Below are 124,645 nucleotides of genomic sequence, written 5' to 3' on the forward strand. Positions count from 1 at the left end.
CCTCCTGAGATGTGTGCAAACCTGGTGGCCAACTACAAGAAACGTCTGGCCTCTGTGATTGCCAACAAGGGTTTTGCCACCAAGTACTAAGTCATGTTTTGCAGAGGGGTCAAATACTTATTTCCCTCATTAAAATTCAAATCAATTTATAACATTTTTGACATGCGTTTTTCTGGATTTTGTTGTTGCTATTCTGTCTCTCACTGTTCAAATAAACCTACCATTAAAATTATAGACTGATCATTTCTTTGTCAGTGGGCAAACGTACAACATCAGCAGGGGATCAAATACTTTTTTCCCTCACTGTATGTAAATAAAAAAAATGTACGATTCTTTTTCATCATTAAAACAAATATTTTTGGTTTCTTAACTATCTTCGCACTTGAATTACACAAGTGTAATTGTATTCAGTCCCCATTGCAAGATGGTAGCAACCTCATGGACAAGTTGTTTTTGTCCGAGCTCCTTATCAGCAGGCCTTCTTTCGACAATTGGATCTATTATTCAAATTGGGATAATGCATTAAATCTGCAATGTCCCGCAAAATAAAATAAAAAAACGGAGCATTGTCCCATGCCTTGGACTGGGCAAAGTCTGGTAATGAAATAATTATCATATCTGGGTTATTACTGCTGGACTGTTCTAATAATTACGCGAGCTGATTTCCGTAATTTGAGTATAATTTTTGTAGCCCATGTTCCATGCCTGCATTAAACTGATGACTGGTGTTCGTGAGGAGGCGAATTGGCCCACGGAGCAACCCCCACCACCATTTTCATAATTTTTCTTTATAAATTATGCCTGCTATTTTTTAAAACCCATGCCCAAAGCCAACAACAAAAATCTTCATTATCTGAATAAATTATTCACAAGTGTTGACCTTTAGTGCCATTCAAATTAAAGCTCGACAAAGGTCATTGTGAACCTTAACATTTGTGACAAACATTTGACCCTTATCATGCCAAATATTCCAATTTCCCAATACTCTAAATAACATCTTACACATCTCATTCAAACGCACCTAAGTGTGTGTAGTACACCTATTTTAATATAATGATTTCTACACAGAATGGCACAGGCATATTGTTGTGACATTTGCTTGTATGTTTACAAAATATATTTTTAAATCGTGTAAATGTTCTAACAATACTCATCACTGAGACATCACTCCTCACTAATAGTAGCCATGGCTGAAACTCAAACTGAGGTCACCAGGTTCAGAGTGTGGTGCACTAATCACTGCACCACTTTAAATGTGCAATAACAAATTATATAGCGCTGTTGATATACCGCATTCCCGCAATTAGGATATCATTGCACATTCAACCATTTTTAAAGGATGTTTGTAAATTCTGAGTATAAAAACACACCAAGAAAATAACATTCTTCCACTTAATTCTTACTCACAAAGTGACCGTGGCATTGCCCTTGTTGGCTAGTACAATAATAATAATAATGTTTTCATCCTTTCGGAGGTCTCTCAGGATCCGTTGTTCATTTGTAGTAGAGTTAAGAGTCGGGTTTATTGGCTTATGCAGTGTCCTACTAATCTCGTGTCTCTCCTCCTCAGCCTCATTTATGGACATTGAATGTACCACGGCTTCAACTTTCATTGATGTGTCTTCCACTGGGATCTTGTTTGGGTGCGATGGCAAAGTTGAACCCCCTGGATATGGCAGTCACAGCTGCCTCAGAGAGTGATCTATCAGAAAGGTTATTTCGAACTGTTACTAGAAGATGATGCAATGAGTAGAAAACTCCACTTAATGTTAATAGGGAAGACAGTTTAAAACTCAGCCTTGGCCTGGATAAAAACCGAAATCTGGAGGAGTATACATAATTAATCAACATGTATGGTGATTTGGTCAAATCCCGACCGCTCAAGTGTGTGAGTTCTGGACAGAGGTTTCTTTGTTTCATGACATGTTCATCACGGCACTAATGAAATATAAACAGTCAGTGATATGAAATTAAATATTCTGCATTCTCGAAATTATCCATACCACAATTTGGTGGCAGCTTCATATACATGCGCCAACATGCTTTGTGTGTGTGTTGACATCCGAGACTTGCGATGATCAAACTCAGTTCACATGACGCCCGTGAAATTTGCACCAGAATGAAATGAGCTCTGTCTTACACTTTATTGAACACTAAGTCCCACTGCACCCAGGGGGTAATGGACACCATAACCTCATCGGTGGGGCCCTACTTAGCCGCCCAGAAATCATTGATTGTCATCGTCATTCATTTATTTTCTACCACAAAGTGTTTCATATCTAGAATGTTCGAGCCCCGCGCAGGCAGTTTAAGATTTGCATTTCTTTACCCAAATGGAATTAAACCGTTTCGCAATTTAGAGTTGAATACTATTATCATCAATCTGTATTCTCCGTGGAGATATTGACAGACAAATGAGCAGTATTAGTTAATACAGTGTCTGGTGTATAAACAAAGTGCATGTTGGTGTCAGTTGTTGGCAATTTTATGTTCTTGATTGATTTAATAAAGCATTTTAGTACAATTTGGTCAATGTTAATATTTCAAAAGCAGGAAGTGTAGTCTGTTTTATTTAAACAAATGTGCTAAAGAAAAAATAGCGAAAGGGCAGTGTTGCAGTGTATAATGCACTGTGCTATCACCCCGGAGACCTGAGTTTTGATTCCCAACCATGGCGAACGTGAGTAGCGGGTGGTATGCACACTTGTCCTGAATGGCCCCCTCTACCATTCACCAATCTGTACTGACCTGAATGGTGAAATATGGTCAGTCAATTGACCCCCACGACATGATATGTAGCAGCGAGTTATTTAAGAATTCACGAGTAAATTGTAACCTTTCCTAAACTCGACTTTCTCCTATGGTCAGTTGGCCTCTGATTGTTCGTTATTTTATTCCAAGTGATGTTTGTGATAAATTATTATACAAAGGGATTAGGAAAGGTTCCTCTACCATTGACCACGTGCAATGAATCTGTTTCTGGAAATACCAATAGATTTACATTACCATCGTGCCTGGCCTTTGAACATTGTGACAACAAAATTCAACTCAATATAAATATATACAGTCATCCAAGACGTAATATAAACATATTTGTAAAAACAAACCACTGAGATTACACGAAGGCACCACATACATAATGAAGAACAGTGGTGATTTTCACGAAAGTTATTTACAGCAACAGAATATATTTTCCGAAAGTTATATTGCAAAAATAAAGGCATTATCATTAATCAAGAAAAACATTACTGTCTCAGATTTGCTGATTATATGGTAAGTATAACATCCATTCAGAAACAACTACCGGAAATAGTATAAAAACTTAATTAAGAAGGCTAAAAAGTTGGGTTCAGGATAAATAACAAACAATTAAACATATTCTTAGTTTTTTCGGTAAAGTCACGTTGAAGAGAAACAACAAAATAATAAAAAACTAAGAATATGAATTACTGCAGTCACGAAAGCTTTAAATCAAAACAATTAAACAGTTATAGATATAAGACGGACAGGCAAAACTGGAAAATATAGCTCACATAATGTGATATTTGTGTGTATATATGTAATGGGGAAGTTCTTAAAAGTGGATTCAGATGAAAGTTACGAAATAAAGGGGCAGATGACAGCAGAATGGAGTGTTTTTGAAAAGCTGAACATGATCAATAAATGGAGCATGCCAATGTGTCCAAAGAAGAACGCCAGAAGTGATGGTAACCGGTGGTCCAGAATAATGATGCGTGGTAGCCAAAGAACAGAACGAATTTGAGAGACGATCATCAGAGAGGTGGAGCAACGAAATACAGTCGAATGCAGGTGTTAGGTGGATTATGGCATCGATCAATGGTGAGAGATGGTGATAGGCTAGGGAAGCCTTCTTCCATCATTGGAATAACTTGGGCTGATCAGAATCAGAATCTTTATTTATACTGGAGAAATCAGATGAGCTCTAAAGCTCTTTTTCACAGATGTCCAGTAGGGGCGGGTCAGAAAGTTACAACAACAAACAATACAAAAACACGATGGGAGTGTAAAGTACAGGAGATGTAAGAAAATCACAAAAACGTTTAAATAAAGATAAACTATTTTTGTATTGACCAGGTAAAGCCCACTGAGCTATTAGCTTCTTTTTCAGAAGCGACCTGGCCAGAAATGATAGCTAAACGAAGGGGCTTATTACGTGGAGATTTATAGCAGCCAAATACTCTAAGCGCAGATTTCTAAATGCGGTGGGGAGAACCGGAGGGCCCAGAGAAAAATGCACACGATCACGGGGAGAACACGCACACTCAACATATACAGGCGTCCGGGGTCAAACCCCCTGACCTCCTGCATACCAGGTGAGGAAGATAACGTGTCGCCAGTGTGGAAACATGCCACTGTAGTGTGATGACGATGACGATGAAACTGTAAATATTCAAGGATTGCATTGTTCCGCATGGTATTTTGGCGTTAGCTACTGTGTCCTCACTTTTGAATGCTTGTATAGTCCCCAGATTACCCTCGAAAAGAAAACCGAGGTTTATTTTACGGACAATTTGGCATTAGAAACGTATAAAAGATTTACAATATATACATCCTAAATTGTGTATCTATGTAGTATAAAAATAACAGGATTCACATATGTATGTACACATGTTGCATGAGATACAAGCATTTGTAAATTTGGAATCTGAGTACTGAATTTTTATAATCTGAGAAATGTTATACTCCTGTCCATAAGCTGTAGCACAAATGCCTGTACTTTTCTCAACTATCTAATGAATCGCTATTCATTATTGCAATTAAATTTCATCCTGTAGACAACAATACTCAATTACTTTCGGCATTCACTTTTATCCTCGCTTTCAATATCTTATTTAATAATGCCTCATGGTTGTGCATTATATTTAATGAGATATGTACATTTACTGGCTAAGGCATCATGCATTAATGCCTACACCTAAATGTTGGATTTTAAAATAAAATTAATCTAACTCAATGCATTTACCAACTGCCAATAATAATGGAATTGTTACTATGGAGAACTTTTTTCAGCTTAATTGTATCTCCCTCAATACACGATGTATTGATTTTTGTTTTCTTTGATGGTTACCAGTCATTAGTATATACCATATTTCCACTAAATATTGATAATATAATTGGCCAAAGCTCATTTGTACTTAATGATAGATTGTTTATACTATATTCAATGCTTTTAATATAATACATCTGCTGTCTTTCATGTGCAGCATTACTAAAGTTCATCAGAACTGCGTGTTGTTTTTTGTGGGTAATACTAGTTTCAAAGTAAACTTCAGAAACACAAACCAACTACAAGTGACCTCACCCCTGATTAAATTAAATAACAAATCACCACCATACTCTTTGGTTCTTTCGGTAAAGTCACATAGATATATATATATTTTTATTTTATAGATTCCTGCAGTCACGAAAGCTTCAAATCAAGATTTAATCACCACCAATTGACATGTTTAATATTTTTCATGAAACAACTGTTTTAATAAAAGAACATTCCATTGTTTTAACAATGGCATAATTTATTTGTTTATTACCTCGGTATTATTGTATTTTATCTGGACCCAACTTGACAGGGATGCCAAACCGTGTGCTTGACATTTGCATTAAACCAGTTATAGGTTGTCATAGCGATGCACCTTAAGCAATATGCAAGATGATGTAATTCATCCTACTGACACCTAAGGATAAATTATGCAGCAACTGGAGTAAATATACAGAAAAATAACAAGACATGCATCATTAATACACAGCTTGTCGCATTACCCTTTTGGTAAATAAAAAAAGAATGTGCCCAGTGTGAATGAAAAATAATAAGTACGGGTAAAATCTTGCATTTAAGTCAACCCAAAGTGCTATAATTAGGAGGGCATCAAAACAAATCTCTCGAGAGGGTGCACACCTCACAATGCAAGCACATTCGCTCTTTATTAGTGCTTTTTGGTTGACTTCAATGAGACTTTTGGCTGTAATTAACATACATATTTAATCGTACCTTTTGAAGTTATTGCCTTGAGTTGAACAGCACAAAACTGGTGCATGCAAATCAAAGCGTCCACAAAGTGCTTGAAGAGCAAATGTCAGGGATGAACAGCAAAGCAGGTTTAGGTAAGCAGCACGAGCCACTTAACTTTGATGCATTTTACATGATTCCTCTCTCATTGCTTCAGTGTTTACCATTGCCTATGACCATGCAAATCATTGTCCCGGCTGTAGGTTTAATAGGCACGTGTATTGATCGTAAAATATATCGCCACAGCTCCAGACGCCTCGCTCAAACAATTACATTTATTTTTTTCAATGATCCTTTTTGCGCTCGGGTTTATGTATTATTATTATCTTGGATAAAAATGGTTGAAAGGTGCCATTATTTGGTAACAAACCCAATGACAACTAACTGCGTGCTATGCAAATATGCTGGGAGTGCTAACTATGCTTTTTGGGTAACAATGTAGGAAATATTGCACAAGTTCCAAAAGCTATAATATGGCTTATAATTGTAATTGCTGCTTAAATGACTGGACAAATGGTTGGCAAATGGATGCTGGAACATGCCACTCTGTGGTGGTCCCGAAAAGTATTCCATGCTATGTACCTGAGCAGTATCCTAAGGCTACAATTAAAACATGTTAATGCTATATTTGCATGCATTCATCTGCATGCGTCCATCCATACAGCAGTAAAACTCTCAAACTGGAGTTAACCAGGTGACTAAGGCGACTAATACTATATCAGAACCCTCAGCCATCTACATTTGCTGGATTTGAATCCATGATACCACACGCGATTAAAGTGGCTTCTCGTGCGTGACGAGCTGATGATTTCAGATCAGCCACCAAACGACTCCGCACATCAAAAGCCATGAACACACATGTTTGGATTATTCCAGCGGTGATATGAAAATGTTTGATTGACATATAATCACATCTAGATGGGGGAGCATATAAAACATGTGCCCGTCGTGTGTATAAAACAATTATGTTGTGCTGACAAGATTTCTCAAAACTTGAGGCCTGCTCTATAGCCACACACGGGCAGTGGTGGGCAGGGATGACGTCAGGAGGCTCCGCCCACCAACCGTCACGCGGCCAGGGCTGGGTCTAAACTGGCCAAGAACTGGCTGATGTGAACATTTGACCCTTATGGGCCGTCCATAAATGACGTCACGCACCTAGGGGGGGGGGGGGGTCAGACATTTCTGACGATGTGTGACGATGGGGGGAGGGGGTTTGATAAATGTGACGTCACATCAAAATGCGCAACTTTAAATAAATACAGACAACACGTTCTACTTAATTCAATATGCTTTTTAATAAATGTTTTCTCCTACAACATCAGAGTGCAGCGCCACATTAACTACACACTACAATGACAATAGTTTAAAGCGATTTGAAGCATGTTTTATTTTTTTGGGTGGGGGGGGGCAGAGCTTTGTGACGTCATATTTGAGGCGGGGGGGTCTGACTTTTTGTGACGCCGTGTGACGAAGGGGGGGGGGGTCAAAAATCGTCCAAAATCGCGTGACGTCATTTATGGACGGCCCCTTATGGCGGTACCCCGGAGTACCAAATGATACAAGATGGCCGAGGCAATTCAATATTGTATTTCTGGGACACTGTATTACCCTGGGGTGTTACTTAACTCCGCGACTGGGGTACCAATCAATCCGACATCAGTGCCACTCCGCGATGTCGAAACACAGCGAGGACGATTGCGCCGAAACCCTGAACGCTCGTACGCACCGTGGTGGTGGTGGTGCATCGTGAGCACAGCTCGTCGAGATGAGTCGATTGCCGCATCGCCGACCATCAACAGACTCAAAATGACTGCACCACGGACATTATGCGAGAGCCGGGGTAATATGGTACCCCGGCGTACCGCCACGAGGTTCATTTGGAGGAACAATTTGGTGATTTGGTGAAGTAATGGTGGCGGTTTGGTGGGGAAGGGGGGTGTCAAGGCCACGTGCTTGTAGGTGCCACGAGGCTCGACGAGCACCGGATTCGTGCGTGTCGGAAAATGAGGGAGCCTTGTTTATAAATCGCGCCGTTCTTTGGTGCTTCTGTGGAAATAATGGGCGATAGGGGGAAAAAAAATCAAAGGAGTTACACAATGCGGAGAAAATGCCATGATGTATATGTACTGTACGCATGTTGAACTTCTTTCGCATCGTGCGTAGCCAACCGTGCTAATCGAAGGTGTGTGGGGGGGAGGGAAAGACAACAAACTACGCACAAAAAGCAGTTCTAAAGAAATTAGTTTGCAATCTAGATTGAAACGTGCATAGCTCCAGTGGCTTCCTAATAACGCGCGATGCAGTGACCATCTTTGTTCGATGGCTAGCCAAAAGCCGCTGCCGAGGATGACCGGAGTTTTACGTGATGGTTTATGCACCTTGACGGAAATAATACGTGTGCCCTCCGCAAGTAATAATGATTCATTCGGTTCGATTGTTGCCCCTCGCGGTCGCAGTGAGCGGGCAGGCGACTGGGCCCATCGAGTGAGCGAGGAGGTGGCGACTCGACATCCCACAAATAAGAGATCTCGTCGCAAAGGACGCAAAGGAAGAGGCAAAGAAGAAGGCAGGAGTGGTACCCATCTCAGGCAGGCTGAGAGGTGGCTAAGATATGTCATAACAATAGAGGAAAAAGCAGATCTGGAAGAAAGGTGACGAACGTGCAAGCTCCAGGGTGGATACGCAGAGGTAGGCCTCTTAACGACTTGGTTCAAAGTGGTGAACCAGGATGTGGGAATTACCTAGGACAGGAATGAGTGGAGAAGGCGGACGGAAGACCCCAACACTAGAGTATGGGGAGGGAGGGGTATTAATATTATCTCCACATATATAAAACGCAGTTGTGAATGTGTGTCTGTTTAGCGTACTTCCCGACATGCAACAAACTTGAAATTTGCCATGTGGGTACTTTCCAGACTGTACACCATGCATAAATTATAAAAAATACACTTTTTTTAGGGGGGGAGAGCTCAATAATATTTTTTGCACGGCAAGTGAGCTGTGACGTCGAATCTGTCACGTGACCCTCGCATGTGGAAGCGTGACGCATTGTAGTGTAGTGGTTAGTGCGCTGTGTATGTGTGTGTCTGTATGTGTCTGTCTGTGTGTGTGTCTGTCTGTGTGTGTGGAAGCGTAACGCATTGTAGTGTAGTGGTTGGCGCGCCGCGCTACGAACCCGGCCACCCGAGTTCGATTCCCGCTCACGGGCCACCACCGGTAACGATCCTGGGCCTCCCCTAGGTCGACTCGGCCTCAAACGAGTAACTGCTGTGGTGTGTCAACATCGCCACTGGGGAGACAAAGGCGGCGGGCGTGGTGAATCCACGTCCCGGGCCAAGCCGGATAGTACAGCTCGTATACTATATTAGAAACCAGTTTTCTGGCTGGATTCCTGGCTGGCGCGTGCCCAAATGCAGGTGTGCGTTGGTGACATCACAACGCGTGTGTGCGTGATGATGTCACCCGCATCCAACCGCGCTGAGCAGGGGTTGTGCCTGCCTACGCCGCGTCCCCCAAACACCCTTCACCCGGCTGTGTATCCCACGCAAACACGATGGAGAGGAGGGAGGGGAGGGAGAGAGAGAGGAAGGAAGGAAAGGGGAATGAGATCAACTGAGAGGAGAGGGGCGTGGAGAGAGGTAAAGGGCGTCACGCAGAAGTCAGAGAGGCAGAGAGCAAAGCGGAAAGAGGAGAGCGAGGGAATGCGACAAGCAGTGTGGGGATAAGGAGAGTGAGAGGTGAGAGAGAGAGAGAGAAACAGGGAGAGAGATGGGGATACAGTGGATGGAGGAAAGGAAAATGTAGGAAGATGTAGAAGAGCGGAAGAAGGAAATTGATAATGATAAAGACTGCGATGAATCGAGATACTTTGGTTTATGCACCACAAAACAGGCAAGCGAAAGGTGTCGAGAGACAGGGTTCCTATATGACATTACAGGTTTGGCTGGCTGATTGCTCATTCGCATATACGACAGTACCTTGCTATACTGCTTGTAGTGGATGATTTCCGCAATGTATCCAATGACGGGACAAACATCAAAAAACGGTGGCCCTATCTGGAAAGGTTTGATTGCCGTGCAAATAGAAATGTCTTTATCTTTGAAATATGAATTTAAGTATGAAGTCCATACGTAGCAAAGCGCCAAGACTTTCTCCAAATTCACAAAACGAGTCGAAGCAGTCGGACGGGCAGGAGCACGCCTCTTGCGTGCGCCGATCGTTCTGCTTTTTATTTTCAGCACTCGCTGGTCATGACGTGTGACGCGCTGTGGGCGTGCATTCGCTTTCTGTGGGGCGACTTACTGTGGTCACCTGCGGCGATGGAGTTCATAGAGTAGACGCTGCACCGTAATATTAATGATCAGAATCGATCGTTTCCTTCCGCAACATTTGTGATTCAAAAAAAATAAAGCGAATGCTGAAGTATTGTGTAACGACATTTGTGACTGCCTACGTATGCTTGCATATATATTAGGAGGTGTAAAATGTTTCTTTAATATGTTTTATCTTTAAAATATATATGAATACCGTTTTTAGAGGATGATTATGTCTGGGTCGAGTTATATGGTATTTAACATGCATTCTGAAATATGCTTATGTCAGACGTAAAATACTTATGTCAGAACTATGCAATGCTGTACGTTATTCGTATATTACTACAGGTTAACTTGCAAAGGTAATTGTGTATAATAATGATTAAATATTTATTTATAAAGTTTTGAGTGCCCTGTATACTTGTACATGTAGAACAAATTCCTTCACAGACCAAAAATATCTTTGGGCTGTACGCCTTTTGGCGTCCTCTGATCTAACAACGTTTAAGACGAGGCTCAAAAGAAAGCTGTCTCTAGTGTGGACCAATCAGTTTCAAGGACATTGCATTTATTATCAGAGAATGTTTTTTGTTTGCATTCTGACCACAAGCATTGTGGTTAATTCAGACATGATTCCTTGTAAAAGGTTTCAGTTTGGTGTTTTAACATCTTAACACCTGTTTTGTTGCCAGAAAAAAGGGGAAACCCTATTATCATATTTTGATACTGGCAAAGAAGGTCCCATGATGTATTACTGTGGTTACATTTTATACAATTTGCAAACACCCACCGATGTCATAACTTGTGTTGACTGTAAGGGAATTTCACGGAGGGGAGGAATGGCGCAGTGGTTTGATCAGTACACTGTTCACTCCATCACCTGAGTTCGATTCCTGGCCACGATTCCAGCAGTGCGGTTTTTCTGAACCCGTCCTGTGCCCACCACCCGCTTCCTCCAAGCCTGCACTGACCAGCAAGGCGACCGCTGGTGAAACAATGAACTGCAGTGTCGTGTTGAAAACATCAGCTCTTAGTCGTAGTTGAGAACCCCGGGTTAAATCGCGCTTGTCTAACCTGCATTCATACCCGTATAGCGACGGCGCTGCCACAGTGGCTACGTCCAATTGACGATTTTTTTTCCCTTCTATGTGGACGGGGCACACGAATGCCAATGAAAAAAATGTCAATGTAACAGATTTCATTTAATTGCAGCCTTCCCCAACGATCGTTAAAACGTCAAGTATTTCTCAGACCCAACATTAAGTGGCATTTATCACCTTCAATTTACCAAACATTTGTCTAAACGATCTTTAAGTAGCATTTACAATTATGAGATATGTTAATGCGTTTATCCTGTAGTCAATTGCCAAAGGGCTGTAATTTATTACAGTATATCATAGGTAGACAATTGCAAGTAAATAATACTATATATCCGTATTTAACATAGTTATTTGTTTGAGGAAAATGTAATGATTTCATTTTATGTCTATAAAGATCTTTCTTTACACGAGAGTACCCAGCGTGGTGTGTAATCATCAGTACTGGGGAGACAAAGGCGGCCGGGCGTGTTGGCTTTTATACACCTTTTTTATCCATCCACCTCCTCGTGTGCCGTGTCGGCCTTCCACAAGTGCTCGCGAACAGCAATTGCCCCAACAGTGTTAGAGACGACACGGGGGGCAGGTGGAATCTTTGTTGACCCACCCCCCCCTCCTCTCCTCCTGTATTGTGTAGCATGAGCACCACTTGAGATATCAGAACCCCCCCCCCCCCAATCAGTGATTTGCGAGACGTTTGGCCGGGGTGGCCCCTCTATATAGCGCGTGTTTCCAGCCTTCACGAGCGGCTGCCTCTCATGCATATTCATGGGTTGCGATTTTCATAAATTAGAATGCTCACCCCGCGGAAGCAACATCTGCGTCTGTTTCCCATGAATGGAGAGGGGAGGAGAAGGAGGCGATGGCTCCCCCCTCTCCCCACACACGCCCTTCAGCGAACCTGAGGAATCCTTTTGCCGTTTTGAAACCCGGTGATTGGGCGGCCGTCCCTGTCCTTCGGGCGCGGCTGGAATTCGGAGGGGGCTTCGTTCTTTTCCAACAACAACAACAAAAAAGCTGACGCCACCCTTACAGCCTGGCAGGGAATCACAGGAAAAGGCACCACTGGTTTGTGCTGTAAACCAATTACACACAACTTAAAGCTACCCGAGCTGCTTCGATTGAAGTTGTTGTGATCTCTGCTTTGCATTTTTCTCGGTAAAAAGAGACGAATTTTGTCTCTTGGTTTGCATGGTAGGTGGGGGGGCTTCATAATCCTACTTTTCACGGGCTCGCCTTCGCAAACTTGAAGCAAAATGTTAAGAGATATGATCATAAATGTTGTGATTCGCAAATTTGTTATTTTAATTCATTTCGTCGAAGTAAATGAAGATCCAGATACGACACAAATCTAGGACATTAAACTTTTGATGTCTTTGTGTGTGTGTCTGTACTGTACAAATACTTGAAACAGTATTGTATATGGGGAGCGGTAGCGTAGTATAGTGATTCGCGCGCTGTGCCGAATTTGATTCCCGCTCAGCTAACACCAGCGAGGATTATCTCATTCGGTTCTGGGTCTCCCCTAGGTCGACTCAGCCTCAAATGAGTACCTTGTGCAGTGTGTAAAACATTAGTACTGGGGAAACAAAGTTGACCGGGTGTGGTTCTGGTCAACCAGCCCCTCGTGTGTCGTGTTTGCCTTCATAAGTACTCGCTAACAGCCCCAAGTGTCTGTTAACGCTGTAAGGGGGATATTGTTGTCTTTGAACTTGAAATACGCATTTGGCAATTTAGTTAACAGCTAATGGAAAATTGTACATAGGATGTGCAAAGCATGATAATTATAATAGTGCCAATGTGTGATAACTATATATTTACATTGATGAGTAATCCAGTGCGTGTCATTGCCTCAATTAAATCATACGCTTACGCGAACGTGTGAAAATACATAAGAACAATATTGGCAATAATGGCAAAGAATGATTTCCACGTCATATTCTTTAAGCGGGATGTTTATTTCGGTCAGTGACACACACAAAAAAAAGAGGAAAACAAACCGACTACAATATAAACCGATCAAGGAAAGTCCTGGCACCGCATTGCCACATCAACGGGCATGTTAATCTAAACTCCCAGTCCCGTCTCAATTTATTAACATTTTGTTCGTCCTAATACGGCGTGGGCAAATTGCCGTGGACACACAGAGAGAGAGAGAGAGAGGCAGGCAGGCAGGCAGCGAGAGGATCTGGCTCCCTCCCCACGTGCAGCGCGGGCCTCCGAGCTTGGCAGCTGGCGGCAGGCGGGGTGCCGCGCCGTGTCCGCACGGCTGCGGCCGCTGCCTCGGGGCCTCTTTTTCCGCCCTCCACTCCACCGCGTGGAGGCACCCAACGGACTCACGGGCGTTGTGCGCTCACGTCGTGGCCCACCCGCCAGATCGCTCGCTGTGATGAACAAGCAGTGGCCTTCCCTACGCTTTTTTTGTTTGCACGTATTCACGTTTTTTTGTGTTTGTTTGTTCCAGCGGCAATCTGGCAAGCCATTTAATTTGAGCCCTGCTGCGACAGCGTTCTGCATCAGTGTTAGGATTTTTGTTTGTTTGTTGGTTTTAAATAGTTTTCGTGGCAGGAGTTTTTTTTTGTGGTGGAGGGGAGGGTCAGGGCCAATTCTGGCATGAGATAGTCGATATTGAGGGCTGTTTCATGTTGTTGCTGTTTACAGCACTGTAAAGAAGATATTAAAAAGATTGTAAAAACAAAATGTAATTCAAGATCATAATTCTGACCTGTTAGGTTGGCCACTGAAGTTGAACAGTGTGATTGGTTAATTTAATTTTTAAATCCGTTAAATAATAACGTTCCATTTTTTGTATAGGCCTTGCTAACCACTGCACATCACACATCACTCATTCTAAATAGATATTGTCGTCATGCAACACCCTAGGAATTGCAATGCCACTATAAATATTATACTTGTGCATGCACTTACGCATCCACCTGTAGGACTTATCACTAAAAATCACTGACGACAAGTCTTGTGAAGCTCTCTATGAATTTGGAATCAGCATTTACAGGCTCAGTGGTTTTTTCACGTGCGGGTGTCACCCTTCAGTCTCTTTCCCAACCCCAGTGCTCCAAGAGATTTGCCAGCACTGGTTTCCTGGCAACAGAAGGGATAACGTCTGATGCCAAGGCTATGACAAGCTGCAATGTGCCAGCACTTTTTACCTGGGAGACCTGCGAAAGATTACGGCACAATCAGATTTGCAGGTCGACTGCACCGACATTATTACTTAAAGTAGAGGCTTAACCCCTTTTATAGAATAATAGCAACGAGTAGGGATTGTATGCCTTTGTCATTTCATTCAACAGAGGTAGCAGCAGATGGGCTGCGGCTAAAGTGACCTATTTTTAAGTAGATTTTATTTATTTATGAGTAACCAGTAGCGTTTTTTCTTGCTATTGGCTTCAGCATCACACTACATGGGAGGCAAATCACTTTTAAATGTAGAACTTTAGTCTGACTCTGTGCAATGAATAAAACCAATCAATCTCTGGGCTATCATTTTTGAGGACTCAAAGTTCAAAGTTTTTTTTATATATATGGCATATAGTTGGTTTGTTTTTCTTATAAGTAAATAAGCATACACTTGGCTATGTTTATGTGTGCCAAATGCCATATATAGCCTTTCTAGACTATCATAAAAATGTATATCAGTCGTTCAGTCACGATTGCATACATATATTAGATGCAGTGCATTCATGTGGTCATGTACTTAATAGCTGTAGTAATAGAAATGTAATATGTTGCCATGATAAGTATGGTAAGGTATTAGAAAGCGACTTTCCACGCAAGTGGTTGCTACCTAATTATTATCTTAACAGTGGTAAAACATTATTTGACAATTGATGAAAAAATCCCTATTTTTCAACAAACCTTTACAATTTACGCTTTTGTATGCATCCATAGAAATTACATGAAGTCAATGTGATTTACATTGTGTGGTTGAGTTAATTTTTAACCTCATAATGAATTATACGATGGATGTGCAACATTCTCGGAGCATAGTCATAGTGCCTGATGTACTTCCATTGACTTTACCTCCAGTGTTCAATTGCTCAGAATGGAATTCCTATTACATAACGTTTACAATTCTTATTTTTCACACGAAACATTGTATAATGATTAAGCTATGTATAGTCATCCGGTATCCAACCCATATTTTCGGGTATCGTATTGTGGATGTGCACATCATAATCATAAAATACTTTATACAAATAGGAACCACAAACAGTTTCTGATGTTGTTAGTATTAGTATTTTGCAAGAAAGCAACACAACTAGTGCTTAATGAAGTGTAAACGCAGCGAAAGATTTCCCACATTTAAGCATTTTGAGTCACAATAGGCAACAAGCCACCAACAACAATTTTTATTAACATTTATTTACGATAATTTATTTGCAAATAAATTTACATGTACACTTTTGCAGTCTATCAAAATAGACATCGGTTCCATTTAAAAAAGATCAAATAATGAATAAATCCCATCAAATAGGATGAAGAGCTAATTTCATGTCACTGGGATATACACAGAGCAAAAATATATATGTACAAAACAACCGCTAGTGTTCCTAAGCACAAGTTTCCTATTCTCGCACAGAGACCTGCTGTGTGGTAATGAAATGGGACACAGCAACGACTTGAATGTGGTGCACATGAATAAGGTATCACCTATGGTAAGAGGAAAGACTTGATGATTGGCCCAACAAAAAATAAATTGGCAGCAAAACTACATTATTATGTATTTGTTTGTTAAATATATTTAATCACTTTCTTAATACATATCCATCAACTTTCTTCATGCCGCATGTTGTATAAAACGTCTAAGGCATTCGTCTTTACAGTAGGCTGTTTCTTGGTAGAGATAAACTTTATTTTTAACGTGTTTTTTATCATTGTTATTATTCGAGCTTACAAACTGACTACTCTTTATCATCAACGTGGCAGCGATTACAAACTCACACGCAAAAATATGGACTCGTCGATATAAAAGTCTCGTTAGAAATTGCATACAAAAAGCAAGTGGAAGTCAAAAAATTAGTCATTGTGTGAGAAGACAATTAAATAATCGTAAAATTCGCGGATGGTTCACAATTCAAAAATTGCATAGCTTCCTAATTATTGCTCGCAATGACAGTCAGGGACCCAAAAAAATACGCGTTCAGTACATTTATCTTTTTGTTTAAATATCCAAAGCGTCTATTAGGGCACAATAGCGTCGGGCAGGTGGTTTTACATACGCACACCTCTTATTATATACACAAGCACAATCGCACTACAGTCAAAATATTGTTGCCGTTACATTGTGAGTCACGATATACGATTCTCTTACATTGAGGGCTACGAATGCGACGGGCCAATTCTAAAAAAATCACGCGGTCACCTCGGCGTGGCGCCACCAGTTAAATACTCTCGAAACATTTTCACAAATGCGATTTCACGTACAGCAGAAGAAAATATTCGTTTCCCAGTGATACCAGCAGAAGCAACGTAAAAATAAACACGCGTTGTAATGAAACACAAAATAGCAAAATACAAATAAGCGCGATCATTGTTAAGTTTATGACACAGGGTGCCAACATCGTTGAACTTTTGCGCCGCATGTGAACAACGCAATTGGGAGAGGGTGGGGGGGGGGGGTGCGAAGTTGTTGTTCATCATTGAACAATCAGTTATGAAATATGGTGTTGAGATGCGAGCTCATGAGCAGTCTTTCGTGCTGCGGGTGGATTTCGTAGGGGGCCGCCTCAACGGGGGGGTCACAGCGCAAGCTTGGTGGGGGGTAGCCGGCTCCGTGCGCGGCACCGCCGGCAGCCCCCGCGTAGTGAAACCGATAGGGCTTCTCGAAGTCGGCCGACGTCTCCTGTCGAAACGAGAAGTTCCCGTTGATGCTGAGCGGAGGGCTCAGGGGCGGGTCGTAGTTTTCGGGGCTCGCGCACTCCTGGCCGCCAGCAGCAGCCGCAGCAGCAGCAGCAGCCGCAGCAGCAGCAGCAGCAGCCGCCGCCGCAGCCTGTGCGGATGGAGGCTGCGGTGGCTGCTGCTGCGGCTGCTGCTGCTGCTGCTGCGGCGGCGGCGCGGCACCCGTCTCGAAGAAGCCGTCCAGGGCCGCTCCGTAGCTCTCGGGCCGGATCTGGAACGCGTGGTGGGCGCTGTCCATGGTGCTGTGGTAGGGCGGGCTCGGCAAGCCGGGCGAGTGGTGAAACGCCGCCGCGTACGGATGGTGATTGTGGTGATGGTGGTTGTTGTTGTTGTGGTGGTGGTGTTGGTGGTGGTGTTGGTGGTGGTGGTGACCGCTCATCGCGTAAGAAGATGGACCTCCTCCTCCGCCACCCGCGCCACCTCCACCGCCGCCGCCGCCGCCGGGCGCCTGCATGTGCATGAAGTCCGGGCTCTGCTCTGGCAGGAATGTCCGCGGGTTCAGCTGCAGGCAGCCCGCGATCAAATTGGCCGTGGGCTGCGAGAGGCCCCTGCACAGGGTCTGCACGAAGCTCAGCAGATCGGGGCTGGTGCCGGCGCGAAGGATCTCCGAGAGCGCCCAGATGTAGTTCTTGGCGAGGCGCAGCGTCTCGATCTTGGACAGCTTCTGCGTCTTGGAGTAGCAGGGCACCACCTTGCGCAGGTTGTCGAGCGCCGCGTTGAGCCCGTGCATGCGGTTCCGCTCGCGCGCGTTCGCTTTGACGCGGCGCATCTTGAAGCGCTCCTGCCGAGCCTTGGTCATCTTCTTCTTTTTGGGGCCCCGGCGCTTGGGTTTCTGTTGGTCGTCGTTTTCGTCCTCCTCCAAGTCGTCGGCGTCGTCGTCGTCCTGCTTATCGTCGTCGTCGGCCAGGTCGTCGTTGTCGTAGGAGGCGGAGAGCGAGAGGAGGTCGTGTTGAGATTCGCAGTCCTCGCGGCCGCTCCCCTTCATGTCCTCGTCTTCCGTGAGGCACTCCTCGGCCCAGTTCGAGAGGTTCTCCATCATTCGCGTGGTGTCGGCGCACGGCTCGGCTGTCTTCATACCTTCGATTCAAGTTGTTGCAAAGAAATGGCCGTTAGGAAAACAAAAAGCCATCACTCGCAAAAGTCGGCACATTACAGCCCCTGAGTTGTGTTTGCTGTCACAAATGACAACGCACACACACACACATGCTTCCTTGTTCATATAATAAAGTACATTACTTTTGTGAGAACGTTTTAATTTCGTCATTGGTACCACGTCTTGTGTGTGCATACATATACATCGTAATGCAATGAATATACATTTTTCCAAGAACATACTGTATACTGCACGTATACTGCTCGATTCGTTTGTACGATGCTCACTCTTCACGTCGTTTTTTATATCGACACGTGTTCACGCCGATGTAGGCGTGATGCATTATAACCAATAGCACTGTATCGCAGTTCAACATTTTTGCTAAAACAAAGATTTATTGCCATTATTATTGCAATGCCATTATGAGTATTGTAAGTGCACGCCACGGGTCGTTGCATCTCATCTCTCCAGACGCACATCATCAACAAACCCCCTACCCCCCCCCCCCCCCCACCAGCCGCGCCCCCCGAACGAAAAAAAAATCCCGAGAAGGGATTGTAGCCGAGCAAGTAGATAGCCTATAGATTAGTATATAAGAGACCGATTTGTGAGGCATGCAAAGGGATTATGTAAATGAAAGCTGATTGGCACATGTAATCAGATTATCAGGATTCTGCATCATCCCAAGCCAAGAGATTGGGGTTGGACTCGCTTCGGGCAACTCGAGAGTGGCGGACAGAAATAAAGCGATGAATGATTATGGAAAACGTTGCCTCTTATTTTGTACTCCTTTCTTTTTAATCGTCCGCACTGACACACAAAGCGTGTCCAGTGCGGCTATGTACGCGCCATATAACTAGAGGCTACATGGTATTTCTGTACTGCATACAATTACAATACTCGCGGGTATATTCAAATAAACAGAAGCACGCTGGCGCAGTAATCCTCGGGGATCAGGTGCGAAATCTGTGCAGTCATAAACGTTGGCGAGCCGGGCTGTTTGCGTGCAGCCTGCCCGGGCGAAATATATATCAACCCCGCACGCGAAATTTTGATTTAAAGCTTTCGTGACTGCAGGGATTAATATTCTTGGTTCTTTCGGTAAAGTCATGTAGAAGGGAAACAATCAAATAATAATAATAAAAAATATATTATTTTATTGTTTCCCTTCTACTTGACGAACCAAGAATATGAACCCCGCACGCGGTTAATGTACTATTTGTTTCCTCTATTGTGTACTTCAAATTGATTTAGATTTTTTATGTACTATTCGTTTCCTCTATTGTGTACTTCATAATTGATTTTGATTTTTTTACTTGAAATTTGAAAAGCCAATAACTTTTCCAAGAAAAAAACCGTGGGATGTATGGGCAGCGCATATGCGCCACTGATAACAAACAGGTAGCTTTAAAAGCTTTGTTGTGGTAAGAGCGGTGAAATAAAAAGAGAGACATTGCATCCCGAACGCAGGAAAGTACGCGCATACAAAGTTAAACTAGAGAAGCATTTATATTTAATATTGTTACATAAACTAACTCTAGATTTGGTATGGGTTACATATCCACGAAACTAAATAAAATTACTCAAAAAAACAAATAATAAGTTTATACGTATGATAAAAAAATACATTCAATATTCTCCAATAGATTTTCTCACTGCAATCGGTCGCCAGCGAATAATTCCTGTGTAGAACGACACCACCGTGTGTGGCTCACAGACTGTCACGTAACCGATGCGCTCCCTGATGTTCTATTATCATTATTACTATTACCATTCTTCAAGCAGCATTTAGTCCCTACCCGTACCTGTGTCAGTAGCCGGGCGTCATAGGCAGTGCAGGGCTCTGGGGCTCTGCGCGCGCTCTCGCTCTCTCTCTCTCTTCGGCTCCGTGCGCGCCTCGTCAGGAGAAGCTTCAGCGCTTTCCCGGAGAGCCTTCCCATGCCCCCGCTCAGCGCTCTGTCCGCGAATCCCGCCACCAGCCGCCAGATTATAGGAGAGGATGGTGAGCCATATGGCTCCTCCACGTCACCGAGAGCCCTGGCCACGTGGTGTGCCACGATTTGTATTGCAGCCGCGCCGAGTCCCGATCCGCGCTTATATCCCTTTGTGGCCCGAGCAGAAGCCATCTGTCGCTAGTTAGAGAAGCGCCGTAGAGCTGCTATTCTCCTCCTCTAGGAAAAATTAATTTTGCGTCTCGGGTTCCGACTTTTCCATGAGATATTAATAGCTGCGTAGAGGGGGTGAATGCTGCTGCACGGTAATGATATAAAACGAACAACCAGTACACAACGTTGTTCGCCGTGAAATAGACTAGACCGTAGAATTGCTTGAAGGTTTTATAATGTGTTGATAATTGTATAATGCGTGTGAATGGTGTATGAGTTTTTGTGTGTTGGCACACTGTTGTGATAAGTCACGCGGTAGGATGGTGTGGTTGTCGCTATCAGTGCTTAACGGGAGGTCAATCACTTTTCGGAGTGGGATGGTGACAGAAGCGTGGCATCGGCACGTGCTTAGTTTATTGAATACTGACATGTCCATCAATAGTAATGATAATAATTTAGAAACGTTTGACAATCCACTGTTTGTAACGTTTAATTGATATGTAAAGAACGAATTAAATATATCATAAGTACATACAGTTCAAGCGTCACACAATTGTAGTATTCTGTAGCAACGATAAAAAAATAGGATATAGCAAACGTACAATTTATTTTGTTTCATATTGAGGGTAAAATCAAACACGTTTTAATTGTAAACGAGTTGACTCAGCTCTGTGTCTAAACTTTTTAAACACTCCTTTTTTACCAATAAAATATATATAATCGAAACGCGTCTTGAGGGCATTGCAATAACTAAAGTTTATCCCTGTTTTAATTTGCTAAGAATTTACACGCAATGATGTAATACAGTATATTCAGTATTAATCTGGCAGTACGTGAGTTATAACAAGACAATACATATATTATCAGAGAACGTTTTTTTTTGCATGTTCACGACAAGTATGTGTGTTAATGCAGACATGATCTCTTGCAAAAGGTTTATGTTTGGTGTTTAAAAATCTTAACACACCTGTTTTATTGCCAGAAAGGGTAAAACCTATTATGATACGTGAGTTATAGTTTATACAATTGCGCTTAAGTTCACCCTAATAGTTATTTAATGCCCCCCCCCCCTTATCGACTCTTTGAAACGGATTCATGCAACTTATAAACTGTCACACACCGCTTCCTTTATCTATTGCTGACAATTCGCGGGCTATTAAATGCCTCTCCGTTGTCAGATACAATCAGGCGAACTGTCGTGGCACCGCGGCCAAAGCGATTGGCACGTATCCCTTGCGCCGCATGTGCAGCATACAAGCTCCGGGTGTTTCGCCGAGAGGGCCAGAAGTCTCTATCTTCCCTTAAGCCGAGGGCCCCATTTTGTACGCGTAAGCCTTTAAGCCTCGTGATTAATCGATTACTCGTCGGGGCACGCGTCCCGCACGCGCTCCGAGACAAAGGAAGCGGTGGCTCGTGAGCTGCGCGATCCGCGGCCACGCGCCGCCCTAATGAAGGTGGAAATCGAATTATTTGAATTTGTGGGTCCGCGAGCGCCGATTGTGCGCTGAGTGGCGCGCACGCGTGCTCACGGGGCGGGCTGACTCTCTTCGGGGGCTTGCGCCTCGAATCCCTCCTCGCGTGTTTAATCGCGTTATCCCTCGGACAGATCAAGGTCCGTTTGGCAAAAGCGCGGCGGAGACGAGCAGGAGCCCGGGACCACCACCACCACCACCACCCCCCCCCACCACGCCGAGTGACAGATGGACACGAAGCGAAATAATAAAAGAAACGCAGCGCGCAACAACAACCAAAAACACAATGCCACGCGCAGAGAATGGCTGGGGGGGGGGGCGGGGGGGGGGGTGGCTGGATGGGTTGGCGAGTGGGTGTGTGGGGTGGGTGGATGGCTGGCTGGCTTGGGTGGCTGGGCATTGATCACTCATTTAGGCTCCGTCATCTGAGGTCTCGAAATTTGGCGGGTAAAGCCGTTATTCGGCGCCTTTCTCAAAAGCACGCCACCAAACACCGCCCGTCCACACCCCCCCCAACCACCACCACCACCACCCCTCCCTCGCGCCGTCACAAGCGCAGATGAGCTCGGCGTGGCGCTGCTGCTGCTGCTGCTTGCTCCGACCGACGGGACGGCCGAGGCAAGGGTCTCCCGCGTGCGCTTTAATTGCGCAAAAGTTATTATTTTCTTGTTACTTGACGGCATCGTGCGTCGACTCACGGGGCAGTTGAGTGGCTCGCGCCTGGTTTTTGTTTTTGGCGTTCACTGAAAATGCATCACGGCGGTCATAATTAGACTTTAGGTTAGCGTCTCTGACAAAGCGTTAACAACGTTTACTTACCGTGGATTATCGCGTATGGATTTTTTTTTTGCAACGATGAACGTGAAGTGACAATTTTAATGTCATCACACGTTTATCGTGGGTTTTTTTTTTTGGAGTGTGTTTCTCTTAACTTTGGAGAACGGAGAACTCCCAATTCGGAGACTTTATTGAAGAAGGCACACGCCTCGCACGCGGGCGTTCCTAGCAAGACGGATTATGCGCCTGACAGTCGGATTGTTAGATTGCCACCGGGTCCCCAGACGTGGTCCCTTGCCCTTAGGGGCCCGGCTAATTGATTTATATGGCACCTGCGAGATCGTACGGAGATGGGGAGTCAATCGTGCCCAAATAGATCTTTGGCGAAACGGGTGCGCACTGGAGAGGTGTGTTTTTTTTTTTACAATTCTGGAGAATAATCGTACAAATACTGACACCCAACGCGTACTGCAAACCCCTCTGTGTCCATCCCCACACTGTAGCCATCCCTTGATAAAGAGACTTGTTTTCCCATTGGGTTCGAACCAGAAACACGTCAGATATCGGCTATAAATGAAAGGAACTGTATGCTTACCGTGCTAAAGCTGCTAGTGCAATGAATCTCACCTTGAATCATTAGTCCAGCATTGGCCAAGGACATTACATACAATGCTATGTATGAGTGCTTGAGAAAAACACGAGTGAAGGTTGTATAAAGTAGTGTGCGAGCGAATGTCGAGCACAACACGCACAACAACATTCAACGCCTTACATAAAGCATAATAATGCTCTTGACTCGGGAAAGGCTAAGTGTGTGCCTTAAGGCCCTTTCAGGATGATCTTGCATTGGGATGTTTTGCTAATTTCATGAAAGAGTGCTTGGCACATTTCAGGAAACACTCAAATCTTCGGACAGATTGATTTAATAATCGTTTACTTTTTCATCTGATGGACACCTCATCATAGCCCTACGATAACAGATATTCCCAGGCGGTCTTCCATCAAAGTATATATATTTAGTGTTGTCCTATAACAGCCTGAAGTTAATACGATTCTACTAATAAGTGCAAATTATTAAAATCATCGTGGCTCATGTTATTTCGGTTCAGTCCCACGACTTGTGGAGATTTGGGCTTCATTGCTGTTGCCACCACCTTCATTATCCCTGCCCTTGGCCAGCTTAAAGGTGCTTTCTGCAGTATTAGTAATCGAGTTATTTTGAGCAATTTCCCTTTATTCCGTGTCACCGATACTTTACCTCGCAGGATAGTGTTCATTAGTCCTGCATCTCTGCTGACGTGTTCATACCATTTCAGTGTTCTGGCTTGCATGATCTGTAGTAGGCTTTGTTGTTGTTGTTTTTTTTTTCTTCCAATTTCTCCTTGTATCATAACAGCACCTGGTCGTATGTGTACGGTGTAAAGAATGCGCAGGAACCTTCTGAAGCATCTCACATCCCTTGTCTGTATAACAAATTTCCGTGTTCGCTGTAAACGTCCAGATAGGCAAACCCGAAGTGACTGGTGTTCTCTAGAGTTTTGGATCACATTGCCTATTGGGATGTTTTATTGTATTTCAGAGCGTCTTCATGTTGGGGGGTGGTGTGGCTGTTGCCTTTGCTACCCTTGAATAAACATTCTTCTAGAGATGTTCTATCATTCATGATAGTCGATCCAATGTAATTAAATGTATGTGTATCCCTTAGGATTATCGCTAATCCCCCTAAAACCATAACTTTGCATATCTCAACACCTATCTCCATACTATACTAATGGCTTATTCATCCAGTCATAATGTGACATCGTGTCGATTCCTCTAATTTACCTCCTCTTGGATGAATGTCGTTGGCAAAGTGTCGGCTTACTATGGTCAATCAACCAGCCACTACAGGTCATTTAAAACCCGTGAAGTGCTTCAGCCTTATTCTTTGGGTCTTTCGGTAAAGTCACGTAGATAGGTTCACGTTCAAAGACAATAACAGACAACTACGACGTTTTGATCGCAACGCAAGCGGACCTGATGACGACCGCTTGTGTTGCGATCGAAACGTCGTAGTTATATTATTTGAACCTATATACGTGAACCTATCTACGTGACTTTACCGAAAGATCCCAAAGAATATGAATTGCTGCAGTCACGAAAGCTTAAAGTCAATGCTTCAGCCTTGCCAAACTCCAACTATTGTGTTGAATAATTCCTGCAGACGTTTACCAATGAGCATGGCACATTTATTTTTGTTAACGTCTGCATATTTATTCAACACTTGTGACGAGTTTCATTTTCAAGTTCATCTTTTCAAAGGCACTCGAACCCACTGTCATTCACCTCACGGGGTATGCGTTCACTAGATAGAGCTACTTTGTATATTGTAGCTCTATCTATTGTTGCTCTATTGAACTAAATCTAGTCTTTAAATGACAAAAGTGAAAGGAACTGGAGAAAACACAGACAAGAGAATCTCTCAAATCGGGTTTATTTGTTTTTATTCAAAGAAACATACTCTATTCTAGATTTGAAGCTTTCGTGACTGCAAGGATCCATACTCTTTAGTTCTATTTCGATTTAAAGCTTTCGTGACTGCGAAACGTCGTGAGAATATTATTGTGTTATTTTATTTTATCAATTTATTATTTTATTCTCATTCTACGTGACTTTATCGAAAGAACCAAAGAAGATGAATCTTTGGTTCTATTCGGTAAAGTCACGTAAAAGTATGAAACAACAAAAATAAAAAAATATAAAATTCACGATGTTCCGGCCACAACACAAGTGGCCTTCATCAGGTGAAGGGACCAGACTGTCTCGAGGACAGCGCTGGAGTGAACACAGCCAAGCTCAGACCGCGACCAAACTCTAGTTTAGCAGGATTATACTGTGCAGTACAGATTACTGAAACCCACGTAACGCCTGTCGAGGTACTCTGTATGTCTCTCTCATGCGGACTCAATCTGTGTAGCAACTTTGCTCTATGTGTACTATTGCACATTCACTTTGAATATGCGTAACTTGTATTTTATATGGATGAAAAGAACAGTGCACAGATGTGCTATGGGTACTGCTCCAATCGCTGCTTTATACATAGTTTACACTCTTTCAACTTAAATCAAGTTACGCATTTAATTACATCGTAGAGACAATACGATAGTAAACATATAATGTTCGATATGTAAACTCAGCTTATTGGACAGTATTTTGAGTATATTGATTATATTGATGAAGTTTCTATTTTAGTGTTATCGGTTCGCTATATAGTAGTCATTATATAGTGTAGTGTATACCCAGTTACTTAATGTAAATAGATACGCTATTTGGAAAGTATATTGAGTACATTGAATTTATTAATGTAGTTTATATTTAGTTTTTTTCACATCGGTAGAATTGGTAATTGCAGTTCTTTAGCGTCAATATGCTAAATTCCTCTGTTGATACATGTAGACTCAGCTTATTGGAGAGTATATTGAGTTTATTGATTATATTGATATAGTTTATATTTTAGTTTTTTTATCAGCTTACTATATGGTACTCATTATATAGTGCAGTATATACCCAGTTACTTAATGTTAATAGCTCAGCTTATTGGAGAGTATGTTGAGTACATTGATTATATTGATGTAGTTTATATTTGGGGTTTTCACATCGGTTTATTGTATGGTAGTAGGGTATTTGTAGTTCTTTAGAAATTCATGTTTTGTTTTCCACATCATACACGAGCTTGATACGCGGTGGTTTGGCTGCTGCAGTTCTTTATTATTAAAATTTCCCTCCCTTTATTACTGCTAATCCTACATAATACACTAGCATAATATGACTTTGGGACAACCCACCGCCTATACATTCCACAAGGAGTGACTAACCCCATATCTGCATTTGTCATCAATATGCTCAATTCCTCTGTTGATATGTAAACTCCTTTGTCAAGGCTCTCTCCTCCCTCCTACCCAGCTTAAAATACGCTGCCAAGCTTAGCAGTGTTCATTAAGATGCTGTCTTTCTGACAGCTCTGTTTCTTCACCTGAGGACGGCTGCTTGCATTGTGGCCGAAACGTCGTGATAATTGTATTATATTATGTTTTATTTGTATTCTTTTATTATTTCCCTTCTACGTGACTTTACCGAAAGAACCAAGAATAGTAAATATATACCTTTGTTGTAAAAATCCTGTCAATACACCTCTTGGAAAGAGCAAAAGGAGTTCGTAAACATAAGCAAATTGTGATTTATATAAAAAAATATATACAGTGTACATATAATCCACAAAGTATCGCAGGCCTCGAGATTCACCGAAATCTGCAATAAAAACTGACCAATCCCGTGCATAGAAACAAAATTGGGCCATCTTCGAACACTCTCATTCTGCCTCTGCCTTAGTTCGATTCTTTAAATCTTGGGCATATTTACTGAATCATAAACTTGCTTTAAATGCCAACGCAACCCGAAAACGAGTGCCCACACAACGTTGGGCACTCGCCCACACAACGTTGGGCACGGCGTTGCGTCATATGGTTGCAACCGTTGGACCAGGCAGGGGTCAAGCAACCAAAAGAACAAGAAGAGACATCTTTTTAGAATTCGGTAATAAATACATTAAAAAAAACCTCCAATATTTTGAAGAGGCACAATGCACGTGGTGAATCACGGTCACGAAGCAGTCCGTAAAGAGCCGCATACAGCTCCGATTCCGCAGGTTTGCCGACCCCTGCGTTGGATCAACGTTGGCCCCAGCAATGGCCTGACGTGTTATGCTTTTACTGGGCACTCTCTGGATATGCAAGCCGAGTCCGGGGACCGTTTGACACGATTGTTGTTTGTTTGTTTCGCTAATTAAAAAAATAATATACGTAGTTCTAGTTCACTGTGACGTCCCTGCCACGTTTTTTTTATCGTCGATGCAGTGAAGTCAATTGGAACGCAATGGCGTTGTACTTGGCCGTGAGTGTGATGTACTGTTTTAATCACCGTAACTCCAAACGCGCTCGAAGGTAGCACGCCAGTGATGAAGGCATTTCCTAAACCTTTATATCTGTGAATAATTAACACAACAAATGCACGTTTACATTAATAGCAACCGCTTTTGCGCATCTAATGAGTGATCGCGATCACCGTACGAGATCACGTGCTCTAAAACCGTCGGTTTGAGAACTCCTTTTGTAAAGGTCTTACTATCATTCGACTCGTGTGTGGCGCTTTAAGTGCCTATTTAAATCCGTTATTGCTTACAATTTAATTTACGAGGCACAAAGCACATCAATATTCGCCACGTGCTGTCAACGGTATGTCGATACACCTTATAACCAAGAGGCCCACCCAGCTGCACAACGCAGTAGGATTGCATATTACCATTACACTGAACACATTCGTGAATAACAGTGCATCAAAAGGTGTGTGGGTGGGGGGGGGGGACCTATAATAGGCGACGTTGCTGGCAATGACCCTTCATGTTGTATAAACAGCCATTGCCCGAATTGTCGCCTATGATATAATTTCCCTTTTCAGACAGTATAATGAACTATTTAGATTTTTGTGCTTGCACATCACTATCAACGCATTATCACCAAAATCGAATATTTAACATATAGGTGGGAGGGAGGGACGGCGACGAGGAGTAGGAGTAGAATCTCTCTTGAATCAAATAAAAAATAGCCGCAGGTGAAGTGCCGACCGCCAGCCCGGCACCATCGACATCGCTTCAACGTCACTGCAAAACTTGGACATCGCACCCGACTGCAGGTGGAATAACTCTTCGGGTCCCCTTGTGTGTGTGTATATAAACCGTGACGCGTGCCTGCTGTAGACTGACTGTGATGTGCAGTGAAGTTTATTGCGGCGACAAGCCGGCTTTTCGCCGCGAACATCTGATCGGAAACAAACAAAATAGCACAATGCGTGCGGGGTCACACGGCACTCGCGAATACGGTCCCTTACCACGAGCTGTGGCATCACGCCACTGGGCTCTCGGGCGTTTGTTGATTTATACAATGTGACGCATGCACGTACACGTATATTTATTGTACATATATATCTTGACTTCCTCCTCTTTCCTCCTGATGACGATCGCTTGTGTTGCGATCGAAACGTTGTAGTTTTTTTTGTTTGTTATTTTCTTTGAACCATCTACGTGACTTTACCGAAAGACACAAAGAATATGTACATATATGTGTATTTTCTGCTGCGCGGTCAGTTAATGGATAATAGTTGGGCAAACAGGTGTCGGGGCTTGCGGACTTTGTCGCGTTGTAAACGTGCCTGGCCCCGCACGTCGCAATCTGTGCTTGCAGGTGGCGGAGACGGCGAACCGCCGCGCTCTTCAGCACCACGGACAGCGCACGCTTCTTGCCGCTGTAAATGCGGCAAACAAATTAAAAAGGTGCAACAGTTTACGAGGTGTTATGTTCACCAAGTATAGGCCGCGCCACAGAGGGAGCGGAGGGGACCCCACACCCCCCACCCCCACGACCTCCAAGACCCCCACACCCCTTCTTCGCCCCCCAACTTGGAAGACCTGGGGGGGGGGGGCGGGGGGGACGATGGACTTGTTCACCAACTAAAAACCCACGTGGATAGGGAAGTAAACGCGTATGGCAGTATGTTCAGGAGATAAATGGCAACGTCGAGGTCTGCTAGCCACGAGCGGGCGTCATGAGAGAGAGAGAGTTGGTGCAGTTTTTAATTTGCTGTTGAAGTACTACAGTGGTGTACCCTATGGTCCCAAAGTTTGAGCTACATGGGAACACATTCGCATTGTAGTTTGTCTTAAATTTCCCATATTTGAAATGTGCGCATCGGTCTGTTGATGTTTCGATGTGGGCCCCCCCACGGTAGCAGTGAAGGAGGGGATACTTGCTTGGGTAGTGCCATCCGAGAGGATCTGGAGCCGTGCCTGTTGATGACAGCTGTCCTTGTGCAGCACAAGGTGACACAGCACTGGCCTGAAAGTGGGCATTAGTCCGTCAGTAGGGGGGAGGGGCTATGTTGCGATTGGAAATTCGAATTATTGCATTTTGAGAATGTTATTAAAATTTGGTATTTTTGGACCATGACGCCAAGACACATGGCCGACTGTTTTTCGAATAAGGTCGTCGGATCTTCAACGTCCACTGTGATGCAGACAATTCGTATTAATGGATAATATACTCACAGTAGTACTGAGCATGTTTATTGAGATGTCTGGTCTTTTGTAATGTATTGTTGCTTGTGTGATGAAGCTGGAGGGCCTTCCTTAAAGCTTTACTTGCGCTACTGCCCCATTTAAACACCACCTCGCCTCGGAGATAGAAGTCCCACATTGGCTCAATCTCTTCACGTCCACATTTCAGACACGTGTGCTACCACATGTGTGCTACCACATGTGTGCTACCACATGTGTGCTACCACATGTGTGCTACCACATGTGTGCTACCACATGTGTGCTACCACATGTGTGCTACCACATGTGTGCTACCACATGTGTGCTACCACATGTGTGCTACCACATGTGTGCTGGCTTTATGTCACCTACATACGGTGCTGTCATGGGCAATACGGTCAGCTTGACATCAGGACTGGAGGGGCATCATTTCTAATTTGGGTTTAGCTCAATGAAATCATTAGGTGCATTGTTATCCAAATTGAACAATATTTCTACACTTATGAGTTAGCTTGTCAACAAATGCGTTTTTGTTATTTGTGAATTATTTGAATGTGTTTTATTGGTAATTTCCTACCTTAATCGCTTTATTTGTCATTTTCGTTTATTCCCTTAATTTCTACGAAACAATCCATCAATATGCCCCGAAAAATCTTACAGTAAACCTCTTTTTAGCCACACCTCAATTAAAAATAAAAGAACCACAGACGTTGATTCGTGCTTTTAAACAAAGAACCCAACATAAGCAAGCTATCACTCTCCTCTTAGTCATCCTTGAGGATAGAGCATATCAATCGCGGCTTCATGGACAAGAATTTCCTGGGTTTCATCTTTTACCGGAGCAGTCAATTCCTCACAGACCGACTCAGTGCGCACGACAACAATCCCTCGGCTCAGCACTCGATGCTACGAGGAAAGAATAAACCTGGCTATTAAAACCCTGGCTGCTGTTGGTTTGCCACCTGCTCAGGTGGCGAATTATCGCCTCATTTATTTTGGCCCGAAATTGGGAAATCGTATGCATAGCTCTGTGGTTCTAAACAGGTCTCAGATGATGGGAGTTGGCTAACAGAGCACAATATTAATTAATGACTGGAGGACTACATTTTTTACATTTGTCATCTCCCCCGACTATTTGCTTTAAATAGCACCTAATGATTTACCTGAACCACTATACAAATTGATTCCCCTTGCAGAAATTAATCTTATTATGAGTCTGTGTTATTGGGGGGCATTTTTAATTCCCTGGGCAATACTTTCTTTGAAACAAAAATAATACTTAATGTCCACTATGAAATATTCCTTTTCTGTGTAGAATATGTTTCTGAGCAATTAAAACGGCCACGAAAAAGTTAGCGGTAATACTGTATATGTTAATGTTTGTTAAAAAAAATCACGTCAATCGCATCTTTCCACCCCAGTGAACATTACACGTAATGACTGAAACTTTCCATTTCAGAATGATTAGTCCCGTGTTCTAATTACGCATGCAAAAATGCAAATGAGTGTGAATTAATTACTCCGCTAATTAGTTCCTTGGTATTTTCAAGTCATAAATCATGCTGGGATGGCGGGGAGACATGAGGCTCGCTTTATTTGCATTTTAGATGAAGATTTGCCTCTATGTATCATTAACCAGGACGAATTTAATCGCAATTGCGTTAATTCCCTTTATTTTGAGAAAGCGCACTCTAGCGCGGACACACGCTGTGTCCTGTAGGCGTCCGTTAATACAATTTACATTTTGGACGGTTCAAGGCAATCTCTGTAATACGCCAATCGTGACGAGCATCCGATATGGAAAGACTCGCGAAAGAATTCTGGCGCGTTCGCTAATTGCCGAATCTGTGCCAAGTCCGCGAAATGAACCTGCGCCAGGGAGCGTCCCTACGGGAACACCGCCTCTTCATTGGCATATTGAGGTAGAGGCAGCAATCCGGTGCCTCCAGCACATTCAAAATGCATTTTAATTCTGAATTGCCTAAAATGATAATGGTCTTTAGGAAGCCACGTTTTTCAAGGTTTTATTTTTTCTTATAAATGTACGTTTAAAAAAAATGTAACGGAGCAAAACAAAGAAAACACTAAAACCGTCCACCGGCGAGAAAGTGAAAGATGTTATATCACGCTACATGTGTAGGATGAAGACAAGGGCACAGGAGGGCAGCGTCCGAATGAGTGGCAGTTTTGTTTCTTGGTCGGTCGGTCTCTGGTAGAGACGCCATCTGTTCTCTTTCGGAGGGGGAAAGGGGAAAAAAAAGAGGCAAGCGAGAGAAACAAATCTGGCGTCAGTTATGCAGAAATACCACCAGCAAGAAAAATACCAACAAGAACACCGATGATGTATTCGCTAATTGTGTTTTCAGATAATGCACCGTTTTAAACGTCGTTAATTTTACTTCTGATATTTGAAAACAACTCCATACAAAGAGACGAAAAAATACACGTTTTAATGAAACGTACACTCTCTGAGATAAATGCTACACGCGTTACTGCATGAACCAGTTCTAAGATTTTAAAATATAAAACTGAAATACGTACAATTAGATTTGTTATCCAAAAATTGCATTTGTGTTCAATTGCTGACGTTATCTGCTACATCTTACCATATGCTTCACTGATATTCATTGGAGTGATTTGGTGTTTGTATAATTCGTGTGCATGAGACAATATCATTCACGAATTATGTGGCCACAATTGGTCGAGCTCCCACTGGTTGTACGACTGAAATATAGCTTCAGCATCACCAGAAGCGTGTTTGCCCACCTAGGGAAATGAGGCAAACGGTTAACGGTATGGCAGCTTATGCCCCCTGACAATACCATGAGTAGCAGCCTTCCAGTGTGTTTAGCAGCTGACCACAAACAGCTCTCGCCACTGCTCACGATCGCATCCCTTCGAGTGGACATCATCATCGTCATTGAGAGTTGAACTTTTTTCCTTCCTACGGGTTATTTTCTCATTTTAAGTAATAAACAAAAAATCTAAGAGTCTTCCTGAGTCGACACTGGTAACTTACCACAACTACTCATCATTAATCCTAGAGGGACCATGGGCATGGCTAATCGATGTGACCAGGAGTGAAAATCGCCAACATTCTGATTGAGTCTAGATACATCTCATTTAGGGGTAAAATATCCAGCAACCACCCATCAAAAGTAGCAAAAATAATCCGCCCTCTTTTATGACATTTCTCAACTGTATCAAAAAATATTAAATAAACTTTGCTTAGTGCCCATTACCAGGTGGTGTTTGCATGGGGCAAACAAACGCCACTTTTGCTGATGATAAACAGTACGGCTGGAAAGTGCAGACGGCAGCTTTAAGTGCACAGACTTCCCCTTGTGCCCTCCCACGTTTGCTGTTCCCTGCCAATTTCCACATCACAACGATTTCTGCAAGCTTTGATACTCGTGCTTAGTGACAGATATGTGTCCTACACTAAGAATCTATATAGGTCTTTTTTTTTGTTAAAATAAAATCAAAACCAAGAGTGAAAGCATTACCACTCTCACAAATGTTAAAGAAAATATGAATATGGAAATGCACGTGATATATGTTTGCTTTCTACTCTTGCTGCTTGGCAAGTCCTAACCTGCGTAACCAAAATGTTGTACGTTCTAAAGATGAATCTAAGGTTTCCTCCCATTGGTGTTATTCAGAACAATGTTTTAACAGAATGGTACAGGCGGTTTAGGGTAGTGGTTTTGTCATCCAGTCTAAACATTGTACATTTTCTATTCCTCTCCTCCGAAAGTGGTGAATGACACAAAATACGAGCCAGGCATAGACACTTTTGTTGGCCAATACTTCCACGGTGCTCCAGCAATATTCTTCGATTCTCAATGTGTTTTGTCGAAAAAGTTTTGCAAGTATTGCCTCTAAAAAAATACACACAAACCACATAAACATCTTCTCACAGTTTAATTGATTTTAATGAAGCCGAAAACACTCAATTGTCTGTAGCAGGTGTGAATCAGAGCATGTTAGGTGTTTTTAGTGATTTTATGCCAGCCAAATATGGGGCTGCCACTTTTATTTATTTGGTCAGGTCAAACAGTGGAAGTCTCCTTATCAGAAAGCAATGGTATGACACTCACATGTGTGTGGTGGAAATTCCACATTCCCATGGCACCAGTCAGTCTTTCCATTGGATAACCAGTGTTGCCTTCTGATTTAGTGGTACTCCCTTTATAGGCCCGAAGCGGACGAGGGTCTGAGTTGAGGCCCTGATGAGATTTGAACTCACAACCACCCAGACATTTAATTTGTTAAGGGAAAAAAATATTTCAGGTAAAGTCCCTTCATAGCAGAGAGATGATCTCTCTGTTCCAGGCAATGGCCTTTATTGATCTATCATGCTATGAAGAATGGCCATTACCTGTCTGAAACATTCCATTTTATATATAACTATTAATTGAGAGTAGTGCTATTGACACATGTGTTGGGTTTTTATTAATTGTGCTTGTGCACCATTGCCAATGCAGTATCCCAATATGTATTTCTCAAATACAGGGCTTCCAGTGATCACTGCTTTTGGCGTTGATTTAATTATCAATGTCTCTATGCACTCTAACAAAGAACGAAATCCATTGTTCAACTATTTGATAAATATTACACTTTACAATTCCTACCACATAACGTGCAAGGTTGGACATTTTTGACAAAGCAATGTTTTGACCATGGAATAGAGGCGTTTGTAAGAATTATGTATGAGTGAAAACGTCCCTTTCTCATGACATGACTTGCTCTATCGGTCCCTTGCCACCTTCACTGCATACAGTCACAAAGACGGCATAGCCCCACAAATAAACGCGGCAGAAAGTCAATACCGGTTGGGGACCATCCCTTGAAATGGTGCCAGGAGACTAACGGAGAAAGGACAAAGCTATGTTCAGTCCCAATGCACTATTGGCTCCCACTTTAGAAAGTATTCTGTAATTACGGCAAATGTAAACTTCCTGATCAGAACCCTTTAAGGCCTCATGACCATTCCCGTGTAATGATCTGTACAATTTAAAAATCTATACTGGATGCCGATGTCGCCAAATACGCCTGTGGTGTTCTATTTGTAAACTCAACTATAGATCATTGTGGTCTCCGATTATGAGATCACACTTACCTTTTATTCGATGACGCGCTGTTTACAGTGACCATCACATTGCAGGGAATGGGTATCAATGAGTCATTTGGTCTGAAAATATTACCGTCTCTGAGCATGGATGGCATATGAGTCTACATGAAAATTATTGCTATGTAACATTACATTTGCATTATTTATTCTAAACCAAAATCTTCTTCTATTGTTTAGTGGTTCCCTTCCTTTTTATAGAGACGATGGGGGCCATGGGAGGTCTTCCAATACCACACAAATAGAAACAATATTATTCATGTACAGGTTCGGTATACCTCATAAATCCCTAAATACCTCTGCCATCCTTAAATAAGCTCGATTTTTGTTTTAGTATCGTGCATTATACACAATCAGGTTCACGTGAAATAGTTCACATTTTCATGATTTACTTAGCTTTTTTAATATAAAAATGCCTACTTTTAGGATGCCCAGTTTAATCAACATGATGCATTTTAAAAACACCCCACTGGGCGTTTGCACTATTTGTGAGTTTTCAGGATGCCTCTGAACATGTTTAATACTTTTAATTTCAAAATGGTGTAGATTGCATGAGAACAGAGAGTTTTTGTAAACGTGCAATTAATTTTTGTCCTTTTAATGTGAAATAAAAATGTGTAACTTAATTATAGGACAACGATAAACATTGGTGCTAAGCGACACTGTCATCCATAGAAGAGGTTTTATGGGTTAGATTTCGTGAATATGAATGCGTAGTTAAACCCGTCACCACCCGACACAACAAATTAGTAAGGTTTGCTACGTAAACAAAACATGCCAATTCGTTACTAGTACAGCACACTGGTGTGTTTGAGAGTAAACCCACAACATTCACAATTTGATTACGACGTTTCGCCAGTAATTACAACTAGCATCATCAGGCCTGATGATGCTCGTTGTAATTATACACAACAACCAACCCCCTGCAGTTTAACAAAAGGCGGCTTAACTCAGCCCTTCCCCCCCCACCACGTCACTTTCTGGCTCCTCCCCCTCCCTGAAGCCGTATATATAATCCCGGCTGTCTCAGAGCTGTCCACTTGACGCAGATATTCTGCTGTGACTGTTCCACCTGAAGACGGAAGCTTGTGTTGCCTCCGAAACGTCGTGATTTAATTTAGTTCTTTAAAGTACAATTATCTAATTCAAAACATAACACAATTCAAAGATGTTTCATTTTAAAACTTCAAAACAGAGCTTCGGGTGCTTGCGTGAATGCTTCCTTCGTATGCAATTTTTTTCGTGACTTTCCTGGCCGAAGGCCGTAAATGATTGTGAGGGCCGCCACAGGCGCCCCCGAACAACCCCGAGTTACTAATGTTCAAGCAAAGCAGCCACGACACAGCACTCCCCAATAGCTTTCACATTTTTGGTGTGAAACGCCAACGCAGTAACACACCGATTTAGGCCCTCCCGCTTTCCCTATTGTCGCTGTAACGTACCCTACTTATTGATACCAAATCCCGTTTTTCGTACACATTATCATGTACCTCGCCATCACGCCCTCGACATTCACGAACTTTACCGTTAAGGCCCAACATTGTTACGTTGCACGGCGACGTTCATGAGCCAGAGGGCGCCCAAGCGTTAGGGTCGCTGACTGGCTCGAGTATTTTTATCCCCCCCCCACACCCCAACATACCGCATTTACGGATACACATTTTTTTTTATACCCGTGTAAACTATTTCTTATATGATAAACAACTAATAATCATACATATAGTATAATAGACAAGGTAATATAACTTAACTAGCCTTTTGCCCCTCCAAGGACGGGTGTGTATTGCAGTAAATCTGAAATATTTAATAGAAACATTTGTTCAGCTCGTGATTATTAACGAGGGGTGGGTTGCCCCATGTGGAGTGACGTCACCTTTCATGGTTATTGTGGAGGGGTGCGGCATGTGGAGTGACGTCACCCCTCATGGCTATTGGGGAGGGGTGCGGCATGTGGAGTGACGTCACCCGCTCATGATTATCAATGAGGGGAGGGATGCGGCATGTGGAGTGACGTCACCCTTCATGGTTATTGTGGAGGGGTGCGGCATGTGGAGTGACGTCACCCGCTCATGATTAGTGGAGGGGAGCGGTGCGGCATGTGGAGTGACGTCACCCGTTCATGATTATTAATGAGGGGAGGGGTGCGGCATGTGGAGTGACGTCACCCGCTCATGATTATTAATGAGGGGAGGGGTGCGGCATGTTCTTGTGCGTTAGTGTAAATTTGCACGCGTGCATGAATATTAATGAGGGGGGGGTCTTTGCAGTGACGTCACGCACGGATGTAGCACTGTGCTGCGTATATTTATTTTTTACCGTCACTTTCTGTAAAGAAACGTCATATTTGAAGCGACTTTGCGTAATAAATTATTTAATTCACCTCGACCTTCCTCTGCGTAAGTGTAATAATCCACCCACTCATGAATATTAATGAAGGGGGTGGGGTGGGCCTCATGTGGAGTGACGTCACGCGGGGGGTGGGCCTCATGTGGAGTGACGTCACGCGGGGGGGGTGGGCCTCATGTGGAGTGACGTCACGCGCGGGACACACATTCTTGGCTCATTATATTAGTAATATGTCAATAGTGTTCACTGCTCGCACCAACGGTTGCACAGTGTAGGTGCACAATGGGTTTAGGTACTGGACCACGTTACGATCCGCCATCCCGTGTCTTTGCTTCGATTGAAGTACTTTCGATTTACGTTCTGGTTTTCAGGAACGCATCCTGAGTGTAAACCGGGTTATGCCTGTATAAGACGTGAAAAAAAACGTTGGAATGTGAACATGACTGTTCAAATTATGAACTGTAAATAACATTACTTTTCGCTATAGCCTTTCTCAACATCATCTGTATCTTACAAATCACATATATGTTGGAATTTAAAGAATTTAAAGTTCTGCCAATATTCCAGTTTATATAACTACATTTGATATATTTATTTGGAAAACAAAGCGTTTAAAAAAACACATGACAATTGTTTATTTTTGTTTCACCAAATGTGAGTTCATTGAACTGCATTGCCTCTTTTTTCATGTCACAGAATTATGAAACGGTACCCGGTGAGTGAAACACATTTTCAGTCCACGCATGAACATCAATCGGTCAACCTCGTGTCATGCATGTGGTCTGTAAAAATGCCACGCCTGAAACCGTGTTCTATTCAAACATTTCACATCCCGAATGCCCTGAAGTCTCGGTTAGCTCTACACTAATTGCCCCTAACTCCGATTCGCCTTGCAACCAGAAGTAAAAAAACCTCAACCTACTACTGCATCGACTGCAGGAGTGCCAAAACCCGAGTGGGTTCCCTTTGTTTGATTAAACATCAAGTCATCTGCTGCCACTGCCTGCGTTGTCCTAATTATGACGATCATCATTCACCTTGTCACAGGCCATGGTGATTAATTAATTCGCTGGCGTCCGGGTGAATTTATCAGTGGCGCTGACTCGAGCAAGGTAGGGCTCTTTGCGAAGCTGCCGCTTATCTCGGTGGTGGTTGTTCGTGCCGTAGCTTGTTTGCGCCACACGCACGCGTGTTTGCAAAGATCAGGAGTGCTGACGATGCTTTTAGCCAGAGCGTTGCTTAATTACTTCGATAGAGTAAATTGCATTAACCCCGGCTACGAGCGGGCTTTTGATGGTGGAAGCAAATGATTGATATTATACGCATGTTTTTAAAAAAAAAAATCAGTTGGTGGAGCTATGCTTTGCAAATATTTATGGAGCAGCTCGCAGAATAATTAAAACGAATTGTAAACATTAATGTAAAATATAAATTGTGGAGCCTTGCAATTGCTTGCTCGCACCACTGCTGGTGGAAATGCATCCACTATTCTACACTGGCCAAAGGTTTCAGAAGAGGTTGGGAGTACCCACATTTTACCCTACCACACACGACCTTCCGATCAACGTTGGTGTACCCATTCATATACTGCTGGGTTGATAGAGATAGAGGGATTCATGAAACCTGCAAATTGTTTCAACGTCTGAGGCGAAAGATGGATCCTTTCTCTGCATTGTGATTCCAGGTTAAATGTACACATTAAATCAGTCAATTGACTTTATTTAGAATCAGGTGGGTGCCCATTAAGCCAAGGGTCTCTTTTGCAAGGAATACCTGTCTTGAATGCAAATAGTGCAACATTTCAGTGCAGAAATTTTACAAATGTCACGTGATATAACGACGAAAGGCTAATCTTCAACATCATACATGGGAGCTGTTTAACCATACTTCACCATGCTGATCAGTGTGAGGTGGTGAAGAGGATGATTGCGGGGACTGATCAAGATATCATTCACCACTGATTTTAACAAGACCCCGTAATCAATCTGGTACACGGCACAGATAACCAATTAACATTGAGCAGTAAAGGTATTTTGAATGATGAATAATACACGCATATTAGGTGTTGCGTGCCAACACTCACGAGCAACCTTCATTAGCGCTGAGCACCACATTATGTGAGTGGCGATGTACGCACCGGATATGCAACCACAGCGCTCAGAGTAAACCAGAAAACTGCTAAATGAGTGACCCTCACTCGACAAATAGGATGGCCAGGTAGATTGCTACTTCAGGGCCCTCGACACAAACAATGATATGCTGATAAAAATGAGAAGCCTGCAGAAATGGTGCACACCGTTGAAATGAATTTCACAGGTTACCATTCACAACTGCACCTGAGGTGGGCCCTCTACAACGACATTACGTTAATTGGCATCAGTCAGCTTCGTGAATAGAAGCCTGTTCGTGGTAGCTATGCCATAATTACAGTAATAGGCATGATGTATCACACTTCTCTATGGTGTATAGTAAAAATAAAGGTGAAGTTTGTATTTCATACGGCATATAAATGCTGTATTTGTGAATACAGAAGGGATGACCAAGTATGTCTATACCTTCTACATGGATATATACTGCATGCTGTATATAGTGCACCGATTATTAAATTTCAAAAAATTTACTCTATCTGTCCATTCTCTGCAAGTGCCTCATTGTACACATCGTCCTTTCTTGGCCCTGTGGGGATTAGGCATCACTTTGTGCAGTGAAGCTATACAACAACCAAATTGCATTACCAGGTATTTGTGAAGATAAATTGTCGACAACATAAATATCACCGCACTGCAATCTAAAAATGCCATTTACTTGACACAATGTGTTGTCGGGTGAACTGTTACGCACAGTATTTAATATATATTTTATAACCCCATACCTTGTTAACCTAATGCATATTACGGTAAAATATGTAAGATATTTTTTATTTATTATAAATGTACAGACTTATGACAGTACACGATATAATGTGCTGTATGTTGAACTTCTTTTGCACCGTACGTAGCCAGCCGTGCTAATCGGAGGTGCTAAGAGGCTAATGGGTCTGTAATTCTTGAAGTGAGTTTTATTAACATTTTTGAAGTGGAGAATGATTGAGGAATATTTCCCTGGTTGCCTGCTTTGTTTATTCATATATTCTTATACTTTTTGTAATCGTTGTACAGAGTTCCGTGCATTCCATTTTTTCTGACACATTTTTTTCTTTTTAATATCCTTCCTCTTCATAAACATGTATTTTTTCTCTGGCAATTAGTTCACTACTTGTTTTAAAACCTTTCTCCGCATTTCCAATGCACTGCCCATTACTATGCTCGTAACTGTGCCCCTTGTCTGACGCATATAAATTGTTCGTGACGATCATTGGGAATAGATTAAGGAAATTTAGAGACCGTGCAACCACATGAGTAGGTTCGGGTTAGGGTTCTGGAAAATACTCACGAATATGAATAATTGTGGCTCTCCGTAGCAGGCTATGAAAAGTCTTGAGACTCGGTGGAAATGATACTGTCATCCAAATGCTCAAAGGCCTAAAAATAAATATATACATTTCCATGCATTATAATATAAATAATAACATTTATTAAAAAAATAGAATTGCTACATGTTAGTAGTGGAGTCAAACAGGGAGACACGCTTTCGTCAAAGTTATTCACACTAATATTAGAAGAGGTTTCCAAAAATATGTGCAGTATTTGGGAAATAACGGCACAACTGTTAAAGGGAGATAATATGTAGCATCCAAGATGTGCTGACGACATGGTCATTATAACGACTGATGGGAAGGAGGCTGCAACGTTGGGCTTGAGACAAATCGGAGCGACGCAACAATATCACTGAACAATCGTCGATATCTGTTGGAGCCACACAACTCGAAAACGCAGCAGAGTAAGTGTACCTCTTGCAGTTATTGAAGGCGGGTCGCGTCAAAAATTATTCAATAAGGAGTTCAACGAGACCATGTTCAAGTGCTTTTGGAAAATTTAACTCAAGGAACGTAAAGATGGACGTTGACAAAGAACATGGAACAGAAGTTGATTAAAGCTCAAGGAAGCGTGCAGAGTTGCATTTTTGGAACCACACTGAGAGACAGAAAGGGGTAAAGACGACTTCGCGAAACAAGGCAATTCAACCGCGGAGATGGAGTTATGAAATCAGCTCAAGTGCAGGTGCTAAATGGATTGTTACGTCGCAGCCCCGCGAGAGATAGAGACAGCCTTCATCCTGCTGTGCACTGATCAAGACCGATGGCGATAAAGCTTATTCTGACATATTGAATGTTGAGAAAGGTGAGATGCCATGGGAAACACACATTGCTAGAAAGTATCTACATGTGCAAGGAATGTAAGTGGAGAAGCATTTGTTGAACATTCAAGCCAAGCCTATTCCATATGGTGTGATTAAGCGCCATATGGTATGGATTATGTGTATATATTCGCCATGTATATCCGTGTGCTTATACGCTACATTTGTGTGTGTGTATACTTCGTACGTGTAAACTATATATATATTACAAGTGAGACAGATACGTTACAGATATAAAATGTCCAATAAAGATGACTGCACACAGTTGCGTTAGTACATGGGGAATAGCACGAAGAGCAGTGGCAGTGTACATCCAGACCCGGGCATTGATTCTTCCTGACAGTAGGAAGTGGCTTTGAGGATTTTCCTTATTTAATCTTGAATAAGAGAGGATCAAGGGACCAAGGAAAGGGTGACCTGTTCAATCATGATGATACAAATTAAATTTAAGTATTTATTACACTTTCTAAATGTATACACACATCTATAACTGTCGATGAAATGAATTGCAATAGGCAGTATTCCTCTTTACCGTGATTGAGTTCATAATGAAAGCTCCAAAGTAATTGGTAATCAGTAATTCATCGCTTGATAAGAACACTCTCTGAGCTCCATATTGTAACGCATCTGCGTTACTCTTCATGTTAAATTCAGTAGCGTCAAGCGGCCAATATTTTGTACGTGTCTCATGACAGATGGCTTCAAATGACTCACACCAATATGATATTTGGACCTTTATTGAGTTAACCTTCACCCATACCTGGCACATGAAAATTCACGCAATTGTTTTATTAGTTAAAAGCAAATGACAACGGATGCATGACCATCTGCTCCATTCCTGTCACATCTATGCCAGAGCGTGGTGAAGATGACGGTGCTGTAAGTGTTTGTTTATCACAGGGAATTAGCTATTCACACCCATAACCACTCATCTGCCATTCGTATCTCCTAAAGCCATTCCTATATCCCTCTACCTGAAAAGGTTAAATGATTATTTTTGAAACATTTATTTATTCGTGTTTTGTACACCAACAACATACATACCGCCCTGTGTTACAGGTCGTACATGTCCTCTTTAAGAAGATTTGTTGTTTTAAAGACATTCAGAAATCGGCAATGCATATTATATACTAAAGGCAGATTTACCCGGTGTATTTAATTTTTATTTTGTAAAATATTAACGTGACATATTCAGCAGAATGGTTTGAGTTAAAATCCTGGTTGGGGGGTTGACTCTACCCATCATTGTCAAGGGTTGCTAAAATGGGTACTTTTTTGTCGTCTGAAATCAATGGCAGTTGTACAATGGATAAACTGCTCCCTGCCACAGGAATGTGGAAATTTCACTACTGGCTCAAAGTTTCCAAAGATGCTGATTACTGACAAATTCTCATTTGAGTGTAGAGACACCTTGTTGTCTTTTTTCAACGTCAAAATTTACCAAACTTGGGAATTGATCGTGGCACACAACAGGCCACTTTTGCAAATGATGTTCATGGGACTTTAACCTACAGATCATTTGGGGTGTGAGCAATGGATTGTGTCATCACAGGGGCAAATGCAATGTAAGATCCGTTGAACCCATGCAAAATGGTTCAGTGGCAATCATCTTGGCCATTAGACTATCCAGCCGCTTCGTATAAATATGAAATGCTTGAATATAAAAACAAATAAATGAGTGCATGAATATATAAATATGTCAACAAATGCATTAAAAGTGGTTATGCATTATTTGTATTGAATTTCCTTTTTAGATATCACTCAAAAACCCATTGAACAATACATCTGAAATGGACCTGTATATATATAAAAAAAACATTTAAGATAGACGCTGAAGGGATCACGTGCACATTGAGCCCAGTGTCCTAGAGAATGTGATTGTTGGTAGGTCCTCATGGATACTTTATGTTGGAGTTTCTGGTAATTCTACAAGAAATAAGTAGTGCTTTTTGGGGCTCTTCTCCTCCCAATCGCTTGATATTTTCACTTGGTACTTTCACAGCTGGCAATGCACCACCTCGTGCGAGAGAATGGCCACAGAAGTTGTCATCGTAGGACTACACATGGAGTCAGTTCAACAGGCATCTTCGTGCACAACCAGAGACACACTTTAAACATTCCCTAAAAAAATGTTTGTTACATTGGTGACCAGGCTTAGGCCGTGAGCTCACTACACTTGAGAACTCAATGTAATCACGTGTCTTGGTGGTGCCGGCTCAGTGAAATGACGACGTTTTTGCTCTCCGGCACTTACACGGCCATCTCCATTGGCAGTAATCTTGACAACACACAATCAATTACAGGTGCAGAGCAGTTTAGCGGAAGGTTTTTTTCTGAATTAAGGTCATATTTTGCAGGCAATTTAAGAATTGTTCAGACTATTTCACCAAGCTGCACGGTAACTGTTTTGCAGTTTTACCTTTGCACACATAGCTACTGAAAAATAATCTCGCTGGACTATCTCTTCACGCCTGATGCTCACTGGCGTGATACAGATTCAGGTTTCCAGAACTTTGAATTGTGGTTTGCTTATAGGCTGTAAATAAAACTACCGTGTGTGCAATGCCAGATGGCTTTCATTGTAATGAGGATGTGTTTTTATTTAAATGGAGGCAACCAGTAATAGCGCCATGAAGTACTGTCAGCATAATTTATTAAGAGGTAGAAAATTAACACCGATTCAACGAAAGCGATAAACTGTAGTGTTCATGTCTGTTTTGATGTTAAGCTATGCTATTTGTGGGGTTAGCCTACTTGAATTGTGAGTTTCCCTTGACGAGCACCCAAGATTGTCTTCACAGAGAAAGCATGGCGACCAAGAGTCTGCTTGCCAGCCTGATGTTTCGTCAGAGCAATTGTACTGTGCTTGCTTCATGCACTGCAAGGCAGACACACGGACACACAATATTATTGGCCTTCACAGAAAATTTCAAAACAAATGTAGCAGATTGTCAAAACAAAATAAAACCAAACGATCTAACTTTATATGCACAAGCATTAATCATGTACACGAACGCACAAATAACCCCAAATTTACAGGTAAACTCTCATAACTTCTAATTACTTTATTTACACATTCACCGTGCTGAAATGTAATTGCTATAATCGTCTCCTAACAAAAATCCACACGTGTCAACGGCTATACATCTCAGGGGAACATTCTTGTTTCGTGGGGGATTGGTACCAAAGCATTCTGAAATATTTGTTCGTTCGACCATGTGCATTTGGCCACACTTCCTAGTATACTGGTGCACCTTCCGTGTCCATAACACTGCGTATAACAGTGTGGGTTAGCTCCTGCCATCATACAGCTAACAGCTGCCCAGGAAGTCGCCGGATCACAATAATGAAAGCTGGCAGTAATGCAGATGGTGATTTAGTGTTATGGCTTTGCAACGCAGAAACTGTGGATTGTGTTTGTTAATCCAGTGTCATGGTAGCACAATGCGCAGTGTCCAGCCTTTGAGTTGGGAGCTGTGTGCACATTAACCATGAAATATGAGTTAGGAGTCTGACAGTTTTACACTTGTAGTCAGTAGAATTGCACTGGAGATGGAAAGGTTCAAGCTGGCTAGGGGAAATGAAACGTGTTATGCATAGCGGTATTTGTTTATCTCAAGATGCAATAGTGGTCTCTGCTGGACATTTCATTTAATGCAGGGGAAATGTAAAATGCTGTCCCGTGAATTCAAAATGGACTTCGGCACAAGCGAAATCAGGGGAATCTATTGAATGTCATTCTTCACAATTAAACAGTATTTTGCTTGTAAGAAGCCGACGTAGATAAGTTAATGGTCTGAAAACAACAACATGGAAATGTGCATAAAGATTCATTGCAGCGGGCTTTTTTTAAGCAGAAGCATTTCAAACAGGCCAAAATGGAAATTTAAAAGTTATTAAAAAAATCGTAGTTTCCTTCTCTTGTCGGAGTCATTTATAACGTTAACTATTTAAAATGTTTTACAAGCATTATAATCAGAGGCATTTTATTACTTTATGCTGCTCTATGTAAATAATAATATTTTACTGTGTTCTGTATTACAGTCTGCTGAGGGGTTTGAGCGGTGACACAGTGGTTAGCGCACCACACGACGAACCCAAACATCTCAGTTCAATTCCCAGCCATGGCTAACACCAGCGGCAAGGAATATCTGAACTGGTCCTGGGCCCCTTCCCTTCATCAACTGGCACTGACCAGTTGATGATCTGGGAATGCCTTCATCCAGCATTAGATTGACAGGGTTATCAATTGGTTTCAATATCATGAATATTATTAAAAATAGATGAAACTGGCCACATTTTCAATGCCTCCCCCTCGCAGTTTCCATTTGCGACCATCCACGAGTGTTTTAGTATGTGTCTCTGGGTGCCACTGACCAATGGTAACTCTCATTGTTTAAAATGAGAGTAAAAATAATGTGGGAGGCTGCGATGGTGTAGTGGTAAGTACACTGAATGTACAATCCTAAAAGTCGCCAGTTTGCTTTGATCCCTCAGCACGGCAGTTACAAAAATTAAGTCAGTGTCTTAAATCCCCCAGCCTCTGTCAACACAGAAGTATAAATAAGTGGACCACAGTTAGTCGATCGGCAGATCACGTGTGGCAGGGTAAAGCGTAGGTATCCCCACTTCTTCCAAGACATCTGACCAGGGAGGAAGAGTAGGCCAAATGCCCCCTAGAGGGGGCTCTCTAGAGGGACTCTAGTGGTGTGAATAAGAAATTACAGGGTTGCACCTCTGCGTTTAAATCTTTAGAAACGTACATGGCTTGGCTGGTGTGTCTGCTAAGGACCATTAAGCACGGATTGGGAATATTCCACGAGTTACCTAGAGGTGGTTAGAGCTTTGGTTCAAAGCTGACCTTAAAGTATGTGGAGTGGACGATGGCTGCCTTCACGTGGCCCACTAGTTAAGTGAGAAATCACGACTTATGCCGTGAACCCAGTGACCAAACATCGATCAACGATCTCCCAGTCTCCAGAGCAACAACTCAACTGCTTTATTAAAACATTGTGACTCGATATTCAAAACAGTGGGAAACACTATCTTTGGACATATTTTCAGTAACACAAAATAATATATAATTAGCGTTATTGTGGAGAATGTATGTGAAGCCATCGATAGACAATAAGTCTCCTTAATATTTGTCTCTGCACATACAAAATAAAAGATTTTATTATTAGCAGTTAAATCTGAGAAAAAACAAAATTAATGTCAAATACCATTATTTACCATTATGCCTGGTTGTATTTTATTATGAAACCGCGTGAAGGTATGTGTTCCTGTGGGACAGAACGTGCCTGGAAGGACGACCACTGTGCAGGAGTGAGCTGGAATATCGTGGCATCGCGAGACCATGAGGGATGACAATGGTGTGTGGAAGTCTTCATCTAACAGTGGATAGACAATGGCTTCTGCTGACAATGATGATGGTGAATCAACTTAGACTATTGCAGTAGCTGAAAATGTGGATGCTATCTTAATATATTGGCTACTTTCCAGTTAAAATTTTTATACAAATATAGTACTTATTTCTTGCAACGTAATTATGTTATGTTTATGACTAGAGTTCACAAATACTTTAATCCTCAATCCTATAAATATTATTGCAGGTGTAAGAAGCACAAAAATAAAATCAGTTGGACTGATATGTTTACAGCACTATATTTGTTTAGATGTTTGCATACGATTCGCACACATGGACAGTTAAAACAGCACCTGTTATCAAACAGGCATGAGATTACAGTATTTATCGTTTATGACAATTGGCAAGGCTGTGTTTGGCACAATCGGCTTTAATTTAGTGATTTGAACCAATTGGGTTGGCACCGCGTCCTGATGGCAGATGGGCTGATTCACTATATGGCAATAAATCTGAGCAAAAATTAAAACATTTTTATTAACCTAGGCCAATAAAATCCTCCAAAAAGGAAATATTATTTTACCTTAAGTTGGTCATGGTCATAGTTTGTTTACAATTTCTATGAACTGATGCTAATGACAGTTAATTTCATGTTTTTTGTACCAGTGCACAATTGAAAATAATCCTTTACCATTTAATTTTCGATTTGAAGCTTTCGTGACTGCAAGGATTCATTTTCTTTGGTTCTTTCGGTAAAGTCACGTAGAATGAGAATAAAATAATAAATTGATCAAATAAAATAACACAATAATAATCAATTTATTATTTTATTCTCATTCTACGTGACTTTACCGAAAGAACCAAAGAAGATGAATCCTTTACCAGTGGTGCTTTTTTTTCATATGGTCCAGCATGTGGCGCTAGTGGTTGTTAAAACACTCAGAGCACATTGACTCATGAACATATTTGCCCTGCCACGTGCAAGAATAGATTAGTGCCCGCTTGGATTTTAACATGGGGAAATAATTATTACCTGACCTGTTGCATAGTACACGTAAAGTAATCTTAACGTGTAGGGGCATTTAGATGCTGACAGTGTAAATTAGATATTGGCCAGCATTAAATATATATATACGCAGTGACTTGTAGCAAACGATTGCTGTGTCAATTTATAGGACGTTATCGAGCATTTACGCTACATATATTCAGTGAAACTCAATGTATTCGTGTCGCTATAGGGGACACAATTGCCATATCCTATTATTGGCACTTATGCACGAAATTAACTCCAGATATCTATGCACGCAGATAATAGACACGATCTGCCGGCACTTCTTAGGGGACTATTCTTAACTGTGAAAAGACAGGGTCACCAGATAAATGTAACATTTACAGGAGACCACTTCCAATTGACCTCTATTAATCGTGTATAAACATGTAAAATAGAAATAACCCACCTATGGACAGTAGGCATTCCCACGGATCGATTAGGGGTAGAGATAAAAATAATACGAGGTAAGGAGTTTCACTCGATATGAGTTGCACAGCTACCTGCAGGTGTCATATCACCGTTCGCAGCATTGTTTTCCCAACAATGCCACCATCGTTCGTGTTCAGTTTTCTCAAACGCGTCTATAGTGCCCTATATTACGCTGCTCATACAAGTGGGCCCTCAGCAAGACGTTGGAAATTCCACATTTCTAAACTGGGGAAGGGGTCTCTCCATAGGACAAATCTACAACATACATGCCAGATGCCGTGTTTAACCATTACAATAATGCGGTATGTAACTTAAGTATAAAATGTTACCATACTACTCTTTTCTATAATTTTACACATTAAAATGTATCATTTTTACGTGTATTTTTTTCAATAGGGGGGTAGACGTTGTATAACATACTCAAATTAGGGGAATGTTCCCTAACAATTAAAGGGTATTAAAATTACTTTACTGAACGTAACGTCAAACAGTGGTTGTCCATTGGAAATACTACCTCTGACAATGAGAAGGGAATGTGCAATTCCAAAACAATTTCTCAGAGCCACCAATGGAGATGAACACTGCCAACACACACATTTGAGAGTGAATACACTGTGAGTGAATGGAGCAATCCCATACTAAGAACCATATGAAATCAACTACTATGGAAGAGGTGAATCTTCATTGTTGGCTCTGTCTTCCGTAATAGTCACACCCCCTTCCTTTAGCAGCTGGGGAAGGGGTTTCTCCATAGGACAACCACTGCTGATGGCTTCCCACAGCGATAGTTGTTTACCCCAGGGGGATATTGCACCGACGCGACACCAAATTAGGATTTGAATTCTCAACTTTAGAGGGTTGTGAGTTGAGTGCATTGTCGGCATTGTCACCGAGCCAGATTTCGTTTTCTATAGTTTGCCATGGATTTGATCTTTTTGGAGTCTAGACGAGTTCTCAAACCAACTATGCGTCTGATGTTTGAAACATGCGCACGTTATGAATTGTGTGTTAATATTGTTATGAATAGCTTGGCCAAATTTATTACAAGGTAAGATTAATAATAAATTGCTAAAATAAAATTTTATTTTTATTTTATCAATTTATTATTTTATTCTCATTCTACGTGACTTTACCGAAAGAACCAAAGAAGATGAATCCTTGCAGTCACGAAAGCTTTAAATCGAAATTTAAGATTAATGAATTAATTAGGCTCAAGACCAGGCCCTGTGAGCCTAATATCTGATGATCAAGGAAGCAGTTCTGGTGGATCACATTACCCAATCTCTTTCCACACACTCAGCAGGATCGTATGCATCAAGGCTATGATTTCCATACTAGCCGCAAGCAAGCAATGCTGTTGACATTTGTTATTTAGTTGATGAGGCCCATGATAAATCCACACTAGCTATTAATATTTACATATTCATATACAGTATTAGCTGTACTACCCGGCTTTGCCCGGGACTTGGATCCACCACGCCCGGGCAAAGCCTTTGTCTCCCCAGTGGCAATGTTCACACACCACACCAGTTACTTGTTTGAGGTTGAGTCGACCTAGGGGAGGCCCAGGACCGGTTCAAATAATCGTCACCGGTGGTGGCCGTGAGCGGGAATCGAACTCGTGTCGCCAGGTTCATAGCGCAGCGCGCTAACCACTACACTACAATGCGTTACGCTTCTATATTCTCGGGTCACGTGACAGATTTGACGTGCACTTGCCGTGCAAAAAAATCTATGCATTATTGAGCTCCCCCCTCCTAAAAAAAGTGTTTTTTTTATAATTTTTGCATGGTGTAAGTCTGGAAAGTACCCACATGGCAAATTTCAAGTCTGTTGCATGTCGGGAAGTAGGCTAAACATTTTCACTAGACGCACATTCACAACTTTGCCTTTTATATATATGGAGATAATCCAGCATTAACTGACGTTTTCCCAACATTACTAAGTGATGAGATTAAGAAAGGCAACACCGCTACAATTTCATGGATCTTAAACATACGAATAAAAAATACAAAACATATCTTATTTTTGTTATTGGTTTTCATACTGGGTTCTTTAACCGGCTGCCCAAGGACTAAATGTGGCCCGTCAAGGCTTTCGGTGTGGCCTGCCGGGCTAGAGTCTGCCGAGTGATATGGCTCACTGCCGTCATCGTGCCACGCGACATCATAACATATGATGTCACCTGGCCCACCAACAAATGGCAACAACATGTTTTTGTGGCCCAACGGATAAAAAAAAAATATTTGAAGAACCTACGTCTCGTGTATGTGAATGGTTAAATGTAGTTTTATTTTAAATACATTTTTTTTATCAATCATAGATGTGACGTTTTTATACCAAATTGACATTTACAAGTCAGTGACTTCTCGTGCTTATAAGCAGAAATTAACTGTCATTCTAGTCTATTTCTTACACTGTATATAATAAACCAAACGTTTCATTCTGACCAGAAGGAACAAGGGGTCTATGGCAGTGTTCTGCACTAATTTGCAGAGGGGGCCACTTTCTCCAATAAGACGTCAGCATGATGGGGTGTTTTCACATTTGTGTATTGTCGGGCGGCCGCACATCAGGGGCCGAACTAAAGACCAGCAGGGGCCGCCAGTGGCACACTGGCCTTGCGATTAAGATCACTGTTCAATGGTATTAGTTATCACCCATGTACAACTTATGGCCTTTGACATATCGCTAAAAAAGTGGCCAAAATTGTGGCCTACAGGAAGGGGTCAGGCTACAGGGAGAGTGGGTGGGGCTGGAATAGAGAGGGCGTGGCTGCTAAAGGAAGGGGGTGTGACTATTACGGAAGACAGAGCCAACAATGAAGATTCACCTCTTCCATAGAACAGACATCGTCCCTGTAGTTAATTTCATATGGTTCTTAGTATGGGATTGCTCCATTCACTCACAGTGTATTCACTCTCAAATGTGTGTGTTGGCAGTGTTCATCTCCATTGGTGGCTCTGAGAAATTGTTTTGGAATTGCACATTCCCTTCCCATTGTCAGAGGGAGGATTTCCAAAGGACAACCACTGTTTAACGTTACGTGCAGTAAAGTAATTTTAATATCCTTTAATTGTTAGGGAACATTCCCCTAATTTGAGTATGTCATAGAACGTTTACCCCCCTATTGAAAAAAAATACACGTAAAAATGATACATTTTAATGTGTAAAATTATAGAAAAGAGTAGTATGGTAACATTTTATACTTATGTTACATACCGCATTATTATGATGGTTAAACACGGCATCTGGCATGTATGTTGTAGATTTGTCTTCACAACTCTGAGATATTCCCATAGTCAGCTAAGTTCAACACTCACTGTAAACATGACAGATTAAGCATTAGCTAGTTAATAATAACCAACTTCAGAAAGTCAGCGTCACATGCTCATGCATAGCACTGAATTTGCATAGACCTTGCCTTTTTCTGGGGCAGTGCACCATTAAAACGGGTTTGTTTAGAATGTGGTGTAGATTACGTTACTGTGATGGAAATCAGTTTCTCGATAGGACAACCACTTAAGTCCCAACAAGATGTGCTCACCAGGGATACTTCCGTAATTTTACTGAAACAATGAGGCGATGGCTAGAGTTGACCCTCACCCGGATTTCAACTCTCTCTCTTTGGTTCTTTCGGTAAAGTCACGTAAATAAAAAATAATAATAGATCACGACGTTTTGATCGCAGCACAAGCGGCCATCTTCAGGTGAGAGAGAGAGAAAGAAATCTACTGAAACAAGGTCTTATATAGGCCTGAGATGGGTAAGAGGGCGGGGGCTAGAGATGGTCTCTCTGAGGCTGTGGAAGTGGCTATTTGTATTGTGAGAGATTAGCATGTCAATGCACGCGCTTAGTATGTCGCAGCATCGGTGACTTGCCTAGTATGTCTTAATACCTACTTATAGATCTGCGTGAACTACATCAGCAAGTCAGTTTCTGCGTCAACTCTTTAATGCACGACCCTTTCACTTGAGTTCTAAGAACTCCTAGATACTGATATCAAGTGAGTAAGTAAACATTGATGATTGCCAAATTTATTTACAAGCTCAATTGGTCGACAACTGCTATGGCTGGAGCACTGGTTGATGTTTTTGTTTTACAGTAGGTGAGGGAATCTGTGCATTCCCTACAATGGGACAGAATCAACTGCACTTTGCCCTGCCTCTACTGTGCAATTTAATCACCCACACTGCCACATACGTCACTCTGCTATTGTATCTCGTCCAGTATTTTACTGGCAATGACGCACATTTCCTAATATTGGTCTATAGGCATAGTCTGAGCCCAGGTCAAATGCTCACTTCTCTCCAAACACAATTGCCATGAGTTTTTTTTAGCAGTTCTCATCAGAAATACTTTTGTAAAATTCCACCTCTACATGGCATATTTACTTTTAACAGTCTAAATGTGAAGATGCAAGTATGACTGTAAGCATAAGTATGGACAGAGCACAGTTCAGCAATTGGAAGTCGTGGTTTAATGTCTCAAGTATAAGAAAAAATTGGTTCACTTCTAGAGAAAATATGCCCAATTTTCCCAAATGATTGTTGATTGACAGATAATTATCAATCAACAATCATTTAAGCATGAATACGCACATTGACCATGCATATTATGTCGTTGAGGGTGATGTGTATTGTATAGAATGGTTGCTAATGGATTTAATACTAGGGCAGTTTATGTGGAAGTGTATTTGAATACAGATAATACCTTGCACCCAGAATACCCTTGCTGTATCTCAAGATATTTCCAGTAGGATCCTGCTTTGAGATGTTTAACCAATTTCACTAATGGGGGTTTGCTTCATGTAAGATGAAACTAGAGTCACCGATGATATCCCACTCACACAGGTGGAACACATTCCTGCGGAGGGAGCTGGTAGGAACGTTGGGTTGCTCGGTCAATGGCCAGGGTCAACGGCGGCACCACGTGGTGTATTCCGCAAATATGCCCGAATGTGAGGGCGGGCACAAGCCGGCGTGAGCAGGTAAAACGTTGAGTTTTATAAGGGCACCACGGGGTGACCAGCCCCTCCCCACCCAGCCCTACCCCTCCCACCCCCCACCCAGCCCCTCCCCACCCAGCCCCTCCCCATCCTCCCCACCCACCCCCTCCCCACCCAGCCCCACCCTCCCCACCCAGCCCCTCCCCACCTTCCCCTCCCCACCCAGCCCCACCCCTCCCATTTTTGGATGCACGACGGACGGACACAATAATCCCCTGTGGGCTGGTGTAACCAGGAGGTTCCTACCAGTATAATACTCAAATCTCCACAGAGAGAGTTTCCTGGAAACTTTACAACCCAAGCCAAGAAAACTTGGCATTTCCAGGCAGTCCCCCATCCAAGTACATCAAAGAAGCTTCGTCTTATTATTTGTGCCAAAGCCTTCTTTAACTACAATTAGTACAACAGTATTATACATAGCACACATTTGGCAAACGTTGAATACTGTACTGGATTGTTGTCATATTTGGGGTGGAGCACCTTGCTGTACTTGACATAATTCAGTGTTAAACAGTCAGGTTGATCAATGCACTCACTGATTCACACCACAGTGATTCCATTGGTGGTCAATCACTTTCTGATCACTCTTTTAACTTTCACCCTACTACCATGGTTACTGTACCTACCAAACTGCACTCCTGGATTCCTCCACCACTATTGAGAACTCGGTTTACCACACTGTGTTCTGCAGGTCAAAGAACATCTCTTGCTACTTATTATTTTACTTCGCTTGACTTTGGATATATTCATCCCATCGTCTGTTTTCCCGGGTCCTTAGAAACTTTGCGTCAATTCAAGAAAGGTGTTAAATACGATCTATCTTATCTTCAATTATGTTGTGTGTTTTGACTTAAAACTTTCGTGACTGCAGAAATTCATATTCTTTGGTTCTTTCGGTAAAGTCACGTAGATAGAAGAAAAATAATAAGAAAAAATAAAGTGAATAAAAATAATAAAAAACAAAAACACTAATGTAGACTGTAGCCTGGTTCTTAATCGGATTGAGTGTACTGGCAGTCTATAATGTAGACTGTAGCCTGGTTCTTAATCGGATTGAGTGTACTGGCAGTCTATAATGTAGACTGTAGCCTGGTTATTAAGTTTGGTGAGTGTACTGGCAGTCTATAATGTGGACTGTAGCAATGGTTAGAAATACACTCACCAGCTTAATAACCATTGCTACAGTCTACATTATAGACTGGCAGTACACTCACTCAGGTTAATAACCAGGCTACAGTCTACATTATAGACTGCCAGTACGCTCACCAGCTTAATAACCATTGCTACAGTCTACATTATAGACTGTCAATACACTCACTTAGGTTAATAACTAGGCTACAGTCTACATTATAGACTGTCAGAACACTCACTCAGGTTAATAACCAGGCTACAGTCTACATTATAGACTGTCAGTACACTCACTCAGGTTAATAACCAGGCTACAGTCTACATTATAGACTGTCAGTACACTCACCCAGCTTAATAACCATTGCTACAGTCTACATTATAGACTGCCAGTACACTCACCCAGCTTAATAACCAGGCTACAGTCTACATTATAGACTGTCAGTACACTCACTCAGGTTAATAACCAGGCTACAGCCTACATTATAGACTGCCAGTACACTCACCATACTTAATAACCAGGCTACAATCTACATTATAGACTGTCAGTACACTCACCCAGCTTAATAACCAGGCTACAGTCTACATTATAGACTGCCAGTACACTGACTCAGCTTAATAACCTGGCTACAGTCTACATTATAGACTGCCAGTACACTCACCAAACTTAATAACCAGGCTACAATCTACATTATAGACTGCCAGTACACTCACCTAGTTTAATAACCATTACTACAGTCTACATTATAGACTACCAGTACACTTACTCAGCTTAATAACCAGGCTACAGTCCACATTATAGACTGTCAGTACACTCACCCAGCTTAATAACCAGGCTACAGTCTACATTATAGACTGCCAGTACACTCACTCAGGTTAATAACCAGGCTACAGTAAACATTAGTGTTTTGGTTTATTATTATTTTATTTTTTATTATTTTTATTCACTTTATTATTTTTTTCTATCTACGTGACTATACCGAAAGAACCAAATAATATATAATTAACATTCACAAGCTAAATGTCCCACGACGTAAAGTCACGCGGAGTGATAGAGATACGTTAGCAAAGCAAAACGCAACAAATACTTAAATCCAAAACAGGTGGACAATCAAAACATAGCCTTTTAAGAAAATACTTAAGAAGGAAATGCGAATGAGTATCCTTGTAAAGTGTCTAACAATCATGAATCATCATGTAGAGCTGTAGATGAGAATTCAGTGCTACAAGTTTCCGATACTGTACGTAAGCAAGTCAGCCAAAGATAAACATGATAAAGACAGTTCATTGATACAATAGGAATCCAGACTAATTGAGAACGCACGATTGCATGTGAGATTACAAAAAAAAGTAACAATTCCTCTGGGGTTGACAAAATGAGTACTACAAGAGTCAAAAGTGATTAATGTCCTCACTTAATTATTAACTTCGCACAAGTGCTAAGCAATAAACTTGATTTAGTTGGTTTTCACACCTGATGATGACTGTTTGTGTTGCGGTCGAAACGTCGTGAGAATTTTATTGTTTTATATATATATATTATTATTTTGTTTCCCTTAAACGTGACTTTACCGAAAGAACCAATAATATAATACACTGTTATCTTTATACGCTTGGATATGAATACATAACCATAGAATACAGAGTTAGATATGCATAAATAAGGTTTTATTATGGGGCCACCATTCCAGTTTAAGGTAGAGAGAGATATGCCAGGTCGTGAGGGTAGAGAATGTGAAATGTCACAACCAACAAGCTAAAATATGCAGTCACGCAGGAACACAGCGAGCTATAAAGGCACGCCAGTGTAAGCAAACCATTGCACCCAACCAGTTCAAGGAAGTTCCCTTAAATGTCACATCGTTATCTTGGACTGCCCCAAAACCGTGTTTGTGAATACTAAGGTGAGAATTATTAAATGTCGTATTTGTGAACACGTGATTGCATTTGCAACTGCTGTTCAGCGCCTGAAAGAGAGATGCGCTCCGTGGGCTATTTATCGATTTGTAATCGTGTTCTAGGCATCAAGGCCAGATGCGTCTTGTCTCCTGTTGTTCTCACTTATGGAGAATGTGTATGATTACTAAGACATATCTGTTGGATCCATTCGCTCGGTCGTGTATAATAATTGCATTCGTAGGTCGTTGCAGACTGTATACATTCGATAACGGGAGAAAAAAGCGATATTTTTTTGTTGCTCAAATTAGCATTAAAGAGAACACGTATCTGTTGGTGGATGCGAGTGATTAGTAGAAATTATATACTTCTACGATGAGTACTAAGATGAAAGAGAAGATAAAGAAATAGGCAAAGTAATGCATGCGATTAGTATGTCTTGGTTTAGAGACCCGATGCCCAATAATGGAATTTTATTGTGCCCCTCAACCAGTGCTTGTACCATGCTAAAAAAATGGAAAAAATATTTTGAATATAAAGTTGCAGAGGGCCAAAGGCTCATAGAATTCGGAATCAGAGCCAATGTGCTTTAACTTTGAGCCAATAACATATTGGCACTCAATGGTGGTGCCATTGGTGGCAGGTAAAATGTTATCATGCGCCAAGAACCCAGAGCGCAGAAGGCTATCTAAAGGTCTTGGAGAGCTTAGCTGAGGAGCACAATTTAGGTAATTTTCCAGTATGGTACTATATGTTCCATTAATACAAACCACTCAGCTTAAATGATGACCAGACACAGCCCAGGAGTCCGAGTGCAGATGCCAAAGGATATAACTTAATCCTGTTACCAGTAAACATTGTGTAAATGTTTATCCATTTCACAACACCTGAGTCTAAATTTACTGTGGACTTGAAATCGCGTGAGACAAGTTAACTGACACATTATAAAGGAGTACTTAAAGAGACGATACATAAAATATATCAAATGGTTTAAGTCAACTCTTTTTTGTTATAGTTTTCTTCAAGGAAGACGTGACCACTGAAGTATTCCTCCTGAAACATGTTGAAATATTATTCACTGTAGAGTGAACAGAATTTAAAACATGATACAATGACTATTCCACAATGGATTCATGGCTCTCAGGAATGAAATACATACATACTGTGGTTGGTGTACTGTGCAATATAATCAAGCTTTTAAAAATAATATCAAACTTGTAACGAGCACAGTAATTACTCACTCCTGAAGAGAGACTCACCCAGAGACGTAAAGAACCACAGACAAGCGGGAAGGACGTCGGGTGGTGAGCCGGCATCAACAATTGCCCAAGCTCCGTGGTCCTCTGTATATTAAGATGCTTTCGGTGAGGTAATGTGTGTTTATACATGTGGTATAGCACCCACGTGTGCAAGGGGGCAACACTATATCCCATACCGATGGAACAGATGGAAATTAGTCCACACTTCCTTCCAGCAAGCCTGGGTTATGGCACGTTGACGTCCACGGAAAGGGAATTTCACGGCGTTTGTGTGATCCAAAAACCGTGGCCTCCGCAATTCTGGATAGAGGCGTGCATCACCCCTACCTGACTCAATTTTGTCACTCACGAAACTATTAAAAAATAACACAATTTCATCATGCGTATCATGGATGTGTGTTATTTCTAAATGTGCATATGAATCATTGATGGATTTCAATAGTAAGATGAACATTTTACAGAATACTCGTTGTTTTCATTTAAAATAAATGAAAGCAAACTAAATTAAATCACGACGTTTCGGAGGCAACAAAGGCTTCCAAAGAGTATGCATCCTTGCAGTCACGAAAGCTTAAAATCTAGAATTTTACAGAATGTTTAAAATACAAAAAGGTGATATTTCCTATGTCTGTGACATCATGTATTGTGTTCCATATGTCGAATGCGTCAGTCAGTGACGATTTTAAAGGGTGCATCTGCATTGTCCGCACTTTTTCCGGTGATTTTAAGAAATGTTTAGAATATGAAGAATATATTAAACCCAGAAATAGCAACAAAAAAGTCAAGGTTCAAGCCCCCCCCCCTCCAGCCCACTGCGCCAGCATAACCCAACAATTGTTGCACAAAATAATATTACAGCTAGTGGGGTGCCATGCAAGTAAGATTTGTTGCTGTATTTTAATATGCATTGTATGTTATTGTACCTTAATTAATGAGCGTGTGTAAATAAGTTAAGAGATGTTTGGGCTCAAGATCCCCCTCTTCTCATCTGCCTATGATGGCCTCTTCAATGATTCATGAATAGTTTATTTTGGGTTAGATCGTGTCGGTATAATGTTAATGTAAAACAATAACACTCCACCACTCGACAGAGCCAATCACAAATGAAGTTGTCAAGTGGGCAACTATGCCAATTGATTTGGTTTATCAGCAAAACCTGTAAGTGTTGTTGTCTTTCGTGGAATGTGTAACTCGCAGCAATGCCATTTACTGGAAGCAATGTGCAGCAAGAGTATTTATGCACACGTATTATCTGACAAATATGTGACCTGAGCCCTCAGACAAAGTAGGGTGTGTGCCGTGTTGAGAGATAATGTTAAAAATCAGAGTAGTGAATACTAAATACACTTGATCAAATTACCTACAGTTGACCACTTTAAACACACCATGATCAAAGTAAGCCTGAATCAAGAAAAAAAAACGTTTCGCCTCACTCGGTATTATTTCTTCACCAACAGCCATGGTCAGACCACTACTGGATAAAGGTCTGCCCAAGCAAGTGCCACTTTTAAAAATCCCAACGCCTGCACTAAAATGGATTTCATCACTCCATCTACTCGGTGAACATCCTCTCGGACGTGGTGTTTCATTGGCTGCCCGTTCTTTATTATTCTTGGCCAGCAGCCACCATCCCTTCGAGTGACGTTTTCTGTCCAAGCAACTTACGCAATATTCATAGTTTGAACTATGTCCTTAACCTGCACATGTTCTCTAATTCATGTTCCTCTTTCTGCGTTTCACTGCTACTCCAAGCATAACATATCTTCATGCTTCTATTGCAGTGAATCGCCAGGTTTCTGAAGTATACTATAGCAGGTAGCACACACTGATTTATAAACTTTAGTCTTCAGTCACATTGGTATATTGCTTTTCATGATCAAATTCAGCTTTCCTAAAGTATTTCAACCCCTGTTCTTGTCTAGCTCTTGAATATTTTTGATTTCGGTCTGCCGTTTAATAGCCGCCCCAGGTAGACGTACTCTGCTGTGTTTGTCAGTGGCATCCCTCTGACAGATATCTCCAATTATTGGTTGTTTTGCTCTTATTTATCCTGAGCCCAACTTTTTTGCCCAAAAGTATTTTACTGAACAAACGCTTCAGGCACACGCAGAGGGCATGTATGGGAATTGACACCAGTATAGACATTGCGAGGTACAATGATTCTTACCAACGTTTGAAATTTGAAACCTATCTATGACAAGTGTTCCTGAGGCCAACTTTAAAGCCTTAATTATTAAATTCTACTCACATTTCATGCAGTTCTTTCCCATTGGATGTAATAATGACTACGACTATAACGTCAACAAATGCGAAAAATTGGTTCATGTTTTCTCCAGTCATATTATGCCTTTGTTTCTCCTGTTACAATTTTCGTACATTTTTTCAAATAATATTCCTTTAAATAATTATTTAATCAAAATAAAAATGCTTCATTATAACACGATAGTTGGGGTAAAGCTCTGCATTCATAGTGTCAACATAATACCATGCAGTCAAGCAATTACGAAACTCATTACACAAAACGTGGCATGTTGCTGGGTGTACCAAATATTTTTCTGGTGTTCTTTCATCCCAGTAAATGAAACCTCTAACCCAGGTTGTGATGTAATTCACAAGTGACTTCACTGCCCATATACATGCTACTTATATTTTTGCACATTGCGTAATTGCATGACGTATGCACAGCCTGATTCAGGCTTCTCTGACATGCAAGCGATCCGTGAAGAAAAACACACACAACACCCTGCACTTTCAATTAGTATCACCGATCCGTAGCATTTTGGATGAGTGAAGAGCTGCCACCCCGAAACGCTCTACTATTGTGTTACCTTTTTGTCACAAACCCCAAATGCATGTTTATAAAGTGCACCCAAAAATCTATACACACTTGAATGGGTTGGATGTACAACTAGAATACAGTTATACAGGGCTGATATTTAAAGGACAGCACACTTCTCCCTGCACGAATGTCGCACAGAAAACATCATCATCATTAACCAGGTGAATGGTCAGTGAGACAATACGTCTCTTTTGCAAGGAAGACCTGATAAGAATACATGGAGGGATTGCATGGTCATGAAAACAAGATGAATGGTTTACTTGGTAACTGCTCCTGACACTTTGCTGTAATATTGATTTGGATTACTCCTATTGATGAATGGTCTTCAACAGGTGAATGTGTAATTTCCACCCCTGGCTCCAACTACCAAATTGATATAATCATACCCAACTGTTTTTTTGAGTATGTATATACCTTATTTTAATGCAGATTATCTTATTAAAGCATGCACATTCTGATTTCAAATGTATATACTGTATTACACGTGTGTATAAATGTAGTGATCATTTATTTCTGAAAATCCTTAAATAGAAAAAAACAACCTTAGATTAAACGCTTATTTTCTTACAAGTGTCCTGAGCGACTGACATATCGTACATTATTTACTACATATTACCGGTGTTGAACACTTAAAGTTGCAATAATGCACGATTGAACTTAGTGCATAGCATGGTAAATATCTGTGTACTTTGAACCCAGTAAAGGGGCGAGGATGTGTACACAGAGGGCGTGGATCAGCAGTCATCCACCACCTAATAATGCTATTCAATTTGGTTTCAAACACAGGCCGCTTTCAATATTGTGCAGCCATGGCAAGGTTAACATTGCTCGGGTGAGATAATGTAGACAAACTGTGTCACTATACAAATGTGGTGTCCTTTAAGGTGTAAAAGAAAAACGATGTATGTGAAAAATGTATTATTTCCCATTCAGTGAAGCTATGGTGCAGTGGTTTTCACACTGCACAATTAACCTGTTGACGTGCATTCGATTCCTGGCCACGGCAACATCAACAAGAATAGAAGTATATTCTTGGTTCTTTCGGTAAAGTCACGTAGAAGGGAAATACTAAAATAAAAATAAAACAATAAAATTCTCACGACGTTTCGATTGCAACACAAGCAATCATCATCAGGTGTGAAAACCACAGTAAGAACTTTGAATCCCTGCAATAATATGAATCCCTGCAGTCACGAAAGCTTTAAAACGAAAAGGAATAGAAGTGTGAAGCTGACCAATCTGCACTTACCAGCACGGTAAAGTATCGTCAAACAACCTCCATGACAATTTGAGTGTGGGAATACATTAATTTAATCTTCTTCTTCTTGTTAGTTCTGTATCACATTATTTCCCAACATTTTTAAATTGATTCCTGGAGTACTTCCTATAAACTACTGTATATGGGATATTAATTGACATTTTTTTGGGTAAAAATCAGGATTTCATGAATTACTTTTAATTCCTGGATCATCAAATGCTATTTATTTTCAAATCCGAATTAGTTCTTCCCTAAATACTACCGTGAATGCTTTGTACCCATGTGACTACAATCAAGTGTTATTTGTATTCTTGGTTCTTTCGGTAAAGTCACGTTGAAGGGAAACAATAAAATAATAAAATATTGTTTCCCTTCAACGTGACTTTACCGAAAGAATCAAGAATATGAATCACTGCAGTCACGAAAGCTTTAAATCAAAATTTAAGTGTTATTTGTGTTTAATCCCTGCATACATTACGAACCCTAACCTTACCTTGAACATAACCAGGAATTGATCATAGATTAGATTATTCGTTAAAAGTTGCTCGGAAGCTCTCCTATTGGTCAATATGAGTCCCATTCCACCTGACTAGAGCCCACCTATCGTCTCAAAACATGTACCCAAATAATTTCCGAAATTACCAAGATTCAATGATGATTTCAGGAATACATTTTTTTAATGTGAGGAAATTGTAATATATATTTGGCTATTTTTTCAGACGTCTACACCACTGTCATCCAATCGCTTTATTTTCCATCATCATCATCATAAACTTTAGTTAAAATATACTGCACATGCAGAACTCTCCGCAAACAAATGAAAAAAAAACCCCAATTCAATCCAGCCCATTGGCCTTGGCGGAGCAATATCATGGACCAAGCAGCATTCATTGTGAAGCACCCAACCTGCACGCATCCCATCGCGTTGCGGATTTGGTGAAGGCGGTTTGGGGGTGGTGGGGGACAAGCCAGTGCACGATTGTTGTGCGCGCGCGCGTTGGTGGTGGTGGGGGTGGTTGGGTGGGTGGGTGAGTTCTTGATATTTTTGGGGTACAGCTTGAGAAAGCGTCGCTCGGGCCGGGGCCCTTCCCTCCTCCCACGTCCGCTTGGGGCGCCCTATAAAAGGCAGAAGGGAGAGCGGTTCCCGCACTTCGGGAGCGGTTTTTTTTGGTGGCCTCGCGGCTGAATGGTGAGTGCCGTTTTGACGGGTTGCGATGCGTACGTGTGGGCCGTAAACGCCACCGAAGTGTGCCTCTCCCGACAACCCTTTAGTTAGTTAGCTAGCCTAGCCCCGCGAGGAGTTGAGGCGACTCATTATAAGCGACTTTTTAAAAAAAAATTCTTCTTCTTGAGGAAACGTGAACAGCAAAGCAACGTGCGAGCGAACTTCCCGCTTGGCCGCCCTGCGGTTTTGTTGGTTCGACTCGGGTTTGCGCGGTCGCTGTTCTCTCTCTCTCTCACCCCCTTGGGAAACCGGTTCACAATCGTGGCTGTGTTTTAAATGACTTCCGACTGTGTTTCAAACGTTGTGTGTGTGTGCGCGTGTAGTAGTCGGGCGTGATCGTACCAAACTCTTGTTGTTGTTGTCGTAGTTAAAGTTTGTGTCGCTCCGTCGTTAACCCGTCGGTGTTCCGTGGCCCAAGGTTGTCTTGTCGGCCCCAAACTCCCGTGACCTGCTGCTGCTGGGGGGTAGGGAGGAGGTTTGCTTGGCTCGCCTTGCACAGTTACACCACCCCCCCGTGCCATGCCATGCTTCAAGTCCTTGCCCTAACTACCATTGTCTAGCCAACATTGGCATTCAACACTCGCAGCAGCGGCAGCGTAGCAACTCGAGATGGATCGCCCGGGATTTAGTTCCATTTAGTTCCCATTTATTAGGTATAGCCCCGTGAGCCGTTCGGCTCTTGAATCGGGCGCGACAGGCAACAAACAAACAAGCGACAAACATAAAGGGCATCACGCGTGCCATTATTATTATACCCCCCGTGATGCTAGGATGAACTCAACGCGGATTCGTGAGGTCCGGTTATTTTCGTGAACGAAAAAAACAACTCCAAAATCTTCCGACTTGAACGCGGTGGTTAAACTTAACCAAGCGCCTTTCGACAATATCCGCCGCTGTGAACGTTGTTTACAACGCGTAGCAAGAGAAGGGAGTTCTTTCTTGCGTGTGGTTTTTACGATTAATTAACTGTTATACTAAGAGTAGCGAAGTCGCACACGAATACACTTGAGTGTCCTAGCCACCACCACCACCCCAAACCCACTCAACTGCGTATCGTGCTACGGAGTAGTGCTGTGGTAAATAATGACAATAATGCTGTTGTGTAAGTCGATCCAACCTGCTGTTGTTCCCGTTCATGGGAATTGGTTTCGAGCCTTAACTTTAAAACGGCGCCGGTCAGTGGGCGGGTTCACGAAGGTCGGGTGCGGACGGGGGTTTAGAGGGCTTTAAGGTTCGGTTCACCTCGCGCCACTGATGTTAGCCGTGGCTAGAGCAGCCGGGGCTCGGGGGTGCTGTGGTGTGTGTGGGGGGGGCTGCATAGGCGAGTTTCGGGGTTAGCCGCAGCGCCACAGCTTCGTCGAACAACTTACAGTCGTCCTATGGAGACCTCCAACCCCGCCGGAGGAACGTGGAATTTCCACGACTGGTTGCGAGGCTGTAAACGGCAGATGCTCCTTTTTGAGCACGAGATCTCTCGCTTGTGACAACCGCGGCAAGAGAGTAACTTGCACCACGGCACGTAACGGGTAGTAGGGCGTAGTATCGAGATTTTGCGAGGTTGTCGCCGTTCACAGTTCACGCCGCCGCCGCCCTCTGCGTCACGGTGACAACTGCGCCGTGTCACGCCTGGCACCACGCCTGGCACCACGCTTTGTGCGGGACGTGGTGATGGTGATGTGGTGATGGTGGTGTGGTGGTGGTGGTGTGGTGGTGTGGTGGTGGTGGTGTGGTGGTGGTGGTGATGGCCAGTGCGAGGCCTGCTAGGTCTTGCTTCGGGTGAAGTCTCTTGCCATCTAAGCTACGTTTCTACAGTGCACGTAATTCGGGGTGTCCCAAAAATGAATTGACCCCCCCCAAAAAAAGAACGTTGAATCTGGTGTGTTGTTGTTGTTGTTGTTCGTGATACTGACATACATTTAATATGAATGTCTTGATGTTGCTCTAGAGCTACATCGGCCAAACGAAAACAGGATATGAATACATGTAAAATATTTATACACTGAAGTTTTTGTGTGGTGTTGATTAATTCCGCGTTCAAACTCTGAACATTTTCCAACAGCTGTAGGGATGGATGACAGCATCAACAATATGATGTTTAATTTCTTCAAGGTTCCTTTGTTTGCGGGTGTAGACTTTGCTTTTTGAAAAATCTAATGGTGACAAGTCGGGTGGGGTTTCTCCTGAAGCCGTACCAAATCGGTATTGACCGAAAGCTTAAACTTATACATGGAATGCATATATTCATATAAAACGTATGTCAGTATCTCCAATAACAATACATTTATTCAACCTTTATTTTTGGTGTATTGATTTTCGTACACCCTGTATATATACAGTGCTGCAATAGCAATGTACATGCCTTTTGCCAATCTACTGCTGGATTAGCACCCTCCACCCCACGTGTTGTGTCCGTTGCGGTGGGTTGTTCGACTATACCTCACCGCACTAGTCGTTTCAGGTTGGTGAAAGGGAGGGTATGTGGTTGGATGGAGTAAAACTGGTGCAGATATCATGCTACTGACATTAGCTGCGGCCTGAAATTATACACCTACCCCAATCACTTCACCCAGCCCCCCATCATGGTTGTAATGTATTCGTGGTATACTGCGTTTAAAGTTACCTTTTTATTTGTCAGAGTGATGTGTTTTACCTATTCATGTATTATGCCCGTCGAGGTAACCAGGGTAATACTGCAAAGTGAAACTTTAAATCTGTGGCGGTATGGGAAGCGTTTTTGCGAGTTATCCAATTTTCGGAGAACCTTGTTTCGCGACTAAACTCTCAACAATAGACAGAAAAAACACGAATAGTAGTAGTTTAACCATATTCTTTTTGGAAAACTGAAATGGAACAATGCTGTGATTTTATATATATACATGTTTATGTGGATTTGAAGCTCTTTGGCTCCTTCGGTAAGGTCACGTAGGTAGAAAAAATAAAAATAGATCGGTGATCTAAGAACCAAAGAATATATATATACATGTTTGTTTAAATCTGTTGTTTTTACTTAAAATCCAGAAATTGGATTATAATTCTCCCTCTACCAGATTGTATAATTAAACAACATTACAGAAGACAACCCATGGGTTTTTTTTCAACAGAGTCAGCAGGCCACCGTACTGCAAGAATGTAATGGCACTGCAATTCCTCAAGCTACTTGCAGGGGGGAAAAGTCTCCTACTAAAACTTGTGGATATCAGGATGTTTCCCCTGGTGACACCCACATTGGGTTGGATCTTCTAAATTGCACACTTTATTAAATTCGACTGGCTTTTCCCAATATAAGAATGTCTATGATGTTGCATCTATGGTAATTAACATTTTGTTTATATTGATTTTGGTGCTACTGTTTCAACGCGGCGTGCCTTTGTTTAACGCATACGTTTATAGTACCTAATGAGGTAAGGAGGAATATACATCGATGCATGTCCGTAGACTAGACAATTTAAACGATCGCATTGTGCACAATTTTGCGAAATTACATCGATTGTTAAGCTTGGCAAAACGTAACGTTGAGAAAATAAGCAGCAGTTGCACAGGTAAACATAACTTGGTTCTGTTTATAAGCAGGAAAACACTGGGGGCTGACCGTACAATACACAACACCATTGCATCATTCTCATCCAACTTACCAAAGCAGAGGAAACAGGTTCGAGAACGTACAGGAAACCTGTCACAGTTGGGAACATTCAGGAGCTGCTGCAAGGCATAAATGTTTGTGCAGGGCTATAGCAACACTTGGGAAGTATGGGGTGAGGTGTTTTTGTTAAAGCCGTGCTGCATGTCATCAAAGAGCCTGTGCCCAAATGTCGTGGAATGTACATCTTCCCGTAGAATTGCATAAGCTAAGCTAAGCAGGGCTGGGCCTATGTACTGCTTGGATGGGTGGCCACTGCAGGTTGTTGTTGGTCTGGAAAAACATTGTGGGCTGTGGAGAGCGGTGTAGAGAATACTTTGTTGCACCGCATCTTTTGGCTCCTGCATATGTATTCCCTGTCTTGGGGGTAGATATGATAAGGGGCTATTGAGGGAGGCACCTTTACTTCTTATAGAATACCACTTGTATATGGGCATATTAATATCACGAACAGTGCGCCAAACATACATTGCTAAATATGATAATAGGTTTTTTTCCCCCTTTCTGGCAACAAAACAGGTGTTAAGGATGTTAAAACACCAAACTGAAACCTTTTACAAGGAATCATGTCTGCATTAACCACTGCTCGTGATCAGAATGCAGACGAAAAACTCTAATATATGCATTGTCCTTGAAATTGATTGGTCCACACCAATCAGACAGCTTTCTTTTGAGCCTCGTCTCAAACGGTGTTATACCAGAGGATGCCAAAAAGGCGTACAGCACAAAAACAATGCCACTATCAGAGTAATGAGAGCATCTACATCATGATCTCCTTTGCCAATACCAAAATATGATAATAGGTTTTTCCCCTTCCCTTAGATGTTCACCCCGAGCTCTCATTACTCTGATAGTGCATTGTCTTTGGGCTGTACGCCTTTTGGCGTCCTCTGGTCTAACACTGTTTGAGACGAGGCTCAAAAGAAAGCAGTCTCCGGTGTGGACCAATCGGTTTCAAGGACAATGCATATATTATCAGTGTTTTTTGTTTGCATTCTGACCACAAGCACTTTGGTTAATGCAGACATGATTCTTTGTAAAAGGTTTCAGTTTGGTGTTTTAACATCTCGACACCTGTTTTGTTGCCAGAAAAAAAGGCGAAAACCCTATTATCATATTTTGGTACTGGCAAAGAAGGTCCCATGATATACATTGCTAAAGTATTGTCAAATAACTCACAACCTCCATGGTGGCAGTGGATGCATACGAGGGTTGTTACATGGGATCAAAGAACATTCAAAATTCAACATGACAGCTGCAGTATTCCTTTGCTGCAGGTTTGCAGTGTAATGTGTCGGTAAAATGAACACTACTGTTGGTGTGAGATCTTCCGAGTGTGAAAGCACTAGTTTTGCCAATACAATACTGTATCGGTGGAATGTTTGGGCTTAGCCAGAAGCACCTTTTAGGAAATCATGCCTGAGCTTGTTAAAAGACATGAGAGTTGAGTTACAGTACATGTGGAGTGTCCTTATTAACTAAATTATGATAGTGTGTTTTGTGACTGCTCAATTTTTTTTGTCGAATACACAAAAACAAAGACCCCTGTATTGATTGTACAGACTGTTTGCAAGTGCTTTAACAAGTGCCTAATGAAGACCGGCATGGCACACGAGGGGTTAGGTGGCCAACACCACGCCCTGTTGCCTTCGTCTCCCCAGTGGCGATGTTTACATATCTCACCAGGTACTCGTTTGAGGCCGAGTCGACCTAGGGGAGACCCAGGACCGATTCCTATATTCGTCACTGGCGTTGGCCGTGAGCGGGAATCGAACTTGGATAGATGGGTTCATTGCGCAGCAACGTTCAGCGTTGCATATTTAGTCTTCAATTTACATCAGGGTTTCCTAACTGCGTGCCATCCCGCAATCGCGATATAGTGCTAAGGAAGCGAGTCCGGTTATGGTTTTACCAAATGAGTAAGTTTAAAGTTTCTTTTGTTAAACCAGGTGGGAACTCAAGAGACTATGATGAGGCACCTTTGGAAGAGTGACTAGGTCACCAAAATGACAAAAGGAAAAAACAAACACAACAAATGTATAGATGAAGTCGCATGTTAAAAAGTACTCTAGATTTCTATTATAATTGAAAAAAAAAGTTCTGTACTGTATTCATATTGTGGGTCCTTGACCCCCAATTTTTTTTTTTATAAAAGGAACATACGTAAGTATAATTTTGTATAAGCTTTCACAATACGTTTTTACTAAACGGTACTGAATGGCCACATGCAATTGCAGTGTGGTTTTCAATGGCCCGCTTCTTTAGTGAGCTGCTTTTGCCATCATCGTACTCCATGAAAACATGACTTCCTTTTGGTGCAGGCCAGAAAACAGGCACGTCTTTCATCACGTATCTGTGTAGAATGACCAGATGGTGTTAATGTAGAGCTGGGGCAACAACGGGCACGTTATTGCTTGTTGCTTCTGTGGCATGGTAAAGCAGAGGCACTGTTTTTATTGCTGAAGTTGTGTAACTGCTTTCTATTTTTATAATTGTGGTCAGCGGTTTGTAACGAATGTGAATCGTTGTTGTAACCTTGGCCACACATGGATGCTAACCTCATGATTTGTATTGTAATCTTGCTCTGAACAAGGAGTTTCAACTATTAACGTTTTGTAGATCTGATTAAATGTGCAGTACATTATGTATCGTTTGCAATGGGTCAGCCTGTGGGCTGTCCCTGGCCAGTTTTTTTTTTACAGTAAAAATTTTTAAGTTGGAAAACTGTCCACCAATATAGATTTAGTCTTATCAGCAGATGAAGGCTCGTTAAACATAATGCTGCTGGTTCGCTTTTATGTGTGCCATGGGGCCCAGTCGGCACTAAACATTGGCAAAAAAGGCGTTAACATGTGCCACCACCATGTAGGATTATAGCTAATAATTTACACAAATTATCACGTGTAATATTGCCTTTAACCCTCAATGATGGTGTATAATGAGTTTATTTTCATACACTTTGCAGTTGAGTTACAGTTATGGAGTATTTTGAAAAATAAACCATAGCTTAGAAAGATTTGTCCATTTTAGGATGTTTTCATGTTCCGCTCTATGTAACAGGGAATGCATTCTGGCTCGCTTGTATAGTGTTTTAGTTACATGCCTTGTACTGTTTGAGTGTAGTACACTGAGCAAAAAGAGATGAGTTTTCTGAGGAATGTGAAATGCTAGAATATTGCCTGCCCAGCTTGTGGGTAAAAGAGGAAGCCGTCTGAGTGAGATATGGCGCTGTGGGTTTGGGCAGATGGGTGTGGGTGGGTTTGGCCTACAAAGGCCATGTTTTTGTGACCATTTTTCTTGTGCATGTGTATGGCATAGATAATCAATCCCAACCTGACACTGGAATCCCTCATGGGTGTGTTGGCATCTTAAGCGTTTAATAAAAATATACATAACTGTATTTTAATCAAGTTACTTAAAAGGTGTTTCGTTTTAATTTCAGTACTTTGAAACTGTGAATTGACTACTGAGTCTTTGCTAGCTGGTATAAAGTTGATTGGATTGTCCATTTCAATTGTTTTTAAATTAAACCCTCGCATCTGCATGGCAAATTAATAGTTACTGTAGCACAGCTGTGGATTTAATAAGTGCAGGAGTGACAGTTTTGTTAAGTATAACTATTTACTGCTCTCGTGTATATACGTTCCTTTTGATGATATTGCATTTGTAGCTTGCTTTTGCGTGTGGTTATTAATACAGCTTTGGCATTCAGAAACATTGGCAATGAGAGCACCACTTGGAATATAAACATTTCCAAGTAAAATTTTAGTGCCTCCCTGTAGAAACTTTAAAGCCGCACAATAGTGCCGGTCAGTTTTGCGTGCTTGCAGGCAGCATTCTTTGACATCAGGGCAAATATGTCTGATCGTATTTCCCTCTACATCTGTATTTCTTTGCACTTTAAACTGAATGCTTGCCTTTTAACATTATACAAATTGTATTTAAATATGGTGCTCATTTTGCACGTATGCCTGACTTGTGTCATTAGTGGAGGGTGGGTGTAAGCAGATATTAAATGCCGTTATGGAATATTTATTTTTGTAACATTTTTGGTGATTAAAATGTGTTTTTCTCTTTGCGTTTTATTTGGACATTCGTAAGCAGTGTTTTTTAAATATGCATTTAATTTCCTCTTTTCCATAATGCTATCCAAATTGTGCTGTTGGCCTCGTCAGGATGGATAATTCATTCGGAGCTCTCACGGTGCAGTGAAATCTCACCCCGTTTTGGAGAATTGTCTGGGACAAGATATCCTTGAATTGATTCTGAAATTGATGCAATGGACTTATTCAAATTAGGTGGCATAACTTTCTTACCCTTGTTGCGACAGGGATAAATCTTAATGACACGAGTCAATCCATTCCTTTTAATTTTTCAGATTGAATACAGCCAAACCAAGTATAATACCAAATGTACTGTTTTTGTGTGCAAGTCATTGTTTGACCAGACACAGATGATCACGTTACTTGACTTAACAGTTTTAATCATGTTTTGGCTGCCCAGATTCTAACCCAGGATTTTAGTATTGTCAAAATTTGCACTCTGACCTCTAAGTCATCTAATGAAAAAAAATGCTGTCTTGAGTACTGTACTTTTAAATATACACAGTAACTGGATTCGTGCATTTGCCACAGAGGCAGCGTGGCCTGCCCCATTGATTTATTAATTCCGTGTTCTCAAAGAGTAGATGTTGAGGCACTTCGGCATTACTCATCTCTCTCTCGGGTATGGATATGAATTTACACTCGCAACTATAAATCGATGTCTCCGTTGTAAATCCAGCTGCTGCCTTACTAGGACAGCGAGTGGCAATACCACGTGTGCTCTTAGAACGCTATCAGCGGACACGAGTTTCATGATGTGTTCCACTATTTTATGCGGTGTGCTGCAGTCACATTTGAGTGGAGTAGGTGATTGCACCTGCCGTGGCCAGTGTCGTCCATTGCTTGCCGGGCAGTGACCTTTCCGATGGCTGGATGGTGGGATGCACCTCTAATTCGGATTATAGCATTCTCTCAATTTTTCCGCTTTCAGTCGTTGATGCCGCCCAGCATGTGACGGAGTCTTTCCGCAGTGTCTTTCCACAATATACCAGAATGGCTGACATATACACTGCTCATAGGGTCAGATAAGAGCATCTGGTAATGCAACCATCACTACCCCCACCGGTTTGTATAAAAGTTAAATGCAACCTTTAGTCCTTGAAAGAGAACAGGTGAATTGTACTGAGCGATTGCTCTTGATGTTGCATGTACAAATGACGAGTGGCAACTTGGTGGTTGTATATGACCCTTCACCCGGCTCGGTCTGATTCCTGTCTGCCATTTCCTCAGGTTGGGCAGGTTGATATCACTGTTTGTTTTGACTGTCTTGTCACCGTCAAAAGGCTACCCTTGATTGTATTATTGTGCTTCTGTTTTAGTGCAGGAAAAACGATTGTCCCTGGCACTGCTGAGCGAAGGGACCGACGGAAGTGGCAATTGAGACCTCAACATGGAGGAAGTTGGGAGACCTACTCCTAAAGCCAGTCCAGCCAAAGACAGGAGAGCAGCATATGTTGCAAGCAAATCGCTACACAAAACCGAGGTCGGTGAAGAAGAGATTTTGGAAGAAGTCAAAGCTTGCCAAGTTGCAGAGAAGAATCTTAGCAATGGCTGGACCCAGAAACCTGGTGAGTAAAACATAAATAAAGCAGTTGTGTTTTTCTCAAATTGAATAATTAGCACGGATACATGATGTTCATATTTTAATTGTTTGAGTAATGCAGATGGTAAATAAAATTTAAATTCTGAATTTGCCATATTTAGAGATCTCAAGTGAAGCCTGGTTTAATACATTCCACAACTGTGCGTGTACTACACAAACTAATGACATTCAGAGGTACATAATGGATCTATAAACTTCGTGTTTGTATTGCTGGAGAATTAGAATTATTTATGGAATAAAAAGTTGTTTCAAAATTGCTGCTGCTGAAGACCCTAATTAGATATTCCAAGAATTTGCTGACTTTGTAATTAAAATGCAATTTATCTTGACTTATGCCAAGTTTGGTTCACGATTACTGCATTAGCTTGTGCCACTGTTTAAAAGGAACACTTAATTGTTGAGGGATCTGCCCTGTTGTTTTGTGGGATGTTTACTATTTATGGTGGTCATGTGGCTGTTGAAATGCTCTTGGCAAAAGTGGTATTGTTTATAACATAAAACAAGCACAGTTAATTTGTGTGGTATTAAGTGTTGAGATTAATTACTTTAATCTGTACTCCATAGTACTATACACATCCGTCACGCAAGTGTCATTTAAATTCCTTTGACATTGAATTGATAAACAGGCAAGTGGTAAGAGTTGAATCTAGATGCACACATTTTTTTATCGTATAAACATGCATGATTTTACAATCTACTGTATCTTGAGTGAAGTGATGGCGCTAATTCAGGTATTGTACTAATTGAAGTTCAGAGGATCTTGAATATATGCACACTGTAGTTACATGCCCGTTACTGTTTTTAGAAAAATCCCATAAAATTTACATTTCAGCATTCTTCGGCATTCTTGTTTTAGTGTTTATTATCGGCTAACTGCATTTCCAGTTTACAAACCTCACCCAGGTTGGTGCTTTTCCTTTGTTTGTTTCCAGGATGGTCACAGCCCTAACTCTCAGTTTGTGGTATTTCATCCAAATGGTTTCTCATTGCTTTGAGACCTCTTTGTTAACCACCATGACCCAAAATAGCTTGTCAGTTGCACAAATCATTATAATTGCTCTTAAAATTTAAAGTAACTGTTATTTTGGGGTTAGAGGAGTGCTGGTTATGCAGCTGAAGTACTCGTGATGGGTGGTTTGACCTAAGTTATTGTAGTTGTCCAAAGGAATACCGATTTCAATTATGAAGTATACACATTACAATGCTTTTTAATTGGTCGGGGGTGTCCCATTTTTTTTTCACTAACATATACACTTCAATAGCAGTCTTCAATGAACTGTATAACCTTTCACAGCTGAAATTGTGGCTGTTCAATGGCATAGAAAGGAAACTCAGAAAAGCCATAAACTAGTTTCCCCTTTATTGGTTTAATCAGTAGACCCAGGCACGATTTTATTTTGACCGTCCGTATAAACTCACTGAGCAAATGGACCACAATTGGATTTACATCAGGGATGGAAAGACTGAGTATTTTAACTATTTGGTTGACAACGTCTAAATATCAGAAAGAGACCACCAACATTTTTCTGCTAGTCGGGGTCTATTTCCGTATGATATTTTTCGGGTTCTGCAGAAATCTTGGTAAATCTAATGCAATAACACAAACGAGCGTAACATTCTTAGGACTTTAACCAAATCACCAGGAATGCACACTTGTTCATAGCTTGGACACTGAGCAGGGTTGAGCCTCGATAGTGCTTCAATGTTTGACTGCTATCATTTAAACCACGTGTTAAAGCATGCAGCGGTGCTGTGGTGGGTAACCAGAGGGGGTCAGTTGAACAACATTTCTTGTTTTTATTACTTTTCTATCTACGTGACTTTTACAGTAAGACCCAAAGAATATGAATTCCTGTAGTCACGAAAGCTTTAAGTCAAGGTTTATTTCTTGTTGTGTCTTTCCTGTACGTCGATGCACCCATTTGTCTATGCTGGCAGCCCTCGACCCACACCAGCCACCGTGGGGAGGTGTGAGCAAATAATCCCCGCGACTTGCAGGGTGATGTGAGGTCATCATCCAACAGTGGATTGACAACAAGGTTGTGCATGTCAATTCTTACATGGGTTGTGTTTGATTTGTTTTAGTAAGCATCTTGATAGTATTTAAAAAAGCTGAACTGACGTGGCCCCTTAGTGATTTTATTTTATTTCAAGTAAGATTAAGTACTTATATGTTGCTTAGCTGAGACGTTCACAATTCTGCAGTGTGAAAGAAATTTGAGCCCTGTCCCTTGGGGGGTAATAATAAAATTGAATCGCTGTCCTTGAGCGGAGTAAGTTAGAGCTCATGATTAGGTAATGTGTTATCACACCAACGCAGTAATACGATTCCTTGTGGTTCTTATTACGCAGAGAACCTCACCAGTCACTCTGTGGAAAATTGGCTCACAAACTGCGTGTGAGTACCCCTTATCACTTTTTTTTCACTTTCGTGTTGCGTGCTTTCATGCTAATTTGTGCGCTTACAATTTATGGTTGAAATGAGGTGATGTAAACGCTGTTTTGTCGAAGCATGACTTAAGGCTTTAACAGGTGGAATTTGTCGGAAATCATCAATCCGTAAGACCTGTACATGGAGTGGTCGAAATTTTGAGAACCGAGCATTAACTGGCCATTATGGTGTTACTTTTTTTGAAGGCCGACTGGAGATAAAAATGGAAACACTGCTCAGAAAGGTACAGATTTGAAACGCTTGTTAAGTGCATTAGAATACATTATGCAGATCTAGCTGCGTGACTTTTGGTAGACTGCTCTGCTCGGAATAGGAAGGTTTCGAGTTCAAATGGTTATCTGTACGCAAGTCGGCCCATCGTCTCTTGCGAGTCGATTGAATGAGTACCACATTATTGAACGTGTTCTAACGCTATGTAAGTCTTTATAAAGACTGGCTCCTGCCACAGCCGTATGGAATTTCTACCACCGGCCTCGGGGTCACAAATTCAAATGAGTGCCACTCCATTGCTTGTTTGAGCAGGGAGATGAGGGCCTATTCACATTACATTTTAAACAACAACATTGCACGTTCATACTGTATAACTAAACATCAAGTTTTAACTGCTTCACTGAATTGAACTAAAAAAGAGAACAGAAAAACTCAACTCCTTTCTGGTTCTTCAAGGGCATGTACTGTTGCCTCTATGTAATCCTCGCACCTTGCCGCACCACCTGCAAAATATATTTATTTTCTTTTTTTGCTGTACTGTATTCAGCAAGGTTGTGATTTTTGTGGTGCTTTATGGGTGTTCCAAACTAATAACTTAATCGATTTACTGGCGTGCAGGTGCCAACCAGCTCAAACCTGGCAGCAACATTGAAGACGATCTGTTGCTTGGAGCGGAAGGTATATACTCTTCACACAATTATATCTAATTGACAAGTCGTGGAATAAAATGAGAGGATTTGGGATTGCATAGTATTTGTAATTATGTTAATAATGTTGCTAATTGTTATGCAAAGCAAATGTTCATTTATTAAAAAAAAAATTGTAAATGGTTAAAGGGCCTGGGAAAGGTTTTTTAAAGATGCTTAGATTTAGCTTTAAAATACCTATCAAGTTAAAAACAGGTGCTCTTGCAACACTTTTCCTATTGTAATAAGGAATGTATTTTCACCTCCCGTATAATGATTCATATACTATGTTCAACCTTCAACTTACGACTTGTATTTGTTAACCTCGTAAATAAACAATAGCAATACATTTTAACTTAAAGCTTTGGTGACTGCTGGAATTCATATTTTTTGGGTCTTTCGGTAAAAAAAAAAACAATAGCAATGTTGTGTTTTTATTTGCAACAATAAGATACGTAAAGAACCTGGGAATACAATCTTCAAGCGACCTGACAAGTTATTGCAGCGACCCCCAGCTGTAATCTGGAGAGAGACAGGAAAGAGGGAGAAGAACAGGAGAAAACACAAAGATAAAAGGGCAATATTAACGTTTTAAAAGTTTTTTTCGTCAACTGAGCTGTTAGGCTGGTGTGTACTAAGATTCACTGAATCTGTACTACTACAGATTTAGGACTGCTGCTGTAATTCTCGAGATACAACTTTAATCACTTTCACACTAATGCTGTCTGTAATGCCGCAAACGTTAATATTTATAACGTATCCTGATAGTGATGAACGGATCGCGCAATTGACACCAGTTTCCGTATAATAACCGTGTCGGTGGTTATGGGATTTCCCCGACTCTTTACTGACGGCTTCTAAAAACCATGAGCCAGATTGGAAATTAGCCAGTCATTTAGACGTGTGCACCGTGCAACAACTTAATAAACATCTGTCTGGTGAGCATGTGTGAGTACAGAATTGTAGAATAGAGAGGTGTGAGAACTAGAGTTTTTGGCATGTGTATGCCCTCGATTAAAAAATATTTTAATGGGTTTCTCTTCGTTGCTAAATGGAACGCAGTTACACAATTACACTGGTAATTGTGACTATAGCATTGCATTCTTAGCACAGAGTTGCATTAGGTGTATTGTTCAACAGATGTATACAGCTGTCCCACAGATGTATACAGCTGTTGTCCAAGGTTAATGTATATTTATGAATGAACTGCTTTTGTAAAATGTGAGCACCACCGACTCAATCGTTTTCAGAATGTTGTAAAGTCTGCTTTTAGGTTTCAGTTTGTTCGTACAGCGTTTATTTAGACACTCGCATGCAAATCCAAAGAAATGTTCCCTTTTATTTAAAGTAGTGTCCGTATTTATGTGCAAGATGTGTTTGTGTATTTTTAAACATTGTTTATTAGTAAGACATGTGAAGCCGTATATAATTAGACATTTTGCTGCAGAAAATGCAGTGGGATGAGGACGAGTGTTTTGAGGTGGAATTTGGTAAATACCAGTTTAGGAAGCCAAAAACCTCAAACTGTCCCACTTTGTTTTACCAATGCAGGCAGCTTTGTACAAAGCATCCCTGTTGGCTGGGTTTTCCACATTAAATGCCTGGCGGAAGACCTCGATGTCCTTTATTTTAGAAGGAATTGAGGATTTGACACACATGCTTTAATTAACTGTGCTGGCTTGGAGCACTCGCTATCTCCATTTTTTTATCATTGTCTGGTGATGCTTTCTGCACTTTTTCTGTGTAATGATGTTGACTTTTTTCTTACAAATTCAGCCCAAAATCTCTGCGGAAGCAAGGCCATTAACAGAGTGCTTAACAGGTAGGGTTACCATTGTATTCTTGCTTTCATTGAAAGTAATGGAATTGATAACCCCTATGTGTAATGGAACACAGTCTGTAAATGTGTAATCGGGTATGGTGTTTGGGTGTTAAATATTATGTTAACAGTTGGAATGTTGCCTTTATCTTAATGGAAAGTAAAGAAAAAATGCTCTAAGAATCAATGATTTATTAAACAAGACAAACAACCCCAAAGCAAAAACTTTTGCTGTAATTTTCACCACTACAAAAACTGATGCTATACTTATACTTGGATAAAAAATAAAAAAATCACGTGCAAAGTCATGTACAATAATATCTTGTTTTTTAGCTTGCCTTATTGCATTGCACTTCAGTTCTGGTCTCCCAGGTTACATTCTTGACCAACCATAACATCATTAGTAATGTGTATCTGAACTTTGTTGATGAGTACCTACTATGTGCCAAAGTCATCAACTCTGAGACCAAGGCGATAGTGACTGGCATTAACTACATCAAGTCTGTGCTGATTTAGCCTTCATTAGCTGCTCGCTGACAGAATACACCTTAATAGGCTATACACATTTAGGTGTTCTTTTGTGTGTGCGCATGGCTGGTGGGGAGTGTTCAGGTGTGCTACAAACCCGGTGACCCGAGTTCGATTCCCGCTCACGGATTACCAGTGACGATTACCTGAAATCGGTCCTGGGCCTCCCCAATGTCGATTGCCTCAAATAGTAGCTGGTGCTATGTGTAAACATCGCCACTGGGGAGAGAGAAAGGCGGTCGGGCGTGTTACTGGCCATCCATCCCCTCGTGTACCGTGCCGTCCTTCATAGGTACTTGCTAACAGCACTTGCCCCAAACATCTGTTAAGGGGGGGTGGGGAATCTTTGTCTCTCTTTTGTGGTAACAGTGAAGAAAGAGTGCTTGATCTACCTAAAACCAACAAGAAGAAGGTGGGGTTTCAAAACATGGGCCAGAGCTTCAATTCCTCGAGCTCTGGAAACACCGTCTCAAGGTGAGGTACCTCTGCAGAGTTCTCCACGAGGCCTTCCGTGCTCTGTCTTGGGAGTCGGCAAGCAGCAGTGACGTGCATCAAGTTTAGATGCTTATTGCTGAAATGCAGTACTCGTTTTATAATGACATTGACCTATTATTTTAGATGTCCAATTCTAAAGCTATTTAGGCTAATATAGACTAAATGTCCTTTTACAGATGCCATATTTAGCCAATTTCATATTAAATGCAGTACTGTGTAGATTCTACTTTGCATACACATTCTCTGCAGCGTATGGTTTTTTTTTTAATATAAAACTGCTATGTTTGATAACAGTATTTCTCATAAAGGTTTTTGGGTTAGATCGCGTTATTTATAAATGTGTCGTAACCCTCCACCACCCAACACGGCCAATCAGCAAAAAGTGTCACGTTGACAAAAGACAATTAGTTCACTACTTTATCCCACCGGTATGTTGAAGAGTGAATCCACAACATTTACAGTTTGAGTACAACGTTTCGCTGGTAATTACATCCAGCTTCATTGGGCAGTTCGCCAGAATGGTAAAGCCCTCGCTTGCTCCCGGTCTTAAATAGCAGCAGGGTGACGTCATCATTTAACTCATTTCAGGTGCAGTAACTATATAATCGATTGGTAATCAGTCAATGGTTATGATTAGTACTGAGTTGTAGATTAGTAATTAGTTGTAATGTGTGTTATGTCTTTTGCCAATGTGACACTTTTTTGTTGATTGGCCGTGTCGGGTGGTGGAGGGTTACGACACATTTATAAATAACGCGATCTAATCCAAAAACCTTTATTATGAATAATATTGGTCGCGAAAGCCTACGTGTTAAACAGTATTTCTATAAAAAATGTATATCTCGCCGTGTACCGTAACACAATGCTTGTAGCTCGAAAGCATGTAGGGTTTTCCATAAAACCTCTTCGTGTTGTGAATCTGAGATAATATCTTCCTTCCTGGCCACCTGGAACCCAATTCTGCCAAGCTTGGGGAAAACAATGGGGGTATTAATGAAATGTCTTCTCAATGCATAAATCAAAAAACATAGTCTAATGAAGTGTCTCGAGTATATTAGCTTTTTTATAATCTTTCTAAACAATTGAGCAGTAGGAAATACCCACATTCTCAAATGCATAAAGTAGCCTAAAACCATTGATTCATTAACATTTCTTCAGTTTTTATTTTTACAATGGGAGCATGTGCACTGTAGCAAACTATATATTTTTTACAATTTAGTGGTTAATTTTCATACATCGGTGTGGCTTTGGAATTAAAGCACTTTGACACACAATTGCAAGGTTGTGAATTCAGGCCTTCATTCCTCTCTCACTGATAAAATTATTATTTATGACGAATCAATAGTGGTTATCCTTCGGGGGAACTTGCCCTGACCATAGGGATGTGAAATTCCTGCAACTGTTCAAGGCTTTAAATGGCTGATGAAAACTGCTCCACATTCTTTAGAGCAGGATGTCTATTTGACATTTAGAATTTTTTACAACTATAATTTATGCTGTAAAATAACCCATTGGGCCACAACATCAATTATTTGTGCCAAATCGTATCAGACTTTAAGTGTATCAACCATTAGTGGGAATCAAACCACTTGAGCTGGCCGAATTGACATTTCTAGCCACTTGGCCTCTCAGTCTAATTGTGTTTGTCCTTTTTGTTTGTATGGTCACTAGGGCTACCTGTTTTGAGGGTCATTGCAATGTTTTTTACCAAATTTGTTTTTATATTATCTTGTAGAAAAATCCGTTAAACAAATGTGGAGCCATGTTTGTACCCTCTGGAGTTTCTGTGACCTTTCTGTACAATAGCCCCCTTCATACCATTGTACATGTGTTCTTGATGTGATTTGAGGTTACTTAGAGTTACTTGCAGTTCTGCCCAGAACCGTCACACAGTGAATTACAGCACCGAGGTGAAGTCATTCACTATCCTTTCCTCTGAGGTTTTTGTTTACAGTTTGGCTGATATTGTAAAAAACAACGTGTTTTAGGTAGAACACTTTAGCGTGATTTGTGGGTTTTAAGATTTTTGTTTGGAGAGAAACAAAAGTATTGTCTAACTGTAGCTATTATTTACTGACTGCAATATCAACCATACATAAGTATCATCAGAGTATAATTTACCCTGAACATCAAGCCTCTTCGATTGCCATAATGACTTTCAGATAATTATATTCAAACTGATTAAAAAGGTCGGTTACATTCAGAAATAGTAAATAGATTAGGAATGGCAGCTTTAAATTCCTAAGTTTTCCAAAAATAGCGTGCAGAAATTTCAGGGCTTGTTTTTTTCAGTGTCTCCAAAGTCTGCGGACAACTAATTTATTCCAGCTCAAGAAGAAAGGACAAATGCATGGATTAACAAATGCGGAAAACGTTGAAAAAGGTCATAGGCACGACCTGGAATTACTGTAGAATTGTTATGTAGTGGCATTGGTGCCAGTTTCCTGAAAAGGTTAATGGTACACATTTTGGATGTGTAGAAATGTATGTGTGTAACTACTGATAAAGTTCCTTCGCACGAAGCAAGTTTGCACGTATTTTTTGGGTGAAATCTTCTATTGGTCTGGTGATGCTGCATGAGACGATCAAAGGGGTCTCTGTTGAATTGCGGGTGGTGTACATAGAGTAACATTTATGAAAAAGGCCACACTGTTCCTGTGTCATTGACCAAATTCAACCATTGTAAATTACCCTTCAACTAAATTGCAAAACTTCTGACCCCTCCCACTCCAACACAATCTTGGATGTTGTGATGGGAATCCTCTGCTGAACTGGGAGTACAGATGTGCTCTCTCCATGTTAATAATAAAGGAACACTGATGCGAGGAGAGACATCAGCAGTCCATTGTGTAAGAAGTGTCCTGTAAACAAGTGTAATAAGCAGGTGTCTCATTATCCAGCGCCCCCCCCCCACCCAAAGTGGTCTGTTAAAGACCAAGTGCGTGTGGTGTTTTTTTCAGTAAATGTTGTTTGATGCAAACGATGAAGCTTTACACGTAAGCAATCATGTTCCCCTTACTTTGCCAGTGTGTGCGAGCTCTTAGACCTGTGCGAGGAGAACCCGGAGGAGATCCTTTACAACCTGGGATTTGGTCACGACGAGCCGGATATTGCGAGCAAAATCCCTCCGCGTTTTTTCGCTGCACCATCACAGGCCACAGGCATCGACTTCAGAGTATTCCTGCAGTGCCAGCTCTTGCGTATGGATCGTGAGAATCCAACCCTGGCCAGTAAGTGTGCATGGAAATGGCTTGCAGCTTAAATATAATATGTTTAAATATATTTATATCAGACAATTACTTGAAAATTGTTTTTGAAGTAGGGATGATATGGATGTTTTTAAATATATGTATCCTAAGTTGCGAATAGTTTTTTTTTATGGCGGAATTTAAATTTTGTGATTACACCTTTGTGAACAAGGTTGACTTGAAATGTTTTTCCATCATCCCCATGCAATGTCAATCGAAACCAGGAAAAAAAAACTAATTTGATCCAAATACCATCGTGCCTGGCCAATGTAGAATAAGAGAAGGCATTTGACTTGGTGGAAATTGATGCAGTCATCCAAAATCAATGCCATTTGGCATGAAGTATTTAAAAATCATAAAACCTTTTACAATTTGTTACAATTACACGGACTAGGTTAAAAAAGTTTGTGACATTAATTTAATTATTTACGTAATACTGTGGAGCAGTGGCACAATGGATGGCACACTGCTCTATGAACCTGCCAGTCTTTTTTTTTTTCGACCACGGCTAGCACAGGTTGAGTGCCATTTAAACCACTCCCTTGGTGCTCCCTCGTCGCCAAGCATACTTACCAGTAGCATGTCGAAGTATGGTCAAACAACTCGCATGATAAATGCAATGAGGAGAGGCCTTCGTCCAGCAGTGGATTGATTGACAAAAGGGCTGTAAATGACTTTTTTCTATTATTTATTAATTATAAAAAAAATTGTCATGTTAAGCAACTTCATGTGCTTTTGTTGACGTTTGACCTGAAATGTTTCTTTCATTTAATGCAATCATTAATTTGCCAGGCCCACAGTGACGCCACCAATGCATCGCTGCTATCAGCTTGTGTATCGTATTGATTGCCAAGTACAGTTATTTTATTTAGAGTGAAGTAAAATGTGGAACCCAGTGGTTTTCTGAAGAGTTATGTTAGTGGGGACTTGTTTGTTTGTGTGACTGTTATGATTGGGATGATTCACCCCCCCCAACAATTTTACAAATTGCTACAAATCAGGGCTGTAGTTAGATTATTATTTTTTGACCATTGTCATCTGTGGTACCACATCAAGTGGCTCCAGTGGTGTCTTTAACCCATGACATGCAACATATATGAACAAGTTCCAATTCATTCTCGCTACCACCACAATACATCTTTTTGTAAGCGTAAGAATCTATTCATTACCGAATCGGCGCATCATGCCATCCCGGGTTGATATAGACAATACTATATGCATGCAATGAGTGGGTATGCTTCCAAAAATGCATATCTTAGCATCAGGAGTATGAATGATAATATATTAATTAGTGAAAATGCTGTCTATGATGTGTGCTAGCCACTAAACATACTTAAGCTGCCTGCCTAAGCTCAGAATTATGTCGAATAGGGGAAATGTGGACAGTCCAAACAACCGTATGTGTGGTTGAGGGCCACATGTAATGGATTTTATAGGCAAAACAAACAAACTGGTAACTGGGCATTAAAACCCTTTGCCTTTGTAGATTACAATATATTTTTTGCATGTCAATGATTTGTGATGTTTCTTTTATAAAAGACATTACAAATTTGTTACATTAATTAATGTTCGGCAACATCGGGATTATCTTTAAAGCGCCTGTGTAAATAATATGATTTAAAGCTTGTAAAATCTGGCATGCACCACACTTACGTGCTTGGTATTTCATGCATTGTTTTATTTAAGGTATTTTTTTTAGCTTGGCCAATTTTTTTTATTGAAACTATGATGGCCTCTATAAATGGTTAATTAAAAATTGCAAGTCATGAGGTTAAATCGTGGAATGCACATTGTATTCTGGCTGTGGGTGTGTGGTCGGATGGACTTTGGTCATATATATATTTTAAAAAATGACGTAACATGAGCCGTCCTGAGTTTTATGAAGAAACTTTCCATCGAAAGCAGAATTTTTCTTCAACAAATGTGCCATTTTATGGTATTTTCTATGTCGCTATGTCACTTGAGAGGAAAGTAGAATACTCTGTGTAAGGTAACTGACCTTTTATTGAAGAATATGGGTTTGAAGCACTGAATGTCCCAAACAATTGCCTCTTTTATTAAGCATTCGGCACGGTGGTTGGCACACTGCACTGAGCCCGGTAGCCTAAATTAAATTCTTATCCACCGCTGACAGAAGTGGCGAGGTAAAACTTTGAAGTCATCCCGGGAATCCCTTCTGACTCAACCTGACCAGTGTGAAGTGTAGTAAAAAAAAATTCACATGGCTAGGTAATCCACCAGTGGATATATGGTTTATATTTATTAAGGTGCTGTTAAAAATATACAATGGTAATGAAGAGTTTATACTTTTAACGTGTGCAAAACATTCAAGAGACGTTGAACATATTTTAAAGTAACAATATTTGTTCACGGTAATCCCAATTTTTTTTTTATCTTGTCAGATCGTTTCCGGCAGGTCGAAGTATTTGCAACGGTCGCTGACGCCTTTTCGAGCCTCTACTCGCGTGTGAGTGGCATGCCAGTCGACATGATCATGAGAGGGGCAGCGGGCACCCTCCCCTCGGCGCCTGAGACCGAGGAAGCCACGGGTGGTGTCACGGTGAAGGCTGCCACGAAGCTCCTGAACACCGTCCGCACTCGACGCAGCCTGAGCAGCCCGTCGGATATCGAGCAGAAGCGACGCACGCTCCTGTCTCAAGCCCGCACTCCGCCAGACTCGGCGAGTGCTGCCCGGCATAAGAAACCCGAGACCCCCGCGCCGCAAAGTTGCGCGGCTACAGCAATGGGGGGCGATGAGCAGTGTGAGAACAATCCAGCAGGGCGCATACGTCAACTGAGAGAAGACAACTTGCAAAGGTTATCAACGCGTCTCTCTGAAAGGCTCTGTTTGGATCCCCTGACTGAAGAGGTCGTCCCCCCCGCTTCAGAAGATGACACGCCTGTTTTTATGTCTGTCGACACGAGCCCCTTGCAGCCTGACGTGCGGCGTGCCTCTCCCTCGGAAACAGAATCTTCACGTCGGCATCATTCTTCTCCGTGTGAAGTCGTGACCGTTCAAAGCAACAATTCGGCTGGTAATTTGGAGCAGGATGAAGTGAGCACTGCTGTGGCGGACATTGTGCTTTTGAGCGATCGGAGCACGTCTGCAGGTGAAGTGGTGTGCGGCGACTCAATAGCTAGTCCCAAAAAACAGTTACGTGCGGTGCCTTGTCCGGAGCAGAAAGAATGGCCCAGGAAACCCCTAACCTCCACTCCAGACACCGAGGTCGAGCCTTCACATCGTCCACCACTTGCGGAGGCGATGCAGAAGGAGTCCTTTGACATTGAGGAGGTAAGAGAGCACTCGAGTTGTCCCGTCTTACTGTTTTGTAAAATCGGTGTTGGGAATTCGCTTTTGAAAAGTATTGTATTTCCCAGAAAAAGTTGCTTATTTGGGTGACATTTCCCGTTTTCATGGTTCTTGACTTTTTTACGAGTAACTTTACCGCTATGAAATGTTTACTCATAAGTTATTTATATGGGTAAGTCTCAGGCGATGGTGATAAAAAAACACCTGTCACTACCCCCCCTAGTTATCATCCCAGCACTGCTCAGAAATATGCATAAAGCGTGCATCAGAAATATGCATAAAGCGTGCAAAAGACCCTTGCATATGATGGTGACATTCTAGCAAGTACATGAGATTGTTATTAGTATTGATTTTCATTTGTATTTAATTCATATGCTAATTATGATGCATCTTTAATTTTAGTGTGTGGATATTAATGGTCTTTTTCATCTATCGGCCATAGTCAATCCACTGCTTTCGATTCCTTGGCTGCATTCTCCGTTATTATTAATCTTGACCATTGTTCACTATCCTTTCTCGGTTGTTCACAGTTGACTTAAATTATAACCATGTCTTGATTTAAAGCTTTCGTGACTGCAGGGATTCATATTCTTGGTTCTTTCGGTAAAGTCACGTAGAAGGGAAACAATAAAATAATAAATAAATATTTCCATTATTTTATTGTTTCCCTTCTACCAAGAATATATAACCATGTCGTTAATAGTCATAAATGTTTAGTTAATTGCAAAGTGTTTTTTTGTAAATATTCAATGCTAATTAGTTATTCGTGTTCAGGCAATAGTTAAGTCTTTAGCCAGTGCAGTAGTTATTCTAACTTTAAACTTCAGTTAAGTATTGTAATATTATGTACGTGTGTACGTATGTACTATATATGTGTTAAGCACCGCGTTCAGGTTTTTTGACAACAAAAATTTAAAGGACCTTTTTGTATTTTTACCCGAAGGGTTGTGCAAAAAAAATCGTTAGTAACTTTTCACGAGCAAAAAATGTACCTTTTTTCACGAGTGTTTAACCTTGATGTTTGAAGACGGGTACTGCGTGCACTGTATTTTAAAGTAACTTTCCCAACACTGCACAATGCAGTAAAGTTCCTGCTATAAAAAAAACAATGATATTGGTTCTGCTAAGGCAAGAGGAGGGTGGTATGTGTTTAATGTGAACAACTTTAACTTGCTTATAATTCCATAGTAATTGATGGTAATTCGAATCTACATCCGCATTTGCCCCCTCAAGTCATGGTTGACATCCTAAAATGTAATACCTGCTCTGGTGTCAACATCCTCACTGGGGAGACAAAGGCAACCTTGCATGGTGCTGTTACACCACTGCCTCTTGTGCTTTCCGGCCTTAATAGGTACTTGCTATACACTAGCACTGACAGTCCGTAAGACTAAATGGTGATCTGTGTATCTTGTAAATGGATTGTATAAAATAAAAAAAAGCCACTCGTGTCATTATCCATGTTTGGTGCTCAACCTTGTATTTTCAGCCTGTTTCTCTGAAAATTAAATTGAAGTATTGTTTGTTATTTGCTAAGGAGGAATACCTTTTGGGTTGAACTTTTTTCCAGATCCAGAGCAATGAAGATGAGGGTGCAGTGAACGTTGCCAGCAGCTTTCATCATACGTTGCCAAAATGCAAAAGAGGTAGCTTACATTTTCATTCCTTCTCCCTGTGTACTCCTGTTCTTGTCTGCATTAGACATCCTTTGCCAGTACCAAAATGTAATAATAATAATGATGTAGATACTCACCCCGAGCCCCTCATTACTTTGATAGTGCATTGTCTTTGAGCTGTGTGACGCCTTTTGGCGTCATCTGGTCGAGCACCAAATTGGGTCGAGGCTCAAAAGAAAGCCGTCCCTTGGTGTGGACCAATCAGTTTCAAGGACAATGCATATATTATATTCTTAGCTCTTTCGGTAAAGTCACGTTGAAGGGAAACAATAAAATATATATAAAACAATAAAATTCTCACGACGTTTCGACCTTAACACAAACGGTCGTCATCATCAGGTGATCATCATCAGGTGATGATGACGACCGTTTGTGTTAAGGTCGAAACGTCGTGAGAATTTTATTGTTTTATATATATATTTTATTGTTTCCCTTCAACGTGACTTTACCGAAAGAGCTAAGAATATGAATTACTGCAGTCACGAAAGCTTTAAATCAAAATTTAATGCATATATTATCATAGTATGTTTTTGTTTGCATTTTGACTGCAGGTATTGTGGTTAATGCAGACATGAATCCTCGTAAAAAAAGGTTTCAGTTTTGTTGCCAGAAAAAAGGGGAAAAACCCTATGATTACATTTTAGTACTGGCAAAGGAGGTCTCATGATAATAAACTTTATTAACTCGCCTCATTAATGCTACATCGTTTTAACCAAGTATACAGCTTGCTGTAAAGATGTGATTTATATACCCTATAAACCAGATTGCAACAGCAAGCCATTGTATGGCCCAAATATGATTTTTTCCTGTTGACTTGCTTTGCCTAAATTGGTTATACAGAGAATTCCATCACTTGCACCCATGGGGTGGGCAATATGTTACATCTCATTGGATCTATCTTGAATAACTACATTTGAAGTAAAGTGGTAAATTCCTTTAAGACCATTTTCACTGACACTTTGAAACTAATTGTTTTAAATGTGTCTTTGGTGTTAGCACAGAGCAGTATTTTCTTTTGAGGCATGCATCTTGTCGGATCTTAACTTGGCCTCTTCGTGAATGTCTTGCCACTTCTTCTGCCAACTGCAGTGTGCTTTTGGTTAATATGCCCATCTTTTGGCAAGTGCAGTCTACACTTATTAGTTCAGCCTACTTGTGCATAAAACTGTCTTATTTGTGTGAACATTAATGCTCTTGGACACGTAATTTTAAGATGCGAATATCTAGGTTTCCTTTGTTTTTAGGCCATATGGTGCTTGTTTCGGCCTCCGAATCATGATGCTCTTTACACCTAAAACGTTTCAGAACCAGAACAAGGTAGTAGCAAGGTTGGTGCAACTGAACTTGCTGACTAACAGCATAGTTCGCTTCCTTATCTAGTCAACACAATTTAATGTTGCCTCCCAAAACAAGCATGAGTTGTGCTAATTTCTGTTAACAGCCCTGAGCCATTGGTTGAATGTTTTTTTTTTATATATTAATAGAAAGCCTGTTAACATGGCTCAAAATTATAATTATTGGATCCAATTCAGAGGCACGTTAAGCTCCGTTTCGATCGAGTAGAGTGCTTTATCGGCAGCGTTACTGAACTATATTATATATGGTAAAGACCGCAGTTGAATTGTAGTGCTAATCCATGTTGTTCGCTCGATTTCCCGGAATGTTTAATAGTTCACAGGAATGTCATGTTTGCCCAAACATACCTCAAGGCTTTCAGTTATTCTTCGTTATGTTTTCCCCATGGTTTATACCAAGAATCACATTTTTTTTATATTGAAGAATGGCAAACTTGTTTGTTTTAGAACTGCAGTTGTAAAACTTAACCAGAATACCAAAAAGTGTAAAATATAGATAAACGTGACTAGGTATTCCTGTTTTTTTTAAATGCCTGTCTAAAGAAATATCTTTGTAATTGCCATCTGTCAGTTTTTGTTTTCATTGTTTGGTGTTTTAAACACGATTTGCAGAGATACTTAAGTGTAATTATCTCCTTGAGATATAATTTGCAATGCAATATGTACTGCAGTATCCATGAATGAGGGTTGAATGATATTTCATGAGATGAGCTTATTAAGTTAGTTTTATGCACATAGCAAATGTTGCACATGCAAGAATGTACCACTTTAGTATTATTCAAAGAAATCCTATAAAATTTCGAGTTTTAACTATGACATTTATTACAGGAGTTAAACTGCCAGCATGAGATCAAACTTCGTCAGACATAATCTTAGCCTTCTGTCTCGTTGAAGATGTCCTTGATTGTTTATGTACAGTTCCCGAATTGACCACACATTCTTCTACAGGAGCCTATTATAACACGCATTGTATCCATGCGTTTGACTTTTGAGTGCCACTTTGTGGGCTGTTAATGGTGCTGATTCTTTGGGTCGTCACTGGCCCCTGCCATGGAAATGTGGAATTTTCACAATTGACCCTGAGCTGCCAACAGAGACGAGTTACCACATCAGGACTGGTTTGAGCAGGCAGACTTCCTTACTTCACTTACGAGTTGAATACCATTGCAGCAAGGAACCTCTGCGTTGACCTGGTGATGTTAGGTCTTTCATAAAGAATACACCTGCATGCCGATTGAAGCTTCCCATGCTGCACGCCACAGTGGTTGGCACACAGAAGAAATTGTGGACCAGTCTTCTCTTGGCTTAGTAGAAACCATCAAGGCCCTAATTTTGCATTGGATCGACAAAAGTTGGGAATTATTGTTATTGTATGATTTGACTATTCCCTGCTTTTGACCCACGTACTGTATTTATTTAATAATTAAATATACCTCTTGTTTACACCAGTTTTAGAGCAATAAATGTGCAACCTATAAACATAATTCGTGTAAAGTTCAGTGGTTGTTTTCTTAAGTAACTAGCCATAAGTGTTTTTTTTTTAATCGCTGGTTCGGGGGCGCTTCCTAGTGCTTGGTTTGAGACTGGAGTTACCTTTGGCTTTTTTTTGCTTTAATGTGAGCACTCGATGGGGTGATGAAAATGTGCATTCTTGTTTAAAGTAAGAGTGGGTGTGTTGAGGGTGTAATCTGCACCAGCAGGTTTTTGCGTTATGACGCAAGCCTCCTGCATTCTTCCTTAGGTCTCTATGCTGGCGAAATGCTGTTAAGAGCCAACAGTGGTCAATCTGACAGCAGTGGATTTGAAGACGTCAACACGGAGTGTATTGCAATGAGCAGCATACAGGTATTTATAGATGCTAAAAGTATGGAAACTAAGCAATGTGATTCTGCTTTTTTATATCCTAGTCGTAGTGATTAATATTTACTCTTTTTCTTAAATGGATATAATAAAAAAATGCAGTTATATCAAGGAAACAGCCGATTACTATGTCTGGGGACCATTACAAATAGTTTAACTAATTGCACTTTTACTTATGAAGATGGGTTGTATGTCGGGTAGTGTGTAAAACACCCAGTGAGTGCCTCAAGTCCAGATATAATTACACATGGCCAAGGTGGGTTTAAATCCCACCTTGGCCATGGTTATTATTGTTTTCCATAATGCTCATACCGATACTGTGCCAATTTGCATTGTCAAGAATAGACCAATTTGTGCTGGGCTGTGGCTTTCAAGCATGAGAAAGTAGTCTGCAATTATGTAGAATATAAAACTAGCATTACCACCAACACAGCCTTAAAGCAGAATACAGTAGACATGTTACTCGTAAGGTTTCTGCTACAAAATAAAATGAGTACTTGTACGACAAGTTATATTACCATTGAGCAAGAATTGATGCATTTTAAGTTATTTTCTATTGGAGCCGGACAATTTATACATGAGGTTGCGCTGTGCGGCACAGCTAAGTTGTTATACAGTGCCAAGGCTGTACACGTAGCTTTACTCTTTGTTTCACTGTGTATATGGCCATGAAGGCCCGATGCTATCTCCCATCTTATCTGAATGCCACACCAGAATTGGGGTGGAATCTGGCCATTTTTGTGCAATATGCATCTTTTTATACATTTAAGATGCCAGTAATGCTGCCTGCCTGGTGTTGGGGCTGATGCTCGTCAACCGGTATCAAGCAGATTTTCCATTAAATAGTTATACAAATGTATCGGCCATATATTTCATTGCTGATTCTACCAAGCCTGCAATGCTTCACGTGGGCCCCCCTCCCTTTTTGCCTGAATGCCACTTTGGACTCTATGCAATTTAAGCCTCCTGCTCTGAAGTGATTTTTGGATCCCATGAGCAAGTAGATTTGATTTATAATAATTGAATTTGAGGTAAGAATTTTATAAGGCTGAAGAGCTCTAGCTTCTATATATAGCGCTTGTATTATTTTGCATGAAACTGTTCAGCAGCATTGATTATATTGGTAAAAAGACATAAAAATTGGTTTTCTGTATCGACACAAGCACTGCTTCCCCCCAATGTTCTCTTTGGAATTGATTAAAGCTACCATACTGCCTCGACTTGACTACTGTGACATCGTGTATAAATCAGCCCCAAGTACTGTACTGAAGAAGCTTGATTCCATCTATCACTCGGCCTTAAGGTTTACATTGAACTACCCATATAGGACTCACCACTGTGATCTCTACATTGGGTCAAACTTAACATCTCTTAATGTTTGACGACTTGTGCACCAGATCTTATTTATGCACGATGTACTTGCAAAAAAATCCGCAGACTACCTGCTGGATCTGCTCTTTTTCAAAGAACAGATTTGACCTCAGGTCTTCGCTCATTTACCAGCTTCACATTCCCTATTGCCGTACAAAAACTGGAGGGAAGGGCCTTTGCTATTGATGCCCCCAGGGTCTGGAATGCTATTGCCAATAAACTGCAACTTGAATCGCTACCAATGGGATCTTCTCTCAAAACTGCTCTAGAGGAGTTGTACACCCCTAACTGCCACTGTTATTCATTGGCGTAAAATAAAAATTTTCACTCCGGATAACGCTGCAAAGTATTATCTGCATTTTGATTTAGCGTGCTGATCTTAAAGGTGCATTGAAAATGTTTATACTCCGACTGATGCTTCTGTTGTTTTGGAGTAACTCATACAGTCATCTATGACTCTAGGATTTAGTGTTACATGTTGTTTATGTAGTTTATTATAAAAATTCTTTTAGTCCCTATGATCACTGTTACGTTGCAATTATGGCTTTATTTTTTGGTGATTTCGAAAACGTTTTTTGGTTTGGACATGTTTGTTTTGTTGTCGTACGGAGTTAGACTGATGGCCTTAATCTAAGTTTTCTTGTGGTTGTTGTTGTTTGACTTGCATCCTACTGGGATTTTTTTGCACACAGCGTTGGTGTACGGTGCTTTTTTCAGGAATATTTTGCTGTTTTTTTTAATGGATTTTCTGTTTGCACAGTCACAGTCACTTTAAGATGTTTTTCTTGTTCGTGTTTTTGTTTGTTCTGGTTGCACCCGATTCAAGAGCCTAATGGCTCACAGGGCTATACCAAAATAAATAAACTGAAACTGAAATTTACAGGTCTATATGTTAAATAAAAAAAAAGTTTTAGTTTGGTTATACATAGATATTTTAAATGACTTCAGCTCTTTATCTAGAAACTGGTTATTTAAATTCCACTTATCAGAAATGAGTGAAAAGGAAAGTTTTGTCCAAACCATCAAAGGTTTGTCCTTTGGCTTTTAAACAGTTGTTCATCGTTCAGAAGACACGGGTTTTTCTTTTTTCACCAGCTATGGTGAAAGACGGAAATACAGTAAGAGGAAGAAAAAAAATCCCTCTGTGAAAAGGTGCACCTTTATATATGCATGCGACTTAACTACATTGTAACAGACGGGTCAGGCCAGTACAAATTGTAAAAGAAAAAAATCTGAACTCTTTAACCAAGCTCTTAATCATAACAAGAGGGGGGAGGTCATTCAATAGTGCGTTAATGTTCATTTACTCTGAAAAAAATCAAGGTGTGGGAGCAGTCATGCAGTGGTTGTTGTACTTTACTGAACCAAGTTTAATTCTTGGTGATGGCTAATATCTGAACTAGTCCTGTCATTTGTTAAGTAATATATAGCTAAATCTAATATTTTTTTAAATTAAAAATGCACGTCCTTGGCTATGTGATGATACCATCTAATATATGTTATGTGAAAGATCTTGTCTCTTAGCACATGTGCTCGCACGTGAGCATGCAGTGCCTCTTTTAAGTACCCTCCTGCTTTGGCAGCACCCATCTGTGCAGTGCATACCACTTTAATCACAAATCAGCTCATGAAAGTCAAGTTGAATACGAACATCACGTTCTCAACTTCCATGGGGGTCATCTGTTTTTTATTGTTTTTTTAAATCCATAATGAAAGCCATACTCAGCCACTGTGTAAATTAACACAATTTATGTTAATCCAAAGTATGTGATTTATTGGTTGTTATTCATCTATTTTTTTTTCTATTTGTGTTGCTTAGACACATTCAACATATCTGGGGGAAATGGGCAGCAGTGCGGAGAGTTTTGACAGCCAGACTACGCTGACCCTGCCCTCCGAGACACAGCCCTCTGATGATGTGGACATTGCCATTCACTACAAAACATCTGTGTCTGCAATTTATAGTTCTCCAAGCAGTGACACTGAAAGTCACACACGAGGCGAAGGGTCTGATGATGACATTTCAGTTGCTGATAAGGACACAAAACCGGTTGAGATTGAAAAATGCAAGCATGACCACCATTCTTGTGACTCAACGAAAACCGATGCAGCTGGAAACCAATGTGCTGTGAGGAATGCAGAATTAAACACAAACACAAGTCCCGCACTGCCACAGTGTGAAGAATGTATTGCCGAGTATTCACCACATTTTTTACAGAAGTCTGCATCCATAATGGACTCCGGTGGGTCCAAACGGAGTGCAAGTGATGTTGTGCAGCATTGTCAAGTGTCGGATATGCAATATGTGGAGCCCGATCATGTGATTTACAATGAATCTTTAAAACTCGTGCCTCATGGTGTTGGACTTCAAATTCAGGGTAGTGTGAATATAACACATAACTCTCCAAAAGATGCTGTTGGAAATGAAATGGCCTCTGATAAAGGTAATTCAAGAGCAAGCCTTGAAAAAGAAAGTTTTTTTAATTTCCCAATGTCGGCTTCGGAAGAATGGTGTGCGGAACGAGATACAGCCATTGCAGTGGGCGAGTGCAATTTCACCCCTCAGCCTGGAGCAGAGGGCCATGATGGTGATGATTCTCAACGTCACAAGGACATGGCAACAAAACACCCATTGTTTGCCAAGTCTTATGAAAGTGGAGATGCACAAACTGAGAATTTCCCAATAAATGAGAATATTGAATCTGCACTCCAAAGGTTGTCCTTAAGAAAATCAATGAAACAACCAGTGAGGACCCCACAAGGATCAAACAGTCCTTTTGGTGTGGATGATCTGATGACCACCGTTTCCCTAGATCCTGTAGAATGTCATGATGGAGATAGCACCCTCACTTTGGAGCATGCACAATGTCCATTTCTTAGTCCCACAAAGGTGGTTTCAACTATCAACATTCAAATGACACCAGATCACAAAATGTCCTGTAGCCCTGTGGCTTTCACATTCAAATATAACACCACTGAAGAAGACAAACCGAAGGAGCCTATCGGCATGCGAAAGCCAAGGCTAATCAAGCAGATGTCTGCCCCTGTTTTAGAAATGACCCACTTTTCAGAAGATGTACAGCAAACTTTGTCTCAAGCACCAGTTTCTTTTCAGGACAGGGTTACAACGACATCTTCTAGGTCTGTGATTTCTGTGCCCCAACACAACCAGCCCATAGATCACACCAGCCTCTACAGAACCGTTTCACTGGATGCCGGACTGGGGTGCAACACACCGCCTCTCCAAAGAGCCCAGTCTTGCCAGAGCTGTTGTTTTCAGTGTCACCGCCCCATTCCCTGCTGCCATGCTTTGCAAACCCAGGCCTATTGCCCGAGGGTGCGGTGCAGCAGTGTGTGTGGACAGACTGGCCAGTTTGAGGATTTCCATAGCCACCCATCCACACCGGGGGTCACCTCTCCTCTATACCACTTCCCCATGCGGCCATCTCTCTCCAGACCAGAAATTGAGGCCGAGCTGCATAAGATCCTCTTTGACATCAGGACATCGACAAACAAGCTGTCCACGTTTAACGTGCAGGTGCAGTAAGAGTTTGCATATGTTCTTTTTCACAGTACTCGTTTATTAAATTAGAAACTACTTTTCAATTGAACGTTAGCCCCTGGGATAGACACACTTAATAAATGAAAGACGTAAGGGAATAAAATCTCCCCAAAAATGTGCAAGTTAAGTCACAAGCTACAGGCATACACATAAGTAAAACATCAAATGCAGAACTAACAAAAAGCACGGACACCTGTGATGCATTCATCATACAGCCTAAAATTGTATTATATTCGGGCTAATTAATATACTAGAATAATGTAGTCATTTTTCTATTCGCACCATTTTTATAGCCCAGTACCAGTAGGGAATGATATTGTTATGTTGTAAGTCCTCTCAATTGAGTAATTTGCAGGTTATTTTTATAATTTGGACTAAGACGCCAGTACACGATTTCATGCAAATTTTGTGAGGGGGAGGGGGGGATATTTTAACATCCACTGACGCAGACAAGTGTATTTGTTTGGCCAATACACTTACAGCAATAACCAGGTCAGCCTGTCGCATTGTAACCGCTCACCTCTGCCGCAAGCTCTACCACTGGACCAGGATACCTATTAAATATCAAAAAGTAGGCACCTGCTATCTCAAATTGAAATTGGTTGTTTTCTAATAAATTAATCTGAAACTTAAATGGGATGGTTGAGTTAATGAATGTTGCATGCAATAATTATTCCATGTAACAGAGGTTTGTAGACCGAGGTCAACCATATCAGCGTCATGTGCAATTTCATTTCGAATTGCTTTTGTTGTTATTCCAGAATATGCATATGCTGGTGGAACTTCACGTGCTGAAGCAGAACGTTCGTCATTTCCACGTTGAGCTCACGGAACTTGAGATTGGCGTCTTGAGCCAGCAAGCTTCAATTCGCAGACCTCTCAGTGAGCAAGAAAGGTTGGTGAAAAACCTCATCCACTCGTGGGGCAGCATGATAGTTCATGAATACACATTAGTTACAACCATGTTTATTTACATACCTTACAAATACATCAGGATAACCAAATCGTGAATGCTTCTGTCTTTTAGCATTCTTTATTTGTTATATAATATACAAAACTTTTATTTGTGTAAATAAGTATATACATAGGAGTGAGCATATATGTAAAACATCATTTAGTATCGTCTTTAATGAGCCAACCGAAGTGTTGCATTATGAATCTCTTGTATAATCACAATCTTTACAAATGTTAAGACCTTGTAAATTTCTTCAACCGCTGTAATGGGGCTGTGAGCTTATAACGAGGTAATTACATGCTGACTTAATTGCAGCAGTCGGCAGGTTTTGCATCAGCTTATGGTTAACCCATTGGAGTATATTGGCACCTTTTTATGTATCGTTCTGAATTATGGGTGTTGCACCTGCTGGTGCTGTGTTGCCAGACTGCAAGGAGAGCACTTGCGTGGGTTGAGGTGGACGGTGAGAAAGGAACTGATGGAGTTGGAGGGGCGTCTGGAGGAGAGGACACGCGAGCTGGAGTTGCACCAGGAGGTCAGCACACAAACACGCCACACATGGCCCAAATTGTTTGGGGCAGGGATGAGCAATCCCAGGCCCTGTGAGTTTAGCCTGTGCTACTCATATTGACCAGTATGAGTAGAGACGGATGTGTCTGTGTGTAGGAATGGGGAGCGGTAGTGTTGTGGTTAGCACACTGCGCTACGAACCTGGTAACCCAGGTTTGATTCTTGCTCACGACCAACACCAGTGATTTTCTGAACCGGTCCTGGGCCTCCCCTAGCTCGACTTGGCCTCAAATGAGTACTTGTGTACACATCGTCACTGGGGAGACAAAAGCGGTCGGGCGTGGTGTTGGTCACCCACCCCCTCGTGTGCTGTGCCTGCCTTCATAGGTGCTCGCTAACAGCACTTGCCCCAACAGTATGTTAAGGCTATATGGGGGGGGGGGGGGAGCTTTGTCTTTGTGTGGGAACCATACTATGGTTCACATGCTGCACTACAGTTTTGGCATTCTGGGTTTTAATTTCGGCCATACTTGGTAAATTATGTTTCCGAAGGTACATTGCTTTGATATGTTACGCTAAATGGCTTGTATGTATACATTCTTCATGTTGGGCATTAATATACGTTTCATTTTACGTGAAGTTTTCAGACACAGCATTGAGAAGTTCGCTATATGAAGATTAACCGATTTTTTTTCTACAATTCATATCTGGTTTTTGTAAGGGCCACGCCTCGACTGAATCTACTTTAAACGAGTTCTTAATGCGTTGTGTGAACATCAGCCCTCGGGAGATGAATGTGGTTGAGCATGATGCTAGCCATACCTCCTTTGTTTCATGCCTTACTTCATTGGCACTTGGTAACAGAATGGACCCAACAGTTAGGGCTAATTGTGGGAGCATTGCATTTTGTTGCCAAGCTTATTCACCGAAAGGAAATATTTGATCAGGAAAGCATGAACGTTTAGCTCGTCGTCGTGTTTTGTATTTTTTCTCGTACATTTTTGGCTTTTCAAGCAAAATACCAGGGGACTTTGTGGCAAAAGTTTTCACCCATCCACATTCCTGATGGCACATGTTTTTTTTAAATAAACCGGTTCTCTTCAGCATGAGTTTGTCAAAGGAAAAGTGCTTCTTTTTAGCCCTATTGAATGTGGGCAAAGTTACAACAAAGGTTCCCTCTAAAATCTGGCAGTGAAGTGTAATGCGTCATAGGATTGGCCTTTCTGTTGTAACTGAATTTCCAGTGTGTGACGTATGTTTAGGACGGGCTGCCCCCCCCTCTACCAGTCGTGCTCAACGGTTCCTACACATGACATGCTCGTACAGTAGCTGTGCACTACAGTGTGTTCATGTATCTGGAGGCTACAAATTCTGTGGTTTTAAGTTTATATTGTATGATTTGCATTCAGACGAAAATGGGTCTTAAATTCTTCAAGTCAGCATTTGTTAATGGAAGAATGAGGCATCCACGATTTTGAAGATCCAAATATGATTTCTGTGTAAACACAGTATATTATATTCTTTGGTTCTATCGGTAAAGTCACGGAGATAGAAGATCGAAACGTCGTGGGTTTTTTGCTTATAATTTTATTTTCTATCTACGTGACTTTACCGAAAGAACCAAAGAATATGAATTCCTGCAGTCACGAAAGTTGTCAACTTAGTATATTGTGACAATTTCCAACAACTGCTCCCACTGTTGGTGTTAATGCAATTTTCCCGAAGGTCATTGGGAATAGAATAATAGAATATTCAGAGGCCAAACAACCACAATTGGGTTTAGGAAGCGTTTCTCGACTAATTAGCAGTGAAGTGCTTTCCCGAGCTGTCGCTACCATATTATTTTACTCTGCGCTGCAACAATCCATGCGGCGACTCCTGCACAGGAGCTGATGCGCAACTCCATCTCTGCGGTGTGCGTGCTCTTGGATGTGTGTTTCCGGCTTTAGCTGATCATCATGGCTGCCTAATTGTCCAAGGTCTTTCTTGCAAGAATTTAGTATCTTTGGCTCCTCCCACGAGTCTATGAGATGAAGTCTGATTCTTTTTTTAATAGTGTGTTGCAGTATTTGTGCAGAAAGTCACTAACTGAGTCAGGCAAGGGATTTGTACATGAATGAATGTGTTTATCAATACACAAATTCTTCAAAATGTAACCACTGGCTTTTTTTTCAAGCGAACTTGATCATTATCTGTCAAGAATTTTGCATCCTACCTATAAATGTAATTGTCTGTGTGGTGTTTGTGCACACGCTTGCGAGGGATTTGACTCTCGAATAGTGGGGTTTATGTAAAAAAAAAAGTCAGGCGCTATTCCTTTTTCCCATCCGTCAACTTTTAAGCACTTTATTTAGCGATTTTGTGCAGTTGAAAATTATATATTTATAAAATAGCATGCGATCGACCATACCAACTCGCACGTCTTCGCTGGGGGGGACGGCCCCTACCAAGTCACACGTGTTCGGTGGGGGGTGAGGGGGACATTTTCTTTTACACGTAAAAAATTCAATCAAAATACACAACGCTTAAGGTTAATTCTTCAGTGTGATGTCCTCTTCTCCCCCCCACCCCGATGCGTGCAGTTACTACTATAGAGTCCGTAGATATTAATATTATAGCGCTTGGTATTATTGTAGCGCAGGTGGAGGGATGGTGGGGGGGGGGGGGTAGCGGCCCAGCCCCCAGCCTGCCAAGGTGCCACCTCGGCCGGCTGGGCAATCTAGGCAGAGGCCGGGACTCTGCAGGGGACTAGGCCTCGCCACGGCAATGTTAAGTACAATTTTCTAGCTTCTTTCGCTAAACTCATGTACATAAAAACCTATTATTTTAATAATCACCTTGGAAATATTTAAATATTTTTGTTTGTGTGCCGACAACTTATATTTCTAAATTTATTTGGTCAATATTAATATTTGTATCGTGTCTAAGTCCATATGTGCGTTTGAATCTGTGTGTGTCTAAAGTCGCTGTCTGTGTGTCAATGTCTGTAAGTCGATGTGTATGCCTGTCTTTTTCGCCCGGGCAACGCAGGGTACTTCCTGCTCGTAATTTATATTTTATAAAAATCTGAAAATAAAATGTTTGCAAACATCAGTTCTACTTAAACGCAATGCGTATTGTAAAACTGCGTATAAATTATCACTCGACTAAACCATATGGAAAGGTTTTCACGGACTATTGTTAATTAAAACATCACTCGACTGTATTGTTAGATATTAAACAATACTGGTCCTGCCAAAGCTGAAGAACATGATGTTTAGTGCAGTTTTATTGAGTTGATACATTTTGCCACAGCTAGAATGTTCTTGTCAATGAGAAATGCTGCAGCTAATGCTTCTTTGATATTCTTTAATCAGTGTTTTTGTTCTTATTTTACGATTTACATTTTCCCATTGGTAGCCTGAGTTTCTTGTTTTTAATGTTTAACGATGTCGGTAGCGCTGAACATGTATCCATAGATGGATTTGGGGAAAGAGCTATTGCCTCCTTGCCCTGGATACACAAACTTGTCTCCATAGATGGCTGGTGTGCATTGTTTACATTTGTAGATCTGAAGTTCTGCATCTTTAAAAAACATGCTTTTTTTGGTTGATTTGTTTAGTTAAATTACAACTTTGTACACCTTACAAAAATTTCGTTCCTCATACAACCATTTTAAGGTACTGTACTGACTTATTTTCATTGTTCCTAAAGAACAAGCACCGTTTCACCCTCGTTGGAGGAGGCTATTGGCAAAACGGTCACAAGTACCGCATATGACGTAACCTACTAGAAGGTGCATTTAAATACAAAAATCACTTCTTTGATTTGAAAGACTTACAATTTTGCCTGTGCCATATCGGGACACGCCTGCAGTGAATCTACTTTTGCATTGTTTTCTTTGGCTGTCGTACACATCCTGCTGTGCTTTCATTTGCCGCAGACGTCAAACTTCCGCTCGTCATTCCAGAGCCCGGAAGCTCGGAGTCCGAGCCTTTCGAGAACTCTCTCGGGTGAGTGCTCGCCGTCCATCTTTAACGAGGTGGTGGATGAGGTGGATGCGGGCTGCTCGGAAAGCTGCGAGTCGTCCTTCCCATCCGCCGAAGCTGAATGCGATGAGGGGGCATCCTCGGGCCCGGAGCCAGACATGAAAAAGGAGTTTGCCAGTGCGAAAGAAATAGCCAGAGTTTTGCACGAGGTGAGATTTATGAGCTGGGTGCCGCTGTCGTTTGTGTGGCTGTCTTGCTTTTGAAAGTTTTGTGTTCACAACCGCGGGTCAGGGTCATCTGTCCATGATAACTAAATGGCAAACTTAAGCTGAACACCAACCGACATTCATTTGTGCTTAGAAAACTTTCACATGAGAAGAAGTCGTGATGCTTGAGGTTGTTTTTTTTTTCTCAAGAGCAACTGAATCTCAATATATTTTTTATAAAATATAATGGACTTCCATAGCATTGCGGCAGTGTATTGTTTGATTGGTCACATGTTAGCACAATGGTATAATTATTTTATGCCTAGACGCAGTTTTTAAACCTACAGTTAAATAATTGCCGGGTTTTTTTTTACTCTGAATTTTCTACTCTTGAGCTCTAATGGCCTATCGTAGCACATTGGTTCAAGAAAACCTGACTGCTGATGAGACGAAGTATGTCAAAACCGGTCCAGAGTTTGCTTCTGCTGAAATATTGCACTCCCAGAAGGCTGTATGGCTGATGAGATGTGTACACAAGAGAAACAAAACTTTCGTTTTGTCCTGAAGAATTTATTTTGTTTGCTTATTTCTTTCACGTTTTGGCACTACACTCTCCTTACATGAGGTTTATGTTCCTGCTCCGAAAGTACCTTTACAAATATATTGCTACTTGCTACAATATACGACTGTACTGTTTGGTGGACATAATTTATGGCAGTGTTGTCACAGAGCTATGCCGCCTTGGGTTTATACGGATACATTTGTCTGTGAGATGCACCGATAAGCCTGTTCGTTTAATTTTAGCCTTGAAGAAATATATTTTTTAATATTTACAAGTGCAATCAAACAGATTGAGTAGGAACCGAAATTATTATCAATTATTGATGTTGGGCTGTATATAACATGAGTATCATTACCACTGTAGTAAAGACAAGTGTGTTCTGTTATAGTGTCTTAAACTAGAAAGACTTTAGTCATTGCTCTTGTCTGACATCAAATTGTGTTTTTTTTTGCCAAACACTATTGACCTTCTGGTAACATCTTCAAGTTTGTCTATATTGCAGCACAAGGTGTTTACGAAAGAGCAGCTGCTTGAACATGTGTGCAATATTTTCATCCTTTTAATCTTTTACTTGGACATCAACAAATCGAAAGGAAAAGAAGCTTATGTCGACACTTCAGTCGGCACTTTTTTTTGGCCAGTCGTGCTTTTGATAAGGTCTTCCCAATGTCATGTGTTGCAACTTGATTGCATGTTGAAGGTGCGTGTCAGAGTCAAAGTACAGTATTGTGAAAGGAGGGCGGGGAGTGGTGGCATGCCAATTGACATACTGCTCTTGATGATCCTTGAAACCTAGATTAAATTTCAGTTGGTATAGTACGCATGCTTAGGGCCTCTCCCCAAGAGAGTGACTTATTCTTAAATTAGTACTTTACGAGTGGCGTAAACGTTGGTATGGAGATGATTTAGGCAGCCGTGGCATTGTCTTTGTGCTGTTCGCCTTTTGGCGTCCTCTGGTCTAACACCGTTTGAGACGAGGCTAAAAGAAAGCTGTCTAGTGTGGACCAATCAGTTTCAAGGACAATGCATATATTATCAGTGTTTTTTGTTTGCATTCTGATCACAACCATTGTGGTTAATGCAGACATGATTCCTTGTAAAAGGTTTCAGTTTGGTGTTTTAACATCCTTAACACCTGTTTTGTTGTCAGAAAAAAGGGGAAAAACCTATTATCAGTATATTATAGTTGGTTGTATCTCTCACTGTACATAATGCTCCGTTTTCAAGTGAGTTTTGGCTCGTGCAACAGACGTCCTTATGTCTCGTGTATTAAAATCACAGCCCAAATATGGGTATGCTGTGTATGTGCTGTGCTTCAGTGTAAACAAAGATTATACACGAATGCTCAAATAATGTATTGCGTGTGTGCTCAACGTTATGTCCTTAAAAGACATCTTGAATTCTTACACTTGTATTCTCTGCTTTTTTTTCCCTTTCAGATTAAGGAGTCTGTGGTAGGAGAGATCAGACGGGAGTTGGTAGAAAAGCTGCTGCCTATCTTCAATTTCTCGTCCAAGCCAGTACATCCTAAGAACACAGATGGGGAAGAGTAGTTGCACTTCTGGTAAGACTGTTGTGAAACACCGATAACTGAGTGACTCTTACGTAAACTCCAGGGGATCATGAACATAACTAAAATTTTATAAATCGCCCTTAAATAATTGTTCTCAGGGTGCTGTGAAGGCAGTGGGGTTTGTCAAAATATACCATGGAAGGATATACCATCTCTCATATAAATTGGCATTTTTGGAGAACCCCAATTTTGTTTTGTTTGTGGATATTTTTTTTATCACTCTCCCCGTGCCAAAAAGTTCAATACTTTGTGAAGCAACACTGACCACGTGTCATGTGCCAGGCAGTCCCAGTTTAGTACTGCACAGTAATTACTGTGCCGTTTGCTTGTGATTTTCTTTTGTGTGGTTTTGTGGGTGTTTTTTTACATTGCTGTTCTTCATGAGTTTTTTTTTTAAGTCCTAATAGATGATAATACAAGGTGCAATTGGCCTACATGTGGTGTTCATGGAAATACTAGCGTTTTGTTAAGAAAACGTAACTTAAATACTGGGGCACCTCTCTCCTGAATTGTCCCAGTATTTTGAGGATTGACTATTCCCTCAAGTGTGTGTGTGTGGGGGGTTCTCTATACTCCGATTCCCTTCATGCAAAACATACTCTCATAAAAAAATGTAATGGCAGAACATTCTAAACGGGGACCTTCAAACAAACAAAAAATGGGCTTTTGGATTTTCCTCCGTCATGAAATGTAACTTATCATTTTAATATTTTCTTTAAAAAAATGTCATCAAACATCATTTTAATAAGCAACTGCTTATGGAAGTTTGAATGATTTAAACATAATATATTCAGACTGATTAACCTGTGTTCCATGCACATGTTTTAATACGCATAATGTAATCGGTTTGTATTCTCATCTTAACTTGTGAATTGTTTTTGTTTCAAGGTGTCAAGGCTGCTTGGAAGATAACTTTATGAGATCGCAATGCTATTTACTCTGAAGACACTGTTACATAATTTGCACTAAATACTGCCTACTTTATCCCAGCTCCACTAATGTGTGGTACTCACTGGATTATTGTCATTCATGATGTTTATTTGGGTTATGTGAGATACACTGATAAGTTTGTTGACGACAAGAGGTATTGCTGTAATTGAAATAAGTTGCAGCCTTCTCTGAAACCTGTCCCTAAATGAAGGTAATGTTGCCTCCAGGGTGGCATGCAGAGGGTTTTGTCACTTAGCAACTTGTGTTTTTCCTGCTGTTGATGTACCATTCTGTCTGTGTGGGATTGTGCTCCATCATTTGTTTGGTGGGATTATGCCCCAGCTGGGTATGCCTGCCTCTGGTTTGCATCTATTCAGATTCAATCCAGAGCCAGACTTGATGCCAATGTTAGAAGCCAGCAGCTTACTTTAGCAAAGCCTCTTGCGTGTTTATAAAAAATTGGATAGCAACAAGCAGTTTACCTGCATTACACATTCTGTGGAACTTGGCATTCAAATGAGTGATAAGGTATTTTGTGCTTCCCTATTTTATGTTCTTGTAGACAGCTTGGTTATTTAAAATTAGGATGATATTCATGTTCTTCATTGACATTTATGTACACTTTATATTGAAACTTGAAATATGTGGTGTGCATTGTTACAAATGCTTTCCAAAGGGTTGAGAGGTGTTGATTTCTGAGGAAGAGAGACTGGTCAGATTAGCTGTGAGTAGCAATGTTTATTTGTCTCGCCTTTTTTTGTGCCTTAACGCCAAGGCTCTGGGGTAGTTTCTGGCAACAACTTTTTCCTTGATGTGAACACTAAACAGTTGAAAGAAATTACTTTAAAAGTAGATTTCAATTCGGGGAAATAATCATACTTTCGTGTTTGAAAATTTACAATGTCTTGTAAGACTAACTGTTTTTAAGGAAATTCTATCGTCAAAAAATACCACAGATTGTTGCAGCAACGCAACGACATTAAGTAGTTTGGCTTCAATTAACCTCTCCCTCCAGCACAAGTGCTGGTGCACAGGGACTGGATGGAGAAAAAGTACACTTCATAATATCTAATACCTTGCTTAAGGATATGAGCAATTCAGTTGTGCAGCTGAAATTGCTTTCATATGCCTATTACATTGAATATTTAGCAACGTGCCTTGTGTCTGTACGTTGTGACTTGAATACATTAAATTGTACTGAGTTTAAAAAGTGCCGAGGAGCTTTCGTGCCCCTTTGGGCAGCTTGACTTACAATTAACACTCAGATTGAATAAATATGCTTTTATAATTTATGAGAATATAATTGTGGCGCTAAAAACAGTAAATGCAGGTTTTACGTTTTTGGTTCCTTCATAGTTTATACTTGGGCTTTATTATGTTATATGGGGAAGCATTGGGTGTTTTGTGCAATACTGCCATGGTTTTTTCACTGCTGTAAATGTCTTCACAGTTGCTCGTGTGTGTGCCTACTGTAACCCAATAGTTCTGCACTTGTATTCAGAACATGCTGCTGTTTTGATCTTTGTCAGAGTGTTATTTTTGAACGTGTTTTTGTCTTTCCGTATGTGTATTTATTAATGCTACTTAATGGATAATAAATAACGGATGTGTGATTTATTGTTTTATTCGTCGCCCAGCGTTATGAATGTGCAGCACCACGAGTACATTGTGATGTGGATGGTACTTGAGATTAAATGTAGATTGGTGACACATGCACCTCTTAAACCCATTTTATTTTTCGAAAAAAATATTTGTATCTAATGCTTTAATATATATCTGTAAAATGTCCTCACCCATGTCTGTGCTACAGTATTTGATACCTATTTGGGTTCAGCTGTTTTAAAATAAATGTGTGAATGAGTACACTGCATATGAATAGATTGCATTTTGTTTTGACAAATGTAATCCTAATAAACCTCATAAAAGAAGACCTTGGTTATTGTGATTTTCTTTTTGCAAATTGACAAGTCTTGACAGACAATTGTCTATATTTTTGCTGTTTTATTAGATTTTCCCTTAATTGGGGGTTCTGTGGCTCCTGGCAATACAGTACTTGACAACTGAAAATAAATACATTGGTAACTTTTGTCTCGGTATTAAACATCCATTTGGTAGGCTGACTCTCAAATTATTGACAGTTAAATTGCCAGGTGTAATGTTGATTTCGTCCATTATGTTAAATGTATATAATTTAAGAGCTAATTGCATGTAGATCTACATTTATAAGCGTTCTAAAATGATCGCCGTTGTCATTCCAAGAAGACCAACTTTAACTCGGCAAGTCGGACACCTGAAAGCATACAAACTGGGGTTTAAGATCTTCATCGCGTGCGTTTTCACAACGACGCTGGAGAGTTTACTTCGGGACTCCAGTGTTCTGCTCTTGGTTGCAGTGCCTTCTCCAGCCATGAACAGCAGTGCCCAATTCCAGCAAACGACGAGTGCCCTCTGCCGTTTATAAAACATAATCTCCGCCCTTCAGCTGGTGCATGTTGGTAATTGAGGTTACTTACATATGCATATTACAGTTTTGTTTTACATTTTACTGATTGTTGAGTTAATTACTTAAACCCCTGACTGACCAACATGTGGAGACAATACAATCTTTGGTTTCTAATAAGAATAAAAATATATTTTTATTTTACTATTGCCCCCACTGCCCACCGCTTCAGTTCATCGGTTGAAATCCAATTTGTGGATTTTGGCTCATTCGTCCAGCCTATGAGAAATCCGCCCCCTTGCCATAGGAATGTGTACTTTCTACAAGAAGCTGGAGACACCACAATTTTTTTTTTAATGAGAGATTTGAATTTAGATTTTTCGTTTCTAGAGCCAGATTAAGTAAATTTGGCTCGAGTAGATGAGGTGACAAGGTGGTGAAGCGAGTGCGTCTATTGGGGTGAGACCTGTCGGAGTGGTTTTGCTCGATACCGCGCATTTCCCCAGTGCTCTTGGGATGAAAGCGATGTTGATGGGGAGTTGAACAATGAGGCTGAGAGAAGAAGAAAGTGGGGAGTGATTGAGCATGAGAAGCAGTCCACTGCCAGCCAGCTTATTCCATAATGCATTATCACTAGTGGTGCTCATTTGTCAACGTGGCTTGCTGACAAAATATCAATTGTATAATGCTGTTTTCATATGAAGGAGTTAATCATAATAGTTTATGTCAGTGTGAGGTCTATCAGCTGCTAGGCCATATGCTTTGAATAATTGATAACTACCAGCAATTTTCATTGAAAGGGCGAGGCTCGGTCAGGATGCTGCCATTGTGTGGAAGTTTCTGGACCATATTTTTTGTGAGGCTAAACTTCAATCCGTTGCACTTTAAAGGCATCAGCTGCGGGTGCTGTAATTGGGTGAAAAAGGAGTGGGCTCAGATTTCGGTGCTGAAATCACACCTGCTTATATTGTTATGGCAGACGGGATGTCCTATTTGCTTACTGATGTGCGGAAACGTAATCCGATGAGGTGGGTGGTCGGGGCGGATGGCGAGGGGGGATGTGGGTGACGTCAGATTCAGATGTGTGTGTCCGAGCAAGCAGCGTTAATATCTTCGTCCTCCGGGGGGGGGGGGGGCGGGAGGATTAGCCTGCCCAAGATCGACCGGCTGGGAGAGGTCCTCCGCCAATTGTGGCTGAGGACCAAGAGGCAGGGCGCTCTCACAGGCCAGCTGCCGGGCACGTGAGCACCCCGGACAGCAGCGCCGCGCCGGGGTGAGCGTCCGATCCTCTCGCCGGGTTTCACCATGGAACCCAAAAGTCCGAAGAAGCTGCAGTTCTCCACGCCAGCCGTGCACGACCACTTGGACCCAGACTCTGCTGAGCAGGTAAACAGCCGTGCTTGATGCCGCCACCTGTCTAGCTTGGAGGTGGAAGGGGGGGCGGGGAAGGGCAGGAATATCTAAATTCTAGTCTCTGCCACAGGTTGGAGATTTCCGCTGGCTTGCCATGGTTTCTCGAAACCATGTGAATGTAACTAATATGTATGTACGTATGATGAACTTCTTTTGCACCGTTGGTAGCCAACCGTGCTAATCGGAGGTGCAACATGCGAGTGTAAAGTGGATGGGTGGCACTAGTTGGTGCTCTACTGATATTCAGATTATTGCGAGTTCAGACACTGTACGGGGGCTGGTTCCGCTCATCATCCAAGCGGGGATTCGTAAAATAAGTATATAACTGGAATGTTGTCAGTGGTCGTCATCTACAGAGACTGCCCCCCTGCTACAGGGGTATGGCCTTTAAATTCCTGGCGCAGTGGATTTGAGTGGTCATCCAATTGATAATATAATGGAGACAATTTGGCCATTTGTAATAATGTCATTGTCACTGGGTGTCATGGACGTCTAGATACTCCCCCAAACATGTTTTGGGTATGGCTAAAAGACGCAACATTTTTGGATAACAATCGTGGCATTTTTGAGTGCCTTTTTTCTCCCTTGAACAAGGTGACATGCTGGTTACGCTCGTGATGAAACCTCTAAGTTCACAGCAGCGCGCACAACGTAGGTTCAGTTCTGTTAGTAGCCAGTGTTTTTTTTTAATAACTGCTGTATAGTACGGTACGACTCTAATTGTCGGTGACATCGCGGTGGGTATACATTGTCGATGCTCTATGTAATCTGGCCAATAGCCGCCGGTAACCATTCGCGAGTGGGACACTCCCGACTTTAAAAGTGTGGCTTGTGCCCCTGGCATAATGTCACGTTAAGAGCAGTGGGTGTGTGCAGCTGTTCATTAAATGCAACCTTTTTGTAGATTCGAAGGAGACGGCCGACGCCTGCGAATCTTGTTCTGACAAATGCCCAGACGTCAGGTATGTCCCGCTACATTATTGATGTTCTACGGCAGGACACTACCTACTTTTGTCTTAATGAATGATATATTAGATGGTGAAATATTAATGCAAACCGTGATTTATAATCCAATGTGCCAAAATTAGGAAAACAAAGACATTTTTGAGGCTCTTCCATTGTTGAATGGGAGATGACTTAACATTGGTATGCCAGGTTTGTTTCAAGATGATGATGTTGGAAAACTACACCTGGTGTAGTTTACTGTAGTACTTATCAGGTAAGAGTTCGAATCAAGTATTGTGGGGAAATTGTAGGAAATGCTGATAATTAACTTCAAACCGTTGCCCTATTGTATCAAATGCAAGTACAAAAAAATCTACCAAACTGCGGTGGCTACTGCAGAAGATGGCAGCTCTTCAGTTAGAAATACTAAATATTGTGTTCAAAGGATTGTAACTTTAATACGAGGTGGGTAATATAAAAATAAAGTTCACATAACGTTAATTTAAATGTGTAAAAGAAGAGCTAATATGTAAATATATGAAGGTTTCTTTTTAAAAACTCAATTCTCCCTTTTGTCTTGAATGCGATGTCTGTGCAGAACCTTGCTAAGGGTGATTTAACTTTTTCCTTTTTTCCGTACAGCAGAAGAGAATAGAAACCAGGAACCACAGACGGTAATGGTCCCAGCGAGCCATATGATGATACAAACTACGGTTTTCTTATTAGGGTTTGTTTCACAGAAATCCAGTGTATTAGCTCACAGAACATATTTTGCAAAGATAATGTAATTGATCTAAATGTTGGTCCATGCACTGTGTGCGTGTGTTGAGTGAAGTTGGTGTAAGTGGTGGCGTCGAGGTGAGTGCACTGCGCTATGAGCCCGGCGACCCGAGTTCGATTGGCACTCATGGCCAACACCGGTGATGAATAACTGAACCAGGTCCGGAGCCTCCTCGAGGTCGGCTCAGCCTAAATGAGTACTTGGTGCAGCGTGTAAAAAAATTATCACCTTGGCCCCTTGTGTGCCATGCCGGCCTTCGTAGGTACTCGCTAACAGCACTTGCCCCAACTGTCTGTTTTTATCCTTTTCGGGAGATCGTTGTCTTTATTCAGTGGATTGGAGGTGCACAAAGGTTTAGCGATATTGGTTTTATTATTTTTCGGGTACAATTGCATTGTCAATATTTACCTTGGTTTGAGTCTTCTCTCAATATGCTTAACTGAGAATCAACAGTTTATCAACATCGCTAAGAAGGAAGGGGGGCAGTCTGGTGTGTTGTGTCTGCTTTGACATGGGCTCACTGACAACACTTGCTCCGAAAAGTTCATGAATGCTGAGAGGGGACCTTTGTGCTTGTGTGTGAGTAACTGAATTCGTTCAATATTTTTTCTGAAAAAAAGGTTTTGGAGGTACACACTGCTCCAACTCCATCGCCAAAGCAGAGGAAACAAAGTGTTTACACACCTCCTATCGTTACAGGTAAACAACAAGTGCAAAACTTAAGGAATGGAGCCAATTAACCTATTTGCATATTGTCCAAACTCTGACCAATAAATTTCGATTTAAAGCTTTCGTGACTGCAATGATTCATCTTCTTTGGTTCTTTCGGTAAAGTCACGTAGAATGATAATAAAATAATAAATTGATAAAATAAAATAACACAATAATATTCTCACGACGTTTCGGCCACAACACAAGCGGCCTTCATCAGGTGAAGGGGGCGAGACTGTCTGGTAGGACAGTGCTGGAGTGAAAGAGCCACGTTCAGATACGGCCTTTAAGCTGTGCTTATTATTTTATTATCATTCTACGTGACTTTACCGAAAGAACCAAAGAAGAGGTCTGACCAATAAATCTAGGGCTTAAAATGTGAATATCAGGGAGGGAGCTTATGCGTGTACCGTTTGTTCAAATTCAGTATCACATGAAATTATTAATCTTATTGTTTAATAATTTTGCTTTGCTGTAAATATCACATGCCACACTAAAATAAACACAGCTTGAATATATTCAAGCAAATTAGCTTAGCATCCGTAGCCAAAGCTGCAAGGGCGTGGCTGCCTCGGTTCTCAGATGTGAGGCATTGGGCCATGGGAGTGATTTCTTATTCTGAGGAAACATTAATATCACATGCTCTATGAGTTTGTGCCAAAAGAACACAGTTAATACATTATGCATGAAAATGAGCCCTTTATAGCCATCGCTGCAACCGAAAACGGCCAAAGAATAATTAATCGGTATACCAGTTTTTATGAAAAACTGACAATTTGTTTTATTTTCATTTATCAAACATGCTGAATATAACATTTTAGAAACTACCAAATTCACATACGTATGTATGTACATGGGATATGACAGGTATTATGAGCCATATAACACACACTGAAATAGCATTTTGCTTGAACAATGTACTGCTTTTAGCGGTGCGAAAGAAGTGCAACATACCTACATACATTTAAATATGCTGGAATGATGATAACAAGCTATTTCAAAAACTTACCCATTTCGCTGCATAACAGATTCTAAACTAGCGCATGCATGGGAGTACAGCACAGCACGGTAGAGTGTTCCCGATTTTGTAACCCAGGAGAGTTTCTGCTCCCGGGGTTGTCGGTGCTTTAGAGCTGCAGTGCCTCCTGGACTGGCACCTGGACACCGGGGTCGGAAAAACCACCGAGCCCCTGCCTGTCGATCCCTACCCACCATCTCCCTCTGGTGGAGTGGAGAGATTGACGCTGGCCAAGCCACCGCCGGGCAGGGCCACGTGCTGCTGCAGGCCCAGCGGGGACGTGCGTGACAACGAGACGGCCAGTGCCGCGAAGCAGCCTGCCCGAGCAGGTTGGGCAGCGTTGCCGTGAGGATGCTGGCACTCGCTCACACTGGCCGTGTCATGGGACGCTGCCTATGGCACCGCCGATTGTCTGCAGCATCCCATATTAGTAGAGGTTCCACACTTGGTCGCCTCGTGCGCAGCTTGCACCGGGACGCTTTCTCGGTTGTAACAGTTGGCGCCGTTGAAACTTGCAATGCACAGAGGTCGCCGGTTCGAATTGATTCTTCCGGCGTGGCAGTTGGAATTAATGCGGCACGTTTCTCGAATTCCCTCCCCCGCGCCTATGGTCCACCCAGCAGTACGTGTACACCGCAGTTAGATCGTTGTGTGTGGTGGGGTGAAGTGTGGGTACTCCCACCTCCTTCCAAAATGTCTGACCAGAGTTAGAGAGTAGGCTAAGATATCTTATTAGAGGGGCTCTCTGGAGCTTCCTCTGATGGAAGCCCTTCCACATGCAGTGCTGTAAGCAAGAAATTGCAGGGCAGCACCTTTAACTTTTTACGCCTGCTTTGTGTGTACCAGCTACCACCTATAATAGATTTCGTATGGAAGTTAATCCATGCCCATTTCAAAATTCAGTATAGTCATCCACTTGCTCAAATGAGCATGGAAAAGTGCTCAGCTCTATTGAACGGTGGTGGAAATTCCATATTCCTATGTCATAGGCCAGTTTATCCACTGCACAATCACTGTTGATTTCTAACAAGGAAGTACTGTACTCAATTTAAAAGTGAGATTGCGAGCTAAATTGCTCGTTTTCAGGCCTTAGGCGATTTACTGATGGATAAAGGCCTCTGCACAGTGTGGCAGTCATGGCAGCTGTTTGACCATCTTCATCACATTGGTTGGTGTGGGTTGGAGAAGTGGGAGCACAGAACTGGCCTTCACCCTTCTTCTCTAACCTGCACTGACCAGCCCAGTGAAGTATGGTTAAACAACCCCCATGAGTGACACTGCATGAGGAGGCCTCGTTCAGCAGCAGATTTTCAAAGGGCAGTCAATGATAATCGTATACAACACGAACGTGCACGTCTATAAAGACACACGCGCGCACATTACACGGATCACCGCACACACGCACACACGTGTAATGTTTCTGCTACTAGTACCTGCTTGGCAGATTCATGAATGTGATGCAGACGGCTTGACAAGGAAGCTCAAGGGCGTGGCTGAGAAGGAGCACAATTGGCCAGATCCGGCCAGGCCAGATGGCGAGGGCAGCACTAATGGCACAGGTGAGGGGGCAGTAAGCTCGGGTGAGAGGGAGGCAGTGGAGCGAGGGGTGACACACTAATGGTTGTCACTGATAATGCTGCACTTAGCCCATGGTGCCTGAGCTAGGTCCAGCTGGGACAGATCATTAAGAAATGTAACCCAAAACCCAACCAGCAAAAACGCCACACACCACTTTCCCCCACCCCCCCCCCCAATTCCCTTAATTCTGGACTGGCCTCGGTCATGGGATAGATCAGTGATATGATTGTACGTGGGTGAGCTTATAAGTAAATTCTGTGATTGTGACATCTGTTAACTGTGGTTTCGTTGGTTTATTTGTTCTGCAGTGTTTAGGAGCCCGCGATCCCCATAAGCAATTGCGGTGTTTGTATATAGATGGACTCGTCCATCTGAATATCGGCCAAATCGCTCTCTGTGGTGCTAACGTTAAAAAAACCCGCCACTTTTTTCAAATTTTCTTGCTGTGGTTTTCACACCTGATGATGATTGCTTGTGTTGCAGTCGAAACGTCGTGAGAATTTTATTGTTTTATATTTGTATTGTTTCCCTTCTACATGACTTTACCCAAAGAACCAAGAATATGAATCCCTGCAGTCACGAAAGCTTTAAATAAAAAAAAATATAAGAGGTAAATATGTATCGTAGGGATACCCTTTTATATTAAGAGTAAGGAAATACAACAATGTATCATGCATGAATGTGATGCATCATGTATCATGCATTTTGTTTAATGGATTTTTTTTTCATTGTGGGATAGCTTAAGTTACATGTATTATTTGCGTAAAAGACACATTCACCCTTAAGAAAAAATATTTTAAAAAATGATATGTATAAATCCTAATTATTTCGCTTACGTTATGATTCAACTGTTATCAGGATCTAGAAATATTTGTTTTATTATATAACAGTGTATCCAAAAATATTTTAAATTGTCTTTAGCATTGGTGGCGATGAAGACCGTGGCTTCAAACGTGCACCCCGAATGTTCTTTGGAATTTGCCATGTACAGTACCTGTTTTATAACTGTCCTGAATTTTAAGCTAAAACCGGAAAACATTATAGTGCCGTTAACTTATTTATGGAAGGTGCCTTACAAATAAATGTAAATTATTATTGATTTAAAAAAATAAAATTGGTGGAGTAGTGATACAGTGACTGTCTGAACTAGTTGTTTGGCTTTGACCAGCGTGGTGAAATAGTCAATCGTACCCCCATGACCGACCCCAGCAGTTGCTTGATAAAGGGCTGTGCATTATTTCAAATTCTATAAATGGCAAGCTGTTTATTTATTTATTTAAGTGGAGTAGTGCAGATCACTAATTGCTGGTGCTTTGTATATATAATGTTCTTGTTTGTTTATATGCAATGCAATTACGTATATACCAGTCATCCTTTTGGGATAATTACACTAACACTCTCTTTAAAAACTGTGCCCTACTTTGCTACTCTATAAGAAATTAAATAACACCTCAAAGTGTTGTTTATTATAATAAACTACTTTGAGAGGCCTAAATAATTAAATACACGTATTCATTAATTTGCCTTCTTATAAGTTGACGACACATTTTAATACGTTGCACCGGGCGCTAAATCTGCGTGACAAATTATCCAGCAATGATCTGCGATGTACAGTTTTATTGTGGTCAAAGCTATTTCGGAGCTTTGTCACGTAAATCATCCACGAAGGGGGGGGGGGGAGCTCCAGTGAATTCCCCACGTTCAACTGTCCCCTTTCCCCGCTGGGTCCTCCTTCAGGCTGCAGTGCGGTGGGCCAGCGAGATCGCGCAGCCTCGCTCAGAGACTCCCAGCCAAGTGTCGCCAAAACGGCGGAGCCTGAACTCCAAAAACCTCGACGCAAGGACACGCCCGTTCACCGCATCATCCCCCATGTGCCAGGCAAGCTCACTCCAAGCAGCGCACGGCCGTTGCCTCTAGCCTTGTACAGACTAACTACTCCAGACCATCATGAAGTAACTTTGTGTACGGAAAGTAGTATATAGAAAGACCACTGGAGCTATGCACGTTTAAAAGGAGATCGAAAAAACGATTTCTTTAAAACTGCTTTTTGTGTTTAGTTTGTCCGTCCCCCGCACCTCCGCATTGGCACCGTTGGCTACGTATGGCGTGAAAGAAGTTCAACATACGTATGTGAATATAAATGATATGATTTACAACTTATTGGTGATATTGCAGTCCAAGCTGTGATCTCGTGCCACCATTTCAAGCGTGGAGGTTTTGATCTCTATGACCATGGCAGAAGCGCTTTGCCCACCTGCACAATTGGTGTGCAAATGAGCCTGCTCTGTGCTGCCAACCAACTATAGCTTAGGGGGCTAGGTTAAATCGGCAACTTGTGTGATTAAATATCAGCAATGGGGAGACATAAGTGGCCAAGCATGGTGCTAAACACACCATGCTGCCGGTGATCCGTGCAGGTCTTTCAGAGTTGAGCTCTCACAGCACTTGCCGCAACAGTCTATGTAGGCTACATGGGGAATCTTTGACTTTGTGTGTGCATCACTCAGTTGCTGGCCACACCACCTCTGTGCATCATGCTCACCTTAAGGAATGTTGCATGACAACATTTGCGTGGACAATCTATTCGGCTACACAGAAGCTATTTGACTTGATATATATGTGTGTATTTTATGCTTCACATCCTATCAATTATGATGTGTGTATATGCATATATATGGGGAATGGTAGCGTAGCTGTTAACGTGCTAACCAGGGCACCAGGGTGGTGAGATGTTAACTGCCTTGCCTGGTATACAGGAGGTCGTGGGATAGATTCTGACCCTGACGTTTAGTTTGCATGTTCTCCCCGTGGTCGCGTGGATTTTTCTCAGGGTCCTCCGGTTTTCCCCTCCACATTTAGAAACATGCGTTTAGAGTGTTAGGCTGCTATACGTTTCCACATAAGCCACTTATTTGGACTATCATTCGTGGCCAGGTCGCCTCTGAAAAAGAGCTGTATAGTTCAGTGGGCCTTACCTGGTAAAATAAAATTCGTTTAGTTTTAGATGAGTTTAATGCTGTGCTAGGAACCCAGAAATATAAGTTTGATTCCTGCTCACGAGCAACACCTGGTGAGGTGTGTAGATATCGCCACTGGGGAGACAAAGGCAGTCGGGCATGGTGCTGGCCACCTACTCCCTCGTGTACAGTGTTGGCCTTAATATAGGTGCTTGCTCACAGCACTTGCCCCAACAGTCTGTTAAGGATATTTAGAAGTCTTTGCATATGCGCTGTGTGCATACCTGTCAATCCATACGGTTTACCCGTGTTCTTGTACAGGGAAATTGAGTTTTCAGGTCCATATGGCATACAGCCGTTTCAATATGGGCAAAAGAAATGTGGCTATTTGTTTGTGTTTCTCCCTTGTGATGGGACTTTGTAGGATGAACGTAGAGATTTATAAAGGCACAGGGTAACCAATAAGGTCTGAATTTGTCTGTAATAAGGTAGGCACTGATAAGGGGTTGACATATGGTTATGGGACAGACACTCAAAGACAGACAGACGCCATCTCTGGTGCAATTAGCTAATTTATGCCACAGTTGCCCCCTTCCTACCAATAAATGGCTTGCTTGCTTTTATATTGTTTTTTTCCTGACGCAGAGGAAGGGGAGGACGCAATATTAACCACTCGTGAGCTGTGCCGGTTGCCCCAGCATGCCCACTCCTCGGCCATTGTCTGGGCCACAGCCCAGTAGTATGCCCGACCGTACCAACTCTGCCGTGCCCATTGAGGGTGGGGACAAGAGGGGGGTGGAGGAGTGCAATACGGACCCCTCATGGGTGGAAATGGTTGTCCATGAATTGTTCACGGCGACGGAAGGAAAAAAACAGCCACGAACTCCACCACTAAGGAGTGGACAAGGTGGCATGGCCACTGTCAGAACACACCCCACAGGATGATGCTTCATTAGCTGTGCATATGGGTGCTTCACATCCTTTAAGTTATGATTGATACGCTTTTTTAGACTGCGATTTCTCTCAAAGAAGCATAAAACTCACGAAACATAAACAGTGATTTTTTTTGTACAGTCATTGGTAACCAGACTAACTTATTAGTTGATATCGCTTGGGAGCCTATTGCTTGAACCCACAATCTGAGTGGTTCTTGTTCTGTCAGCTCATCTGGCTTCATCCAATTTCTGGAGAAAAATCACCATGAACACTCATGTATACTTCAAGTGATGCCATTGCATCATATGCCATGTAGAGCACTTAAAGGTACCCATGTACTTTGTTCAATGAGAGTGGACACAAATATGCCCATGCTTTAAATGGAACTGTTTTATTAAAATATATATTTCTCATGGGTTAATATTAACTTAGTTTGGTAGATCTTGGCTCAATAAGTGACTGTGGTAATTAGAAACAAAGTTGGAGTCAGTAGGGCAAGTTATACATATTTATTTAAAAGGGAATACCACCATGGGGTTTCTCTTGTTGGGGTATCATGCGAAATACGACTTTCAAAAAGTGAATGTTCTGTAAGAGATAGCTTTCCAGGATGAAACTACCCAGAAGTCACCGAGTGAAGTTGTATATGAAGGTGGTGAAGTAAAAAATTATTGAAATGAACAAAATACAACATGGTAGGTAATACCAGTGGAGAGTCTATATCAAATTGTTTAACATCGTGCACAATAGGTGTGTGCACGTTTGTGTTTTTGTGTGTTTGTCATTAACAAGGTTATCAAAATTTTCCATTTCTTATTCGCACTCTTGCCTGGAGCCGCACTCAGACATGACCTCATCTTGGCTAATCAATTATTTATAAACATTTCCTCTTCCAGCTAAAGTACTGTACAGCTGCACTGGGACTATGGTGCTAGTGTGGCTCCGATGGCAAGTAATGCCTTCGCTTGTGCAAATAATTAATGTTTATTGTTGGTTACGTGTTTTCCAGTAATGGGGACCATACAGTAAAATAAACTGCTGAGCACTTATTCCCAAAAGTAATTTCGCAGCCTGTCCCGGTATTAATCTGTGCTATTATCTCTTTTAATGGGACGATGACAGGAATGATAGCGAAACTTTTTCAATTCGCTTAGAGTTAAATCACGCTTAATTCATTAAGGTAATTGCCTAACAAACGTATTATTTTTTTGGATACACTGTCATGATCATAATCATTTTTTCCTGCTTCTCATTATACTTATCTTTCTTGCCTTCCCGAAAGCAGCACACTCCAATCATAATAATACAATAATTTATATCAATCTGTCGATCGACTGCCTGGATGAAGACATCCCAAAACCATGTCAGTCATAGGGCTTGGTTTATTATACTTCACCATGCTGTTCATTGTGGGCTAGTGAAGGCGGGTTGATGGCATGCCAGTGTACCGGTTCAGATAACTTGTGATATTGTTAGCCGTGGCTGGGAATCAAACTGACATCGCCAGGTTCGTAGCACAGTGCAGTAACCACCGATTCATCCCTCCTCCCCAGAATATGCTACACTTGCATATGCTATTCCTGTGTGCAATGTTTTTAACCCATGGCATGAGCCTATTAAATGTCCGCATTACTGTTATACAAATTACAAAGTAATTCCCTCTCGTGGCCCATAACAAAGCGTCTACTCTGTAACAGTGCCCCCAACTGGACTGGTAAATGGTAATCTGCGTCCCTTCTCCCAAAAGCGAAGAGCTGAATATATGCAAATGTAAACCAAAGTTTGAATGTTTAGTTAGGTAAATGATACATTTCCATTTAACCTCAATGGAGCCTTAAAACTATCTCTCGTATTGAACCTAATGTTAACAGAAGATGTTTTTCATTTAACTATGATCAATATAGGATGTGTGTGTCTTGTCAAGAGCCTCAACTAGGACTCCTCACCACCAACCATTCACCTATACCCCCCCCCGTCACTCCAATATGTACCCTAATTTCATCATCATGTTCCTTCTCTGTTCTACCCTCTTTCTTGGTTTTCATTCCATTATACTTGTCAATATATCCCTCCCAAGTCGATTTGCTTCATGAGTAATGATTACGATGCCTCGTTATTGTCAATTCACGAATCAATCCCTTGTGGGTTTTTTTTCATATTTATCCATGCCATTCATCTTTCTGTGAATCTGTGGAGTGGGTTTTCAAATGTTTTGACATCTTTATTATTGTGATACTCGACCACGTGTCTGAGACGTACATTGTGTCTGACTCTCCGCTTCTATCAAAATATTGCATAACAACTTTTCTCTTCAGAAATGATCTCATTTTCTTTTCAATGACAGAATCAAAATTTAACAAAATAGATGTCTCCTACTTTGTCGTTTTCATTTAATTTGTGTGACGCTGTTTCTCGATCAGATTGCATGCGTATATCAGATTCTCTCCTAGCTGTGGCTTTTTTTTTTAAACAACGATGTACTAATTTAAAATTAGAAAACAAGCGGAGAACATAAACCAAATGAGCAGAAAAGACGAAGTACATTTTTAAGCCTGCAAATATTTTGACGCAATTCATTTTGAACAAGGAATTCATACTGAAAACTGCTGTAATCTAAGTTTTACGCTTCCAGCCAACAACAATGCCATGATATTACCGAGTACCTTTGTTACCACCGAGGCAAAACGTTGCCAAGGGTTTTTGGTAGCTAGGCTCCCAACTCCATTCACTTCGCAAGGTCGTCGCATGCAATTAAAATGATCAACCTGCTACACAAGTGCCTGTTAATATCTCATTTGTCATGGATTTAAATCGACGATCCTCCACGTGCTTCTGTTGCAGGCGTCAAGCTGCTGAAGAGCAACAACAACGTGACGTTCGTGGAAGAGGACAGTGATTAGTTAAATCAGAATGTGCCACAATATGCAAGGCCGAGGGAGAGAGGGAAGAGAGAAGAGCACCTTGTTTAAAAAAGGGTGCTTGGTATTTAGTTTGTAGCTTTCTGATTCTAGAGTTGTGTTCATCGCAAGGAATTTAATTAGGACACATTCAGGAAATATATGCCGAATACATTCAGCATTTTTCGAATTTACAGCACTGTAGTTGCCATAATGAAGTTGTCTTGTGTGAACATGCGAATGTGTAATTCCAAAGTCTGTACGTGCTTTACAAATTTAAATCAGTGCCTGTATGTCTTCCTAGGTAACCAAACTGTGCATTAATATATTCCAAACATGTTTTATAATTAGTTTAATATTGTTTTGGTGAGCTTTAACTTGTTCAAAGATAGTACATCCAGCTAGGGAAAAGATCAAACTATTCCACTTGAGTTGTAGTGATGGACTATGTAATGATGCTTTGATCTTAAGTTTTTAAAAAGTTTTAAACAACCTTGGTATGGGTAAGTATATCAGCAGTAAATTCTACATATATATTAATTAACATGCCTTTGTCAACCCACTACTGGATGAAGGCCTCTTCAAGTTGTGTCGGTCATGGGGGTTGTTTTGCCATACTTCATGTTGATAAGTGCAGGTTGGTGAAGGTGGGTAAGGGGGGACAGGATAGGTTCAGATATCACTCGACACCGATGTTAGTGGTTGCCCGTAATCAAACTCAGGTCGCTGGGTTTATAGCGCAATGCGTGAACTGCTTCTCCACAGCTCCACACTACAACAGGATTTGACAGCCAGGACCCATTCCCATCGGTGAGCTCCTCCGGCAGGCAAGGCTGCGTTGACTGGGTCACATAGCCCGCATGTCAAGCCACCGCATGCCCAAGTAACTTCTGTTTGGCCGGATAGACGAAGCTAAATGGGCACGACACAGGCTGGAGAAGAGAAGGACTGATGCAGTGCAGGAGGATGTGGAGCTGAGTGGAATTGCCAAAGACTGGTACCAGCGGTGTCAAGATCAGCCTCTATGGAGGAGGCTCGTGAAGTATGCTTCTCATCAGTTGGAGGCTTCGCCCTCCAACAACAACGGAGGGCAGAGGAGCGACGCTCAACAACGAGCGGAGCGCCATGTGGCTAAAATGCAACAAGTTGGCACAGTAGGGGGCATAGCTGGTGCATCTGCCAGTCATCTCAGTCAACCCATGGCACCTGGGTCAGTCCCATGACTTACTGTCTGCGAGCCTTCGACACTTCACGTGGCCTCAAAGTGCACCTGGGCTGGCACAGGTGCTGTGGTGACCTCACATTCACTTAGTGGCGAATGGCAGGTGTTGCTGTTTTTTTTGCTTACATTTTCCTTGTAAAATTGAAGTGTGTTAGTTTTGGGAATTTTTCTTCAGGGATACGAGTACTGTATTTGGAAGTGGCGCTGTAATTATTAAATGCACCCGTGTATTAATTCATGGTGGATTGGAGCTGTAAGTGGAGTAGTCATTCCGGGTTGAGCTTTCATGCTTGAACAGAATATAAATTGCCGTACTTTCTAAAGTAAAAGCAAAAGTTACAATAAAAATTCATTTTGGTTCTTACAATAGATGACGATGTGAGGAGTGCGAGGGAGTGGTATTTCACTCGTGTACTAATACATTAATAATCAAGTTGATTGCCATGGTAATGTAATGGTTGAGTAAAATAATGTGCTACTTGTATTGATATTATTATTATTAAAATGTGTGGTGTAAAAACTCATGTGATTTATTATCACCGGTGAAAAAAAAAATACTCCATTCACGACAAAATTGTACAAGTAGATGTATGTTGCTGTAACTTTAACTTAGTTGAATCAAGTACGTGTTGAGTGCAGTATTGTTTCTTGTTTTCAGCAAATAGGCCATAATTAAAAACAGTCCTACATTTGAGCAAAAGAGAAGAACAAAATAATAATGTATTTGCCGAACAATTAAGCCAGGTTTGTCAACATTTATCCCAAGTAGTTAAATTGAGTGAATAGCATGTTGTAAGTGTAGTGTAATTTTCATTTTATTCGTGGGCGACGTGCGATATCTTAGCTTTAGGATGTGGCTACGTTAACTGTGATATCTAACACTGACGGCAACAATGTAGCTTTGCATTGATCTGTGGCAAATTTTAACTGTGTTTTCATTTAAAGTACTTTTTTTTTTAATAAAAAAAAGTTTCTGGGGCACCATCCCAACAGCTCTCACACATAAGCCACTACTTCCAATGCTCTTCATGAACATTGTATGTACATTCAAGAAAAGGCTAATGGATCATTAGTTATTGAGTTTTGTGTTATTCAAGTGAGCATTTCTACGTTATTGTTTTCACCCTTTTTTGTTATGTAATTATTTGGACATTAGTCCAAATAATTATATAACAAATAATACTGTAATTATCAGTTTAGTTGCAGCTAATTGATCGTGGTAATTCCCTTCACTTGGCCCTGCTTCTTTGAACACATTCCTGCGGAGGGAGCTGGTAGGAACGTTGGGTTGCTCGGTCAATGGCCAGGGTCAACGGCGGCACCACGTGGTGTATTCCGCAAATATGCCCGAATGTGAGGGTGGGCACAAGCCGGCGTGAGTAGGTTAAACGTTGAGTTTTATAAGGGCACCACGGGGTGACCAGCCCCTCCCCACCCAGCCCCTCCCCACCCTCCCCACCCAGCGCCTCCCCACCCAGCCCCTCACCACCCTCCGCACCCAGCCCCTCCCCACCCTCCCCTCCCCAATATCTATGGGACCCTTTTGCCAGTTTAAAGATATAGAATTGTATAAAAGGATTTACCCTTTCCGGCATAAATACAGGTGTTAATGTTCAAACACCAAATAGACACAGTACAAGGTATAAAGTCTGCATTAACCACGCATATTTGTGGTAAAAAAAATCAAACATTCTCTATTTTAGAATTGATTGACCTTGAAACGGATTTCCTTACATCGGTGCTAAACCAAAGGTCACGAAAAGGTAAACCGTACAAGGACGAGGTAAACGACGAAACGTGAACATGCGTCACATTACATGATCATGAGAGATGGCAGCAGCTGGAAGAGGCCTTCATTCAGCACCACAGCTGCTGATAACAATGATGATGATGTCCGTTTATTTTGTACAAATGATTTTTTAAATATATAATACTGTAATTATCAGTTGTAGCTAATTGGATAAATTGTAGCCCCTTTAAAAGGGGATCTCCAGGGTGACCTCTAATAAGAGGCCTTTCTGGCAGTAGTGTCGTGAGCTAGTAATTGCACATTTACCTTTAAATTTGCAGCATAAGTCTGCCGTAAGCAGTGTTAATCGTGTGTTTATGTAACAGGATATGTGTAAATACAGGCTTTTGAACAAGGCATTTATATTGCTACCTTCAAGATTTAAGTAAAACTAGTGGAACCTTTACCTTACTGAGGGCCGAATAGAACTTCCACAGTATTGGCAGGTTACGCATTATTACACACCCCTCGGTACAAAACAATAACATGCAAAATTGCTTGCGTATTGGCGGAGTATAAGGAAGCCTTCGCAAGTGACAATAATTACTGCGTGTGCCAAAACTCAAAACGGTGTTGCCGAGTCGAAAATATTCACATATTGATTGAGTTTAAATGCAACTCATATTCACGCTCTCAAAGAGAAAATTACTTCCGAGGGACAAGGAACCAATGACAAGCGGTAAGGCCGGCACCAACAAATTGCCCGATCTCTGTGGTCCTCTATATGTTAAGATGTTATTGTCTAATTAGTGTGTACCTGTGGGAGGAGACCCACGCGCTCGACAGGGCAACACTCCCATACAGACGGAACAGGTGGATTTATAATCTTTTTTTTTTGGGGTTAGATCGCATAAATATAAACGTGTCATTAACCCGCTACCATCCGATGTAGCCAATTAGTAATGTTTGTCGCGTAAACAAAACGTGTCAATTATGACTTCAACACACCAGTGTTGGAGAGTAAACACACAACATTGACAATTTGAGTACGGCGTTTTTTTCTCGTGATATGCCAGAAATGTGTTTACGTGACAAACCTTCTATGGTGCTTTCGGTAAAGTCACGTAGAATGAGAGTAATAAAATAAGACAATAAAATTCTCACGACGTTTCGGCCACAACACAAGTAGCCTTCAGGTGAAAGAACAGAACTGTCGGGACGACAGAGCTTCAATTGAAGAAGATGAATCATTGCAGTCACGAAAGCTTTAAATCGTGACAAACCTTACTAATTAGCTGTGTCGGGTGGGTTAACGACACTTTTATATTGGCGCGTTCTAACCCAAAAGCATTGTGAATATTGGTTTATGAAGCCAACGCTGTGGAACAAGCGGCGTCCACATTTATCTGTGCCACCTTCTGGCGAACCAGGGTATGGTCCCTCGATGCCCATGGTAAGGGAGTTTAACAACATTTGTGTGATCCACCAACCCTAGCTGCCTCCAAAGTGCTGCAATACAGGCGTGCGTCGCCACCATCACCACCTGATAAGATTCTTGCAGTGAAGGATACAGGATTATGATTGGTCGGTCGCATGTGGCAGCAAAGGCCGTGTGGAATGAAGTTGTAGGAGAAGGTACAGATTACGGGCCATATATTTCCCCACACCTTAATGGCACGTATATCACCATATATGCTCTTCGAATTAACTCGAATATCTCGCTGAGTCAACTACAAACGAAAACAGTTTTTGGTACGCGAGAATGTGAATGCTCTTCGAACAAAGGATCACTTCACCCCGACAGAGTTAACAGCGCTATCTGTGGTGTCTCTGCCGTTGCACCCGATTCAAGAGCCGAATGGCTCACAGGTCTATACCAAATAAATGAAACTGAAACTCTATGAAGGGCAAAAATTATTACAAAACTTGGTTTATAAAGGTTGGCAGCATCATATCCGCACCACGCTTACTGACGAATAACCATGTTGTAAGCGACTGGCCATAGCCAGTATTCATGATAAACTCAACTTTTAATTTAATCAGATAACGCCCACTGAGATATATACATCTTTTTCAAAAGCAACCTCGCCACAAATGTTGTGGAAATGTATCGCAGCTAAATATTGTACTCTAAACGCATGCTTCTAAATGTGGAGGGGAAAAATCCGGAGTACTCGGAGAAAAATCCACGCTACCACGGGGAGAGAGACATGCAAACTCCAAATATACAGGCGTCAGGGGTCGGC

The 124,645-nt window shown here is 41.4% G+C and overlaps 3 protein-coding genes and 1 long non-coding RNA gene across 8 annotated transcripts; 2 read left to right on the top strand and 2 right to left on the bottom strand.

Annotated features, from left to right (window-relative positions):
* Positions 1-15,800: 15,800 nt before the first annotated feature.
* Positions 15,801-20,991, bottom strand: NEUROD1 (neuronal differentiation 1). Its single transcript, XM_032946356.2, has 2 exons — positions 20,256-20,991; positions 15,801-18,434 (listed from the first exon to the last, which is right to left on the bottom strand). The coding sequence occupies exon 2, from the start codon at positions 18,430-18,432 to the stop codon at positions 17,107-17,109; it is 1,326 nt and encodes a 441-aa protein (XP_032802247.2). The 5' UTR covers positions 18,433-18,434; positions 20,256-20,991; the 3' UTR covers positions 15,801-17,106.
* An 8,338-nt stretch (positions 20,992-29,329) lies between these two features.
* LOC116938761 (uncharacterized) lies at positions 29,330-63,766 on the bottom strand. Its single transcript, XR_004402320.2, has 3 exons — positions 63,496-63,766; positions 44,455-44,578; positions 29,330-32,159 (listed from the first exon to the last, which is right to left on the bottom strand). It is a non-coding gene; the product is annotated as an uncharacterized LOC116938761 (long non-coding RNA).
* On the top strand, positions 63,010-105,700 carry ITPRID2 (ITPR interacting domain containing 2). 4 transcript variants are annotated; one of them, XM_032946347.2, is made up of 17 exons: positions 63,010-63,117; positions 72,213-72,461; positions 74,849-74,894; positions 75,134-75,171; positions 75,777-75,836; positions 77,621-77,666; positions 78,561-78,665; positions 81,714-81,916; positions 84,337-85,226; positions 86,815-86,890; positions 90,017-90,120; positions 93,326-95,044; positions 95,830-95,963; positions 96,450-96,558; positions 100,456-100,710; positions 102,709-102,833; positions 103,731-105,700. In XM_032946347.2, exons 2-16 carry the CDS (start codon positions 72,284-72,286, stop codon positions 102,820-102,822), a joined length of 4,077 nt encoding a protein of 1,358 aa, XP_032802238.2. In that variant the 5' UTR covers positions 63,010-63,117; positions 72,213-72,283; the 3' UTR covers positions 102,823-102,833; positions 103,731-105,700. The 4 variants fall into 4 exon arrangements, with proteins under 4 accessions (XP_032802238.2, XP_032802242.2, XP_032802240.2 ...); XM_032946348.2 differs by having other exon boundaries at positions 63,028-63,117; positions 72,218-72,461; XM_032946351.2 differs by lacking the exon at positions 93,326-95,044.
* Positions 105,701-107,302: 1,602 nt separating this feature from the next.
* On the top strand, positions 107,303-121,626 carry LOC116938760 (protein phosphatase 1 regulatory subunit 1A). 2 transcript variants are annotated; one of them, XM_032946355.2, is made up of 8 exons: positions 107,303-107,598; positions 108,530-108,587; positions 109,216-109,244; positions 109,972-110,050; positions 111,194-111,409; positions 112,544-112,639; positions 114,396-114,536; positions 119,393-121,626. In XM_032946355.2, exons 1-8 carry the CDS (start codon positions 107,518-107,520, stop codon positions 119,449-119,451), a joined length of 759 nt encoding a protein of 252 aa, XP_032802246.1. In that variant the 5' UTR covers positions 107,303-107,517; the 3' UTR covers positions 119,452-121,626. The 2 variants fall into 2 exon arrangements, with proteins under 2 accessions (XP_032802246.1, XP_032802245.1); XM_032946354.2 differs by having other exon boundaries at positions 107,307-107,598; positions 109,213-109,244.
* The last annotated feature ends 3,019 nt before the right edge of the window (positions 121,627-124,645 follow it).

Source organism: Petromyzon marinus, chromosome 4 (genome assembly GCF_048934315.1).
Source record: "Petromyzon marinus isolate PM22_M1 ecotype Great Lakes invasive population chromosome 4, UKy_Petmar_22M1.pri1.0, whole genome shotgun sequence".
Taxonomy (NCBI): Eukaryota; Metazoa; Chordata; class Hyperoartia; order Petromyzontiformes; family Petromyzontidae; genus Petromyzon; species Petromyzon marinus.

What these genes read in the sequence shown, in the direction of transcription:
- NEUROD1 (XM_032946356.2), bottom strand. Translation starts at nt 18,432, where the DNA reads ATGAAGACAGCCGAGCCGTGCGCCGACACCACGCGAATGATGGAGAAC.
- ITPRID2 (XM_032946347.2), top strand. Translation starts at nt 72,284, where the DNA reads ATGGAGGAAGTTGGGAGACCTACTCCTAAAGCCAGTCCAGCCAAAGAC. An exon ending in ATTAACAGAGTGCTTAACAG is followed by an intron (nt 77,667 to 78,560) that starts GTAGGGTTACCA and finishes TTGTGGTAACAG; the next exon opens with TGAAGAAAGAGTGCTTGATC. An exon ending in AGCTGGAGTTGCACCAGGAG is followed by an intron (nt 96,559 to 100,455) that starts GTCAGCACACAA and finishes CATTTGCCGCAG; the next exon opens with ACGTCAAACTTCCGCTCGTC.
- LOC116938760 (XM_032946354.2), top strand. Translation starts at nt 107,518, where the DNA reads ATGGAACCCAAAAGTCCGAAGAAGCTGCAGTTCTCCACGCCAGCCGTG. An exon ending in GAAGCAGCCTGCCCGAGCAG is followed by an intron (nt 111,410 to 112,543) that starts GTTGGGCAGCGT and finishes AATGTGATGCAG; the next exon opens with ACGGCTTGACAAGGAAGCTC. An exon ending in GGGCAGCACTAATGGCACAG is followed by an intron (nt 112,640 to 114,395) that starts GTGAGGGGGCAG and finishes GTCCTCCTTCAG; the next exon opens with GCTGCAGTGCGGTGGGCCAG.